Here is a 141,997-nt window from a genome sequence, read left to right on the forward strand (position 1 = left end):
GTGTGCACGTGTGTGTCTCTCTCCGTCATCCCTGCCTTTTCATGTTAAGTGCACGTTTCAACATGATGCCCGATCAACAGTTTGGATTACTTCACGGTGGATTTTAAAAATAAAATACAGTATACGCTGCTTTTACAAAACTCGTTGGCCCGTAATATAATATAAATGGTTTCAAGTGGCGCTTCTGGAGACTGCCAGCCTAGACCGGCGTCTTAAATGGATTTCAATTCAGCTGCACTGCTATTGAACGGGAAACTTACTCGTGTCCAAATCTTGGGAAAATTGTCATGACCGATAGCCAACAAGCATCTTTTTCCTTTCGGTTTCACGCACTGTATTCACTGGAGATAAGATACGGGACCGAGACCGTTCCACTACTGTCTTTAGGCGAGATCGGCACAAGCTGTCTGGACATTTCAAAGCGTTCGTCTTGATCTCAACAGCGACATCGCCTTAAATTCTCATCTTTCTGACTGCCTTTGGAAAAACCGTTTAAATGACGTTCAGTGCGCGTTACTGAATGTCGCACTTCAGTATCTCAAATTTCCAAGAGATGCCAAGACTGCAAAAGTTTGATCTTATATGCATTTAGCATAAGGTGTGTCCTGACAGTTCCGGTGGCCTAAAAGCACTTCATGTAAAAAGGCACATTATTGCGCACCGCAAAGGACATGACCACCCAGGTTTTGAATAGCGATGCCTAATCACTGTAAGTGACTTCACCGGCCCTCTCTCTTTTGCGCGCATTGGTCATTATCACTTATCCACTTCTTAGTGGTTTTTTTTCTTGTTTAGAGTGCCAACATTTTTTTTAATAATCAGTTTGTTTCTTTTATAGCAAGTTAAAAACTCGGCAGGGTTTATACTGCTGTGATAATTCAAAACACACCTAGATCCAGCACTTCACTGTGCGTAATTGTACAGGTATAGGCTGCCTCGGCGCTTCGCCATGAGTTTTTTCACCTACTCCTCTCAAAACCCTTAAATCTTTTCCGAAAACAACTTTCACAGCATGAAGTTTAAATCATGTATTTCAAACCAGTATTTTTAGCACCGGGACCTCAATCTCACCTTCTAGAATGTCATGCCAAAACCTGAATCATGGTAATAATATTATATATTTGTTATATTGTGGTAATATGGTAAAATGTTATATATTTTAAAGTATATCAGAACAACAACAATGAAAAATAAACAATAAAAAATACACAAGATACACAGGATGAGAATATGCAGAGGAGACAGTAGATGATGGTACTAAATACAGTAGGAGCACAGGGGTAAAGAATGGAACCAGTTAAGTAAAGGCTCTTCTAAAGAAGAAGGTTTTTGAGTCTGGATTTGTAAGAGCTTAGAGAAGGTGAGTCCCTGATATCCTTGGGAAGAGAGGTCCAGAATAACATAATCACATGGCAACCTCCTCTATATAAATTCTTTATCCAGAAACCTGATATAATACAATTCCTGCCCTAATCTTATTCTACTGATACAATGACTTTCCAAAGTTCTTAACCTTTGTCTGTTTCACCACAACATAGTAAACTAGCAGGTTGATTTCACTTGGATACAGAGGCACTGGAGGTTTGACAAAGCTTGTGAGGTGCTTCCAAAGTGCTAAAGGTATTTCATTGCTTATCTCGGGTATCTCAGAGGCCAGATAGAAAACTGCATGAATGTTTTATAACCGTAGTTTTGAGCCCTTTTCTGATCCAAGCTTACACAAACCACGCCTTCTGGAACAGCTCAGCCCTCTCAAAGGAGAAATGAAATTCTGCTGGAGTCTCTGCTTGCGGGCTGCCTGGAGTCAGAGTTGTCATCCCTAATGTGTTATATTGCATGGGGCACAACATAATCATTATTGCGGAATATTTCTATAGAAAATAGTAGATCAAACCAAAGAGTAGATCTCCCAAGAGCTCAGATCTCCCCTTTGCACTCCTGCATCCCTGAGACTGTAACCTCTCTGCAGAGCGCTTTGGTTTAGACTTCACATCAGTCACAATGAATACGTTCTTCAAAACAAAATTTGATATTTCAAAACAAAGCTCCTAAATTATTTTTAAAGATTAATTTATTCCAGCAAGTCTTTATTTTTTTTTGTCAAAGGATTGAACATGGCTCCACTCCCCCAAAAAAGTGATTTTTATATTTTTGAAATGCTGCAGAAAAAACAAACAGTTTGGTCGTTCTGAGTGGAAGCTTGAAGGTGTTGATTTGACATAGTTCTGAATAACTCTGATGAAGGAACAATTCAGTCTAAGATGACAAAAATGTGAAAATCCATCATATGAGCTAAGTGATTGAAACATTTGTCCAATGATTAAAGATTGGTAGCTTTAAGGAGCCGAGCTGAAATTCAGTGAACGGCATTAAACAACAAATTCTAAAAAAATGAAGACTGAGAAATGGTTGATCTCATTGACAATATAATAATGAATTAACTATAGAGAAATACAAACTAGAAATATGAAAACATAATGTATACCAATACCAGTCATTGAAAATAATGGACAACAAATGATAGAAAAACAGCATATTACATATTAAAAATTTTAAAAAAAAACTCCACTGTACTAATTCTAGCCAAAGGTCAAAACATACATTTAAGCCTTACAATAGTGTCTTTTGTCTAATGTAACATGTATGAAACATTGTACATGATGAGTATTAAGCAAATTTGTGAATGCACTAGTAATTTACATGTCTGCTTAAAAAAAAGACTCTGAATGAAAAGGGTGTTGCTGTTCAGGCACATTTGCAGATGAGCCAAGGAGAGCATTTGGTTGAGAGGAAGGAAATGTAAAATGTTCGTCTCAAAACCAACACTTCATTGCAGAGCTCACTGTGCACACTGTACTCTAACCCTTAATCATTTGCATTCCTTGTATACTTTCATACTGAATATACTGTACCACTATCAGATTGACCTCTCCAAATCTGATATCTCTTCAGTAGTATGTGGAGGTATTTAAGGAGAAAAGAATAATAATGCCACTGGGTGAGAACCAGCAGAGTGCTGATAATGTTCACTGTTTCAACAGAGATAGAGAGGTGCAAATTGCTTGCTCGACTGTTCCACTGTGGGGGGGGGGAAACACAGTTTTTTGCAATTTGTCCTGCTAGTCAATGCAAAACCCAGTGGCTTATAGGCTCCAAAGGGTAGTATAATACATACAGTATATAATTACAGAACAGCACCAACACAAAAGGAGGCACAACAGCTAAAGAAGGGAACTTGCATGTCATGACAGAATCATTTAAAAAATCCACTAAAGTTAAAGGTGATCCAGAGCATGTATTCTGGGAAACCGTTATCTTAGCCATCAGTGAATCATCTCTCTGCTCTTCCAGCCTGACAGCTGTCAGAAACGAGCCCCCTCCCTCCATTCCTGTGAGCACGGCTGTCCGCGGAAACGCTCTAAATAAAGACACAAGAAGAAAGACGCCGTCCCTTTTCAAGACGGTACTTCCGAAAAACAAAGAACGAAATCCAAAAATTCATGTCCTTTTTTTCTCCAGCTTGATTTTTTTTCCTGGTATAAAATAAAAAGAAGGGGACAGTAACGAAATGAGTTTCCAGCACGGAGCTGTCGCTCGGCCTCGTTACGCTTGCGATCCCCGTTCGAGAGCCGTCCGTCTTTACGCGCGTCTCCAGGAGTGTCCTGGTGCCCTCGCTGCCTCGGCCCAGACAGGAGTGCCTTCCCCGCCTGGCGCCCTGTTTTGGGGGTTGTGGGACGGGGAGTGGAGGGCGTCAGTGTTGTCCTGAACCCAAACGAAGGGGCTTCCGTCTCCGCTCACACGAACCCGGGCTTCACGGAGGAGCGCCGGCATCTTGGACAGCCCTTCGTCCCGTTCGACTGCAGACACCTGCGCGACGGAAAACACGCACTGCAGCAGCAAAGCCAATAAACCGGTCAAGACAGGAGTGAAACAACACACCCTCCGCTCTCATTCTTCCCTGGTGCAACATCACGGCAAATTTTCGTGGCCTCGCTCGGGTCCCCTGGCCAGCACGCCACGATCGCGCGTGGGGTAAGGATGCTCGGCAGGTGGTGGGCGCCGGGGGGTGCGGCCCAGGCGGTGGGGTACCTACTTCAAGTGGAAGACGTGGGAGCAGGGCAGGGCCTGCAGCTGCTGGTTCCTCTCCCCGATGGACTCGCCACACATCCCGCAGTACAGCTCCAGCTCCTCCACGCACTCCAGGAACTTCACCACCTGCTCCCGCAGCTGCTCCTGCTGCTCCCGGGAGCGGAATATCCTCTCGCTGAGGCAGTGCACCTTCAGGACGCAGAGCTGGGGGGACGGCAACGGCACGCCTCAGCGCAGCCCCAGACCTCCTCCGCCACCACCCACCCGCACGCAGAGAGGGGGAGCGCTGGCAGCCGGTCTCCCCGTGGCGTTGGGTCTCGATGTTAACGCGCGCACAATCCCTTACGCGCACCTAATCATTTAATTCGTCCAGTGGGTGCCATGGGCTCACCGCGTTTTTATACCTGGGGTGGAGAGGCACGGTCCTGCACAGCCACGGTCCAGCAGGGCTTATGGGGCACCTTCATGACATCGGATCCTAAACTCTTGGAACCGCTCTGTTTTGACCACATAATCCAGGTCCATAAACCTGGGCAATTTAAATATTCAAGGTCCACAACTGGCCACTCCTCCTCTCATTGAACCTACCAGCTAAACTGATCAAAAAACACATCTTCCAAGTCCCTACAAAGTGATAATTACACGGGGGACCTACTGTGTGTGACCCGCTGGACCATGACTCTCCACGTCCTGGATTAGAGCCACCCCTGATTCATACTGCAGATTTGCTTTGCTATCTTTTGCCAAAAGTTTGGATCATGCTTTTCCCTGCCCTGTGGTTTTACTGCGAAGTCACAGTGCCCTGCTGCTACAGCGATTACACAGATTAAAGAAGCAAGCAGCCAACAATACCATTAGCAGCCATCGGGCTTTTCTTACGGTACTGCAGTAAAACTAAAGGTGCCGCTTCCCCTCCGGGATTACAGGAAAAATCACTGACGTTGGAACAGCAGGAATTGGTCACATGTACAAACACCGTACCTTGTTCCCCACTCCTTCTGAAAGTTCCTGAGCCCTCTGAAGAGCGTCAAGAGCCTGAGGGGAGAAAACAGAGGCAGTATTTCATGACCCAGCACCACTACTGCGACCGGGTGACAATTGTTTAAAGGGGGCACTGCAGACACAATTTCTCAGACCGGTTAATTAAATCTGTCACAAAATACGTTCATTGATGGTATATAACATTTTTACAGATTTCGAATGCAGCACTAAATCGTGAACTTTGTGAACGGGCTGTAAGTCGTTAACCATTAGTCTCAACAACGGGCGAGAGCGAGAGTTCACAAGAGCCAAGACGTGGTGCAGCCCTTCCTGCTCTCTGGTCCCTGTAAGGGTCAATGTACTGTGATGTACGAGCGAGTAAGTACAGGTTGTGCAGCAGACATTTCGCCACAGCAATGTTCCAACGTGATCTGCATGGAGAGTTAACAAGTAGTATCTGTTTGCAAAACGGTCTTGAAATTGAGAGCAATATTTCTACTGAATTAAAAGAGACGCTGCTGCTTCCAGTCACCGGACGCTTTGTTGCCTCGTCCTGAATCGCAGAACATGGCGCTACGCATATCTGGAAATTTAATTATTTAAATTTACTATTTTAGTATATTTACTAAATATACTATTTTATTATGTACAGTAATAAATTGGCGGTTTTACAAGGTACTGAGTGCATTTTACTTTCATTGTGGTTTGAAATGCACTTATCAGTGCTGATTCTTTCTGACCCTGAAATATAAAAATAGGGCGGCGGTTCCCCTTTAATGCAGCTTCCCTGCGTGCTCTCTGAAGAATAAAATAAAAAGAAGGATACTTCCAAGACTGGTGAAGCATATCTTGGGATGCAGCTAAAGCAGCCTGTTGACTATTTAGGTCACACATTGCGTATACAATCCAGCCCAGAACAAAGCAGCACTGTAAAACCCTTACTGGGTATACAGAACGACAGCTCTGCAAGCAGTGTAGTGCAAGGCAGCCAGCGCTCGACTACATCTAGGTGAGGTTAAGACAGCTCAGGCAAGGAGCGTTTCTTTTACAGAAAGCGTGGGATTATATGACAGTCTATATTCAGGACTGTATTTCATGCGAATCCCCAATGTTCCAGCCACGGGTTTTAGCTACAGGCTCTCGGGCGCCGACAGCAGCAGATTCTGCAGGCTGCCTGACAGTAGGAAGACGATCCACTGATACAGTACCTTGTCCAGGTCCTTCTGCAGAAGCCAGCACTTTGCCACGCCCAGATAGATGTGCGCCTGTCCCAGGCGATTGCCAATTTCTGTCATGATGCACATCGAGGACTCGTAACGAGGGAATGCTTTCTTGAAGACAGAAACAGACGGGGAGGCGCTAATATGGATCAGAGCGTTAACCCAGGATTAAAGGTTCCTGCTTCTTTTGCCTTACAAGTTCCTGACAAGTAAAGCTGTGAGGATTACTCGGCACAGCCTGAGCTAGATTTCAGAAGACCACAAGACACAGGTGGGCAGGAGGTCAAAGGCCACCGTGGCCATGAGCAAAACAAGGACACAATCCCAGAACCCCCCAGGTCAGAGGCGGACTTACAGTCTGAGGACTCCCAGCCTGACACCAGATCGTAGGTGCTTCCACCTCCTCTATGAAGGAGACCAGAGCTGCGTCTGATGCAGGGCCAAACCTTGGCTTCTTAGGCCACCGGGGGGGGGCCCACAATGTGCAACACGACATGTTTTTTTAATCGGCACCTTCTAATGTGAACCCCCAAAAAATCCCTCCAGTGGCTCCATCTGTTGCTTTTGTGCTACTCTAGGCTATCTGCTAGTTATAAATGATAATACAGTATTATGAGCTGTGAATGTAAGTGCAGTAGTTTATTTCTTTGCCGTAAGATGACAATAGCAGTGTGGTTTCAGCTGCTGCTACAGGAATGCTGCACGGTAAGAATGTTTGTGGTGGGAGCTGATCACACTAGTCTATGTGCAAACTGTGATCTGAAGGGGCCCCTTTCCAAGATCTGGCCTAGGCCCCTCAAAAAGCAAGGGGCGGCCCTGGTCTGGTGTCACTGGGCATGTCGCCGTGGGAGGGAAACTGGGTCACAAGCGCTGACCTGCACATCGAAATCTCTCGTTGTCGCTGCGCCCCGGACGCCGGGCAGGAGCCTACCTCCACATTGCTCCGGCTCCTGTGAATGTCGGCGAAGTTCAGCAGGCAGAGGGCCTGCAGGGGGCGGTCGCTGTGCTGCAGGGCGATCTTCATCGACTCCTGGAAAGGACACGGAGACACAGACACTGACCCCGGGTTCGAGGGCGGGGCAGGAGAGCCGGGGAGCTCAAACACGGTCAGCGATACTGCAAGGTGAAGATACACTGGGTGCAAAACACCCTAAAACTGGGTGTTTTGTGCCCGAAACGCTCCTTCCTGGGACAAGTGGAAAGGTAATCCTCTTCTTCTGCCTTCTTTTCTCTACTCTGTCTTAAGACCTTGGCAAACGACATCAGGTGTCTATATGAGCTCCTGCAGCTGGCAGCTGGCTTGGGCCCCTGAGCAAGGCCCTTAACCCCAGGGGTGCTGTACAATGGCTGACCCTGTGCTCTGACCCCAAGCTTCTCTCCCTGTCTGTATGTTTGTGTCTCATGGAGAGCAAGCTGGGGTATGTGAAAAGATGAATTCCTAATGCAAGAAATTGTATAGGGATAATAAAGCAACATTATTACATTATCATTATTATCAGTCAGTGTGGACAGGACCGAACACTCACTGTCTTGACAATCCCTCTAAAAATGACCTGACAGATTTCAGCCCGGTTCTGTGGAGGTCGTGTGTGAGGAGATGACCTGACTTTGAACTCCCTGCCTTAACAGTCCTGTCAGGATCCTCTGTGGCATAGCATAGGCTCCGGAGTGGCACGCTTTTGCAATCATGTGTAAATCAATCTCTCTCAACATTTCCTGGTGCCTGTGCACGGACAATGCAGAGGCCATAAGTGGTAAAACAGGACTCACAGGATTCACGAAAGGATTAAAAATTCATTTTCAGGAAACGGGCACGGTCTGGTTTATTGTTGTCTGGAATATGAGATGCGGTAGAGGACAGAGTTGTTCAAATGCAGTTTTTAAAATCGATCAGTACCTGGGGATTTTTATTTATTTTCTGTAAATTGTTACAGACTCCAGGCTTGATCAGAAAGGTGTTAATGATAATTGCACTGTCCTCTATTAGACATTGGTCCTCTATCATAAAAAACGAATTAACAATGAATTTGATAACAAAACAGAATTAAAAGTTAACTAAATCAATAATCCAAGAAATTTCTAATATGAAGTCAGTATTTTTATAGTTAATTATTCACGTAAACTACACGTTCCGTTGTCCGTAGTAAACAAGCACGTGGTGTATGATTTGAAAAACGAAAAGAAAGTTTTTTATGTTTATGTGGTGAAGACATGATTCCTTCCATGCATAATCAGAAAGGACCTGTGAGCAAGAAACTTGTTAAAAATAATCACAATGCTGTGCTTACACTTTTAAACGCCTGAAGGTCGTTTTTTTTGGGGGGGGGGGAGTCGCAAAACAAAGTATTTTTGATCATTTTGATCTTTAAACCTTGTGTCTGTCTGAAGATTGTGTGATTAAATCCCACCCGATCGTCGGATTATTCCGCAGAACGCGAGTGGAGAACACGATTCGTTTGAGCCAGTTCAGCCTCATCGCCACCGGAGGGCAGTAAAATTCAAGAAAGAGTAGGAATGTTCTGATTCTGCAGCAGCCGACAACTGGCGCATACTCGTTGTATCCCCGGTCCACAAAAAGAGCTTCATTTAATTAGGGTGGTTAAATACGCAAGTTTTAGAAATGCCCTGTAGAATTTGCACAGCTCCTTTAAATATAGCACTTAATATAATGCAATTTAAGAAACGCTGTCATGCAGAACAATGTTAGTAACATGACATACAGAATGTTAAGAAGCTGAACCCAGAATCCTAAAATAGTTGCCTTTCTTAATTGCTGGAATCAGTCGTTAGGAAGGACTACCGGTGTAACTATACAGTATTTTAAGACATTTTCTGAGGTTTTCCACTTGTAAAACGTGTGTTCGTATTGCTGCTGTTTCTCACGTTGTCGTCTCGCACTTTCTTTAACTTCACCAGCCACGCTTTCCCATGATCTCACCGCGTTTTTTCCCCGTTTCTAACATGATCGTTAGGGGCATCGTTTCAATAATGGCACTCGACACACCCCGTCTCCGAACATCGTCCGGCGCAAAACGAGTTTGAAATTGTTACACTGTGTAGCAATTAATAGCCATCCCACTGCCACGTCTCAGGTTCAAATCTAAAAATACGAGCTATGTTCACACTAGCCTGACGCTCCAATCCACCCCAACAGAGAGGGAGAAGGTGTGGAGCGTTTGGAACATGGCGTCCGAACAGGACGGTCCAAGGCAAGTGTAGTTTAGCAAGTGCTTCTGGATTTTTCTGGATTAAGTGACTGCGTTTAAAAGAGAAATATATGAGAAGAAGAAGAAGATTATTTTCCCGCAGAAAATCCCCGGGAGTCCAGAGATCAGGAACACGTCCAATACAGGAAAATGAATTTTAATTAAACCTAGCGCGCCGGGGGTACAGATGGCTCAGCGCGCCCGCAGTTTACCGAATACCAAGTCAACTCCAGCTCCTCTTCAGAATCCCCGGCGGCTAGACGGAGGATGTGTTTTTGGCAACTGGCAGGACAGACCTTAAGCCCGTCTGTAATCAGATCTGCTCGGCTCCCGGGCGCGTGTGCCTCCGTCTATTTAAACCGCTTGTGCCAGATCTCTGCACAGCTGCGTCAACAGAGCGCTCGCTGCCGCGGCCCGTATTACGGTACTAAGGGCTGAGGAGCGGTGCGCTCCTGTGGCGAGGTGGCTTTTACCGTTTGGGTTGGGAAAAAAAAAAGATCCCAGCTCCTGTCGTGCAGGCTGTGCAAAGCCCTTTAAGACCGATCCTAACAAATGCCGTTTGAAACTTAGTGTTTTATTCATCTTTTGTTTTGTAAAGTTAAAGACGCTTCTTTTACGGACCAAACTGGTTTCAAAAGGTCAGAAGACAAGGCTGAATGAATCCGGCAAACCACGAGCGTTGCAGCAGAGATCGGCAGATTCTGCTCGAAATAGAAGCAGTTTAAAACAAGGGGAGAAGGTCAATTTGTGGTCCAACAGGAACATTGTAATTAGACACAGGGCTCTTTAGGTAGTGACGCTTTCTAAAAAAGCTTTCAACTTGCGATGAACGGAAATAACTTGTGATCCCGGACCACTGCTGGAGACCAACTTGTGTCTTTTCAGTAAAATATCACGCTGTTACACCAACCCAGTGACATCGAGCTTCATTTCAGCTGTTGTTCCCGAGGGTACCGGGGGCCTCCTCCTCTCCATTACGCAAGTGCCTGGTTCTGAATGGACGGGGCACTTGTGTGTAGGAAGGGGTATTTTTATCATTTTGGGGGGTAGAGTCTATTATGAAACAGGAGCCTAATGACAACTGCATCTGTCCATGTCAGTTTGCTCCGCACACAAGAGGAGCATGGCACAGGGCAGCGAGGAGGTGGCTGGTGAGTGAATGACATGATTAAGTTGGAGTGAAGGGGGATTAAGGTAACAGATTCTGCTAAGACACCTGCCACACAGCTCAGACTGAAGAGGCAAGTGTGTTATGTTGTTGTTATTATTAGGCTGTGGCTATCTTGAAACAGGACAGTGCATGTGACCGATCAGAGATGGGGATTATTAGGAGGCCATGACTGGTAAAGGCTAGAGGGAAATTTGGCCAGGATGTCGGAGTAACACTGTTACTCTTTTTGAGAAACAAAAAGGTGGAGCAGTGACTCTGTGGCTAAGGATCTGTGCCTGTGGCTGGAAGGTTGCTGGTTCAAATCCCACGGCTAGCAGGGGAATCCTACTCCATTGGGCCCCTGAGCAAGGCCCTTAACCCCAACTGCTCCAGGGGTGCTGTACAATGGCTGACCCTGTGCTCTGACCCTAAGCTTCTCTCCCTGTCTGTGTGTCTCATGGAGAGCATGTTGGGGTATGCGAAAAGATGAATTCCTAATGCAAGAAATTGTATATGGCCAATAAAGTGATCTCTCTTATCTTATAACCTGGAATTTCTAATGACCACAGAGAGTCAGGACCTTGGTTTTACGTCTCATCCGAAGGACGGCGCCTTTTAACACCTGCTGAGCTCCAGTGGGCTGCCAGCTGTGAGCTGCAGGGTGATACTGCTGCTGGCGACACTGTACGTAGGGAGGAACACTCTCTGACACGGGAACACTGCTGGGGCGCTCTGAAGCCACCCTTACTGCCCAGTGAGATGTTGGCGAAGTGCGGGGGGATGCAGCCGCTGGCCAGGGTGGCTGTCGTGCGGACCCCTACCTCACAGCACTCCATGGCGTCCGGGAGGCGGCCCAGTTTCCTGTAGGCGACGGCCATGTGGTACTGGCTCATGGCCCGGTACTTCAGGCTCCAGCCCTTGCCGTAATCGTTCACCAGCTCCGCCGCTTTGCACGGGAAGAACAGGGCTTTCTCGTAGTCCTGCGGGAGGGGAGAGAGCCCAGGGAGTGAGAGTGCGCGAGGGAGCTCTCCTACAGCCGGCATGCAGCAGATAGACGTCTAGAGTCTTGTAGCAGTTCAGGTGGGGAGCTGCGTCAGCATGCGTAGGCTGCAGAGGAACAAGTAACAGGTTTATTCCCTGCTGAAAAAAAGAAGAAAGAAAACACAACGTTTCGGCCGTGGAGCCTTCTTCAGGTGTGAGCATACCTGGTGTGAGCACGCCCAAGAGCCTTCACACCTGAAGAAGGCTCCACGGCCGAAATGTTGTGTTTTCTTTCCTCTTTTTTTCAGCATGGAATAAACCTATTACTTGTTCCTTTAGAGTCTTATAGGTCAAGCCACAGGAGACCAGCAAGGCTTACAACCCCTAGCTTCTTTTATTTTCAATTACTTTTTTATTTCACAGGGCGATACCACTGCAAATAGCAGGAGGAGGCATTTCCGATCCCCCACGCAGGTATTGTTGACACTGAATGAAACCTTAGTGAGCGCAAAGACAGGGATGATAAGACACCTAAGATATCCCCTGGAAGATCGCAAGAACCTTGTCTGCTGCGTATTGAGCGAGACCTGAGCCCTCTGCAAGGCGCTGTTCTTCAGTGCTCCTCAGGCCTGCGCGTGGACGGGTAAGCTCGCGGCACCCGGGCCTGAGCAGTGCTTGTGTGCTCAAGGATGAGCTCCGTCTTACACCAAGACAGCTAATGAGTGAACTGAGAGCTCCGAGGAATCAAAGAGCATTGTTGAGCCACCTGTCTGCCCTCTTTGTTTTCTTCTCGGAATTAAACAGATTTGAGCAGACCGCTTGCTTTTCTGAAAAATCGCAAAGGGAAGGCTCTGAGACATGTTTTGTGTTGGCTGGCCTCCATTCCTTTACCTTAACGGAGTGCCTTCTGTGTTCACAAGGGTGCTCTGCTATCCTCCCACTGTGCCAAGGCATGCTGGCTGGGATAACTGGCATCTCTAAATTGTCCCTGGGCGCAGGGTGGCCATTTGTCTGGGTTTATGCCAGACAAGCCAGATTTCAGAGGCTTTGTCCTCTGTGATGCGAAGCCAGATATGCACTTATTCTCCTTTTGGGAGACTCACAAACTGTTACCCCAGCACGGGACAATTTTGTTTGATTGAACAAACTTGCTCATACTATTGGTTAAAGCATTTATTTAATGAAGCGCAGGTTTGTACTGGTCCTACAAATGGCAACAAAGACCATATTTAGCTTTTTCCTATGCCTGAATCAACAAGTTGGGGTGCAGCCACTAAGGTGGTCAGATCAGTCATTACATTGATGTCCATTAACTTCCCTAAATGCCAATAACGAAAAAAACGTCATCCAACCCCTGGTGGTCAAAAGAACAGTTAGTTAGACATTTCTAACTAACAGTAGAAGAGGTGACCTTCTTGCATTCTGCTGTGACACAGACTTTAGCAGCCAGAAGAAGGAAAAGTTCATTAAAGAAGCACCAAGTTGCAAAACACAATCACTATCCTCTGCTGTCTGGGTATCTTTGTTGACCACCCTGACTGTGTGCCCTGCAACAGACTCAACCCCTGCCCTGCGCTCCAGGCTGCCTCTACTAATAATGGCAGGACAGAAATATCATCACAACCTGTTTGTCTGAGAATGATGTCTTTCAGTTTCCTTCCACCATCTCTCCCTGGGGGTGGAAACATACCCATTTTCAGCCTTTCTTTCTGAATGAGTTTTCCCTGCGATGGAAATGCAGGTGTCTCATCTTAGAGGGAGGATCAGATGATCAAGGGCGAAGTCTGGCTTTTTCCCATCTTTCCAGCTGACACATTGAACCTAAATGAACACCCACCTATCCTAGCCGTGTCATTCAGAGTTATCTTCTGTAGGGGCTGCAGTTCCCAGAATTTCACTTTCTACTTCAACAATATGCAGTACAATGTTGAGTACACTTCATCGTTTAAAGCATTTACAATCAGCTATTATTACACACATACCCAGTTTCCCCAGTTTTTTTGTATTTCATGTTGTATGCTGCTGAGACCAAGATAAAGACATGGATGTCAAATCTTCTCCATAGAGGCTTTTACTAAAAACTGCCTGCTGTAATATGTGGTGTCACCCTGTAGCAGTGACCCTAGAGCACACTGAGGAGGGCTGGTGTTAAAAAAGAGCTCCCATCTTTCCTGTTTTCCTGTTTTAATAGGAGTGAAAATAAGAAGGGTATTCTTGTAGGGAAATGTTCAGTATAGACTTTAATATGCGGCTGTGAAACGAAACAACTATGTGTCATGTGTGAGATTCACAGAGCCACGCAGAGCTCAGGTCTTTAACTCCACTGTGAAATCAATTAGCTGTGAAGCCCTGATTAGCACCAAAGCAGACATTGACAGATCACTCCCTGAGATCTGGGACTTCACATTGGGAGTTTCAAAGGAAAGGCCAAAGCCAAGAATCGGTTTGATTAAACATCTAGCAGGGAGCACTTCTCCCTTGTTAAAACAAAATATCAGACTGCAGAACAGAATCCAAAAGACAATAACAGAATTATTTGACAGCTTCAGTTTTCTATATATTTTTAGTGACTGAAAGAAAGGTGACCTGTAAATCATGTATTGCTAATTTATTACCAAAACACAGCTTTTTAAATCAAAATAGTTATACCTACAGTACATATATACCGTATAGATCTAAACATCTATTTTTATGTACATCTAATATATGTTTTTTGTATAGATGCAAATAGATATAAAATATGCCTGCATACAGGTCTGTGCATACTTTATATCATAGGTCCAAATATCTGTAATATATATCTGCATACACGTTTATGCAGGACCAACTAGCTATAATATATACTTCATATATACAGTAGCTGCATACAGATCTACAGTTTATAGATTTTATAGGTCCAAATACCTATAACACCTGTACACAACTCTATATATACCTTATAGGTCTAAATCTACTGTATACCTGTACCCAGGCCTGTATGTATCTTACAGGTGCACACACATATAATCTACTGTATACTTGTACCCAGGCCTGTATGTACCTTACAGGTGCACACACTTATAATCTACTGTATACCTGTACCCAGGCCTGTATGTACCTTACAGGTGCACACACCTATAATCTACTGTATACCTGTATCCAGGCCTGTATGTACCTTACAGGTGCACACACCTATAATCTACTGTATACCTGTATCCAGGCCTGTATGTACCTTACAGGTGCACACACCTATAATCTACTGTATACCTGTATCCAGGCCTGTATGTACCTTACAGGTGCACACACCTATAATCTACTGTATACCTGTATCCAGGCCTGTATGTACCTTACAGGTGCACACACCTATAATCTACTGTATACCTGTATCCAGGCCTGTATGTACCTTACAGGTGCACACACCTGTAATCTACTGTATACTTGTACCCAGGCCTGTATGTACCTTACAGGTGCACATACCTTGAGCTGGATGTAGAAGCTGCCCAGGCTGCAGCAGACTCGACACTCCAGCATCTTGTCGTCGTTGTTGTGGGCGTAGCGCAGCGCCTTCTCGTAGCTCTCCAGGGCCTTCTGGAACACGCTGAGGCCCAGGAAGGCGTTGCCCATGCTGAGGCACACCTGGCCGTTCAGCTGCAGGCTGATGGTGGTACCCTGCATGTTCAGGCAGGTCTTGCAGTACGAGACGGTCTTCTGGAAGTCGCACAGCTTCTCGTTGCTCCGCGCGAGGTTGAGGTAGCCTTCGGTGAGGTAGTCGGGGTCCTCCATCTCCCGGGCCGTGTCGATCTGGGCCAGAGCGTACTGCAACACAAAGCACCACCGGCCTCACTCTCGTGCATGAGCTCCTCTCATTGCAATCCCACGCCTTCCGTTAGCGTTGTTGAACCTTGCTGAAGATCAACGAAGCATCGGACAAAAAAAAAAGTTGCTGTGGAGAGAGATCTCTACAAAATCATCTGGTTCAATCTCTTTGAGGTTCGTCTGTGAAAATGTTTTTCTTTTCCTACCCTAAAACTCTAATGATGAGCTTACTTTGACATGAGGTTAACCCTGTTCAAACAAAGCAATGATCATGAGCCCTGTGGTCTCTAGACCTTAGGCAGGTCTCTGCAGGTCCACAGCCAACTAATGCTAGCAGAGAGCAGGCAAGTGTGATCGGAGCACAGCAGTTCCATGCAAGGCTCTAATCAGGCAATATGCACCACTCTCCTAAACCACATTTGTTCTGATTTAGCAGATGTGTTCAGGGAATTTGACAACTAGGATGTTGGGTTTAGTGTTGCGCCCAGTAGGTAGAGAACTTAGTGGTTCAGTAACTTACACACAGAAAGAGACAGCGAATCAGTGGCAGAACAGGGGATGAAATAAGAACATCTTCTAGCGCCCCTTTTTTTCACCACTGGGTTCACGCGAAATCCTTACTGCAGTATACAAGAAACCAGCTCCTGCATCCTGACGGATGGGACGAGAGGCGGGTGTGAAAATGTGAAAGTGTGGTAAGTGCCACATCATGGAAAACACTTTCTGAACTTGCAGTGGAGCACATGTAGCCAGGAGGTGGCTGGATGTAAATCAGCCTGGGCCTGATCTAGTATTCTTGGCTCACAAACCCAAAGAAATTTCTGCAAGTAAGCTTGACTCACCAAGACACATGAACTGAATTAGCTGAGGAATTCAGGACAAGGTACTATATCAAGCTCAGTTATAATCAGGTCTCCTCTTAAAGTCTGAGAGTTCCAAATTGGGGGCATTGGGAACTTATTGCATTACATCTTCTGTATAGTATAGTGACAGTGGGGGAAGGAGCTCTGTGGAGGTGCAGCACAGTAGAACAAGGTGCTTATATTGTTTTTCTGACTCCACACCAGTAGGGTTTCAAAGCATTTCCCACGACCTGAGAGCCCTTCTTCACAGGGAACAATTCACCGGAGAATAGACTTCCCAGAAAGGAACGTTAAAAAAATAGTTTCTTGGAGAATACATCTCATACATTTCTTAGCAGAGGTGAATGAAAAAAAAAGACCCCCCACCACCAAAGAACACCCAGTCATGACCCCAGGAGTCCAAAACATTAGGAATCGCCCAGATTCATATTGTTAGAAATGTATTCCTTGCTTGTGCAGTCTGACATCTGTGCCTGGATCCAGTTCTGACAGGGCTCGCATTGTCTTTTACTAAAGCCTTTCCAATATATTCCAATATTCTGCCATTTCTTTACTCAGAAATACATGTACGCACAGAGAGGGTTTTATTGTCTGCCAGCACAATGACTCTGAACCCACTTGACATTTGCACTGATAAAATCTGTCAGTGTGCATTGAAACAGATACTGTTTCTTTACAGATGACAGGCATGTACTGTATATGTACAGACTGCAGTTATTCAACGCTCCATGAAAATCTAATTCAGATCCCACAGATCTCTAGGAAATCTGTTTTGTAACTTAAAACTTTTCAGTTTAAAAAAAATCCAAAGCTGAGCTCCTTTCCCCTGTGCCCAATGGAGGTAAAAGCACAAGAAGCAGGCCAGCTCTTTGCAGGAGTGTCTGTGCTTTGAAAGCCTGCCCATCTGACTGCGTGCACAGTTCTCATGGAGACAGCGAGAATCTACCTCCTTCTGAGGATTTGACAGAGAGGACAGCCAGAAGTTGGAAAAAAAAAGATTCAGTATTAATAAAATGAGATCACTCAGTACATGGACAGAGCACAGAATGACAAGGTTTCTAAGGAAGCCACTCGCTCCAGTATCTCAAATGAACTGAAGAACAAGACAGTTTTGTGCTACCAATTAATACAAGGAGTTTAAAATCCCCCATTTTTCTAACAGGAAAGATACTGCACTTCCCAGCCCCTGGATTTCATGCTCAAATTCTTGTCATCTTTGTGACATTCTTGAGTCTTTGTGTATTGAAGTGATAAAGGGTTTCTGATTTTTTTCCCTTTACGATCAGTTTCATGGCCAATAGCAAGGGAAGAGACCCTCTGAGTGGCAAAAGGTTTCCATATGCTTTTCCTAATGGGAGGAGGAGAGCGGCAGGAAACTTTTTCAGCAAATGTTTCCGAATGAATGACAGACTTCCGAGAAGGATCGACCGGAGGATTAGTTTGGAGAAACGAGCGATGCAATTGATTTTGTGTCTTTTCGTTTTTCTGCTTGAGAGGCAGGGACTGTGGTGGCGTCCGTGAGTTGAGGAAAAGAGGACAGAGTTCAAATGTGTGGCGATTGTAATGGATGTGCTTTATCACCGGAGGTGGCAGTACAGGTAGTTTCACACTTAGCCAATAAAAGGAGTTTAACCGAAGAAGAAAAGAGGAACATTCATGAAACAGGGTTCTGGAAATTAATGTAGCATGCAGCGTCAGGTTAAGAAAACATGAAAGATCAATGCTTTTTATGCAGTTTGCAGTTGGTGTGTATATCAGAGGGAGAAAAATGTAGCTTGGAACAGAGTATAGATAGAAGCACAGGGATGATTCTCTTACCTTCAGCATCTCTTTGTATTTGCCCATCTCGGAGTGGGCCGTGATTAGACAGCCCAGAACCCTAAACTTCCCTCCTGGGTCAGAGGTCTTCTCCAGAACCTTCAGCCACACCTGCAGCGCTTTGTCAGTCTGGTTGGTCTGGTACAGGTGAAGGCCCTTCTCGATCTGCTGCTTGGTTTGGTCCTGGCCCATGTCTGCTCCAAACTGCCTCATAAAAATACTCATCCACTTGCGGCGTGGAAAGAAACGCAGACACTAGGGAGCAGGGTTCAGCCCGATATTGCCTTAGGGAACTCCACAGCTGAAAGAAAATAGAGAGCTCTTGCCACAGCTTTGTCAGGAAAGCACAAATCCCACTCATTCAGCTCAAGGGCGACTGAGAAACCAGATCCAGCGTTCAGGAATTAGTCGGAGAGCAGAGAAGTCCGAGCAATTCCACAAGGAAGGCGGCGAAACTCCAGGAGACCGACTGGCTCATGGCCCGTCGCGGGAATCAAGGGGACGGCTTCCTTCGAACCGGGCCTGAGTGCGACCCGCCTGGAAAGCCGGCGCTCACCGGGGCTGGAGGCGTTGGCATGGCGTGGCACGGAGTGGCTCCTTCTCCCAGCCAGAGGAATGTCTTCTTTAGCAACTGCGCCCAGCTGTGCCCGTCACTCCGGACCACGTGTCTCGGCAGGAATCCAGCCCTGCCCTCTGCGAGGCCCAAGGTCGCAGTGCGACGCCCACAAAGTATCACTTCCCCCACCCCCAGCCCCCCAGACCCCAACCCCACTGCTTTCGAAACCCCCTCGTGCACCCACACCCTGAACTCGCCGCCGCCGAAGCCCACCTGCTCGTGAGGAACAAGCGCCCGGCAGACCTGTGAGGTCGGGGGAGGGCGGTCTCTGCTTTAAATCATGAAAACCGAGCCGCGAGGCTTCACAACACATGACCACAGGGTGCCCAGCATGCAGGAGCTCAGATTGACAGCACGCAGGCTCCTGGGCATCATCGTCAGCAACAGCTTCTTAGAATAGTTCACAAAGGCTTACGCCTTATTGGGCTCAAATTACACTTCAGTGTTTTGAACAAGCCTGGGGCTTTCAGCCCTCGGCTCTTTGGTCATTTAAATTAAATTTTGGACTCGGAGAGACAGCAAGCTGTTTTTTTTTATCACCTCTTGATGCACGAGGTGGGTCGCCACTGCTCCTGGAGCGCTTACAAGCTGAAGCTGTCGATGGGGGAGGTGCAGTGGGCTCTTTGACAGAACTGCTCCAGGTTCACAGGCTAGATTAAAGCACATAGTGCCCAGAAAAGCTGTTTTTTCTTAAACCTGCGGTACACTCTTACACCCCCCTCACCTGCTGCTGGAGGGAACGCTGCAGGGTTGTGTGTGCAGCAATTCAAGCCCAGTGTTTTCTTACAGCGTTTAACAGAGAAGGGAGAGAGTGAGTTAACAATGATGATCCAAATACTCCCTACAGAGGGCAAAAACGTCCAGTGAGGGGGTACTAGGACTGAGATAGCAGGAGCTGTGAGTAGTATAATCTTCATGGCAAGATGCATAAGGACGTTTGAAGCTGAAACTCATTTTTGATGTGAAATCCATACAGACCACTAACAAGTAACCAAAGATTGCCACAGCACGCTCTCTAAACCGCCAGTTTCCGTCGTTCTCATCGCCTGGAAAGGGCACAGAAAAGGGAATGCGGGATATCAGCAGGGACCTTACAAAGCCGTTTCACCCGTTGCAAGGCAAGAATCTGACCCATTTTTCACACTCCCCATTAAAACTCCCCGGCGGTTTTTGGAAACTATTTCCAGGAACCGAAGATCCCCGCTATGCCGGCTCGTTAGATTTGCACCTTGAAACTCCAGATATATGGGGAACAAATTCCGCTTCAGACCAACGAGCTCTGTAAATCACCCTGTCAATATCGCTTTAATGCCAATAGCTATATTGTGGTGTTATATCCTGCAGCTGCTCCCGAGCTTTTGTCATGAACAACAGGTTGTCCTTCGAGCCGCGACATCAGACAGCATGTGCTTTGGCGCGGATCTCAAGAGTTCGTGGGCCAGAGCCTTTGTTGTTGTGAAAGAAGATGCATCTTTTCCTGTGCCCGGACCATAAAGCAATAATTTAGTAACCCGACAAGGCAGATTATAACCCACGACAGAACAAAAAAAAAAATTCAGCTGAGACACCTCATCAATACTGGGGCAAGATAACAAGCGCCAGTGTCATGCATGCTACGTCAGTGTCAGCAGATTCTGCAGTTTGCGCTGTGATCATGTTCCTTGAGCACACTCTGACTTTAAACTGTACTTTGATCATCTTGAAATTCTTCACATGCATGAGGTATTATTAGAAAGGCTTTGAACTGCTCCTTAGAGCTATCCTGGTAATTCCTGGTCAAAGCTAGAAAAATTCAAGTTCTATTTTGACGGATTTGTTATATGTACAATCCATCGTACAATTAAAAATTTTATTTTTTTTCTGGTCGTCTGCGTTTTCATTTAATGCTCATTGAAATGTATTCGATATATTTTTATCTATCTTAGTGGGTAAGTAGTCTTCCTAAGTCAATTACAACACTCGTAAAATCAACACCGAGGCAGAACTAGAAATCAGGGGGAACTGACAGCATATAATCACTCCCGTTTCTGCACTGAGTAGCAGATGGCAGTCTTTACTTATAGATTGATATTCAAAAGCAACATTACTATTTATGCATGTTTTCAGAGAACTAAAGCATACTAATTTAGTGTATTGATCACATGCTTCCAGCATCATTTTGATCAATTGATTATTGGACAGCGAAGTTGAACTTCTAGTCCACTGAAAACCAATAAATAAGTAAAAGAAATAAACCCATGTGCCTAGTGATCCTAGAGAACAAGGCCCTTGTGCCAGCAGTATGTTGGAGGCTGGAATATGTGGACTGACCAGTCCTCTTCAGCGGTCAGTCAAGGTGTTGCGTAGCCCATGCTATTGGGTGACACCGAGTCACACAGTTATACAGGACATGGTGGTTGTGTATGACAGGCCAATCAAGGTAGAGGTAAGAGACAGTCTGATCAGGAGAGTGTCATCACTACAGAACATCAGAACAGACTGATGGCATCCTGAACACATGAATCTAGAACGACCAAATCCCAGGAATTCCCCTACAGCTCTCGATGGGACATTCCAGATGGACAACACCATGCAGCTCTCGTGGGAGAAGAGACTGACCGTTACATCGCAGATACTGAACGCTAGCCCCCTTGAACACCTGGGGGATGACCCAAAGGCATGTGCTCGTCAAGGCTCCAACAGGTGGGCTGATGGAAAGATCCCACAGGGCAGCACGAGCAGCCGTGAAGCTGTGCAGCACTAACGCAGCGCTGGTATGTCTTCCAACAGTGGCCGTTAACAAGCGACATGCAGAGTGAATTCCTTGTTCAGCCACGTTGATGACACTCTTTACCCAGGCTAATGAACTTACCTAGGCCAAGTCTGACGCAGAGCTGCCTCTTCACAGGGTTCGAATCAGACACTCGACACAACTGTGGGGAGTTGGCATGCTCTGCATGCGGCGGTGAGGGCTTTTTCCTCGTTTGCTCCTGCAGTCCAAACAATTCCTAAGATTTGCCTTGTGTAAAATGCCCCCTGGATGTATGAAGAGAGGTATCTGCCCCACGCTAGCCTGGTGCCCCCTCCAAGGGGTCCCTTGACTTGCTCCAGCTCTCACCTCTGCTCTGAACTAAGCAGGTAACAAGCAGATGGTTTATTCAATAAAATGCTGTGGCACCTGCTATAAAAAATCAATTTTTCATTTATTTGTTGCAGATCATGGCCACAGACCCATAAGTGATAGGTTTATTAGGCCGCTCAGTATATGAAAGCTAAGCTTGCCCAGCACACAATATTCCAAATTAACATTTCATGCTGAGCTATCAGAACTTTTATGCTGTATCTCATGGGTAAGGCTAAAGTGCTTTTGGCATCTCAGATCATAAACACTACTTTATACTTTTCTGCTGTCACTGTATCCATGAGGAGTTTTGTGTATCGCACGAGTTCAGGACCAAGGAGCAGAAAAGCTGTTAATTTTGGATTTCAATAAAAAAAGCTAAAAACATCGGCCCTTAGTGGCAATTCAGCAGGCTCTTAACCTGCAACACTTTCCACCCCTCAGCGTGATAACTTCACAGCACAGGGTTCAATCCCAGGATGTGTTAAGTGTCAAGGCAGCAGTCGCGAGCGAACAGTTCTCCTGAGAGCAGCCTGAAGACAAGGGAGCAAAAAGGAGAAGCCAGTCCTGCTTCAGCATTCATTTCCCATTGCCAATCAGAACAGCTGGAACCGGAGCAGTGTGCAGGGCAGCCCATACCTATCGAGAGCTGGAGTGTCATCGCTGCAACAAGGCAGTGACTGCGACAGAGCCGCGCTCCTCTACAGCCACGAGTGCATGCACACCAGAAATCCTCACCAACGCTCTTTTCGCGCCCTTTATCGGCAACAACAAAAACGGGTCTCATCTCGACAGATCTCAAGGCAACCCCCCCCCACCCCCGCCATCTATAAATAACTCACCTCGGCAGGGCCAGTCGGCACAGTTGCTCAGTGTTTGTCTGCACCAGTTCCAAGTTCAAAAGAAATACTTACACCGTGCGGCACGACCATGCAACTCAAGGGGGGGGCCGGCTTTTGTCTGCACGAACCTCTCGACAAACTGGGCAGAGAGCACAAGCGCACACAGGACGACAAAGTGCACAGGTGGGGGTGGTCGGGGTTCCAGGCTCATCGCTGGAAAGCTGTGGGTCCGAATCCCAGGCGAGTTGATGCCGTTGTACCCTTCTGCACGGTACTTCACCTGAATCGCGCCAGTAAAATACACAGCTGTATCAATGGGATGCAATCGTCAGCCGCTCTGGATAAGTTAGTAATCGGGAATAGCTCCCTCTGGATGCTATGGAAAAAGCAGAGGGGCAGGTGCAAAACGGCCCCGGATGTTTTTGGAAATGCCCCCGTTGGGGCAAGATATCCCTCTCTGCTGCTCCACCAAAACGCACGCTGAAGAAAATGGGAAGAAACGTGAACGTGCCAAAAAGAAGAGGAATTTCTTTGACGTGTTGTAAGTCTGTGGGCTGCAGTGTGCATTTCTATTTTAAGAAACGATAACCTGATGAGATGGGGCTTTTTTTTTTTGCATCTCAGACCACCTGTCAAATCCTCAGCCTTCTGTCGGCCCCAGCTCTTTCATGAATTTACAGCTTCAAATTGCAAGAAATTGTTCCTTTCACCCTGGACTCCAGAGAGCCGCAGAATACAGATGAATGAGCCTAAAAAAAACTTGCTTCCTTCAAAGGCTATTCTTTATAAGAACTGTGTAATGTGCACATATATTTTTAAATTGGGAACAAAAAAAATCCCAGACACAATGCTTGTGAATCTTCTCAAACATTTTAATTGTAAATAAACAAAAATAGGTACCACACTTGGCATACAAAATGACTGCTCGTTGCGTGTGCAATTAAAACAGCTTAGTACCCCCATCAAGACAAAAAGGGTAAGAAAATCTTTAAACAAATACTTGCTTGTTCCAAACTTGTAATTTCAAATTCAACTACAGAAACTGCGTTCAAAAAAAGCAACATTTTTTGCCAGCTAATTATATCAGTATTTTACCTATGCTGTACATCAAAAATCACACACTGACTTCCAAAAGAAAAAAAGCTTTTGTCAGAATTAAAGAAGACTTCACAGATTTTTTTCCCCAATGTTTAATCTTACTGCAGTACAGACTGTTAAGTTTGGTCATAGTGGCAAATTCTACAAGTTTTTTTTTTCTCATTTTATTTCAATTTCACATTGTGAAACAGATTTACATTTTTTCTAGTAGAAAAGGCAAAAACTGTACAAAACCTAGTGTTTAATACAATCACTTTGTACCAATAAAAAATCCCACAGGTTTCTTCCAAAGATTACATTTAAACTCACAAAAAGCAGCTGAGAAAATAGGAAAGTCAGTCACGAAAGTATCTCAAATCAATTGAACAACCACAGTCTATCATAAGATCAAACATTTTGGTATTTTGATTTTGAACATTTCCACAGGTATTAGGGCGATTTCTGAAACTGAAGTCCACAGAAGAAAAATTAGTCAACACTGATCACTGGAGCCCAAAAAAAGAAAAACCTAGAATTCACAAATCGCTTGATGCTGACTTTGCAGATCTTAAAGTGGCAATTTTCCTCCCAAAGACTTTGAATGCTTCCTACGATAAGGGAGAAGAGATTTTATCTGGCTCAGAATACATCTATGGATTAAAAATAAGAATTACCAGGCAATGTGTGTTTAGACTATGGCAAATCTAATGATAGGATTACTAACTGCACTGAGAAATAAATTGCTTAAACCTTTAGGTAAGTGGCAGTATATCGCTTAAGGCATGTCCCCATAAAATAAACCTAAAATGAGAGAGACCGTAAACATTGAAGATCATCTGGCTCCAAGAGGAAACACTCATTCCTTGATTTCACCTTCAAACTTTCCTTCTCATCTTAAACGTCTCCAAGTTACTTTGTTACACTTAAGCTGACAATTCATGAAGACTATAATTATTTGGAACAAAAAAGACCGAAGAGAAGTTATGCCTTCTGATTTTTTGTAAATTAAAAAATTGCCTATACTGTATAATAAAATAAACTTGTTACTGCTGTAATTCTTAGTCACTATAATTTCAAAATAAGGAAGCTGTCATCTGATTGACGCATGTTTCTATGCAAAATGCAAGACAAGGTTCTTCTGCAGAATATGCTTAGATTGGCTACACACAATTTCTTAAAAACGACAACCAACAAGCTCTATTAAGCCACAGCTTTGACAAGACCGATATCACATGTAAAGAAAAAAATGATTTTTAAAAGTATAGAGGTGTTAAAATATCAAACGCTCTTGATCACACAATATATACAGTACCTACACAGAAATGGAGTATGATTCCCAGACTGAAGGGATGTTACCAATTTTTTAATGTAATTGAACTCAAGACAATCTCCATCTGTGGAAAATTTTTTTTTTACTCTAGAGGATTACTGAAAAACAAATGCACATCTCACTTCCACTGCACACAGGTGATGAATCTCACAGATCTTTATAAAAAAAAATTCCACCATAGTCTAAACACACAGTGATGAATCTTAATGGCACCTAAATTGTATTTGCCACATCGACACTTTAAAATAATATTAAACCAAACCTGCTTTTTATATCTTTTTCTCTGCAAGGTTAAACTATAGAGAAAGGGACATAAAAGGAACAAAAGATACAGAAAAACGTGACCAACAGCAACATGCAAAAGTTTTGGCACTATTTTTATTGTTTTTTTATATTTTTTTTAAACAAAACTAAATCACATTTTGCTGAGGATTTTCAGTGCAGTTAAGAAAATAACATGCATGCAAGATATATACTAAACTAATTGTGACAAATTATGTTTGCTCATTTTAGAATATTTCACTTCAGACAAATGCTGATCGCCACACAAAAAAATGAAAAAAGTGCCTAAAGATGACAAGACACTAAAAGAAAAAAAGGCATTTCAAGTGTCCATAATAATGACGTCACTCGGTTAATAGAAACTCCCAAAAAATACATCATGCTAACTAACCTAGCACAAAATTACAAAGTCATCCTCAGTTTCAGCAAAATGTGACCATAGACATCCTAAAAAAGTAGAACTAACAAGAAACCACACACACACAGAAGTAGCTTCTATAAATTGAATTGGCTGCTTACAGACAAATACATTTGATGTGCTAGGAAGACTGCTTCAAAAAAAGAGAAAAGAACAAAGAAAACAAAACAACCCTAAAACAAAAGTGAACAAAAGTTTTTTTTTTGCAAAATCTAGTGGTTATGTTAGGAAGTTCTAGAAAAATAGATTCTCTTTTTGCTTGTAACAATATTCAAATGTAACTTCAAATATATAACTTTTCATCACGGTTTTGCAGTCTTGCTATCACATCTCGTTGGCAGCACACAAAACGACAGAAATGAAGAACAAAAAACAAAAACTGTATAATTAATAAGCGTCAAAAGTTAACAAGGTCAAAGGTGAAATTTCAAGCATCAGAGAAGCTCAGAAGACAAGGATTGGACGATGAACTTTTGACGTCACATCGACATGCTAGGCAAACGATGAACAAACGGGCACGAAGATATCTAGAATAAAACAAAACAAAACAGGGAGAACACCCTAGTTAAAGCAACAACTAAAAAAGGAAGGGACAAAAGAAAACCATAAATGATTCTCTCTGCATGGGGCTCTGTACATCCTCTAAACATTGAACAATTAATGCAACACGAAGGAGAGGAGGGGCTGAGCACATGCTGACGTCATTAACAGATGAGACAACACTAAGACAACACAGACTGCCGACTCGCTCAAATGAAACGCTGACGTGGCTTTTCCAGGGTGGGCATTTTGTTAAGGCTAAAAAAAAAGGGGGGCTCTTAAGGTCAAAAGATAATAAATTGGTAAAGCCTCTGAGATCTTTACTACAGAACACATCAAAAATTTGTATCAGATTGAAACCGAGGTATGCAATCTGGTATACCTAAAAGGTTGATTGCATTGGTGAAAAATATAAAATAATTTTGCTGCATGGAGCTGCTCAGATTTCAGTGACTTTGGGAATGTAATGCACCCAAACCTGAGGAACTCTCAGAGACGTCAAAAAGAGCTTTTTTGTTACGGATTCTTTTTGTGCGGGCTAGAGCGGTCTTCTGTTCGCACTAGCCCTTCTGGGCAGTGCTGTTTTTGTGCTTCTTGTTTGGAAAACGAGTGGATTTTGTGGAGCTACAAGAGGAAAGGAGTGGCTCAGATATTGACCCTAGGACACCCAAACCCCTTAGAAGCCACCAGACAACACCAAGCTGTCACAGAGCATCAGTTTCTGGTTCACGTTCATTCAGAAGAGGTGAGAAAAGTTTTTTAAAGGCAAAGTGACTGCTTAAATAAAAAAAAAAGTCTTTAATAACAGAAAAAAGGTGAAAATGTAAAACTTGTTAGAGAGGCCTTAGACTAGAGAAAAACAAAAATGTAAACCTGGCTTGTCAAAACAAATATTACAAAGCCACAACTTTTAATTAAGACTTCATCAGACCCTTTTGCCTTGTAAACATCTGCTGAAGAAGAGAACATTTGGCACATGACGAGGACAGTCTGCATGGAAGGCCAGTGACTTCACAAATAAGGACCCATTTTTTTTTATACTGAAACGAGTCTTTTTACTACTGGAAAAGGGTGAGGGGGCCAGGAATGGCTACAATAACACAGGGTTTTATTAACATGTGTGTATATATATATATTCACAAAGTAAAAAGTTAAAGTGAATGTGTTGCATGGTCAGAGCAGTGTTCCCATGATGCACTGACCCCTTCGTAACTAATCTACGCCCTGGACTCCACACTCTCCCCCCCACGGTTTGTTCTTCACAACATTTTAAACTATTTCTCCTCGTTTCACAGGGGCCACCCCCCTTCCAAAACGGAATGGAGAGCCGTTTCTTGGGGATTTACACATCGAGAGCAGGAAATTAAGACAGCCTGGTAACCATTTGCTCTCTGCCAGCTTCAGATTGCCAGACACCTCATTTGCTCAGGCTACAAGGGTGCACACAGCGGTACTCTACACATGCAGACAGACAGCTGTGCTCCAGGCATGACAGCGACTGTGAAATCTCCACTCAAGAGCTCAAATTGTTTGGGATCTTTAGCAGCACTGGTTAAACCCTTCAGATAAGTTTCACATTTTTCCCCCCCACTGTGTACATCAACAATTCACAACACTGAGTGAAAAGGGCTACATAGGTCAGTAGTTTAAACCTCACACATTTGAATATATTAACCAACATTAGGATTCTACAAAATACTGTCTTTTTCAGAGAAATAATTTAGGCAATAAATATACTCCGACACTCAGGAGCAGTATAAAACCTCTATAAAAATAGAAAAGGCATTACAGTTTTGTAATATACATCATCTGGACAACTTTTTCTCTTTGCATTTATATAAAAATCTCATTATATGACCCTGGAAGCCTAAGTATTCATTTAATTATTTCCCAAAACAGATAATTTACGTCACCAAATTTGAAAAATACTTAGTGCTTTTATTTTCTATAATACAACTCACTCCGGAAATCTATATACGAAAGCCAGTGTTTCAACACAGCGCTCTGTGCCTGTGCCAGTAAAATCAGATTGTAGCTTCAATTTGAGAGGTAGAAGAGAAAACACTGAGGAGGAGTGCACATGACTTGAAAACTCCCCCCCACCCCCCACGTAAGGAAATACAAGGGATTTTGAAAACTAGCCGTGTTTAAATATTGTGCTGACATAGGCGAATGGAACCATGTTCAGCCATTTCTTGAACTGGGGTTTGGACCAGTAGCTTATAGGCTTTCACACTAAAAACATTATACTCCATCACATTTAAAATATCCTTTTTTTTTACTCCATGGTTGTCCATAGCTACACTATCACCACTGCTGCAGCGAAACTATCCAGCCCATGGCAGGGACTGGAGATCGCTTTCCTGCTGCAGAGGGAGGGAAAAGGAAAAAAAAATACTCCAAGAAGGAATTCCTGGGGAGAAGCAGGGAATATAACTCGAGCTCAAACTGCTCCGTGGAATTTTTGTTCTCCGGCCTGGATCGATCACTCCTAACCCTCCACCTTTTATTTTTCTTTGTGTTCTAGGAAAACCTGGGAGGCATTTCTTTATTCAAAGGGTTGTAGGAGTGTGGAACAAGCCACCCAGCCACGCTGTTGAGGCCGCTACCCTGACATCCTTCAGGAAACAGCTGGATGAGACCCTCCGATCAATACTAACTACCAAATGGCCTCCTCTCCTGGTGTAATGCTTCTTAGGTCTAGCAGAGCCCTCTGCAGAATATTTCACTGGCTCCGTTAGGAACCTTTGATTTCTCCTGGACAGTTGAAAGCAAGGTGGCGGCACTTGTTCAAACTCGGTGACGGACCACCCCCATGGGAAACAAAACTCAGAAGAAAGACGGGGTCTGCCCAGGTGCAAAGCTGAGGACCGTGCTCCCCGTCAGACCCCAGCCTCTGCTCTCTATCAAACGGCGGGGCTGCAGGACTCTCCGATGCCCGAAACCCACATCCGAGACTAAGTCTGGGGGACTTCCCAGGACCGCCTGCAGCCCGATATCTACGCCAGTTTCAGGATGCCTCCGTGCTGCTGAATGACAGCGCCGGACTTTACTGCAGACAGGCACCTGGACACGTGTAGCAGGAAGTCCAACGAGCGAGCCGCAAGACCGAAACCTGACGGCTGCAGCGCCTCACTCCCAATAATTGTTCATGTGTAAAAATACAATACTGATGTGTGTAATTGATGTACAAGGTGCAGAAATGCGAGTCTTTCACGTCACGGGTGTTATCTGCTTCACTGATATTTCGGGAGAATGGGGAAAAGTAACTGTACGGCAGCTGGAAACTTTAGATTGCTTCGATTTGCACAGGACATTCCAATGCAGGAAAAATCCATACGATACATTATACATAATTCTGTGTGAAAATGCCCTGTGGCCCGGTTTTGAGAAAGGAAATGGATGTTTTGTGCTTCATGATTTATCACCAGCTACATGTAGCTTTCGATTCTGAGCAATGAACTGCAAACACCTGCTTTTCTGCAACATTACTGGCCAGATTTCAAGCTCCCTTGTATAGATGATGCAGTCAAGTTGAAACCACTTTGAAGCAATTTAGATCATGAGCTCAGTCTCATAGCACACCTTGTTTAACTACCTCATTTTAAACCCCTCTCAACCAAGATATGCATGTGCTCATAGGTAATGTTTATCAGCATAACTTGTCATAATTAGCTTTTTCTTCCATGTCGCAGAAGTGAAGAAAATGGTCAGTTTTGTGAGGAACCTTGAATTGCTTTCTTTGAAAACACTCCACAGGGGCAGTCTTACTAGAGGTTTGACATTCAATTCAGGGGTTAAAAGCAGAAGACATTTATTATGGCTACTGGCTTTCTTTGTGTAACATGCCTAACAACTTTAATAACTGTTACACCGCAAACTTCTATATGATATGGCACTTTAACTTAAAAAAGGAAAAAAAAAGTACAGTTTTTTTTAAAAAAGTTGAAAACCACAACAGAAAAAAAAACGTATCTGTTATTTTAAATAGAACAAAATCTTAATTTTAACATTTGTTTTGTGACTACAGAGAATAACAGCAACCCCAGCAAGTGGAGCTCCAAGAATATGCAAGGGGTCATCTATCTTTCCACTCTCAACTTACCAGGAAACATTTTCTAACCAAGTCCATTTGAGAGAAAAACGCTCAGTATGGCTTGCTGTCATTTTTGGATCGTTTTAGCTGGACTTTCAGTCGCTTCATGCCGATCTGAAAACCGTTCATGGATTGAATGGCCGCCTGAGACGAGACTGGATTGTCGTAACTTACAAAACCTGCAAAAAGAACATTCCCATGAATCACTGCACACAAGACGTTTCTACAACAGCCCTCTGGAAACTACTGTTTAATGCAACTGCGATTGTAAATTTCTAATTTAACACCTATACGCCACACCAACTTTGCTAATAGAGACGAGTGACCCAGATGATGATCCTGGGACACATACACGTCAACAGAAAATTTGGACCCTAGTTTTTTTTGGTTCCAATTGGAGAGTTTTCTTTCAGTTGGCAAAAATCAGGTGTTGCTGGCAGTTCAAAACCCTCGCTGAATACGTCACGGCTTTCGACAAGAAACAGTAACGAAACAGAATATTGACAAATCGGCGATAATTCAAAGCTGCGACAAGCTCGAGATTTAGAATCGCAGGCGTCCCCGTACTTCTTCTGTTCAGAATTAAGCACTTGCCGCTAGGAAAATAAAAGCAGCCTGTATATGCTCGCGAGCTCCAAAGGGCAATTTTCTCAAGAATCAAATTACGATTTCACCGCACAGATAAGTTCCAGCGTGGCTTTATGTCTCGGATAATATTCTTTCACTGCTGTGAACAAGCTTGCTTCACGGCCCACTGCTCATTTCCACACTACTGAGTTCCTCTGCAATGTCACTGAGCAACACACTCTGTTATGCAGACGCGCAAGCAAATGATCGATCGATAGCCTTTGAACGACATCTGCGTTTTAAAAGTCACATTCTCCTTAAGCAATAGTGCATGGCTGTCATTACATAAAACATGCTGTTACTGATGTAAACCTTTTTCCAAGCATGTCTATAGTGACGTTTTTTTGTGTGTGAAGACTTAACATTGAGAACTTCAGGCTCCGTCATGTATATTACATACAACATGTAACATGCCCCAGGCAGCTGGTGTTCAGTGATGATTAAGAACAATATAATGCTCCAATTATGAGGCAAAGAGACAAAAACATTTCTTGCATTACTACTGTCATATTCCAAGCACAGTAATGCATAAAAACAAGGAATAAGTTGACCAATATCTTTTCTCAATAGCTGGACTTGCCACGGGAAATCCTCTGGACTTACCAAAACATTTGCTGAGGTTTGTCTGCTTGTCAATAAACACCTTGGCAGAGATGACGTTTCCAAACGGCATGAACATCTGGAGAAGATCCTGGTCTCCAAATTCCTGGGGTAGATGGTAAATAAACAGGTTCGCCCCTTCCGGACCTTGGAACACAAAACGACATGGTGGTTAAACGCGCTCGAGTCCGCATCTCGAAAGCTGGCTTGAAATTCCAGTCCGTTCTCAGCTGTGTCAGCTCTAACTGACCCGTATCTGCACAGCGGACTTAAACCGAAGCAGTGGATGCACCGACAAGGGAAGGGCAGGGGCAAGGGTCATTAACCACCCTTGCCACATTCAAATCGTGCATGGCGTGCAGAAGCACAGAAAAGACCGATGCTAAAAGAACCACTTTAAATGACCTTAGAGGGCACTGAGAAAGCAAATGCAAAAAAACTAAACAAGTATAACCGAGATTCAAAATGACCGTTGGCCGAAGTCGTGGCTCGGACAAAGAGGAGGGGCCTCAGAGCTCAACCTGCGTCCTCAGGGAGTGCCTTTTTTTTTAAGCCAGTATGACCACACTTTATCTGCAACAGGCTTTACACTCGCCACCAGGGGCACGCCTATCGGACACTTCACCCTCGTTAACCAGGGGCACGCCGGGTCGGACACTTCACCCTCGTAACTAGCTCTGCCAGAGGGAGCTGGGCCATCCCCAGCAGCTCATCCAGGTAGATCCCAGATCCGATTTAACCCGAGCCGAGGGGCAGCGCGCCACACTGCGGCCAAGGGAGGGGGCCTCACGGGCTGCGGAAGAAGCCACTTGCCTTCCTTCTGGCTCCCTGCGGCGCTGACGCTCTGCTGCGTGAGCAGGCTCTGGTTGTAGAGCGTGGGCAGTGCCGCTGCTGCGTACTGCTGGATCCCCGAGTACGCCTGGGTCAGGGCCTCCATGGTGCTGCCCGTTCCGTTCGAGAGGGCGCCGCTGCCCAGGCCTCCGTTCAGGGCGGCCATCCCTGCAAAGACACAACAGCCACCGCTGACAGCAATCCCAGCAAGCCCGCTCACAGACGCGGGTCTTCAAGCTGACTGCTGTCCAGCCCTCGGAGGACGCACCGTCCATAGATGCCATGAACCGTCGCCCACTTATCCCGCCCCTCTGACCTGCTTTTGGGGGAAACAAAATTCGGCAAAATGCTCCCATTTTAAAGATCCTCTCAAGACTGAGGAAAAACTGAGGTTTTTCCTCAGTTAAATAAAACATCTGAAGAGAGGATCTGGGTTTATACATATATTAAAGAATAGGGAAGAAAATGCATTAAGTCAAGCTTATCAGGCACAAATCTTACATCCTTTCACCAAAAACTACCATTTGCTTTAGTAGTTCAAGTAGGGAGCTGCGCCAGTATGTGCACTGCAAAGGAACAAACAACAGTTTATTCGATGCTGAAAAGAGAAGAAAAGAAACAACGTTTCTGCTGTGGAGCCTTCTTCAAAACGTTGCGTTTCTTTCCTTCATGGAATAAACCTTTACTTGTTCCTTTGCTTTATCTACAACACAAATTAAGCACTACGAGTTACGTTTTCAGTTGTACCATGTTACAAACTGCAATGAGCAGATACAGTACATGTCCTAAACTCCCAGCTGGGGTGTTGGGGGGGGGGGGCGGGCACACACAGTTCTCTCACCTGCTAGAGACCCCACATTGAGCCCTGCTGTGGCCCCAGCAGCCAGGGACTGGAGCGCCCCAAGTGACGCCATCGGGTTCACTGAAGAGTTGGTACTAGACGTGGGGGAGGACCCAGCTACAGAAACACAAAACATTTTGACACATAAGCTCCAGGTTTCAATTCCATCGCTCAAGACTCTACAAAATAAAGTGAATTACAACACACAGCAGAAAACGTTACGTTACTTCAACAAATAGTACTGCTGCTCACTGTCCATAAATCAATCAGTGACTGCATGCAGGATCAGTGAAATTACTGCAGCAAGATGGGTAGCAAAATTCTGTGCAATTCTTTCAGAAATGTGAACCATCACGGCTTCTACCAAGACTACTGCTCTGTCAGCTGCAGAGTTTACTAACTAGATCAGCCTCTACCTCCTTTTGGTCTACAAACCCTTCAACCAGTTATGTAAAAACTACCAACATACTCCAAAAAGGAGTTAAACCTATCAGGGGGTAAAGGGACTAAAATAAATTAGCCTTCCTTGCATTTCTGCATCCTTTGTAGCATTGCTCCAGAGCAATACAGACATCTGCACTCTACAATCTGTTTAATCTGCACCTCTCTTCCCACTCTGGCATCAGTTGGGTGAAACCTGCACGTTTGTTCCTGTAGGACATGCACAACGTACTAACCCTGGAAGTAATTCTTCTACAAGAGAGCTCACGCGTTGAGCTAAATGGAGCTGTTAGTTTTGCACCTCCCTTCAGAACTAGCAAACAGCCCTGCGCCTTAGGATACTTGAACAAAAACAACCAGGGCTGACTGGCTGGAGGCTTAAAGCTTATGAGCACCGATTTTCATCAAGGTGCTCAATCTGGTGAAGAATCAAACCTGTGGACCCCTCAAGGAACACCCCAGGACCGTGTAAACTGCAAGTCAGACTATTATTTCAGAATTGCACTCAACCGCTCAATATTTACATTTTTTTTACAAAAAAATTAAGATCTTAACCGTTTTGCATTGTTAAAAATGGTTAAAAATAAGAAAAGTCAAACAAACCCTTGTATGTATCCCAGGAAGATTGTGCCTGCTGTCCCGTACCTGAGCTGGTGAGCACACTGAGGGGGCTGCTTGAAGTAGTGAGCGCGTTTGAGCCAGTGGGAGTGCTCTGTGTGGCGCTGGCTGCAGCCGCCAGAGCAGCCAGATTCTGCATTGCATTTAACCCTGCAACACAGCACACACACGGGAGGGGACAGTTAGACCCTCCCCACGCATGCAGCCGCACAGACACACCAGACCTCCACGCTGCAGGAACCCCAGCAACCCAAGGACACCCCCCCTCCACCCCATCAAGTCTAAAAACAGAGGTCTTGTAGCTCTGACTTCTTTCTCTGTGCAAAACAAACTGTGTAAATGCATCCAGCTGTGTGGAAGTCTGGATCAATTTAGTTCTGTCCAGATCTGAACTACATTAGAAGACTCGGTTATGAGGAAATATCAAGTAATGATGCTGCTTGGGAACACCACGTCCATTTAAGCAAAATAGGCCTGATGGCCTGTAGTTCATAAAAAGAAGCCAGGCTGGATCTCTCTGAAGTTAAAGACTCGCAAACTGCAGCCTTCAGTTTCAGGAACTGAGTGAGTCTTCATTTTTTTAGATCGCCAAGGCAGCATAACGAATCCCAGTGGGAGGGCACTCTCTGGGCACCAGAGAAGGAGGAGGGCTGAAAGCATGCACACCTCCCGCTGAACAGCAACGGGCAACAGACAGCCGCCCGCAACCGCGAGGCCGCGTGCAGGACTACAAGGACTTTCAAAGGAGCGGAGTAAAACTCGGCCACGGCCTTCGAAGACAATAACAAGACACTTTTGGGGGGGAAAAAAAAAATCAACACGCTCACCTACGTGCAGAAGGGAACAGCTATGACCACCGTAACACACCAACACAACCATTTCAGGGCAAGATTAATGCATGCACTACAGAAAACAAAACTGTTCAGGTCAAGTTCTTGACACGCTCTCATTTTACAGCAAGTGGGGCACACAGACTATGCGTCTCCCTCTGTGATTTTACTAAATAAAAGTAAACGAAACTAGAAACCAAATCATAATGCCCACTTCCTTTTCCACTCCATGTAAAACTAATCATGACTGCACAGAGCAGTACTGCTTATGCTCATCATCTGTATAATTATCACCTTGGTAGAAACCTATTAAATACCGTTCCCTACAGATTCTATCTGCAGGATAATCGTTTTGGGGAATGACTGGAAAACCAAGCCTGATCCATCAGCTTGAACATCATTGTGACAGTATTAGCTGGATACTGAGTTTCTAGCCCATTATGGCAGTGTTATTAGACAAGTGCATTAAATGCCGCTCAGGATAAACACCAGTTACGCTCAGCCATGTTCTGAAGCACCATGGGAGAGAAATTGGTCTAAACAACACAACATTCTCCTGTCTCAGGCTATTCTGTGGTTATAACTATAGAGGAGGCCCTCTTAAGCCATTATCAAGAGAGTCATGCACATGGAGCAATTAATAATGTCTTTTGCTCATCTGCTGCACAGCTTGGTCTGAGGGGGGAAGGGCTCACATGATACAAAACCCTCTTACTAACATCTCTTTTTTTGTTGTTCAGGTGGTGGGGCCAGAAGGGGCTGGAGAATTACCTGTCATTGGATGAAGGTTGCTGAGTGCATTCAGGTTCCCAGAAGAAGCAGACTGCTGAAGGAGCTGCAAATAAAGCTAGACATTACACCAAAACAGAAAACACAGAGAGGGTCAGGACTGCTTCCACTCTGGTGAATACTGGAGAAAAGAGAGAAACAGCAAAGGAGGAAGGCGAGAAAGAAAAAAAAAACTCAGAAAAGGGAGAAAGACTGAAGGAAGAAAAGGCAGAAAGAAGTGAGAGATCCACAGCACACCATGGAGCAGCACTAACATCTGGGCCAGGCAGCTGTGTTGGAGTTCAGCATGCAGGCTGGGTGGGGATGCTCAGCCAATTTAGTCTTGATGTGGATTTTTAGATTTGAGGGGTTTTAGGGGATTAATTGCACACTGCAGCAATGCTGTGCCTGATCCAACAGAGCTCCATGACCATTATGCAAAAATAAAAACCCAAACAAACCAGAGAACAAAAACTTCACACAGTGGTCAGTCAAAACACTGCAAACCAAATGGCAAACAGAACGGCCGTATGACGACCATAGACAAGTGGAGAAAACAAGCTCCCTTCAGAGGATACCTACTGATTAAGAAGACATGCGTCCCTCCGAAAAGCATATCATATGGCTCAAGTCATAAAGGAAGCTGTACTCCTTACTTATAGACGTGAACATAAAATTAACGCAACCTCAGTTTTCTACTCAAGCTACGGAAAGCAGACTTATGCTGCTAAATTCCAATTTAAAAAAAAGCTACTGCGCAAATCCATAACCAATCCAAACCTTGCAAGACAAAAGTGGGGATTCCTAAATAACCACTAAGGTGAGCTCCCCAGGTGCAAGCTACCTCCCCCACAAATTCAACCAAAGCACGCTTTAAAGACTTCTTTAAAGCAGTTTTTGGAAAACGAAGCAGGAAGACTTCTCTAGTTCATAAATGTCCCCCATCAAGAAAAACAGTAGCGCCATGAGACTGGACTTTTCCACCTATTTTTTGCTCATCCTTTCAGGCTCTTGAAATGACACTTACTGCTAGATACTGGGGCCCGAGGGAGTTGAGGCCTGTAAGATTCCCCCACATGGAGGCAGCATTGAGCTGCTGCATCTGCTGCTGAAGCTGCTGTGCAATTCTCTTCTGTTCTTTGTCCTTCTGTGTGTCAGCAAACTTCACCACAATAGGGGAGGAGCAGCCCTGCACAAAGAGAATCGGGGAGGGAGAAAGAGGTCAATGTTCAGTCCTGTTAAAACACACGAAGCTGGGGGAGCTCAGGTCTGACCGATGCAGAAGACTGTTGGGCGTCTCGCTTTAAAAGGATCTCACACAGCAAAGCAAAGGATACTATAGTTCTGAACAGCTGAGCAGGTATTAATGATGTTATTATACAGCACAGGTGTTTAAGTTACCACCTGCTTACACTTTCCAACACCTCTACTGAAAATTAATTAGCAACACACCTTGCTTTATAACCAAACTTTAACCCCCCCTCCTTGAAACAGAGAAGGGTAAAAGTTCAAAAAGCTACCCTGAAAACAAGAAGAGACTCATCATTTTGGAGTAAGTCAGTCTAAAGAGTTGCCAAGCAGCTGAATGAATCTGAAAGACGCATCTGAAAAACGCACGGCAGTTTTGGAACCGTCTACCCCTTATTAACGTGCGGGGAAACTTGAACAACGTGACCCCGTGTGACTGCTCTGACACTCTCAGCCCACAGCTCCACAACAATCAATACAAGCCTCCCTTTCCATGGCTAATTTCATGAGCAAAATGAGAAACAATGAAATATACTGCCGGACTTTCCACCACTTGGAAAATTCCTTCTCAATTCTGACCAGCTGTGCAGGGACATGAATTTGCCATCTCTCCTTTCTTCTTCACTGCTCCTGGCCAGATTGAGCCCTGATTTTCCAGTAAGACACTCCTAATGTAAATACCATTTCAAGTGCACAGGAGTTCGCTGCCAGGAAAGCAACCTGGCTTTAAGCTTCAAAAAACACTGGTGTTGAGTATTAACAGTTTAGCAGGCCCATTTTCACAGGCTAAGAAAGAAAACGTAAGGCCTAACACAGAAAAACTGCGAATGGTTTATCTCCCTGATTTAAGGAGCACAAGGAAAAATGAGCCACCAGGTAATGATTTATGTTGTTAAGATTTACCTCCATAGTCTGTGACTGGTGCATTGCTTTTATAGCTGACTGTGCCATTTGTCTTGCTGTAAAGGTAACAAAAGCACATCCTGCGAACATAAGAAGAAGAGTCATTACAAAGAAGACCCTGATATATTTACTAGAAGATGGCATCTTAAATAAAGATAAATAAAAAACTACGAAAGTTGATCTAAAATTGTTTTTTATACACTGCACAATTGCTCGAGACAGCTGTGAAATGCTGAGTAAACAAGACAGAAGCACAACAGAACTGTGCTCTAACGTCCCACTGCTTTAGTTTGAGTAGAAGAGGGACTTCAAGTGAAGCTGCCTTACCTCGACTCAACCCATCCGGTCCGCGCAATATTCTACATTCCTCAATCTGTCCGTAGGGTGAGAACATGAGCCTGATGTCGTTTTCATTACACTTCTTTGAAATCATTCCTATGAACAACTTCCTGTCTTCCACCGCTGGAACAGAACAATCAAACAGTAATGTTAACGCCACACACACTTGCTCGACATCAAAAGAGCACCAGAGTGAAATGTTGTCAACGTTTCTAGATTTCACCCAAATGTTAAATCTCTTTGAAGAGACACCATGGAACAAACAAAACATGCCTGCGTTTTTTTTCCTCCTTTAACTTAAAAACAGGTAACAATAGAGAAAGTTTTTTCCTCTTCATATAAAACTGCAACAATGAAGACATCCATACGTGGATGTTAGGCTCCTTTAAAAATAAATCCACCAACTTGATAAGAGCGGTTCTACTCTTTTTGATCGCGAGATTAACCAAGATGTTCTTGGAAACCTGCATGAAGCGCAACACAGTGCACAACAGCTCATACAAGTCCCAGATTCTCCGCCGAGAGGTACCATTCAGCCTTGCGTCTCTTCTGCGGCTTTTGGAAAAGCTCCGCCCTCCACACCCAACCCCTCCACCTCCTCCTGCAAAAGGGGGAGGCCCCATCTGGGTACAATCCCAAGCGAGTGCTGGTTCATCTCCCCACAAACACACTCAGCCGGGAGGATAAGGGCATGCTGGGGAGCCCCCGTCCCCTTGGAGGAGCCGTTAACAGCAGTAACGCATACGGCGCTGGGAGATTTCCACACTCCTTGTCCTCCCCAGGTGACCCAGTGTCCTGGATTGCCCTGTCGCCCTAGTCGGCCACAAATCAAAACATTTACCATTGTTCTTTTCACTGTCCGCCGGCTTCATCTGAATAGGGTGATGCATCTGTTGGAGAGGAGAAACGTCACAGGAAATCAAAACAAGTACTCGAGTTACACACCGAGAGACGAGGAGAGCGCCAGTTTCAAAGAGAGAGACGCTTCTCCCATGATCCTAAACACTGCTCACTAATGTACTTAAAATACTGTATATTAAGCTTCACCCATTTATCAGCTGAGTATTTTGAAGACTGAACAAATCTAGGAAGTGGAATTAGGCTGGGACAGAAAGAACCAGTACTTAGAATATGGCTGTTTGCAAGATTCAGGGAAAAAAAAGACGCTATACATGAACAGTCTCGGCACAATTAAACCTATATTTAACACCGCAATCCACTGTGGGGGGGGGGGGGAAACTAAGAAGGTTCGAGTGGGGAGTTGTGCCAGCCTGAGATTAACAGAACAAGTAGGTTTATTCCACGTGGGAAAGCAGAAAGAAAGAAAGAATGCAAAGTTCCGTCTGTGGGGCCTTCTTCATGCACGTGGAAGAGACACTGGCGCCACAGCCGAAACCTTGAAGAAGACAGATACAGGAAGAAAAAGCTCAGGGGAACACCAGAGAAAGGGCCGTCTGCTGCAAAACCATTACTTGGCTCTTCCTAACCATTTTGGACTCTAAACCCGAAGCCACTCTATTTTTAAGTTCGGAACATTAAGCACAGAGCGTCAATGGAGGACGTCAAACTGCCACTTCAGAGCGAGACCAACCCAAGAATCGCAGACATCGGCAGCCTCTTCCCCGGGGGCCCATGTCTCAGTAACAGCCTGGCCTTGTGGCACTTACCCCTGGCAGGATCTTCATGTTGTGAAGGGCGTTTTGTGCTTCCAATGCTGCTTTACGTGTATAATAAGTTACAAAACAACAACCTGCAGGGAAAACAAAATCACAGAATTCATCGCCATTAACCCCAATGACCTCATAGTACATTTTTACCCCATTTCTAAAACAGATCTGGTTTGATTTGGATTATTACCTGCACTGTAATGCCTGCCCAGTAAAATGCTACTACTAGGAAATCGATTAAATCAATTGGGAAATTGAAGAAACAGAAGAAACTGGAAAAAAAGTTTTGAGCTGTAGGCCCATTTTATTACCTAAACAGTTTAATCTCTTACCTGGCTTAATCTGAAAGGACTTTTAAGTGATTTCAGCCAAACACAAGAATGTCGGAAAGGTTACCGTTAAAGTGAGACTCTTCGGCCAGGACAGAACAGGAATGTATGCCAGGGACGTTTCCTGCATTTATGTTCTACCAGACAATTATTACAACCTTTCCACTATTGCCAGTTTTACAGCAAAAGTTTTATGGTCTCTCAGAATCGCCAGCTGCTGAAAAGTGAGATGCTGTCCCAGTAAGGTCGGCTCTCACTTCATTCCGGACAGCGAGGCTGTCATCCAGGACAAGGGCCTGTACATGCCCATTTAATTTGTAAAAAAAAAAACCTGTACTTTGAGGAAAACCGTAAAAGCTGCAAAACTAATAAAGGTTCATTTCTGCTTTGAAAGCATGGATTTACACCTCTTTCACAGGACAGCATTGTAAGGCCCAGTCTGCTGTCAGACAGCGGTCCAAAAGGTAGGGCAAACAAAAAATGTATCCTATGTGGTTTTTACACATTGCAGAATAAAGATGCCGAGGAGATTTAAAAGGATTTAATGGACTGAAAAAATATGAACTAGCTATTGGAAAAGCCCATTAACAGATGTTTAGCGCTTGGATTAATTTCCCATGTCTACCAGAAATTTATAGCGTACGAACGGAACCGAAAGAAGATGGCAAAGTTCATATTTCTACATCTTGATTTTCTTCTAAATCAAAAGTGAATCGCTGGAACAAAACAGACGGAGAACACAAGTCGTCTTTTCCGCTGACCCCAAGAGCTCGCACCCCCGCTGTTCTTAAAGACAGAGGTAACAAGGCATGTTAGAAAATTCAGTCTTTTTGTATTTAAAAAATGCTGCCTTTTAGACCGGTTGAATGTCAAAGAATAAAAGGACCCGTCACCGGAAAATGAAATCTCGACGCAAGAGAAAGAGCCAAACAATGGCGAAAAGGCAGCCAGCCCAGACATCAGGCGAGCTGAAAGGCTCACCTTTGCTCTGCGGTGGGTTTTGACTCCGATCCCGGAGGACGTTGATCTCGTACACGGCGCCGTACGGCTCAAACAGCTCCCGCAGCTCCTTCTCGGACCAGGTCCTGGGGATCTGCCCCACGAACATCTTGATGGCGTCGATGTCGGGCTGGTCTGGGTGGTCCAGCGTCCCGTTCATCTTCTTGGCGCTGAGGAAGAGACCGCGAGAGGCCGGTGAGGATGGGGTGGGGGGAGCTGGGGGGCAGGGTTACTGGCGGTGGCAAAAACTTGGGTTCCGTCCAGAGCCTCCCTCTGAAGGGACCCAAAAGACACTGCTAGAGCAGCCGAAAGGGATGCAGGAGACAAGGTGAGGGCATCTGTTTGCAGGGTCGTGGCGTGATTCTGGCTGAGCCATAGGAGATCACTCAGAAAACATGACTTTTTAAGATGACTTTGATTCGACTTTACCTACAACCTACAAAAAAAACAGAACTTTGCAGCGATAAGTAACAGCCATAAGGTACCCAGTAAAAACAACCCATGCCTGTGCACTATACTGTGTCAATACAATTAGCTGCCATGCTCATACACTGCATTTTATTCTGCAGCTCTGCCATAAAGCCATGAAACCTGATGGCAACGTAAGGCAACATCAAACAGCTCAAACTTCCATGAAAAAATGTAAACCTTCCTAACCTAACCCAAGTATATCAAATCAATAGAAACGGGACAGTCTTTATTTCACTTTGGGCAAAACAACATCGGACTTCAAATTTTAAATTAGGCAAAAGGGCAAAACACTTGACGTTTAAAAATCTGTGCTTGCTGATGAAGAGCAGACTGATCTATAAGCTGAACAGGTGAGATGTAAACAGATTGGCCCATCGTAAGAGTGGCACTGCTCAATCTTTAGTTAAAAAAAGACAATTAAGAAGTCAAGTACATCGTTTGGAAATGTGCATTTCTGTCCTCCAAGCTAACTAAAATGCACTATGCTTTAGCAGCCGATGATCATTTCCTTTCAGATGTAATGTGTATTGATTAAACACATATTAGCTCATTTTCTCTTCTCACCTCAGTCAACACATTCATCCCAGCAAAAGGGGGCGATTAAGACATTCTAGAAAATGAAGATCAAGTTCCAGTACTTAGGTCTTCTACTGCATTTTATAAATAGACAACGATCTGTCCTGCACATGTAACAAAATCAGGGAAAGACCTCCAAGATTATTAATCTATTCCACACAACAGGAAAAAAAAACCCAGCTAGCTTTCACTGTGCCGAGGAGGTGCGTGTCATCAAGGGATGATCATCTTTTAGTGATGGGAAGGAAAGAGAAAAAGACAGCAGTGCCACGCCTCATCTGCAAGGCTGCAAGCATTATCAACTGCGAAACTCTCTGCTGCAGCTCCCTCAGAACAGAGCTGGATTCAATACCATAACCTCAGGAGACCAAAGAGTGGTTTCGGATATATGATCCACCCCATATATGAAACAATGCCTCAGTGCCAGTGATCTTGCCGTGTCAAGTCTTATCATACAGTCTAATATCTGTTACAATTATGTCTATTTTAAACCAGAGTCAAAGGACAACCTTCATGGAATCTGTTAAATTTTAAGAACAGAAAAAAAATACACATTTATCACCTATGATCATCCACAGTACATTCAAGAGGGAAGTAGAAGCCTGTCCTGTTTTGACGAAAGATGAATTTTAGGGGAAGGAATATGCCCAAGACAGAAACTCTTGATGTATTTTTGTGTTCGACATGCCCAGAGCTGCACACCTTGCACAAATTCTCATCTTCCCCCGGTGGCACACTTCTATTCAAAGGGGAGACGGACAGATTCTAGCCTTCTACACTGTTCGAATTACAATCTTTCCTTCAAAATAAGTGACCCCATATTAAAAAAAAAAACTTCAATAACCTAACCCCGTATCCCCCTTGAGAAACTAAATGACGGCGGTTAATAACACAAGTCAATTCTTCTTCCATTACACAGAAACACAAATTACTTCAAAGCACAAATGGGTTTTTGCAGGTCTAGGTCCAGATCAATAACAGCTCGAATTATTCCCACAGGACATTTATCTACAGCTTATCTAAGGCTTTGAAGTCCATCAGAACCCAAACCCCTAAGGGACGATGGATCTCGCCAGCTGCTCCACTGGGAATAAGGAGGCATGGAACAAAAAGAAGCAGGAGCATCAAACACTTGGTAAAAAAAAAAAACTGCAGAGATTCAAGCACGCCTCACTCTTCGGCTGCAATAACACCGACAAAACTTCCCTTCAGAAGAAAATCAGTCGAGGTGAGATGCTACCGCATGACTAATGTCAGACCTTTCAAAATAACATGTAGGAAAAGACCTTAATGTCATCAGAAATGAGCTTTTGCTTCAAGTAGAAATGACATTACCCCATTGATGTGACAGTGATTCACCCAGTCTAACATTCACCTATTCAAAGCACAAATCCTTCTCTTAAACCCCACATCTCCCGTGCGGTTTTTCCTAGGCGCTACCCTTTGGAAGCCATGCAAAAAAAAGATCACGTGCCATTTTGAACAATTTAAGGCTGTTTTTGACGTTGGCATTGACGCACAGCGCAAAATTTGGATTTGTATTTCTATAATACTCTCTGAATATCGGACCGAAAAGCTGAAAAAAAATGTCCTGGTTGGAATCCAATTAAAAATCCCTCTGCGAGGGATCCCAAGAGGCAAACTGAGAGGAAAAAATATCATGGTCATGCCTTCACTCAACAGTCAGAATCTTATTTTTGTTTTGTGAATCCTATTTGCAGGTGAAGCATGACAGCAGAGGCAGCTAACATCTCCAGAGGCAAAACCATCCCCTACTGGAGACAAGCTGCCTCTTCCCATTAGCCTCAACCGGCCCGACCACTGCCCCCTGCAGGTCTGAGCCTGTCACAACTGCTGGATTTCACCCTGGGAGAAGATGGTATCAGCTCGTCTATTTAGCAAAAGTCCATGAAATTTGCCATTGCAAATGGCTATTTATTAAGCTGGAGGAACAGATTTCTTTCATCCCTCAGCAAAAAAAACAAAACTCCGAGGACTTGAACGTTAATCCGTGCGAAATCTTTTAAAGGAGATATTGTAAGTGCCAAGGCTTGCTTTGCCTAAAAATGGGCACTTTCTTTGCATCTTAACTGAATAAATGTACCTCAGCGATGTCTAGTTAATCCACAGTTCCACTAAGTAGATTAATAAGGTTTCTACAGCTGCAGACAAGTCTCAATCTAGTGCAATGCTGACTAAATCATAGCTTTTGAACGCATTATGCTTTCACTGAATTGAGCACTAAGACTAGCAAGGTGTTATAGAGCTCTCCAGAATTAAGGCTTTTAAGATGTGGCCCGAACTGCCATTTGTTTTAGTAAAGGCCACAAGAAACAGGAGGCCTTCCAGTCCATGTAGCTCATTTGGTTGCTAAGTGGATCTCATTCAGCCGATACCAGGGCTTCCATCGACAACATGGCCGATTAGTTCCAGTCCCCCACAACCCTTTGTGTAAAGCAGCGCTGCCTGTGCCGATCTGCAGGATCTCATCCAACTGCTTCTTAAAAGAAGCCGGGGTATCGGCTTTGACTACAGGGCTGTAAAGCCTGTGCCACAAACTCTGAACTGCGGTTTGAGCTATAAATATAATTTTTAAAAAGCATCTGACAACTTAAAAAAAATCAGAACAACATCCTAGGACACCTGTCCTGACACTGCAACAAAGTCTGGCTGGCACCATAAACATCTGGATCAAACAGTGGATTGCACCATTTCTACGGGAAATCAAAGCTTATTGCTAACAATCAAGCAGGCAGAGGGTTTATAAGGATAACGCTCAGTGCGGACGGTCTACATCGCAGGCAGGGTGCGGCTGATGAGCAGTAAAGCAGACTACAGGATACACTACCTCATGATTCTGGAGCCTTCTGAGTCCATTGGAATGCCAGTGATTTCTGGCAAGAGAGATGCACAGAGCTAAACCTTTCAATGCTATCTGTATATAAGCAGCTGAGTTCTCTACACCAATTAAATATACTAACAATCGGGGAAACACGTACACAAGTTATACCACTGTAATGTACCTTTACTCTGCTGAAGAAATGCAGCCTTGTCAGTGAGAACTCACACAGCAGCTAGGATAAGCCAGCATTTTTCCTGCTCCGTGACTGCGCTTCCCTACGGCGCCAGCGACATAAAACAAAAGGCACTACAAAAGGTTAAAAACGCATGGCTTGGTGTGCAAATACACTCTGCTGCAGCTATTCAGCTTTTCCCTGCAAGACCCAGAGCCCAGAACGAGTGCGTCTGTGCGCGGGGAACGAGAACGTCCGACACCGGGTTTCTGGAGATCGAGGCCTTCGCCAGAGAAGCCGAGGCTCTGGAGCAGGCTGCCATCCGAGGCGGTGGGTGCCGGATTGTGTTCCCGGCACAAGTCAGGAGGGGGCATGGTGCAGCATAAAGGAGCCTGGGTGGACAGGTGCCGCTAAGCGCATGTGCTGAGGCCTGCACGATCGGCCACACGGCTGACTGGCAACAGCTCTGCGCACAGACTCGGCTTCGTTGACACTGGAATGGGACATCGGGGAGCCCTTGGAGAAGACGAGGGGATTCCTCCCCCCTGTCTGTTCTGCAATCTTTGCCCCTTATTTGTTAGAATACATGCAAGCTGCAGAACTGAAGGCCAAGATCCCCGTGCAGAAAGCCTGAAAGCAGCAGGGACAAATCACTTGCCCTTCGCGTCCTCCTGGTCTGCATTCAGACAGAAAGACGGGGTGAGCATTTTCTGTGCTCAAACACGTTGATCTGGTAGCAGCCCCAGTCGAGTTCAGCCACGCAATGAAAAACGGAAAATGCAAAATTAAACAAACGTGGCACCAGCTGGATTCCAATAACTTAAAAAAAACGTTTTCCTGCAGCTCAAGCGGTGACAGCCATTTCCTTCAGGGTTTTTTTCAACCACACTGCATGGGACTTAACTGGCTCCATTTTACAGTACAAGTCAATCTTCCAAAAAATGTGTCCAAGAAACACAATGGTATGAATGCACATGTGCTCCTTCCAGTTATTCAAATAATTGAGTTCTTGCAAAAGATAAAAAATAATGTAACCCAACAAAATCACAATTCTGTCGAATTTCTCTGATGGCTGAAGAACACACTGACCTTTCTTTCAGCAAAATTAAAATCCTGCTAATGACTTGCAAGGCAGTCTTACCTGCCTGACACTTATTTTATTAAAAGAAGGGGATTTCTGTAAGTCCAATTTCAACAAATCGTACGACGTGCTTTTTTTCCCCCATCCCCTTCAATTCATCAGGATACATTTCAAAGTAGTTTTAATTCTCAGCAGGAAGCCTCATGTCTTCAGTGTAACAGGACTTTACTGCACCACAAAGCTCTGGATGTGAGCTGCAGCACACTGCTCGCTTTCAAACAGGGCGTGTGCTTATTTACACCACCAGGCAGTTCACCCTTCGTCCTTCCACTCAAGACCCAATTCCCCACAAAGTATAACCATTTCCACGAAAAGACAGGGAAAGAGACCATTCCCGGTGTGGTTTATAAATCTACAGAGATCAAACAAAAACGAGGACCGCACTGTTTAAGACCTCAGACTCCGCACTTGAAATGCAAACTCTTTCACGAAAGGAATGTGGACCAGTTACATTAAAAAAAGCTCCTGCCTGCTCCACAAAGCCTCAAGACAACTCTTTACTGCCAGAAATGTGCGGTTAATACAAAATGTTCACAATACAGTTCATGCTTTGATATATTAGATACAGTTGCACAAATCCCAGTACAGTCTGGTTATATACTGCTTGGTTATCTGGTTGTACGCTGCCTGCTCACTGACAACGAGAAAAGGCTGGATGAGTACTTACACAGGACTAGCGTTTAGATTACAGTGATCCACCATCATCTCAGGCAGGAAATCCAGCTTGAAAGAAGTCATCTTCCTCACAACGCCAAAACCCACTCTCAAACAAAACCGAACACAATCCCACACTCTTCTCAAGTCTAAAAAAAGTATTTACGAAGCACCAATCCTTAATACTGATCTACAGTAAGGGGGGTGGGGGGGTGGGGGAGAAAATGTACAGCCAAAAGAAAAAAAAAAGACTAAAAACCCACAATCTGTACGATCACTCCCAACACTTTCAGATTAAAAACTTGCATAAAGGAAAACATGGAGGCGAATGGGAGAAAAAAACAACAACAAAAAAAACGAGTGCAAGACACAACAGTAAACTTCGGACTGAGAGGACAAAACCTCCCTTCCCAAATTTGTAGCAGATTATCAGGGGGATGCCAGCCTTAAAATGCGGTTTCGCACGAGTCTACAAAGGAAAGTGCTGATGTGCTTTAGTCTTTTTGTGAACGTTTCTACCACCGAAGCAATACTGATGAATCACGTGTCAGATTGATGTTGATAAGAGCGTGTGACATCCCGGAATGAATGAAGACTGTGAGGGGTTTGATAATCCTGTGCTAATGCTCCGCGCCACAGACAATCACACAGCCATCAGCAGAGCCCTGTTGTTCTTCATCGGGGCTGGGCTGTGGGACAGTGGGGTCACATGGCACTGGTCATGCTGAGGCACTGACTGCCAAAGGACATTCACCACACAGGCAAAAAAAAAAAATGTTGCTGACCTGTGTACACATCCTGGGATTAGTTTTATTTCTCTTTATACCTGATGCTTTTCTATGGCTTTTATTTCTGACAAAACGGCCCAGACCTCTACCTAAACTAACCTTTTTAGGTGCAATTTCTTTAAAAGAAAATGTTAAAATTCAGATGGAACAATGAGACATAGAACTACTCTCAACAGCTTCCTACAAACTTGCAATGCTTTAGTTGGCAGCATCTACTTCTGAACACAATTCTCCTGTACAGTGTAAGTGGACAATTCAAACATTATGGACCACATTCCATTAAAAGCTGTGCTTTTAAGGGATTCTGATTCTTAATGGTATAAACGTGACAGGTTTAAGTGTCAAAGATCAAAAACTTTGAAAAAGCAAATTATAGAGAAACTGAACATTCCGCCTTCGGGGCGGGAACTACAATTTTAAAATCAAGATATTTTGTTCAAAGTCCTTCTAAATAGGAAAATATGAAACTCAGGAATCTACCAATGTGAGAGTAGCCCCATCAAACTGCAGTAGAATGTACAGTAGAAAGCCCCTGTCTGATTGCCAACAGATCAAAACCAGTCATGATTCTGCATTCAATCAAACGGCACAGTTTTGTCCAAGAAGGACTTGGTTTAAATTTGCTTTTCAGGGCAGTGCATTTCTGCAGCTGTCCTTTAAATTGTTCGACACCTACACGGACCCCTTACAGAAAACCTTAATAGTGTGTGTTAGCTGCCTGTCTCAACTGGTTTCAGTTCCTACACCTTCTTCAAGGTGGCAGTCTGAATACACCCATGTGCAATCTTCTTGAAACGCTCTGGTGATCGGGTCATTCAGAAAGCAAAGTGTAGATCACCTCCAGCAGCAGCGGCCTCAGGTGTAATGATATTCAGCAATTGCACAGATGCAGGGACATTTAACATCAGGGCAGTTCTATGAGTTATGTGCTAATTCTTTCAGCCAATATACAACATGTCAAATATTTGTCTGTAAAATCGCAAACCTTTGTAATAGGTTACAAGTGACCCCTGTAGCGCTAAAAAAATTGCCGGTCATTTATTACGGCCTGTGCAGAGAAAATGGGCAGAACAGGTAGAGATTTAATAAAAGATGTGGAAAAAACTTTAATCTTATCAGGCAACAGACAGCCCAACAACTTTTCATCTCATTTTAAGGGATGCCTGTCTACATGAAACATTTGAAAAGGGTGAATTGTATGAAGAATAAACAAAACAGGTTTAATTACACCTTTTCCCTTAACAGGTCTGCTGTTACTCTTCATTCCCTGTTATTCTTATTCTCCAAACTCCCTCCACAGATCGGAGTAAAGAAAACACACAAGCTCAGCAGTCAGTCAAATGCAGAAGAACATTTACAGTTTCTCAAGGGGCAGTTTAGAAATAAAATTAAAGCAAACCGACATGAGGTGTGCTAAGCTGCAGGCCTGCTGGGATTTGAACCCGAGTCTCCTGCGCCGCCAAGTCAGGAGCAGGTGGAGATAATCCCGATGTAGCCCACCGCAGACCATGCACGCACTCGGCTGCCACGACGGTAAGGCGCCGCCTTCCTGGGCCGCCCAGGGGCCCAGCGACAAGAGGCCGGTAGGTGAAAGTGTGGTGGAGAGACGAAGCTGGTTCTTACCCCCCCAGGGCAGGGACTTCCAGGGCAGTATGGGTAAGCTCACACTGTGGCTGCCCGTGCTGCTCCGTGGACAGATACAGGACGTCAGGGTCGACGCTATCCATCCAGTGCCTTTGACAATCACTACAAAAACATATAATATCACGAAACAGCAATTAAGACTTTAAAAAAAAAAACAACAACAAAAGGCACTTTTTTTAAAAACAAAACTTCACAAGGCAGGCTCCTAAATCATGTCAATTACACTTCTGATCTCCTGCTCTATATGTACACCGTGTCTGTGGTAATGTATAGGCGTTCAAGTGATGTGTGATGGCTATGGCGTGGGTCCAACCCAATAAACATCAGCTGCACGCGCTTCACTTTTTCGGAGGCAAATTAGCCAGCGCGCCGGGGCTGACGACGAGCACGAGGGCCGGGGCTCCAAAAACAGACAGGTAAGCGTGAAAAGCCAAGACGCGCCCTTCAGCTGCTGCGACACTGGCAGAATCACAAAGGACTGGAGTAAAAAACAAAAAATCCCTCCTGGGACCTCTTATCCGACACCTCACCCTGAAAAGTTTCATTTTTAAACTCGAGACACGTGGAGACAGGCTCCAGTTCACACGCGACACCCCCTTTACGCTTTTTTAGGGCGCCTTACTCGGAAAGAAGCTTCCATTCAGAACAAAAGCTCTCCGACCGCACATTTTGGGAGCGCCGGACCGTAAACGAGCCGAGCCCACAACGCAAGGCCCATGTGGTGAAAAGCTGACACCCCCCCCCCCCCCCCATCATCATCATCCCACTAGTGAAAACACTTCCCTTTCTCACTTTCTGGAAAGAACCAGAAACTTCTGCGCTGCTTCACAGCACGAAGCTCGTGCAAATGAACACACGGGCCTGTGAGCACCCAGGACAGAACAACAACAAGGGTTCCCTCTGCAGCTCGTAAACTCCTGCCACGGGTTTTGGCCTGGCAGTTGCCAATCTGCTCGAACAGGAACGGCCCCCGCTGAATTCTGGAGCCCGGCAGGGCACGTCGCACTATGGGCTGGTTTCCAGAACGTTAGCCCGAGACCCTGCCTTGGGAGAAAAACATGTCCTGCTGTACCGCCAGCCCTGCAGGGGCCGGAGGCGGTCATCTGTTAAAGAGCTCAAGCGACGCTCGCTGAAGAACGGAACCGGAGAGCCCCTCTTCGTTTCGAGGCGCAAACAAGGCAAGAGCGCACAGCTTTACTTGGCCACAGCGGAGTCTGCGACTGCAAACACGGCCATTAACAACAGACATTTTATAAGCTCACTTCACTTAAGTTTGCTAAACACACAAGTCAGCAACTTAACCAACAGCCTTGCGTCCTTTCTAGGAAGCGCCGAGCAGATCGACAGCTGGAACTCTTCCTGCCAATGCTGTCTGACTGCAAGTGGGCTAAACTACAATAAAACTTCAGGAAGTAAAGGATTTGGAAGGTTTTCAGGGTGACAGATTGTTGACTCTCCGCGATTAACTGGTATTCTCGGGAGTCTGCGTGTCGCCCCTGGTGGGCAAGGCTGAGCAATCGCACAGAGCTGGCAGATGTGTCAGTTTGTAGAGATGCCAAATGCCCTGGGTTGCTCCAAGACTGCTCAGTGCCGGGGAACAGTTTTTCTGTACAACCAGCAGGTGGCATAACCCTCAGAGCTGGCAGCTTTAAACAGAGTGCATTAGGCTACACATCATTACTTTTGTGCAAATGCATTAGGAAGAGACTAAAATAAGATGTATAAGCTAGTAAAAAAACACTTAATCTTGTTAACCTTTGGAATGCCTTAAATATCAAAGGTTCTGCAGACTTACACCTTAGTCTTACTCATTTTTCAACAAAACCTTATGTCATTAAAGATGTTTGCCATTTTAAAGCCGCACAGATCCTGGCTGCATAAGATCAGTTCAAATGGCTCAGACAGACTGGGGGACAACGCAAAACAGATGAGAGTCACATGTTAGGGAAGCAGCACCGGACACTCATTAAGAGAGGGGGGGGGAAAAAAACTGTTCCACTCGTTATTGTCGCGAAGCCTGAAAGCTGCAGCACTTCAGGGCATTGGCGGATCCTGACACACTGCACTTTCCAAAAGATCCTGGAGGCATCTCACTTGATGCAAAGCGTCTTTGAAGATCATTGAAATATTTACTCGTCAAACCTGTTTAATCGGCAGCGAAGCCCGGTCCTGCTTCATTAAACATGCTGCTAGCGTGTCGTAGCAAACCTGCAGGGGGTTGAGGTGCTTCTCCAGGCAGCTGGTGCTCATGAAGTCACCACCCTTTTACTTGCGATGCTTCATTTCTGCCTCTCAAACCGGGCTTCCACCCTGAAGGCATTTAAAACATACATCTGCACCCACACAGAAGCTTCGCGTCGGTGGTTCGTCCTTCAAAATACCACAGGCTCGGCAGCTCGCGTTGTGTGCGAGGTTTAAAACTCCATTCCTCTAAGAGAAGATCGTTGAGCACCTCCCGAGTGCTGGAGAGAACTGCTGACCAAACTTCCAGCAAGTCTCCATCCGTGTTTAAATAAAGCCAAGTCATCTGAGGTCTGTTGGTAATAGGCAAGGAAAACAACACTTCCAATAAACAACTCTAAGCTGCATGATGGGAAAGAATTAGATGAAGATAATGATAACCAACTGGCGCTGTGGTCACGATGTTACAAGCCCGACACAGATTCCTTTCAGGAAACATCCACTGGGACCCCCAGATAAACCTCATTAGTGAATTCAATACCCTTTTTAACAAGACAGCTGCGAAGCAAAGGCATGTGTTATTGTTACATGTTAAGAAAGGGAATTTTTTTTTTTTTTTTAAAGAATATCTGGGTTTGCAAGGCTCCTCACTGAGGCAGCTATTATTCAGCTCAAAAGCATTTTCAGATTCAGTGCTTCGGGCTGTGAGGGGCCATTTGTCAAAGAACTTGCAGCGAGGGGAAAAAAAGCCTGCTCTCCAAACTCTGTGGATTTGGCAGGAGGGCTCATCGTAGTTTGCTACAGAATCTTATTTACTTCATTTATCGGGGACAAAAAAACTAAGTTGGGAGGAAGCAGTACCTTGAATTTCTCTAAGTAAGTTCAGCCTGATCGGGTGACCTGGAGCCCCACGCAAGAGGAACAGCTGTGTCCCAGACTAGAGAGCGATCACCGCAGGCGTGAGCAAGCGGAACAGAAGGGGGGGGGGGGGGAGGGAAACAAAGCAATATAAATGCCTACAGTGACTTTAGCTTTCTAAATAAAACAATTAGGTTTTATTGCTTTTATGAACTTAGCGCTCACTGCAGCAACACGGCATTAATCATTTGCACACCAAGGTGGGGAAAACAACAACTCATCTGCATCTGTAATATCCATAACACAAAAATACCTGCCACAATGAGCTACGACTTTGTCTCACAGTATCCCCTTCACTTCTGGGATTATTTTTAAATTGAAGAGAAATACAAAACTACCTTGCTTGTATTGTATATCAAGGCCTAGAAACTGTTTACGGAGCGCCTGCAAAAGGCAAGAACCCATACCTTTGCCAGCATGTCAAGACAGGAGAGAATTCAGCTAACGTAGCCCTTGATCAAGCCTGATCCATAAATCACGAAGGTACACACCTGGCTATTAATGAAGGCCTCAATGCGTACAGACACCAGCACTAGGTTCATCAAAAAGGCGCACACCCCCTAGACAAACTGGGATCACTGTGCTGGTATTTGACCAAGTTGCAACCGACAGCCACGGAAACAGATGTTTATCGGAAACAAATAATTTCTGCGCTTCATTGAAATGCTTTGCTTGCCCACTTAGTGCTTAATTCCTCTTTTTTTTTTACCAGACTACATGGGACAGTTACAAGCTTATGTGAACAAACGTGAATTTGGAAAGATCTTTCAGATGTTGCACCTGTGAACTGGAAAGACGCTGCACAGCATTAAAAGAGTAACTTTTAAGTTATCGAGTTAATCACAATCTTCCAAAGCCAAGAGGTGCCTTAACATAACTATCAAACGCAGCAGTAGCTCTCCGAGGCGAGACTATCTATAAACTGGCTATGGCTGAAAGACTGACACAGAAACATTTATCTGTGCAGCGTACCATCAATTCAATCAAATGAACACTTGAAAAAAGTCCCTTACAACAAAAATATTACAGACTGATGATAAACCTTTCCAATACCAATCCTGCAGGCTCTACAACAGGAGCATCTTGTTTCACCTTAAAAAAAAATCACTAGAATTTAAGACCCAGTCATGTATATTTTTGCATTCTAGTATGATCCAATCCACGTTGAACAAGGTTGCCGTTCATAATGAAGGCCTCTTCCCTTCTGTGTACTAGTGCTCCAACTGTAATACACTCAAACACGGCAAAATCACACGGGTGGGTATTTTCAGACATGAAAAGGCTACTAAGTACTTCATATTCTTTTGGCAACTGAATTTTTGTAACACTACTGGAGAAACTAGAGCAGCACTGTAAACAACGTACACAAATTACAGCTAACAAGCACCGGGGCAATGAAAGCACAATCATCACTGCAACAGAATCCTTCTGTCTGCTCTGCACGTCTATGGCAAAATCCACAGATCGTTACGCTGAGCAGTGTTATTTCTCCTGTTCAGGCAGAGTAATATGCCCTACTTAAGGTGGACGTAACCTTGAGTTCTCCTCTTCTCCTGCACCTCTCTTCAATACACACAGCTCATCTGGGCTCAGAGCTACTCCGTTCTCTCGCCAATCCTGTCCTCTAACAGAAACCAGCATCCAGGTCACTCACATGTTGAGGAGGAGGAGGAGGAGGAGGAGGTCGGTGCAAGAAGGTGGCATTCATATGGTAACACAGCTGGACGGAAAGGCAGTAGAGGTCAGAAAACACTGGAGCCCCCAGAGATCAGGTAAGGAGGCAGGTTTAATTAAAACCGCACCACTTTTTCTTCTAAGGGATGTACATCGGAGGGAGTGGAAAACACACCTAACCTGCACAGCAAGTACAGTACACGAACTCCAAAACCGTTTTCAGCTACACTTCTGAGAACCGCCAACCCACTTTTGCAGGAGGGTGAGTGGTGGGGGGGGGAGGGGAGTTCCCTCACTGCATCTTCATGCGTGAACCAGAGATAACAGCAGTTGCCCTTCATAAAAGGGGCCAGCCTGCCCATTCCCCTGACAGCACCGTGCAGTTGCCACGGTTTCGGCGGCAGGCGCTTGTGCCCTGGCGGGCATAGAGACCAAGTACCCCTCCCGGCCCAGTGCATGCAAATACCCGCTCCACTCGAAAAGGCTCACCATTTTCAATACGGCCTTCACCGCATGGGTGCAGCTGAAAGCAGGAAGAGAAAATGCTAAACGAAACCACGTACAGTAACACGCCAAAGAACAACTTTTACAAGAACCCATTTTGCAGCCTTCTGTGCAGCCTTCGCAGCTTAACGGCATCACCCAGCTTAAACATGACAAACCTAGACCGAAAAGGCCCTTACAGTGGGAGGGATATGCAAGAGGGGCCCATCTAGATGCCTCGGTTGCTGGTAACCTGGTGATCTGAGTCGTCCCTTGAAAGAAACGAGTATCGGCTTCATCGTCATGGCTAGCTAGGGATACCGTTTCAGATTTTCACAAGTCTTTTTAAAAAAAGTTACTAAAGGACAAGGGGTCAAAGCGTATGGATTCTAGACTGCATCACTCTCTCCATGTTTGATGCGCTTCTTGGATCAGTGCAAATGTTTTTTAAAAATCTACGTCCGTTTTCGTACATTTAAGGGTCTGCATCCTTCCACGCTGCAGGCAAGAGGCCCTGTTCCTGCTCCTGCTTGACAAGATCAGAGCACAGGACAGATCGAACGCCCCACATGTGCTCAGGCAGACGTTAAGGGTAGATGTGCAAAACCCTAACTTGGTGTTAAAGACGAGAAGTTCACGGGAGATCCAGCGTTACTAAAAAGGTTTCCTTCCCAGAAAGGAAGCAAACAAGTCACATTGAGGTACTAAAACAAATGCTCCAGAATGCATCGTAGCCTTCATATCAGCTACTCTGAGTAGCTCGCATACAGCACAGGCAAAAATATATATTCCTCTTAATTGTAAGCGTGCTGGAAAAAAAATCAAAGGTTATTTTTGGCTATTGTGAAGTGCACCCTGAAGCAGGGCATACGCTGCGAGAGGGAAAGTGGTCTCGAGGAGGGAAGTTTCAGAGTACTCAAGAAAGCCATCTTACATGTCATGTGGCACACAAACCACCTTCACAAACTGCGAAAAATGAAATTGAAACCCCTGATGGTTTTCATTGCAGTTTTGATTTTTTTTTGGGCAGGGGCAAGAGAGCATTGCGACTAAGGGCAATATATTAAAACACACCAACCAAAACGGATGAATGGTTGTAAATTTTCAAAACTTCCAAGTTTATTAAAATCAACGTTTTTTTGGACCCGTCTTAAGGTGATTCTGCCCTCCGGTCAATATTCTATTAAGTATTTCTTCAAGCAACACGTCAGTCCTCCAGTAAAGTGTATCTGTGCTCAGCAGTGTTCAAGCCAAGCCATAAGCCTGCAGTTCTATACGTCAAGTGTCTGTGGCTTTAATGAATAGGAATTTGGTGAGCAGTGAAAAGACGCAATGAAACCAGTAGCTCCCACGAGATGGTCCAGAAGTTTATACTCAAAACTGTTTGTCTTGGTATAGATGTTACTGACAACAGGCATCAAGGGGCAACAGCAGCACCAGCTGACTGGGATCGCAACAAATTTTTCTGACAGCCACTCTTCCAAAACAGAAAGGAGAAAGGTGTTCTTTTGCTGGAGATCGCCAACTATAGATTCATAGGTAAAATGATCCCTCACCAGCTTTCGTACATAAAAAAAACGCGTATCTCACCACGAACCTACTGCATTTCACACTGCCCATTTCTGACAGGATGCAATATAAATTATTGATATATACGCAGTCAGGGCAGTGCACAGCGAAAGCTAACAGCCCTCCACTGGTGTCTCGCATGATTAACGGCTACAAGCAACATCTACACCAACAACATGCATGAAAACAGGAAAATATCTTATTCCCAACGAACTTGAACTGTCCTCCTCGACAGCGCCAGCTGTCTCTCTAATACTTAGGTTAGCCAGCGCCCTGGATCACATGGTGCCCGAGCCCGGCAGAGGCCTGCTCCTCCCTTGGCTCAGTCGGACCGAGGCTCTCACTAGCGGGCAAATACAAAAGCAAATGGAGCCCATTCGAAACCTACTGGTGTGGTGCTGCAATAAAAAAAGGTGGGGTTTTTTTTGCAGTTCTTAACACATTCGGAAAAACAATAAAAAGGATAAAGGATGCCATCAACCCCCAATACACTCAAGATTCAATGAGCTTTCATGGCATTTGGCGGTGTGCAGCTCCGATCAGTCAGTCACGACCGTGTTCTCAAACTACAGTCTGCACGCTTCATTTTTTTCTTCCCAAGGACACTGTGTGATTAAATGTTACATGCCAATCTCTCTCCTGTGACTGAAGATTATGGAAATTTTACACAAAGCGCACACTCCTACAATTCAGTCCTATGAGATATGAAAGAGTGGGGGAGTGTTTGAATCACTGATCGTTCAAAAGAATGAATGAACAGAATCCTGCTATTAAACAGTTAATTCAAAGCACAAGCTATACTTCTTTTAAAAGAAAGAAAAGAGACATTATTAGACTAGCAGGGAACAGTACAGACTAACAGGCAAGAATGTATTGTTCTTGGAATGCTGCTATTTTCCCTTCACAGAAAGTGATAGGAATTGTACACTGGCACACAGAACCATTGATAATTACAGCTCCACGCCAAGAGATCTGAGCTTCTCTCTTCTTTCCCACCCACTGTGTACCACACCCTAACATGACTGCCACTGGCATCACACATTTTGAATTGCAAATCACCTGGTGGAGATGGCTGGAGGTGGGGGGGGATTCAGAGCCTATCCATCTGGCAGAAAACCGCAGGTAAAATTCTGTACCGCAGTTTCGATAGAGGAAGAAAGTATACAAGCCTGTAACTCACAGCTGGGTTTGGTTTGAAGGATCCTAATTAGCTTTGCCCCCCCCCCAACCGCCCCCTGTCCAATACTGATTTATTGGCAAGACCAAGTGAAAACTTATAATCTTCACAGCATGTACAGTTGCCATCTGTCTCTGTATACGCGTAATAAAACCACTACGCTGGACACACGTCTTCACAGCCAAGGCCTGGACGTCAGGGCACTAAAGGAGCAGCTGGCAGGACGCCGAGCTGAGCCGAGACAGCCTCCCTGCCCGTTTCTGTCCCACTGAGCAGCACAGCGCCTGAGCAGAGACGCCGATGAGGCTCACTGGCCTTGCACACCAGAGCCCACTGTTACAAGGGGGCGCCCGATCCGCTCGATAGAAAGACATCATGACAACTGCACCCTCCTGATCGCATGGACTTCTCGAACATTTTAATTCTACCAAATTGTTTATTATACCAAATCCCATGCAACTAGTGACGGCAATAAAGCACTGAGCTGGAACTGGGTGTGTGGTACACACCAGCACCTCTTAAACCCCTTCGCCTTGCAGCACACTTTAAATGCTCTGCATTTTTCACAGCACTCCCCAGAACTTACCCCCCACCAACACAGCAAGAAATAACAACATTTAGTTTGCACTGAGGCACAGGGCACAGTTTGGAATTTCAACACGAGCTTAATCCAGCATAAGAAGAGTAGCTGGGGCGTGCCGATCAAAAACGGAGAGCGAAACACAAAGCTTACACTTTGCGAACAAGATCTCTTGTGCTTCAAGATGCACTAGTGCAGAGCATGGCCGAGACTTTGGGAAGCGGGGAACACCCCCCCCAAAAAAAATATTCAGAAGGAAAAGTGACCTAATATGACCTTTGACAAGCTGGTGTGGTCTTCCAGAATCTCACCAAGCCTGAGACAGGCGGGGAGGTGCCCAGGGGTTGCAATGAGGACAATACAGAGAGGCATCCACAAGGGAGCACAACTAATCCACAAGACCACCAGCGCGTTGGAAAGGACAGCAGGGTTATTAGCTTTAGTCAGGGTCAGCACTATTGCTTCCAGGGGCACCTTTTATGAAGACATTACATCAAATTAATGGCGTAAACAAATGAAAATATTTTGTGAGCTATCAGATCAACCCAAAACGATCTTAGCAAACACACAAAGCCAGAGGGCTGTAATAGTCTTTAAAGGTCTTACCAAGACCTGCAATGCCTCAAGGGACATCTTCTGTGAATCAGAGATGAGAGAAACGCTGAAAATATATAAGGGGGGCGGTTGTAGCAAAAAATGGTTTCATCTTGAATCACAAATGTCACAATACTTCCCTGGCACGGCATGACACAAAAATAGCACCCTTTGTCCAACCCTGAATGTTAACTTGCCACGCAAGGCTGAGCCACCCGCAAACGCTCGCTTTGAAAATTCAAATAAGTTAGAAGACTGACACACACACACACACCCCTTCCCAATCCCCTCATCTAGTAACGCAGAAGCGGAAAAAAAACACACGGTTCAATGAGGTGAAATGAACTGTGACGTCCTGTTACAGCAGATAAAGCGGCAGTTTCACACCTGGCTGTTTGTCCGCTGTACTCAGAGACTTCCTGTGTGGCGCCCGAGGTTCAGGGCGAATCTTGCAGCCCTGCTGTGCCGCGGGGCAGGAGGGGAGAGCTCATCTGCCGTGTCATCAGCACGGGGCCCGACCCGCCACCGGGGTCCCAGGACGCAGCTTCCTCGGCCCCCTGCCAACACGCGGCAACGTCTTCCGAAGCGCACGCGCGCAGCAAAGAGCCCACGAAGCGGAATTAAAGCCGTAAATCTACACGGCACACGGGCGGGCAGGGGCTGGCAGAACGAACGCCTCCGAAGGGAAAGGATACGGCACACCCGGCCCGGAGCCAGGCCGGGGCACGGACTGCCGCGTCCTGCGGCTCCCGCGAGGACGGGCGAGGGGGTGCGGCCCGAGGGGTAACCGGAGCAAAGACCGCGGCGCCTCCGCTGGCAGCTGGCAACGCCGTGTTCATGCGTCCATCAGGGGACAATACATCACCGCCCCCCCCCCCCACCCCCCAAGGACCTCGCACACTGCGCCGCTTTACCGCGGACACAACAACGAACAGGCCGCGGACAACAGCGCGACAATCAGGCGCACGGGAGCCCGGCGGCTCGGGGCGGCAGCAGTCGCTCCCTTTGAAAGGAAGAAGAAAAGGCGCAGTTTGAGCAAGAAGGGAAATGACAAGGGGACGGCCTCACAGCTCTCTCTCTCTCTCGGAGATAAGCCTTTGTTTTTTTTTAAAGAAAAACTGCACGGTCTGTCCAGGCCATAACCCTCAGACGGCAACAAAAGCTCCCTGCTGGGGCCCCACCGCCACCTGGCCTCTCCCCGCAGGCGTGTCTGAGCGCAGCGTCGCCCCGTTACTGGACGGGCCGGCTGCGAAAAGCACCCGGCTTCCGATTCGCAAAGCACACGGCTGCGGGTGTAAACCAGTCGCCCTGAAGCGCGCCACGCACAACTCCGGCGTGCTGACTTAACGCTCCGCTCGCCTCCCGTCGCCCAGGTGGGGCGCAGCCAAATTCACCACCGGCTTAAACCTTAGACCTGCTGTAACAAAAAAAAAAGTTTATACTGTTTCCTTTTCTGTCATTATACACAAATCTGCCAGGGCTCGTTTACAAACCACACAGTTTTAGCCAAGCTCATTGAACCTTTTATGTGTTCTCGTAACTCTTTATGACCTTTTGCCTAGAAACAGTAACTCGGCTCTCGCTGCAGATGGAGACCGTCAAGACATCTCCAGTCTGAACACGTGCTCCTCCCGGCCCTCAAAACTCCACCACGTAGCCCCTCAACCTGCAGGCCCATAAAAATAACTGCAGAGGAACCCTGCGACGCCCTTCGATGCCCTAGGAAAAAGAGGGAACAGGCGAGGCATTCGCAAAATCTTTATTATTAAGGGGCAGGCCAGATTTCAATTCTGGTGTCAAACAGAGGCCCAGACAGACAAGAAATTCCCTTTATAAAATAAAATAAAAACCACGAACAGGCCAATCAAGTTCGGCATCTTATAACTTTGGCAATAGGTTGAAAAACGGCAAATCAGAGGTGCTAAGAGACAGATTACTGCATAGAACAGGATCAGCAGACTTTTATTTATTTAGAACAACCTCTTAGTGGTGTCGCGCTACGGTGCAGAAGAGGCACTGCTCATGCCGTACTGTAAACAAGAGGCTTGAGTTTCAAGCAGTGGCAGGGAGAGACCCGGCTTGATTGCCAGGTTAACGCTGCACGATATCAGGATCCCTGTGCTGCTCGGACATCACGCGCGCTCGGGGCTGCTGCACGCGACGCGGCGGAAATCACCGCTTCACCTGCGGCGGTCAGTGGCTTTTCAATGCGCTCTTGGCCAGCACAGCGCCAGGAGTGGCACCGCAGCAAGCATCTCGGCGAGCCAGGGCAAAACACACACCCGCGCTCTCCCCAGGTGATGTATGGCTTAAATTAAATTCTCATCACACGTACCACAAAGCTTATTACCTGCCCTGAGTGTCCTCGGCCATGTTAAATGGTTCTATTAACACCGCATTCTGGAGACATCCGCTGTGCACACTGACCTTTCCGAATGCCGGGAGTCAGACATTTATCACAATCTCTTTGTAACACCTTCCAGGACACTGCGCATTAAAGCAAGACGGGGACAACGCAATCTGAAGGCCGGGGTACAAAAGTAACTTTCAAGACGGGGTTCAAAAGTGCTCACCAACTTGCAAGACCTAATATACGGGAGATCCTAGCATACCCTTTGAGTAATTATGCGCTGCACTGGCAACACAAGGCGCAGAACTAAAAACAGAAATAAGGAGGAGATGGGAACAGTATATATATACACACACACACACATCTACACAGAGCGGAGATCAAGTGGAATGAAACTGCTACAGAAAATCTGTAAAGCATGAAGCAAACAGCTGTTCAGTCTATACACAGAATAAAAACAGGTGTGCAATGCCAACAAAACGGCGCGTTTTTTTTTAATGCCAAGGAAGGCAACAATTTTAAATTGAAAACAGCCTTAAAAAAAATAATCTAACGGAGTACTGTTAAAGGCACTCACCCATTTTCACCGTCAACAACCAGGCCCCCCGAGACTCTGTCCACCTGATTAACATCACAATTGTCAGCGGAGGCTGTCATCACCAAACCCTTGCAGAAGATCGCAAAACAGAGGAGGGAGGGGGGGGTTATGAGAACACAGAAAGGCAACCGCAGCTCCTCTAACGCACACAGCGCTCCCGTCGGTACTGGATATTGGCGGCGCTCGTTTCTTCTTTTACGGAAAAAAAAAGGCGTCACATTAAAGGTTTAACCCCAGACATCCGACAACTGATGCCCCACTTTGGTTTTTTTTTGCGTTCGTTTCCTCTCGCTGGTGTGACTTTCCCTCCCCTCCCGAAAGCCGCTGCCGCCGCCCAAAAAGCTGCCCCAGAGTTCCCCCCCTCCCCGTCTGCTCGCTGCGACTGCTGATGCTTTTAACCTGCTCGGCGATGCTGCTATTGTCTGAAACTCTCCGCTCCAGCCCCAGTCTCGCAGCTGTGTCTGCATCAGGACCCCGAGCGCAGGCGTCCACTGCACGCCTGAATGGAGCTCGCAAAAACCAAGTGCTACACCCCCCACCTCCTTCACCAGCCCCCCCACACACACTCCTTTTACCGGCTTTTAAAAAAATTCAGGGGATATATAGATCAGCAGAATTTGGGGTTCCTGGCAGCCAAAAGTGTTTCAAAAAGTGAGGCTCTAGCCATAGTAAAACTAAAAACAGGATTATGTGATGGATAAAATAAGCCTAAGTGAACTTCCCCCTCACTCCTCTGAAATGTACAGGGAAATCTCGGAAGTCCACTAATGTTGCTAAATGGAACGAATAAATTACTGCAGAACAACATGATAAAGCGACCCAACACCGCTGCTGTCTCGTGCTCGCTGAAAGGAGATTTTAATCGAGCAAAATTAAGCCAAATGTCTGGTAATCTGGAATCATTTAAGGGCTTCTGGATCACGGAGTTAATAGGCTGCTGTCTCGTTAGCACGCTACGCGATGTAAGCAATGGGACAGGCGGACTCGTTCCCCTGCTCGGATGAGCGAGTGTGATGGTGTTCATCCCCGGGCATTTCTGATTCTGTGATCAGAGCTGGGGTTCTGGGGCGGGCTTCAGCAAACAGTCAAGGTCACCCAGCATGTATTCTGTGCAGGCTTCAGATTTTCTGCATGGGTTAATACAAAACAAATTCCCAACAAAAGACCCAGAATTTCTTCTGGAAAATGGATGGTTTCAGGGGGCAGAGCAGTGGAGCTCTCGCAGAGCCAGGGGCTCTGGGCTCAATTCCTTATCTGAGGTGCTGTCTGCGTGGAGTTTGCATGTTCTCCCGGGACTTATGAGTTTCCCCTAGGTGCGCCGGTTTAAACCCACAGCCCAAAGACATGCAGGTAGGCTAACTGGTGTCTGGGAAAACTGGCACTGGTGTGAGTGTTCACGGTTTGGTGTCCGCGCGTCTGCCCTGCAACGGACCGGCGTCCCGTCCAGGATGTAACCCGCCCTGTGCCCACCGCTAGCTGGGATAGACTCCGGCACCCTCGTGAGTCTGAACTGGATGAGGAGGTGAGAAAATGAATGAAAGGGCTGTTTCACATTCAATGCAGAAGCAGACATTACAAAACGTCAAGCAATCTGCTTCGTCTAAAGGCAAATGTAAAACATTTTACCATCCGCTGATGGTTCTGCAAAGTAAGCTATTTAATTGTGCAATTAAACCCCACTTAATGGTTAAGCAAGCTACCTGCAAAATGGAGAGTGCAAAAGCAGCTACAGCTTATGACAAGGACGATCCATAACTAAACCGTACCACACATCATGTGGAAAGGAACAGGAGACATGGATATGCTAGAGTTATAACCATAACCACAATCACACAAAATTATAGGGGCTGGAGACTTTCAACAAGCTTGTGGGTATGTAATTGTGATTTTATCTAAACTAACAAGTCATCACATCATTACTGGGCAAATAAAACATCACTGGCATTCAGTCTGTAGATTTCACCACAGCTTTATGCCATGCAGAAGGGCACGCGCACCACAGAGCCACTGTAAAAAAAAAGATTTAAGAGGACTTTTAAACGCTAATAGTCACATTCAAGAACACGCATGGAATAGAAGTTGCAGCTCTGCTCTGATCTTTCGAAACAATCACTTACTTACAAAAAGAGAACTGCCGCGTTAAGGGCCCTTTATATGCATGCAAATTTAATACGGCATGGCTGTGTGCTCCACACAGGCAGTGCTGCATGAGGCCGCGCAGGCTGCTCTCTCCCAGTGCGGGGCTGGGGCTGAGCTGTATTAAATAATGCAGATCTCAAAGCTAGCGGATCTGCGGGAGAGAGTCTGGGGCACCAGCTGCACTGGGGGCTCCAATGGCAGCTTAAAGGGAGAACCAAGGATGGAGAGAGGAGCTGGGAGGGGGGAGAACAGAAACAGCGGAACACGGCGACACTCAGAAAATGAGGCTGCCTGACTGTGAGGTAAAGGAAGGCACCTCTCTCTTCCCCCAGCCACTCCACGCTCTCCCAAGTGATAATTTATGAGCTCTGAGCTGACCGTACTTTTACTACTTCATAGTTTTCAAAAAGCACTGAGGAGGAACCGTGCAGAAAAAAGAAAAGATCTCTGAAGGTGCCGGCTTGGAGCACAGACTAGGGATAAGACGTGTGGGCCACGGCACTATCCAGCTGTGACGGGGCTGCTCTAAGGGGGCAGCCGGCAAGGGGTGCCTGGGTTTGAGGAGCCTTCGACTTCACTCTCTGGGTGGCTGCGAGCACGTGGCACCGCCTGCAACAGCGACATTTCTCCCACCGATAGAACGCCCTGCCCCTTTAACGCACAGCGGAACTTGCAACTTGCAAAAGGGAGGCTCTCCGGGCGGCTAAGGATCTGCGCCTGTGGCTGGAAGGTTGCTGGTTTGTATCCCACGGCCAGCAGAGGAATCCTACTCCGTTGGGCCCCTGAGCAAGGCCCTTAACCCCAGCTGCTCCAGGGGCGCTGTATAAATAGCTGACCCTGCGCTCTGACCCCCAGCTTCTCTCTCCCTGTCTGTGTGTCTCATGGAGCAGGTTGGTATGCGAAAAGACACATTCCTAATACAAGAAATTGTAAATGGCCAATAAAGTGATCTTCTCTTGCCTTCTCTTCTTTTCACTCATGCAGAGAACCGTGTGCAAGTCGCTCGATCTGGTGGCAATGGCACGGGGTTCGAAACGGCAACTCACGGTGATCGACAATTCAGCATTTCCTCATCGGAAGCAAAAAAAAGTAGGACAGCACTGCTGGATTAAAAAAAAAATCTATTTGTACATCTGTCACAGCTGTCTTCATCCATGACAGCGAAAGCTTTGTGAAAACACCGAGACTTTTTAACGAGGCTTCCAGTAACAGCAGCCTGATGAATCGCTTGTTCTGCTACATCATTCTGTCAAATTACCTATCGAACGCTTGCACTGGAGCTAAAAAAAACAAGAGTTGCAAGAAAGATTTCCAACCATTTCCCCAAAAAAAGACCCCAATGCCAATACTCATCCCTGCAAAAACTTAAGGCGGGAAAAAGATTTCCGGCTGACACTCTCAGGCCTACAGGCTGCACTTAACTAATCTTAACTCCTATTGCACACAAATATCTCAGTCATTGGTTAAGTATTTTGGGTTAGTAAACATGAATTCACTACAAATGTATTTTTTTTAAATTGTTTTATCCTTTATTCCCCCTAAAATCTGCACAGGCTCTTGGCATCTATTGCCAACACCAAGTTCAGACAACATACTAAAAACAAAAGTTCTGTCAATGTATTTAAAACTCACCTTAAAAATGTTTGATCGCCTTTAATCCTTAATATATTTCTGTTAACATCTCAATTATATCTGGTTTCACTGTATATTCTGTATACTTTATTGTATAATTTACATAAAGTGCCTTGAGAAAGCCCTCTATCAAAAGGCACTAATACAAAAATAAGTGATCTAGTCCACCCATATCAATTCCTCCCATATGCTACAGCAACAGAGTAAGATGCCTCAAACACCATTCAACTTTATCACACTGAGTATAATGTGAATTATACCTGAGCTTCATAACCCAAGGACAGCCCAGAATTGTGAGTGCAGAAGACCTTAACAAGCCAACAGCATTTGAACAAGGTCACAGTGGGGAGCTCTTTATTAAGGTGACAACACTAGTGTGAAAGTCAAATTAGACTTCAAAGAAGACCAAAAAAACTGGAAGTTAATTTCTTTTTAGGGGTGTGTTGTTGACCTCTTTTAAAAACTTAACTTTCAAGAATCATTAAGAAATTCAGAATACTTAACACTTGGTATAATACAAATATAATCCCTGTGCTTAAAACACAAATATATGCCCTGTAATTTTGGGGAGAAGCTTAAGATTTGAATCAGGTTTCGCCCTTGATACTTCTCAGCTCATTAGAAAACCCCTAAGTTGACAACCTTTGGCAACCCTGGATTTGAACTTGGCATTCTTCTGGTGGCACAGCCTGAGAAGAGAGGCTAGGTGTGCTGGCAGGGCTATTGCTTCAGCCGATTCTTCCTCTAGCACCAAAGATCACTTACACATACCTCCACCCTGCAGACCTCCACACAGATTCCCACATAAAACCAAAAACAAACTCGCATCAAAACCATGTTACACAACGTGATAATTACAATGGTGGAGTACCAACTCACTTTCGGCCTGGCAGCTGCAGACTGGATGCAGGCTTCATGCTTTAATCTTCGCGGCCCTGAAAGTTTGCTTAACAAATTCTTCTTTGTTTGTAGATGATCAATCTCGGGGGCATTATTTCAGCCAAGGAAATATGTAAATGTCAGAACTCCTAAATTGCGGCCTACTTTCGAGTTCTTACAAAATATAGTTCATTTGGATTTAAACTCAAATTTAAATAAAGATAAGATCACTTTATTGGTCATATACAATTTCCTGCATTAGGAATTTGTCTTTTCCCAGACCCCAGCTTGCTCTCCATGAGACACACAGAGAGGGAGAGCCATTTATACGGCGCCCCTGGAGCAGTTGGGGTTAAGGGCCTTGCTCAGGGGCCCAGTGGAGTAGGATTCCTCTGCCAGCCACAGGATACAAACCGGCAACCTTCCAGCCACAAGCGCAGATCCTGGGCCACAGAGCCCCCGCACCGCCAAAAGTTACTTTCAATAAATAAAAAAACATTTCAAGAAAACAGTTTCTAATTTTTCCAATTATAACTAGTGAGTTATATACTTATGTTTGTATCCAAATTGGTATTGACATACAGTACTTTCCCTGAAAAGTGGTGTATAAAAAAAAAGTTTGAACACAGCTTTTAACCTTAGCTACAGGATAGTGTTAAAAAAAAAAAAACTTTACTATTTCCTATTCCAGAACACACTCGGACAATGTAACATTTCCGGCTCAAAAAGACCTTTCAATACCTCCTCCTCTTTGTTCTGCCAGGCCAATATCTGGTGCAATTAAGAGCAAGACTTCACTGCTCTTGTGGCCCTGGAAGTGAGCAGCTCACAGGCACATGAGGAGGCACAGGTCTGAATCTCACACCTGGCCTTCCGATATCCCAGTACCACTGCTTAAATTTTTTACTGACAGCCCAACCGGTGAGATGGGCTGAATGCCCTCTGCTCGTTTTTATGGTCCTTATGTTGACAACTGAGACGGCAGGGGTGCAGAACCCCCGAGAACCGAGCTTTTCAGGTCACGCACAGAAAGGGCTTCCCAGCACACGCAAGTGAGAGTGTTAACCGTGGATCAACAGGGGTCTAGCAGTCCAGCAGCAGAAAGCTTTCGACTGTACCAACGAGCACTGCTCACAGCTGAGCATGAGCATGGCCTTTAGAAGACAGCACCCTTCCCCGTCTGTCATTCGTAAAGAGCAACAGCGAGAGACTACACACCCTGCAAGGCTACACTGCCTGGTGTGCCGCAGACCTTTCAGCCAGCTTCCGAGATGCTGAACAGGCTGGAGTACAAAATACAGCTTTTCTCCAGGCAGGAATACACTGCCACAACAAAAAAAATACTGTACAATTATAGAAACATGTACCTACGCACTGCGCACCCTGCTTCGACACGGTTACCATGGCAATGGTCTGCAATCACTGTATATTTTAGGTGCCTTTCGACAAAACAGCTTGATTTCCACTCATCCTCTTTATTTTAAATACCATTTAGAAGAGGAGTTTGAAAGAAAATCTAGGTGTAAATGAAAGACGCTTGCTTGGCTGCAGTTTCTCCAACGTTAGCCCAGCCGTGGGCAGATGAGCCAGAGGGCCAGCAAAGCCGTCTTCCCGCTGGAGCCTCTGGGCCGTTTCCTTCCCCTCCTCAAGCTTGGTGGACGATTTTGAGGTGCCTGAACATACCGGGGTGTTCGGACGTTAATGGCACTTGGACGGATAGCAAGTTTTGTTTTGTTTTTTTTTTTAAAAGGGGAACAGCAGCCCCAGTTTCTCTAAACGGTAATTAGATCTCGGTCACAAAGTAACTTCACTGACCGTACAGAGAAATTCTACAAATCTCAAATCAAGCACCAGACTGCGGACTGTGTGAAAGTGCCGCACAGCCGTCGCTGCTGTCGGTTGGCTGTTCTCGCCACGGGCGACTGCGAGCGCCCACAAGAACTGCGACAGGAAACGGCCTCTTTCCTACTCGCCGGGCACGGTAATGACTCATTCGCCGGTACATCGCATTACATAAGTACAGGTTGTGCAGTATGTGATCTGCATGCAGAGTTAACAAGTAGTATTTGTCGGCAAAACCGTCTCCGAGTCAAGAGCAGTATTTTCATTGGATTAAAAGAGATGTGTTCACAAGCCTGCTTGTTTACAGTGAAATAGAGCTGCTTCACATCGCCGGAAGTTTTGTTGCCTCGTTCTGAGTCGGACACAATTATTGCAATATGGTGCTGCACATACCTAGAAATTGTCTATTTTGTGTTAAATTTGTTACTGTGCACATTTTCCTTTCACTGGGGTTTGAAATGCGCTCATCAATGCTGATTCTTTCTAACCCTGAAATATAAAAATAGCTTTCCAGTTCCCCTTTAATTAGAACATCGAAACATGATCCACTCCCCCAAGTGACTTATAGCATTAAAATTAGGAAGAACAATTTGATTTCTATTGAAAAGGCCCAGCTAGTAACATTAACAGAATTTTTTTTTGCCCTTCAAGTATATGCAGTGCCACAGAGATTTCACATTCTAGTAAAAATAAAAATCCTACTAGATGCTACAGAAATGTTGGTAATGAGGACACACAAAAGTCAATTTGACTCCTGCAGCATCAAGCCATCACAGGCACACCAGCAGTGTTCAGACACCCCTTTTTTTTAACCCTGCTAAAGAGGTTTTCTGAGTGCAGTCGTCCACCTCAGTAAAGCAGACATGGTCAATTCCCCATCCAGCATGCCACACACAAAAACGCACTCTGCTGGCTGCAGGGTTTCACGAGACTTGCCCAGGCGCGGCCCAGAACGACGGACATAGCGCCTCTTCATCAAGACCTCCATGGAAAACCAGGTCACTGCGACAAGCGGCGCCGGTGGGCCGGTAGGTGGCGCTCTTCTCACTTCTGCATTATTCCTTAATTCAATCAGTGCAGCCTCTGCTGGCTTCTCCACCCGTTCTGCTGTGCAGGGAGCTGCTGATAGTTAGTGGTGGCGCCCAGGTGGGGCTGTGTTTCAGTGTTGGAGGATGTGGGTGCCGCTCTGTCTGTGTGAAGTGCTCTGGGATGTACGTTGCTACAGAAATGCCATTATGTACTACAACTAAGACATACAGAAGAGTGATTACTGCCATTGGCAAGAACATTTAACACTGTTCGCAGCACCTAATGTGTTTCAGACTCCAATGCAGAAATGGCTATCCTTCACACACACAAGACACATGCATGCACAGAAGCATTCACGAACACAGCACAGCACTTTCAGTGCTGCAGAAATCAAGTTTCTCTTACCTTCTGTTCACTTGTCACGGGAACACACTCGAGACTTTGTTTCAGCGTTATCCTGAACAGGGAACAAAAAAAAAAAAAGACACAAAAGATGGGATTAAGAAAAGAAATTGAGCACAGCGGAGTGAAAGCGATTCTGACACCTGCAGCAGCTGCTGTAGGGCTCAATTAGCGGCACGTGACAAAGCTGTTTGGACAGGAGCGCGTGATGAGTAAGGGCCCGCCGCGCACCCAGGCGGCGCCCAAACGCTCTTGTGGACGGCCCGCAGAGGCGGGGATCACGGGGGGGGGGGGGGGCAGTCACACGAGCTCCCGACAGCACGACGCAATCGCACCCCCCCTAAAGGACGGGCAGAGAGGAGAGCCCCGCGCCCCGCACGCCTCGAAAACTTTCCCCACGAAGATGGCGGCCGAGAGCCATCTCCCGCTTCTCCGCCCTCGGCATCGTCAAACCCCCCCCCTTTCCACACACCTCACACGCGCACGAACGCCGCGTCCCTTTGTGAATATCGCCACCCCACCGGCCGCCAACAAAGCAAGCGACTTCAACGCTCCCCAGGGTTATCCGCTGGCCGTCAGCCGCAGGGCGGAACGCGGGCAGGGGTCTCTTCAAGGGGACGCCTTCGGAACTGGGGCTGCTGGGGAGCTCCCAGTTTTGAACCGCTGCCCACTGGAACGTCGGGCAGGAGCCCAGGAAAACTTGTGGGTCCCGCTTACCCACGAAAAAATGAAGGTTTTACCGCTACAAAAAACAGAAGCGGGGCACCTCGCTTAAGTCTCGGCATCGTCACACTGTGAAACGCCAACAACAAAAAACAACAACAACAACAAAGAGCTACTTCTCCCTCCACCCCCACGACAGCAGACCCCAGGGCTGGAGAATAATCACCTCCGTGAGCAGGATGGGCTTCAGGTGTTAACAAGAACCACCACAATTTGCACCGGGTCTGGGAAATATCACAACTCCCCAATTTTGCACCGAGGATGTACAATTCGACCCAAATACCCTCCCCCCCTCCTCCCTCCTCCCTCCTCCAAATCGTCTAGGGCCAGAGTGTGCACATAGAAAGTGAAAGAAGAACTTAATATCGCTACAGAAGCGAGAGACAGGAACGTGCAGGCCCAAGTTATAAACTCACACAGGAAATAAAGAAATGGAGCAATGCGAGTTTCCGCTTGTAGAGTTCGTCTACTGCCAAGGCCTCGGCTGTGCCCAGCGATCCAAACGATCAAAGAAGATCGTGGTTTTGAAAATAATGTGAAAGGGCCCTAATTTTAGACAGGACAGCGACACTGGCAAAGGTTTCAGCACCTGTGCTGTGCTGGCCGACAAGCTAGGAGAGCTTAACAGACGCATTTTAACCAAATATGGTCATCAAGAAAGAAAGGGAAATGGCAGTTCTGAGGTTTTTCAAACGATGAATCAGAATACCAAAAAAAAACCCAAGCGTGTATTAAACCCCATAACCACATTGCAGAAACTGATAAAAATAAGCACCAGCAAATCCAGTAGGAGGCTACAATCGCACTGCTCGGCTTGTGCAGGGGGCAAGACGTGGCTCAAGGTTACAGTAACTGAAAGGGCAGTCTGTGCTCTGCTCAGTCAAGGCTGGCCAATCCCAGTCCTGGAGGGCCGATATGTCTGTGGGTTGCCATTTTAAATCAACTCTTAACCACCAGTTTATCTTTTTAAGGGGTTATAGGCTTAACCGGACTGATCTACAGATTCCTCAGAGCTGTACGGGTGCTAATATTGCACTCAACAGCCCTGAAACATGAACAGCTGGACATGAACAACCGTAGCCTCACTGCACCACAAAAAAACTTCATACACATCCTTTTTGCTGGTTCTTCCCATTTCAGAATGATCCAAGCAGGAGGGCAGAGGCGAAGAGCACCAGCAGAGAAAGCAACCCCAGGGCAAAGCAGCAAGCCTGCGCAATCGCACCTTCAGAGACGCAAAGCAGGAAACGATGACGGGAACTCATTTGAGTACACAGGGGCTGCGGGACATGCAGGAAGCCGGCATGCAAAGTTCAGGACTTTGATGAAAGCCAAACGGAGTTCGAGGATGCTTCCAAGAGTATGGATGCACATCAAAAATGCCCATCAGGCCCAAGTTAAGATGCTCATAGACATTAAACTCCTGTGTTATTTCCACTGCTACGTCAGGCAATCCGTCACCACGCTTGATTTTTCTGCAAGTTCTCACTCTCGAGTGCCCTCATTGACCTACACCCACCTGTTTTCAGGAGCTGCATTATGCCTGGAGGGCCATGGAGAGCTGGAACCGAACCCAGCGGCCAGCTCTCTACACACTAGCATGGGGGGGACCGGAAGGCCGGGAGCACCCCAGTCCAGAACCAGAACCAACCAGAGCACCTGGAGAACAAGCTAACTGTACCCCAGCCCAGAACCAGAACCAACCAGAGCACCTGAAGAACAAGCTAACTAGACCCCCAGTCCAGAACGAGACCCACCCGAAGCACAAGCTAACTGTACCCCAGCTCAGAACCAGAACCAACCAGAGCACCTGGAGAACAAGCTAACTGTACCCCAGTCCAGAACCGGAACCAACCAGAGCACCTGGAGAACAAGCTAACACTACCCCAGCCCAGAACTGGACCCAAGAGCTACAAGGCTGTGGTACACCTGGTCACTCTTTGGGGTTATCACATCACTTGTCCAAGGCTGCTTCATTCAGAAAGGGCTTTATTCCCAGCTGGAGCCCTCAGAGACTGACCAGAGCCTCCCAGCCAATAAGAGGACCTTCTCATCCCCCAGGTTATACTGCAAAAGCACTGGACACTTGTTTTACTCCACAGTTTGGCGTACATTATTTTCTAATGAGTGGCTCCCCTACAAACTGCAATTTGATTTTGTATTTTAACTGGAGCAGGGCGGGGGTGGGGTTCTTATTCAAGGGAGTTTCCCCCCCCCCCCCCCCCAACAGGGCTCTTGCACCCAGAAAAGATGAGAACTGCTTTCAGTATCTGGTGGCAGCTGAACCAGCATTTCTGGTTACTGTGCTCTCAAAACACCCCTCAAGCACTTGCTTCCGCCACACGGGAAAACAGAACCGCGCTGCAGCAGAAACTACTTTCCCTTCTTGGTGAAGTCTCTCTCGATTGCGTCGCCTTGCTGTTGGCCAAGGAGCATGCAGAAGCCACCCTCCCCTCACCCTCCTCTCCGTCGAATTCACCACTAAAACTGAAATGTTTCTGCGAGATTAGGATTCTTTCCATATCGCTCCCTCCGAGTCCAACACTCATTCGTCCTGACAATGGCCAGCTGAGGTGTTACAGTGAAATAAATGATTCAAGAGCACAGGTGGACATTTAGACAAGCAGACTCCAAAACTCTGCAGCTGCTCAACTGTGACCATTGCCGGCCAGGATCAAGTGACTGGTAACACCTAGGAAACCCCAAACTACCCAAGGTAGAGATTTCTGACCCCGGGTAGTCAGCCTGTGTACTTGAGGATAAACGGAACCTACTCACTTCCTGGTGCAAAGAGCAAGGCTCGGGGTTCAACTGGCTTCTCTCAGGCAACCGCAGCCCACGAAGGTAAAAACTCCCCTTCTGCACATACCAAGGTCTTAAAACTGCCCGATTACGGTGTATTTAACATCAAAACAACAAGGACATTCTCTTACAAAGAGCACAAGCAAACGTTGTTGAACACAGCGACGGTCTCTCAGCAGCACCGTTAAGAAGATGTCGTCCTTCAGATGAGACATATAACCGAGGTCCTGACTCTCTGTGGTCAGGAAAAACCCCAGGGTGTTTCTCGAAAAGAGTAGGGGTGTTAACCAGGCCTTCTGGCCAGATTTCCCCTCAGCCTTTACCAGTCATGGCCTCCTAATAATCCCCATCAATAAATTGGCTTCATCACTCTGCTCTCCTCCCCACTGAGAGCTGGTGTGTGGAGAGAGTACTGGTGCATCATCCAGGTGGGGCTGCACACTGGTGGGGGTGGAGGGGATCCCCATTACCTGTAAAGCGCATTGAGTGGAGTGTGCAGAAGAGAGCTATATAAGTGCATGGAAATATTATTACTACCTTTAAGATCACGCTGGCGGCCATTTGTGGGCTGTCTGATCCTCTGAATAAAGGCAGCTGGGCTGGCGATGGGCACACTGGGGGACACACAGGGATAAAGCAAGGAACCGTGGCCACATTCAGTGCAACTAAAATTGCCTTCTTAACCACAACCTCAGCTACGTTTCCATTTCTCCCAACGCTGGAAACCAAATCTGGGGACTTTTACAAGATTTAACAAGAACCCAAGAACAGCTGCAACCGAGGGGAGGCCCATGAGGCCTGTCTGGCTCCTCTGGTATTTAGCAGTTAATTGATTCAAGGCTCTCCAGCTGTTTCTTAAATGAAGCCGGAGTACCAGCTTCAACAACATGGCTGGGTAACTTGTTCCAGACTCCCACAACCCTCTGGGTAAAGAAGTGCCTCCAGCCCTCAGTTGGTGAAACACCCTTCCAGTTTCCACCTGTGTCCTCCAGCTCGTGGAACACCACTGCCCAACCTGAACAGCGAGAAGTCTTCATTTCAGCCTACCCCACCAACGACCCGCCTCGTTTATTCACTTTAAGATGCTTCGTCGACGAGAGCTTGGTCCGCTGAGGACAAAGAAAAAAAGGCTTCTGACTGAAACAAATGCATTAACCTTCCTGGGAAACAGGCAGGGATGGGTTAAAGAAGTAGGAAGCTCTCACAAGCACTTACACTGCAAACAGCCACTGTGAATCACCTCAGTTATATAAGCCCATTTAAGGAGCGATAAGCCTTTTTAATTCATTGAAAAAGATCATGAGCGCAAGCAGGATTTTAAGCCAAGGCCTTGCACTTTGCACATATGGGGCGTTCTCATGCAAATTTGATGTGTTTCAAATCCATCCGGCTCCTGGAGAAAAAGCCTGGTTATTGTGTGCCACAAAAAGTAGAATCTGACCCATTTTTAATTGCTGCCGATGCGAGCAGGAAATATTAAATGTGGCACTTGCAAAATACAGACTCCAGCCTCCAACCCAGGGCATCGCTGTCAGATTTAAAACACGGATATGAGGCCTTTTAAAAAGAGCATTGATGCTTGCACAAGAAAGGCGTTTACACAGGCCTCGATGGGCGACATCAAGAATTAAAAGGATCTCAAAGCTGAAGATGTCCTTAGCCGCAATGCCAGTTCTGTGCTCAGCGCGCCAGCTAAGATCTGTTCCGGGCCGCCCGATCAGAACCAACTCCTTCCAGAACAGAAGGAGGTGTTTAAAGAACCGGGTTTGGCAATTCTCTCCCACAGCAGGACACAAGGAAAAGACCGCCGTTACTGTGGAAACACTAACAAAGTATCAAATGGAGGTCAAAGGTTCCCCTAGATGACTGATTAAAAAAAGATGATGTAGTACAAACGTTTGTGGGCGGACCCCTGACGCCAGAAAAAAAAAGATTTAATTACAGTGAAGAGAAATCATTACGGACAACAGCAAAGTAACTTCCAACACCTGTCTCAGAATGCAGCCCGAGTCAAGTTCCTGCTCATTCTTTACAACACCACCCTACAGGTGCCTGTCAGTTGGGTCAGACAGATGTAAATGCGAGAGCTCTAGTTTCACGGTAGTCCTGGAAACAAAACTTGTGAACATGACACTACAGAAGTTTTCACTGTGCAACACACAAGCAAACGGTCAATTCTGATCCAACTGATAACCAAAGTTCATCTAATGCCTTAACAGGGGGAGAGAGCTAAGGTTCACTTGAGTGCATAAGGTACACAAGACTCTCTGTTCCTCACCTTTGGTCTCGCAGTGCACCTAATATGTAAAAAAAAAACACTCATGTCCTCAATCTTTACAAAACCTGCAAAATGTGCTTGATTGTTGCCCTCGGGTTCAAGGTTTGGACACTATTCCTTCAGGAGCACCATGAAAAAAAGTACACATTTCCAGATAAGTCTTATTAAAAAAACTAAACATACATTCCTAACTGTGAAGTAGGAATCTACATGTTTTTCAAACTACTCCAAATGACGGCACTGACTTAAATGATATCAGTAGAACCGCAATTTGATTGTATTAATCAAAACCCACCGAAAGCCACCGAAGATGTTTCTCAAAGTTAATAAAATGAGCCGTTTTAGAATATGACGTCCTAATTAATATGCCAAGGATAAAACATTGCTGTGTGTGTTAGACAAAAGAACACCATTACATAAGTGACATTCGGATAGCGTCGCTAAGGACTGTTTGTCTTTCCTAGGCTGTACAAATTCAAACCAGCAAGAGCTCTCCACAAACGTCTGCTCTTCTGCGAAGTGCAGAACTCAAAATGTACTCAAAATTAATCGGCCATTTCTGGAATTCCACCAAGAGGTGAGGTGGAAGTCAAGGGATACTGAATTGAATTGCTTTTTTAAACCACCAATCTACCCAGAACTCCCTTTCTTAGTGGCCTGAACTCTGAAACAAAGTCCATTTACAACTCATTAGGAACAAACGAAAATCACGGGAGTCCTTCGTGAAAGAGGCAATTGTGATCTGAAGCTGCAATATCAGGCTTGCCAAACAAACTTCTGATCACGCGACTGTTAAGAAGCCTCGATAAGTACTGCTTCCTCGAAAAGAACACAGGGCGCACGCGCGGGGCCACTCTGGACCTTCACTTGCACCACTGCTCGGCCAGCGAGAAACCCCACACGCGCTGCTCTCCCTGCCCAGGGACGCCCACAGGTTCCCTGCTTTCTGAACCCCAGAGCACAGCTCCCAGGAACCCTTCTGGAGCACAGAAGAGCAAACGACACTCACAGAGGATGCACACATCACTGGGGCTGCCGGTTCTGCAGCCCTCAAGTGCCAGCGCTTTCTAAACCCATCTATTCATTTCCTCACTGCTGTATCCAGTGCAGGGGGGGGGGCCGGAGCCTATCCCAGCAAGCAGTGGGTGCAAGGCAGGGTACACCCTGGACAGGATGCCAGTTCGTCGCAGACACACCTGGGCCAGACCTGCCAGAAACCAATTAACCTACCAGCATGTCTTTGGGCTGTGGGAGGAAACTGGAGCACCTGGAGGAGACCCTCGCCAAGGCAGGGAGAACATGCAAACTCCACACAGACAGGACCCCTGGGATTGAGCCCAGGGAATCGGCTCTGCAAGGCAGCAACACTGCCCACTGCGCTACCATGCCGCCCTTTCTGCTAGAATTCAAAACCGGCACCACTGGTGGGAAAACGGCTTTTCTGCTTTTCAGGGAGAAATGAAAGGACTCTACTGTAGCACTGCTGTGAGGTGATCATAATTCCATCCTATGAGATTCTGAACGAAGTGTGGAGGGGTTATAAAAACCACATCCCCACTCTGGGTTAACCCTACAGAAAAACCACACTCAGGACATTTGCAGCTGCCACAGCTGAGCGCAGACAGGGGTTTGAAGGTTTTACACCACAGAGGACAACTGTAACTGGTAATGACTAGCCTCAGTATCCTGCTTTTGAGAGCGCCCTCCGCAAGGGCAGAAACATGCACAATTGATGACAGCTGCTACATGTGGCTCTGCAGTACCTTGGCGAACTTTTACAGCTGGTCTTGTCCACGTGATGCTGGAGTCAATCAAAAACAGAGAAGAGCCTGTCTGAATGCCTTCTTATAGACTATCCCACAGTTTTACATAACTGGTTTATCCCATCTCTGTAAATAAGACAATAGCTTTTACAGAGAACTAAGACTGTGTCCAACAACACACCCAGAGTACAGTCATCTTCTCGAGCTGCGACAGGGTACTTTGCTCAGAGACTTCCTGGAAGCATACGTACAAAATACTGTTTCCAGTGAAAAAATCTGAATGCAAAGCATTTTCTGCAATTCCCCTCGAAACATGCTACTTTTTGTATACTGGGGCAGAAAAGATGGCAAGCCTCAGTTTGTCTTTGTCTTTACAGGCCTTGAGTTGCTCCTGGTGTTCAAGAACTGTTCGAAATTGCACAAAGTGCTGCCAGACCACATGTAGAGCTGCTTCTCATGAATAAAAAGAATGATAATCCTTCAACCAGCCACAGTTCCTATGGTTCCAATGTACTTCATAGTACTCCTCTCTCAGACCAGTGCAAAAGCTCTGTCCATGCACTGTCTCACCCAGAAATATATTCTGGACAGGACACCAGTCCATCACAGGGTACACACACAGACACACACCCCCTCTGGACAGGACACCAGTCCATCACAGGGTACACACACAGACACACACCCCCTCTGGACAGGACACCCCCTCTGGACAGGACACCAGTCCATCAAAGGACAGTCACACATACACACACACACACTCATTCCCCTGGACAGGACACCAGTCCATCACAGGGTATACACAGACAGACACACACCCCCTCTGCACAGGCCACCAGTCCATCAAAGGACACTCACACACACACACCCAGCCTGGACAGGACACCAGTCCATCACAGGACACTCACACACACACTCACTCCCCTGGACAGGACACCAGTCCACCACAGGACACTCACACACACACACTCACTCCCCTGGACAGGACACCAGTCCATCACAGGACACTCACACACACACCCAGCCTGGGTGTGTGTGTGTGAGGACACCAGTCCACCACAGGTGTGTGTGGTATGCCCTCCGTGCAGAAGGCACCCCCAGACCTCCAGTCAGGAATTATTTGGACAGACTCGGGGCATTAAATTAAAAACAGCCCCGTGCCTTACAGCACCGCGCGCAGTAATCCAGAGGGCGTGTAATGCTTTGCAGGTGTCGGTACACAAACACGGGCACTGCAAGCAGGTAAAACCAGGCGCAGGGCAACCTCGTGACTCAGACGGGAACATCTGGTGCGCTGCCTTCTTCAATCGCTACTCTCCCCCAGGAGTCAAGGAATCAGGGGGATCCGCCGCGGAAAGTGGGGTGTCTACCTTGCACGTTTGCACGTCAGGTCTTCGCGCTAAGAGGAAGAGCAGGGGCAGGCGGTGGGGCGGGGGGCTTTGCAGAGCCCCTCCTGACGAGCACCCTGCTCGACCACTCCGGCTGGGCTGCGCACTTCCGCGCGAGGGGACCCGGCGGGGCGGCGGCAGATAAAGACAAGGACACGCGGCGGTGCATCGGGAGCCGACACGGACTTCGCGAACGGGGGGGGGAAACACATCCACACCCGCACGTACACACAAAGAAATACAAACTACGGGGGCGTGCAGGCGCAAAAGTCGGTGAACGTCCTCAAACCCGAGACCGACACACGGGACGCGCCAGGCTTGCGCGTCCCCCACGGCGACACGCGCGGCCAGATCTTCACGCAGCGCCACGCAAAAAGCCACCTGAAGACGCACGGAGCCCGGCCGGCTTCCCGATGCCTGGGGGGTGCTTACAGATGAGGGCAAACCAACCCCACCGCCGGAAAGTCAGACACGGAGCTAACGGAGCGACGCGCCGAGCAGTCGTGCAGATGTTACACGGTCAAGCCGCACGTTTCTGAGATCTGAGATCTCACACCCACGAGGGTTTGCTGTTGACACAAGGCCCGTTTGCAGTGACGAGAAATTACAAGCTACACCCCCCCCCCCCACTTACAAGACACGCTCATGTGATAACTTGGGTCTCCAAGACTGCATTTCGATACAACGTCCGACCACGGGGGGGAAAGGAACATATTCACGTCCCACACTCACGCCGTCCACTCACATTAACTGGAAGGTGGGGGGTGGGAGGCAAGTTTGAAGCGAACATTTTCAACCCGACCCTGCATAGCTCGAGTGTCTCTGTAAAAGGGGTACGAAAAAAAAAACACTTCCAATATTACGTAATCCATTTCAACATCAAGTTAATCCAAGCTGGCGTGCAGACGATTTACATTTTGCATTACCTGTTTATATTATATTTTAAAAAAACAACAACCGTTCTGGTCGATCTCGACACCTCCAGCGCCGAGTTGCAACGCGCCGGGAGAGCAGCCGCAAACACGGTTTTCGCCCAAGGTGTTTTTCTAGCCTGCTAACAGCCAGGGACACCGTGTGCCCGGGCCGAAACCGACGATGACAAGTCGTTCTCACCGAGAGTAATGGGTCAAATAAAGACAGCTAGCTCGCCACACCAGTTTCAAAGATGGCTAGTTAGAAACGCGCTCCGCAAACCTCCCTTCCACGCCGCGAGTGTAGTTAGCCGTATATCAGAAACTAAGAAAGGGAATAACCCGCTATATGACCTGCCATTTTAAGATTAGGACAAAACAAAACCCCAGGCACTGTTGTGGTTATTACAGCTAACTTAGCTGATATTTTGCAATCCACAAAATCGCACATTCTCCTGTTTTTTTTAAAAAAGCACATACGTACCTCCCACACGACGATGCAGCGAGGATCCGGTTTTCAAGGTAACAAAATATCGGTCTCCTACAGGATTATTTTATTGAGTTTTATTGTTGTTATATAATTCTACTAAAAAAATTCCTTCTACGGCAAAACCCACCTTAGCCTATACTGTCCACCAAGCGGACTCTGCAAAATGGCTGCCTTTCCTGCATTTACCACCGCCCCTGAAGGAGGGGGGAGAGGAGGTGGAGCCAAGTCCAAGATTTAACGAGATAAGCGCTGCTCTTTGTGCGATAGCAGCTGTCCATGGGCATTATTTCGTGCCCTTCGGTAATTTAAGGGCAACAGCGTGTCCCTGGCTAGGTTTTCCCAAGATGTTTTTTCGTATGCCAATAACAACCAAACTACCTGACCCCCCCCCCCTTTCCATGTGAGGATTTGGTACGAGCCATACATACCGGAGGGGAGGGGGGCGCGGGGGATTGATGGGGGGGGAGTGGTGTTTGGACTGTAACTTTTTACAAACTTTTGTTTCTGCCTCTTTCCTTCTGGTTGTTGTTTTTTTTTTTATTCTATTTCTTGAAAGGTGAAACGTGGGTCGGGGCCGGTCTCGCCACGCTTTCGCCCGGGTCTCTGCTGGGTGATTATTGCGGACGCGGTCAGTGTTGTTCCTTCGCGCGAGATGGTGCGGTCCACGGCGCGCGGCGCTGTTCCTGGAGCTGCGGGTTCTAGTTCTGAAGTGGCCGCACGTGACAGCCGATAAGCGCAGGACGTGCTGCCGGGTGTGTGTGTGTGTATATATATGCACAGGGGCCCAGACTTGCAGTTATTGATCCACGGTCACTATAATCCCAATCCTAGTCTTTTAACACGGGATCGTGTTAGTGCAGTGGATCCAAACTGGTCTCTCCCGATGGCTCCTCCTTGTGCAAGACGGTCCCAATGCAAGCAAACCCAAACACAGGTTTGCCAAGAACTCCTGTAACTAATGCCGGTGTTCATTTTCAAATACTGTAGGGAAATCTGAACTGTTGGGCACCACGATCACGGTAAACTCCGCGTTAGGACGAAGATATTTGCTTTTTTTCCCTCCCCCGTTGTGTCTGTGCGCATAGCCTTTGGGGGGATCTTTGTACTTATATGGTCAAAACTGGGAAGGCGCGTGTTGATAACACGGGGACCCGTATCTCAGCTTCCGTGGAATCGAGCGTAATTTAATCGTGTTAAGGTTATACAAGCACATCAACAGTTATCCCTACATTTCTACCCCCCTGGAATGAACAAATCAGAAAACACGAATCTATTGTGGACTGCAACAGTGTACCGAATATTTGATTAAATTATGTTCGATTTTTCTTTCCCTAATCTTGGGGGGGGGTTTAGGCGTCGGGATCCTATGTGTATCTATAATTTACAAAGGCTTCCTATTACAAAAAAAAACCAATTTAATTTTGGTATTCGGCGTTTTAAAACCGTTCAGACTCGTTAACATGTCGGCCTTATCTGAAGACAAGATTTACTGCCTCTCAGAAGTCGAGCGGCCATCCCTTAGAAACGCAGGACCGCGACAGTAGGGGATCAATACCGATAATCTTCAATTAGAAAACAACAGGTATGGGTTCATCCCTTTTATGGCAAAGCAAAGTTTTGCCCAAGTCCCAGGAGTGTGTAAGTGTCACCTATCGCCTTAAACGCTTTATCATTTACAAGCTACGTTTGTGAAAATCAAATTAAATGAAAGCAACAGACTTCCGGCGGGTCTGGGGGCTTTAACACAGCGTGGGTCCTCCTGGCGAACAGAACTTTCTTGAAACTGGGTCGCCCAGGCGGCGGGTTGAGCGTGAATCGGGTCTTCCGGGCCGCTAGGGGGCGCACGGACAGTACCGAACGGGTCTGACGGCAGGAGTGCGCGTCTCTCTCCCTGGCCGGTCTGAATTAAATGGAGGGGAGAGGCGGGGGGTCGTGCGTTTTGAAAGTTATTCCCTGGGCGTCCAGCTAGAGAGGGAAGGGACGCGGAAACCGGCGGCGATGGCAGGGGTGTTAGCGAGAATACTCTTCTACCCCACCCTGGCCTACAACGTGTGCATGGAGAAGATCTCGCCCAGGCGCTGGTTCGACAGGGTGGATCACACGGTCGTGCTTGGAGCGCTGCCGTTCAGGTGGATGACGGACGAGGTGACGTGTTGAGCTCCGTGCACACGGAAGTTTTGGATTTGCCGAGCTGGGGGGGTGGTGGTGGTGGGGGTTGGGAGAATAAACTCAATTGGATTTTCGACACCGCGGTGAAATATCGTAAAACAGTTCGCTGCAATCGAGTGTGTGTGTGTGTAAAACACAACGCGACATGTTCTTGCACGTGTTTTTTAATACAGAGCCGTGAGAATGCGCTGCATTGAAAGGCGCTATATACAAATAAAATGGATTCTTATAAGGGGGGGGGTACCTGTGACGATATCTCGAAGCGCTATGTAGGGAAGCTAACAAATCGCTAGTCCGCCGTCAGAAATAAAATGTTAAGAAAGAAGTTTTTAGGAAAACCTGGGAAAACTTGAAGGAATGTGTTTTTGATGGCAGAGACGGACGACGAGGGTCTTATACCCCTCAGACATTGCACAGTATAGGCACATTTCTGTAGAATGCCCTGTTACACAGTGACACTCTTCTGACTAAAGAGACTCAGTCCCTTCAGCTTGGCTCCAGAATGTCTCTCGTTGCCCTTCTCTGCACGGATTCCAAAATGGCAATATCTTTTCTATAAAATGCTGTCCAAATTGTATCATTTGTGAGTCTGAAATGATAAAGCGATTACATGTTTTCACCTGGGTATCTGAGCCAATCTCAAATCCATTTCAAATGTGGCTGACACACTTGTCTGCTGTATAACTGTACTTTTATGTTCTGTAATTCTTCACTGTGTTTGGTATAACTGCTATGCTCTTGCATTGACAAATCCTTAGCCTTTTCTGCATGATACACAATGCTTTTTGCTGTATTTTAATTTTTACAATTCTCAGTCACATTGAATAAAGGCCTCAGATAAATTAACATCCATGCAGACCGTTACAGAGCAGAAATGTGGCGCAGTGGTTACCGTTGCTGCTTCGCAGAGCTGGGGCCCTGGGTTCAATTCCTGGGGTGCTATCTGTGTGGAGTTTGCATGTTCTCCCCATGAGTTTCCTCCGGTGGTCTGATTTCCCCCAGCAGTTCAAAGACAGACTGCTAGGCCAGTTGCCCTTGAGTCCATCTACCCGGTGTGTGTGCAGAGTTTATCCTGCCCCTTGCACCCTTTGCTTGCCAGGATAGACTCTGGCTCCCCCATGACCCCGAATTGGACGAATCACTTTGAAAATGGATGGACGGATAATTGAGCATTTCGCCTTATTTAAATGTTTAAAAAATGTAAAAATAGCTGCTTTTATTTTTTCTGTTGAGGAAATACAGGTAATACCACTTTAGTTTGTTTATTTGTATGGTGGATGGACGGTAGTTACAAGCCGTATGATGTAGAAGAACGGTACACGTGCAGATATAGTTACGCTACTTCAGTTTCTGTGTCATCGAATGGCCTGTGGACTCGTCGCCCCCGCGCTGCTCACCTTCTGCGCGCTCTGTGTTGCAGCTGGTCCGGGAACAGAACGTGAGAGGGGTGATCACCATGAACGAGGAATATGAAACCAAATACTTCTGCAACTCGGCTGAGGTGAGGAGATCACAGCCGGCCTGTCTGCTGCTAACAGAAGGAGCTCTGACGCTCGAAACCGGTATCCTTGGAGACTCGTAGTTTATTTATTTTTAACGGCGTCTTTCTCGCACAAGAAGACCGGCAGAGAGCAGGGTCCTTCTCACTCATGTGCTCTGAGGTTTTGCCCTCCTCGGGCTGCGGGAAGGCACAGGCTCACACCCTGCTCTCTCAGGTCCTCCAGTGTCAGGTGTGGGGGTGTGCAGGTGTCACCCGAAATGGGGAATGGCTCTGGTCCTTACAAATACCTGCAGGGACTGTAATGTACTGGACACAGGCTGCGCTGCTTGTATAACCTGGATAGGGCCTGCCTTTTAGGGAGGACAAATGAACACAGATCAAGATCAAAATTACTGTTGTATTAATTTGAAAACAGGGTGCAGCAGGGTTCACGGAAATTGCAGAGCGTCGTGGAGCTACCGCAAGGCTTGATACGGACTGTGGGATGCAGTAGAGAAGCCATGATAATGCATGGCAAAGCTATGATTAGGTGCTACATACACCAGCAGTTTTGTTTAAGAAACTCAGCTACGTGAAGGTAGACAGAATTCCCCTCTACAAGCAGAGGGTTCTATAGAATGTCTTTGTGTCCCCAGGTGTAGTAGTAGTGGCACAAGACTCGTGACATCTTTCAGCCCCTCTGCCTTCTCACTCCGAAACAACGAAACCCTCTTTATCTCCTGAAGGGCCGTGGTACGGTGGAACCAGCAAAGACTGTCTGTTCCTGTTGTATTGTTGTGTTTGAGGTGGGCACGGTGGCGCTGTCTTTAGCATCGCTGCCTCAGAGCGCTGGGGTTCCCTCTGCGTGGAGCTTGTGCGTCCTCCCATTGTTTCAGAGACATGCTGGCTTCTGGGGAAACTGGCCCAGGTGTGCGTGCGTCTGTTTTGGTGTCCGTGTGTGGGTCTGCTCTGCGATGGACTGACGTCCCGCCCAGGGTGTATCCTGCCTTGTGCCTGTTGCTTGCCGGGACAGACTCCGGCTTCCCTGCGACCCAGTACTGGATAAAGCAGTCGGAAGACGGATGGGTGGATGTAGCGTCGGGCTCCTGCCAGGGGACAGTACAGCTTGAATTGAACTGAACGCATTAACCACAGTAGCTGGGTGAGAGTGCTGATGGATGATGCTCACGCCAATGCCGGGGGGGCGCCCCGCCTGTCTGTTCCGCCGCAGGACTGGAGGGCGGCAGGAGTGGAGCAGCTGCGGCTCAGCACGGTGGACCTGACCGGGGTGCCCAGCCTGGAGGACCTGCGCAGGGGGGTGGAGTTCGCGCTGCGGCACCGCGAGCGGGGGGCCAGCGTCTACGTGCACTGCAAGGCCGGGAGGTCGCGCAGCGCTACCATGGTGGCCGCGTATCTGATCCGGGTAGGTCGAGGGAGGCGCGCGAGGCAAGTGAGCCATCGTTAGAAAAGGACCCAGACGTCGATTCCCACCTTAAAGAGAGAGATAGAGAGAGAGATAAAGTCATATGATCGTTATTCCTGTGGATTGACTTGGAATCCCTCGGGATGAAACATTAAACCATGGGTCCTGGCCGCTGGGTTATTAAAGGGCCTATGTCACTGGTGTTAATAGTGGGATTGCTAACCCCAGGGCAGTCGTTCAGTTCCACTTTGGGCTTGCTCAGTCCTACAGGATGTTTCTCAATACTCCACCTGACCTGCAGCGCAATGGGACAGCAGGTCCAGCTGCACGTCAAGGGTGGATGAACTGGGTCCCCTTCAGCATTTAAAGTGCATTGGGATTAAAATGCTAATTACATGCAATATCCTGATATTGAATTAACCACCTTATTGTATATGAGGGATATTCCATCTTCAAGCACAGTAGAGCAGTATCTTGTGTACGTACCATTATCTGTCTAAGAACAAAGGGTAAAATATAAACTGAAAGATATATTACATGTTGTATTGTTGCTTTCTTTTTTGGGGTAGGTTTTCTCTGAGGTGTAACTGAAGTCTTTATGTTGAACGCAAAAAACTTCTGTCTATAATTAATGACTCGCCACACATTTTTCACAAGAGTGGGGGAAAAAATATCTTTAAACACTGAAGCTGATTCCTCTTTATCTGTAAGCCATCAACTGCTACAGCAGAAGGATCCTGGCCACGCAGAGTGGAATCTGATGTGTCCTGGCTGGTGCCGATCGGTGCATGTTAGTGTTCTCCCAGGACTGCTCCTGTAGCTGGAGAGATGTCTGACGGGGCTCTGCTGCCTTCTGTTTGTGTCTGACGGGGCTCTGCTGCCTTCTGTTTGTGTCTGACGGGGCTCTGCTGTCTTCTGTTTGTGTCTGACGGGGCTCTGCTGTCTTCTGTTTGTGTCTGACGGGGCTCGGCTGTCTTCTCTTTGTGTCTGACGGGGCTCGGCTGTCTTCTCTTTGTGTCTGACGGGGCTCTGATGTCTTCTCTTTGTGTCTGATGGGGCTCTGATGTCTTCTCTTTGTGTCTGACTGAGCTCTGCTGTCTCTCTTGTGTCTGACGGGGCTCTGCTGCCTTCTGTTTGTGTCTGACGGGGCTCTGCTGCCTTCTGTTTGTGTCTGACGGGGCTCTGCTGTCTTCTGTTTGTGTCTGACGGGGCTCTGCTGTCTTCTGTTTGTGTCTGACGGGGCTCTGCTGTCTTCTCTTTGTGTCTGACGGGGCTCGGCTGTCTTCTCTTTGTGTCTGACGGGGCTCGGCTGTCTTCTCTTTGTGTCTGACGGGGCTCTGATGTCTTCTCTTTGTGTCTGATGGGGCTCTGATGTCTTCTCTTTGTGTCTGACTGAGCTCTGCTGTCTCTCTTGTGTCTGACGGGGCTCGGCTGTCTTCTCTTTGTGTCTGACGGGGCTCTGATGTCTTCTCATTGTGTCTGACTGAGCTCTGCTGTCTCTCTTGTGTCTGATGGGGCTCTGCTGTCTTCTCTTTGTGTCTGATGGGGCTCTGCTGTCTTCTCTTTGTGTCTGACGGGGCTCAGCTGTCTTCTCTTGTGTCTGACGGGGCTCAGCTGTCTTCTCTTTGTGTCTGACTGAGCTCTGCTGTCTCTCTTGTGTCTGACTGAGCTCTGCTGTCTCTCTTGTGTCTGACGGGGCTCGGCTGTCTTCTCTTTGTGTCTGATGGGGCTCTGATGTCTTCTCTTTGTGTCTGACTGAGCTCTGCTGTCTCTCTCTGTGTCCAGCTGCACTGCTGGAGCCCCGAGGAGGCGTGCAGGGCCCTGGCCTCGGTACGCCCTCACATCCTTGTCCGCGCCGCGCAGATGGAGGTGCTGCACCAGTACCATCGGCAGGTTTGCGCACAGGATTCCAGCTGACGGGAGAGGGAGCAGTCGATGATCCAGCCTGAATCGCATCGATTTAGATGACCGCGTATCCAATGCAGGGTCACGGCGGGCAGGAGCCCATCCTGGGAAGCACTGGGCACGAGGCAGGATACCCCTCGGAGGGTGACACCAGTCCACTGCAGGGTACACCCAGACACAGACAGACTTGCAGCAGGACCACTTTACCCAGAAGCCACTTAGCCTACCATTATCTCTTAAGAATGGGAGAGGAAACCAGAGCACCCATTGGAAACCCATCAAAACGCAGGGAGAACATACAAGCTCCAAACATACAGCACCCCAGGTCTGGAATTGAACCCGGGACCCCAGTGCTGCCAGGCAGCAGAGCTAAACACTGCACAACTGTGCCACCACTCAAGCCTACATTTTACGAGGAAACTTTGCAGTGTTTTGGATATGTGAATTCCATAGGAGAGCATTCGAAATTAAAGCTTAATGTGAGAAGAACGTATTGCACAGTATGTAAATGCATAAAACCATTTGAACTGCACTGAAACCAATGAAATGTGTTGTTCCAAATGTTTCTTTAAAAACCCATCATCACAAGCTGCAATTTTGTTTAATTTGCAGCGAAAATATTGCTGTCTTGCTGTCTGTTGGAAGGTATAGAGACCTGTCTCTGTTGAAGAGTTTTAGGATTGCCAGTGATGTCCAGGCCAACTTTCTTCAAAAATAAACGTTATTATAATTTTACTTAATTTATCAACTGAAACCTCCTGTTGGCAAGAATCTGCAGATCTGTTCCCTTTATTATAAAATCTACCAGTGACAGTAACTGGTGTTTTCAGTTCCTTGTTTGATTTCTCAAAACAAAGCAGAAGTGTACTGTACTTTGAAAAACATTCTGTATTGGAACAAGTGACACATGTCCTCTCCAGTGTTATTCTAGGGGATTTATGACTATCTCCAAAACACGATTATGATGTTTTGGAAACCTGGTGCATTCCAGCAGGTTGGAATTATTATAAAACTTCAGTCAGACACTCAATGTTTTCTTTTTCCTGTGAATCCCAAACCGTGATGACCCAAGGGCTCTCTTAAGGTTAAGTGAAGATTCAATCTGAATAAAATAGATTAAAATAGAAATAAAATGCCTAACGAAAGATGTTCCTTAATGATTCTACTGTATATATTATTTCTTTACTTCTTTTGAATGCATCTAGTTACCATGCACCTCATTTTAAGGCACAGTGTTAAGATATGAAACATAAAAACCTAATTTGTGTGTCTGGCTCAATTGTTCTCTTGTATTTGTGAATGTAAATAAATAGCTTACTTTTCACCATGGGTGAACGGTTTTGACTGCTGGCCCCTGCCGAGTTTCTCAGTCTTTTCGATATGCTGCATTTTAGAATCGTCTTGAGGGTGAAACGAGCTGCTTGTAGCGTGGTTGTGTGTTGGGTGTAGGGAAAAAGTGTGGCCCCTTCAGTGAAAGGACTGCTTATCTGATGTGGACACAAATCAAGAGACCTGCTCTCGAAGAAGCAGCAACACCACTTGACGCAGCTTAAGGCGGCTGTGCCTAGAAAAGTGAGTGTGTCATCAATGAAAGTGCTTTTTAAACAGAAATGCTGCGAAGGCTAATTACCAGGAGGCTGTGCCACTTCCAAGTCAAGTACCACTTTGGTGGAAGGGCTTTGGATTCATAACATCTCTTGCCTGTATGGGGCTCGACAGTGTTGCCGAGATGCACGGCGCTAACCAGCTTTTCAAAGCAGCGTCTCTCGGCATCTGTTCCAGGGCAGACTTGAATATAAAGGTTTTGTGTCACACCCTTGTCTACACTTTCCCAGCCCCATGCACCTCATTACTAATAATTATAAACAACTTATGTCAGTGTTGAGTCCGCGTTGGCTTGAACGTGCACGGTCGCCTTATCCTGGTGAAACAAGGAGCTCTTGCGCAGGTGATCTCGGACGTTGTTTTTTTCTCTGTCAGACTTTACAACTGACCTTGCATGCCACACAACCCCCAGAGCTTGGCCCCTGTCTCATGCGCAACATGACACTTGGGTGACTCCACAAAACTAATACCTGTGTACACAATATTTCCTTTATTCAATTTTTACTTTTCTCATATGTGACTTTTCCTGCTAATGCCTGAAGGCAGACCGCAGCATACAGGCTCGGAAATGCAGTTTCCTGGAATCAACACATGCAGATCTGATCTTAACATTAGGACATTTTATTCATGGGAGTTTGTCGGCTAGGCCTCTGCCAGATGACAGAACTGTCACATTGCCTACCGACTGCTGACATCCGACTGCCACAGTCAATGGATTGAGCTGAACATGCATGAAGCAGTTGAGAACAGTGTTGGAAAAGAGAACCTGTAACAGGACTGAATCTTAATTTAAGCAGGAATAAAGTTGCGAAATATGTGCAGTAATCCTGTAGGACCAGACACGGTTCTCTATTCTCCGTTCCTGGGGGATAATGTCACACAGATTGTTATTTCCCATGGCTAAGCAAGTGATTCTAGTTTTCCAAGCATATGCCTTCTCACCTTAGGGGCTATTTCTCTGACACTTCTGTCATGGTCTGTTTATGGGACTTTCACAACTGCAAAACAGCCTTTCCTGATGCCAATTCCAGCGGCTCCTTCATTGAATAACTGCTTCATGAAACAGTGGTCAGCTTTCACCTATGTGAAAACAACAGCTCACTTCCACTCCCTCACTTACTACTATTCAGCTTGTTTCAGCCCTATCTGACTATCAACGTTTCAAATTAAACATGAACAAGCAATATAACCAAAAAGCTGTAAAAAGCTTAAATGTATTTAACATGCTTGTTAACACATTCTCAAAATAACACTGAGTCATGAACAGCTGTAACCTTGTTTTTTAACCTGTATATTATACATCTCTTATAAATCTAATAAAACTTATTTTTACAAGTTGTTTCAGTGTTTGTTAAATGCGTCTATGCTTCTCCTCTGAAAAGTACATTGCTTCACATATCCTTAACATCTGAATCTCCTAAAGTCTGCATTAAAGGAACCCTTTACTACATCGGATATTCAAGTGTGGTTCAAGTTGTAAAGAAGAGCAGGAAAACTAACTGATATTTCAAACCACGAGTAGTGTTAAACTTAATAGTAAGTCACATACGGCGTTTTTTTTTTATAGATACTTGTTGCAAAGCTATTTTAGAAAAACATTTACATACAGGGAAATATCTTCCTCATATACATCTGCACAGAAAACCTCGGTTCTGTTGGTCGATCGGGCTTGGTTTCTTTACAACCGAGCTCTACAGCTGCTTGATCCAGCGATGGTAGAAAAGTGGGGCAAGCTGTACTTCAGAATCAGCTCTGTGTATCGTGCGCAACACCAGATCCTGCCGTTCTTGGAAAAACACAAAAGTCTCCTCGGTCTGCGTGGGTGGATGGTGGCATCTAGCTTCACAGAAGCTATTAAACTGAAAGAACATTGCCTTCTGTGTGTCCGGAGCGCTCCTCCTTTCCACAGGCTCCTCCTGCCACTGCCAAGTGAGCGCGAGAGAGGCGAAGCAGAAAATGAGACAATCTCGGCAGAAACAGTCCTCCTATCTGCAGCGATGGTCGCCAGCCAGCTCCTCGCCATGGTTCTGCTTGACCCTGCCGCATGGAGGATCTCCCATCCTTTGACAGAGGCAGGCTGCGAGGCCTGGAGCTTTAGCCTTGATTTCTTGTTTTTTGGACTGGCGCATGAAATGGCACGTGGAATCGGTTTGCCTTCATTATTCAGGAAAGCAAAAAATGCTATTAACACAACAAGAGTATCAACCCCACCAGCCACACCTTTTCACTCTCTACAGTGGCACGATGGTCAAACAATAAAATTAGTTTGTCCAAAAACACAATCCACTTTCACCGGTCTTTCACCAGGAATCGCTTCAAAAGGCTCTCTGCCTTTGATGAGCTGTTTGTTTCACCTTGAAGGGAACAGCAGTTGGCGCTGCGCATGAATTATTAATGGGAGAGAATGAAGAAGGGCTGTCACTCCATGTCTGCATGGAATGAAGCTGTGAAATACTCGACTATCGGTTCAGTGCAAGGTGATGGCGGCGTTAAGGTGGCATCAGAGTATTCCACACGCCGAAAGACACCTTTGAAAATGCAGGCAAAGGCAAAACATATCAAACCAAGCTATCGTACAGAAGAATTATCAAACAGAAAAAAAACACCCGAGACAATTCATGGGTAACGGACAGGTCACAGACCACAGGAGCAAGACGGTCAGCGTCTGCCGGCGGGAAATCGTATTTTTCGTCTTCGAGAGCTGCCGAGGCTCTTAGTGTGGGGTTTCAGCATCCGCAGCTCGGAGTGGGAATCGCTCTGCTGCGCGTGGCGTCGGAATCACAAAGCTGGGACTCTCCGGGGCGGATCCGCGCTCCTCCAAACATCCGAGCTCTCTGGTTATCCCGGTCAGCCGGACGGGGTTTCTTCTCCCTTGGCAGCGGGACGGAGAGCTCGCAGAGTGAAGGGCTCGCAGCGCCCTCTCCCGGGAGGAGCGGAGAGGGCCGGGGGACGGGGTGGAGGAACGGGGGGGGTGATCAGGCCAGAACGAACTGCCAGTTCGTCAGGAGGATCTTGATGCCCTTGATGACGGACACCACCGAGGTGGCGGGGTTGAACTTGAGCGTGTTGGCGTCGCCCTTCTTGCACTTGTCCCGGAAGACGTAGATGCAGCCATTGCAGCTGGCCACCTTCCAGAGCGAGGGCACGCAGCTCCACACCTCCGGGAAGCGCAGGCGCGTGAAGCTGTCCAGCAGGGGGTTGTAGCACACCAGGGAGTCGCCCTCGGCCACGACGAAGATCAGGTCCTTGTGGGCCGTGGCGTGCATGCAGCCGGCGAAGGGCAGCAGGTAGGGCTTGGTGTGGCACTTCTGGGCGGCCGTGTCGAAGCACTGGATGAGCCGCGAGGGCTTGGTGAAGAAGTCCATGTCATTCTCCTCGCCGCCCAGCAGGTAGATGGTGCCGCCCAGGTTGACCCCGGCCGCCCCGGACACGGCGGTGTCCAGCGGGTTGGTCTCGGTCCACATGTTGTCCCGCACGGTGTAGTAGATGACCGCGTTGGACAGGGTGTCCTGCAGCGTCTTCCCGCCCAGGGAGTAGATGGCGTCCTCGCCCGGCACGGACACCAGCGTGTGCTGCAGCCGGTCGCGGGGCAGCGGGGCGCAGCGCTCCCAGTCCATGGTGTGCATGTTGCACTTCCACATGCGCCGGGGGATGGACCCGCCCACCACGTAGAGGTCGCCGCCGTGCTTGCAGGCCGCCGTGATCTGGTGGCACAGGCTGTTCTGCCCGCTGACGCTGATGGCGTCATCCTCGTCGCAGTGCAGGGACACGGCCAGGGAGTGGGTGCGGGTGTCCTCCTTCCCAATCAGGTAGATGTGCACGTTCTCGCCGATCTCCTGCAACGCAGCGACAAGGAAACAGAAGTCACGCGGTGCTCCCCCACCAACCGCCAGACCGGGGAGCACGTCAACGGCTTGCTCTCTCGGCCTCTGTCGAAACCTGCGCTCGAGACGCCGAACGCACGCTTCTCACTTCAGATCCTGAAGTGGCCCTCTTTTCAGATCAAAACAAATTGTCCACTGTACCTTAAGACTGTCCTGGAGAACATCCGAGTGCTCCTGCCTCTCTTCCTTGTTGTGGTTTATCCACGAATCGATTGCAGCTGTTGGATTCTGGGAGCTTGGAACTCCATCTAGAAGGAGGAAGAGAAAAAGAAGAAAAACTCACGTCTTTGCCAGTGAATTTTGTCTACCTCACGCATCACAAAAATCGCATAGAGTCGAGGGTGTTAGTAACTTTTCTAATTTAGCAACCGACATCCGTACGTCATGCACTTTTCCAGTGCATCTGCTTGCCAGTAATTCGCGGTTCTATTTCTGGCACCAAACACAAAAACATCTGACTGACCCGATCCTTTGCAGCAGTCGGGTGTGACTGCTAGACCACATGCTGGTGACACTGCTGAGATGCTTTCAGATGTGAATGCATAACATCCACAGCTCCAAAAGCTAGTAGCGACACATCCGTAAAATGGGTCAGCTCACGTTGTTTTCTTGCAGTGCTCATTCCGTCCTGGGACACTGCAGCCAGCTGACACACAAGAACAGTCACAGGAGTCCCCCTAGCAGAGGCGCTGGAAACCGACCTTTAATTATGTCCATGAGAAGGCGAAGGGGCAGGCTGAGGAACTCCTCTGTCTGGTGGAGCTGCACCAGGTGGATCTTGGCGCAGTGCTTGGCAGCGGTGTACAGCTCTTGGTCACTGTGCTGGTCGGCCAGCCACATCACCTGCAGCCGGGAGACAGATGACACATACGAGCGTAAAATCACAAAGGCACAAGAGGCTGAGCGTTTTCCTAAGTTCTTTACAGGAGAACGCTTCTTCTTTAGACCTGGCCTCTCATGTCAAATTCCTGTCAGGTATTATCCATATTCTTCAAGAGATAAACCTTTTATTAAGCTTATGGACTTCTTTTGCCATGGGGCGAAACACAATTAATGTAATATATTTTTCTGCAAATGAGAAAAAGAGAAAGGAGTGATGAGACATTAAGTTGAAGAATTATCTTTCTGAGGGGGGACTCAGACCAGGAGTAAAATACCCCAGAGGTGGAGAGGCACTGTAAAGCTAGCCGGTTTGTTTTGGGTTGTCCATAAGCCCGTCGGGCCAGCAGGTGTCATCCGTTAGACCATGTCTATATGACAGCTCAATCAGTGCTACTCGAGCCTAGTCCTGAACACTACAATACTACAGTATTACAGTTTAAAATCCACAATAGTAGAAGACCTGGAAACAATGGGGATTAAGACCAGTTTAGTTAATTGGTGCAAACAAGTCATTAAGAGCTCAGGCTGATCAAAACTACGAGACCCTTCAGCCCTCCAGATAGTCTTGACATGGTACCGCAGGAGTCTGAGCCCAGTCCTTTATTCACTTAACTGACAATTAATAAACAAATTCACCCAGCTGCTCCAGATGGATTAATTAACCAGTTAACGATTTGCTGGAATAAGGACCTGCAGCAGACTGGGACAGGAATGCTTATGGTTTTTACCATGAGTTTCTACCAGTGAGGGCCAAAGAGATCCACAGTGCAACAGGCTTTCTAGCTCTTCCTAGCTCCCTGGCCTTCACGATGGGCAGAAGAGCGTTGGTGAAAGATTCCAGACTAGCCTCTTGAACTTCAAGGGCAACAAGGGTTTCTGGTTTCCATCTCATCTGGGCTCTGAGTTCACCTTCTCGCTTGAATTATTTTAGCACCTGACGGTGCTATTTCCTTCCACCCCCGTCTTTGGCAATCACAGAGTTCCTGACTGCGAGAAAACTCATTCTAACTCCCCCCCCCCAGGCCCGACTCTTGGCCGCCACTGGCTTAAAGACCCCAGAGATGTCCTTCTCCTCACCTGCAGGCAGTTCTTGACGTCCACCGTGCGGGACAGGAACCGCGAGCACTCCTCAAACAGCGCGGTCAGCTGGTACATGTCCGCCATCTCGTACGTGTCCTGCAGGTCCTCCACCCTCAGCTTGATGGTGCCGTGGTAGATGTAGTCCACCAGCAGCTGGAAGACGGGGGCGCTGACGTCCTTCAGCTCGATGCTGCGGTTGTGCGCCTCCTTCAGGTTGGAGGTGAACATGGACCTGAAGAAGCAGCTCTGGGCCGACAGGACCAGGCGGTGCAGCTGGAACTCCTTGCCGTCCACCACGACGGTGACATCCGCGAAGAGCCCGTCCTCCAGGCACAGGTCCATGATGCTTTTCACCACGCGGCTGGAGTGCGAGCGATCCGTGAAGGTGTAGCCCAGGAAATAATTCTCTTCTCCCAGCGGGCCTCCGACATTCAGCACCCCTGTATCCTCACAGGACTCCATGTCATCGGCCAACAAAGCAACAGACCACGGACTGGACCACCTGACGCACAATAAACAGTTTTAGAGTCTTATGGCATTGCAGCAACCTGTGTGTCCCTAATATTAGTCAGGGCATCGCCCCCCGTCGCCGCTACCTTTTATCAGAACATGCACGTCGCAGTAAGAACGTGAAACCAGGCATTTCTAACTATTTAACCCGGTATTAAATCCTTAGACATTCCTAAATATTTTAGCAACTATGTCACTTTCCAGATTAAATATTTAAAGATTTTGTAATATCCCAAGTTCCCTGTTCTTACTGTAACATAATTTACTAGCCAGTGGTTCAGTTGAGTAAATGAATGACATCAGGATTGTCACGGAAAAAAAGAGGAGGATATCTGTACGGGCTGCACGGAGCACAGGCCCCAGAGACTGTCTGGAAAGGCACACTTTCGTGTAGCCAATCCTGTCAAACTCGATGTACACATCTTCAGGCGGTGGTGAGGGGGGAAACCGGAAACCTGTTAAAAAAACACACACACAAATATGGGGACAACATGCAAATTCCACACTCACAGGCTGTCCAAGGCAGAGTCGAGCCCAGGAAACTATGCTAACCACCATGTCACAGTTAAGGAGATCGTACGGCCCACTATTGGTAACGAGTAACTTCGTGAAATAAACAATTTGTAAAATGAATACAATGCTATTTGGTTATTTTTTCCATGAATCCAAAACACTGCACTGTGTAGAACAATGCCATTCTACAATGTCAACGTTAAAACAACTAATGCAATATCCTGTTTTACTTAGATATCTGGTTTACAGTGCATTCCAAGTTTTCAATGACTAGATTTGCATATTAATTGGTTAGTCCCTCCATTAAAGCATTTTTCTACAAGAAACAAGCTGCACTGCTTTGCTCTCCGGGACTTGGCCATAGAGAGCATAACATAACCGTCAATTTTCAGTAAATAACATTAAAGTAGGTCTCAAAACCGGCTTCTTGGGCCCGGTAGCTCGTGAGCAAAACACACAAAAACTCGAGAAACTCAGCGCTCTCGTAAAGGTGCATAACGACATACGCAACAACAAATTAGGCCTCAGGAACACTGCGTTCGTTGGGAAACGCTTTTCTTAACGACGAGACTTTGTTAAAAAATACACATACATGTATGCCATTTTCAGTTTAGCTTCAATCGCTTTCATTATTGCAACAGATCGCATTGAAATAGCAGATGAACAGTGCAAAGGTATATTGAAACGTAGCTAAACATGATCAGAAATTCATCTTTTAATCTTTGCTTTTGACTAGAGCGATTTTCTTCAACACGGGCACCACGATTTTAGCGGGTGAGACGTTAATAATGAGAATCTTATTATGCGAGATACAAGCGTCATTAATTATTAACGTCCTTTTTCTTTATTGAACAGCTTGTGAGATGTGTCAATTTGTCAATTTGATGCTGCAACAGGGTTTATCACATACACACATCATCTGCGAGCATTTATTCTGAAGTTCAACCAAAATCTGCAAGATTTACCTGTACTTTCCCAAACCTCCAACCCTGAAGTTTTCTTAATCTTAATTACTGTGCAGCTATTTATGACACCAATGCCTGAATTTTTTGTTGTCTGTAATTGTTTTGGAACTCGAAAAGAGGGACTGCCCACAAACACATCAAGCACCAGCAACACCACGGAAGGGAAAACCGTGAGGACCCCTTTCCGGCTGTGTGCAACACTCCAAGGAGTCCGGCTGGAAACGGATCACACGGCTTCACAATTCAGCAGATTCCACTTGGCAGACGTCAAATGCTAAGAGACCGAACGCAGTTTGTTTTCTCTACCGCAATGCAATAGAGTAAAGATAATTTGGGGGGGAGTTGAAGGTCCTTAGAATGGCAGCGAAAAATCACTTGCAATAACCCAAAGCCACAATGAAACTAGATGCCGTTTAGTTAGCGGGATACTTTCTTGAAGGAAGCCGGGATATCGACTGTTGTAAATGAAACACACCCATAGAAGGCTCCACAGCCGAAACGTTGTGTTTCTTTTCTCCTACCAGAGCAACAGTGTATTTTTTGTAATGTGTATATAGTGTTCTAAATGAGATATATTAGCACATTGTACAATTCTAACATCTCTTGTTTAAACTCTAAATTTTTAACTATATAGCCTACATATTTCTGTTTCCTTAACTTCTGGGAGATAGAAATTATGTATCAACATAAACGTGTAAGGCGTTTTCATTGTTCTCTTCAGTGTTTCTCATCTTAAGAACGAAAGATAAGTTAAAGATAATGGAGACCATTTAGTCTATCTAACCTGTCCAGTAGATTATTTGGCAGATAGTTTGTACGTTTTACGTATCTGCTATCATTTGTCTGCTTTAAATGTCATGTGCCAGGTGTTTGGCCCATGGTGAGTTGTTGGCTTAGATCATTTTGAATTTTCTTTGCAGCGTCTTTGTAATACAGTTACAGAATAACGCAAATAACCAGGAAATGCACAAGATCACAATGTATTCAAGCAAATTAAAAGTAAAATGTATTTGTTTACTGCTTTCTTTTCAAACTGTATACAGGAAAAAATGTTATATACATATTTAATAAATATTCCATTTGTTTTATTGGTTGTTTGTGCTGTTACTCGTTTTCAAGAATTATTGGCTCAGCTTAAATAAAACCATAGGAAACTATTGAGCCAACATGGCCGGTACTATAGTTCGGCGTGATTTTGAACGTCACTTCCTTCTCGCGGACAGCCTTGGGGATACCAACTTCCGGGTAGACATGGCGGCCTCCCTGGTCCGGTTTGTCCGCGGAGGATTCAGTAGGAGCTTTAATTGTAAGTCTTTACACTTGAGATATTTAATAATTAGACTATATATATATTTATAAAATACTTGTGTCCGTGCTTTGCCTTAGTGTAGGTCTGATTCTTTTTTTCCGTGAGATGAAATGCAATTTGGTGTTTTTTATGCATGACCTTTCTCTGGTGTGATAATTACGAAGCGCTCTGTTGTTGAAAGATGACTTTTCAAAGCGTTGTGATGTGCAATTCTTGCGAATTAAGAGCCGAAGAGTCAGTTATATTCTGCTTTCACCAAATAATGCATAGTGCAAAAATAATCGCACGGAAATTACCTTATGATATATACTGTTTAATGGTTTATTGTAGTAAGCAGATGTGGTGATAGCAGTACAATGGACTCGTTTTTTCAGCACTAACAATGAAAACACTGTACACGTTGTCTAGGGTTTTTTATTATTGGATACTGCGTGACTTTTTTTTCTCGTTTTCACATTCTTTAGTTGCCACCCGGAGTGCAGCTGTGGTGCCGGCGAGGTCAGAGGGCACAGCTACCGAGACTAGGCGTGAGTGTTCGTTTACAGGACATCGATTTTGGAAAGCCTGGGTTATAATAAAGTGCTGTGCTGATAATGTCCGAAGACCTCTTTACGAGAGGAAAAAGACAAAAACAAATAATATTAAATGTTCCAGCGCAGAAAGCTACATGCCACTAAACAACATTCATGATGCATTGTGATTATTTTTACAGTGTGATTCAGGATGGAATATGTTTGAACAGGATCTGGATATTACTGACTCCATCCTTTTTTTAATGTTTAATGTCAAGCCTTTCCCAATCCCCTTTATCTTATAACTCTTTTATACCCTTTTGGCACTCAGCTACTGTCAGACCCAAGGATGAAGTCACTCACAAGCAGCTGTCAGCATTTGGTGAATATGTTGCAGAAATCCTTCCTAAGTATGTGCAGCAGGTGCAGGTATGTCATTTGTGTGGTTAAATTAGCCCATTCCTTCAACGGATTTGGTCTCTTCCAAATCTGCTGAGTTATTTTTGTGAGCAGATTGTTTTTGCTTCTTAATCTTTCTTATTCTTTGCATAAAAAAGTTCTTGGCATAAATTTTATTTTCAAGGCTTGGTTTTGAGTTTTTGTTTTTCGTAGGTTTGTATCAGTGGCATCTACCAGAATGTGCTGTTTCTTATGAAACTCATCATATTTGATTTAGCACAACCAGGGTTGTACTAACAGGATTGGGGCTCTCCAGGACTAGGGTTGGAGACCCCTGTATTAATAGGTTTGGGGTTCTCCGGGACAGGGTTGGAGACCCCTGGACTAATAGGATTGGAGCTCTCCAGGACTAGGATTGGAGAACCCTGCTTTAAATCTCCATGACCAACCCAAGTAGCGTTCCTTTTGCCAAGTGCCAGAGGAGATGAGCTGTCTTCAGTTGCCGTGGTACAGCCCATAACTGTGTCTCCTTGAGGCCGGTGAGCTGGCAGCATGTCCAGCTGCAAATGTTTATGACAGTAGGGAGTGTCGGCAGTGTGTGTGCGCGCGCACAGGTCTTCCTTCCTCTCGTGCAGCAACATGGGGGCTGCAGGAATCCGCTGGGTGGAGCCGGGTTTGGCGGTTCCCCAGCCGCGACAGGAAACGGCGAGCTGATCTGAAGAAGGGGGAAAAGCCTCCAGCCCGGTGGCTCGTGGTCACACTCCCACCTCACCTTTTTTATTTGGTTTTTGTCTGACTGCGTGGTGTCAGGTGACATGTTTCAACGAGCTGGAGGTGATGATCCACCCGGACGGCGTGATCCCTGTGCTGACGTTCCTGCGCGACCACACCAACGCCCAGTTCAAGAGCTTGGCCGACCTGACCGCGGTGGACATCCCCAGCCGCCAGAACCGCTTCGAGGTACCACATGCCCCGTGGGCCCGCTTTGTCCCCATGAGTCGCCAGCACCAGTGCAGCAGGGCAGGTTCAATTCCCACCCAGTACCCTGGGAATTGATAGCTGCCGCCATCTTGTCCATAGGCAGTGTTGCTTTAACCTGGTGAAGAGCTCTGAATCCTCACCTATATCTCAATGTTTGTAAGGCGACAGCCAGCATCTGCTCATCACCCTACTTCTGACTACACAAAGTCAATGGCTTATCCATATTTGACAATGGCATGCTGTAGATTACATTAACTGGCTGGAACCACATCACAAATGCCTTATGCTTCATTACAGAAGGCCCATTTGTTTAAGAAAAACATTCTGCAGCTATTTGAAGAGGTCAAATCCACTCCTTGAAGGCATTTTCTATGATGTAATGAGAGGCATTTGAAATTTAGCACAGGTCTTAATCTTTTTTTTGTGACGGGGCAGCTGATGTTTAGCAGCATAATGTGTTGTTTTTTTTAATTGTTTTCTTTCTCTTTTCATAAAACACCAGATAGTGTACAACCTCCTGTCCTTGCGCTATAACTCCCGGATTCGCGTGAAGACTTACACTGACGAGCTGACCACAGTGGACTCTGCAGTGCCAGTCCATCAGGCGGCCAACTGGTATGAGAGAGAGGTAAGAGACCAGGCGAGCTGGGCGCCTGGCGTCAGAGTCGGGGGTTTCATTTCAGCAGACTCCGTGTTTATTCATCTGTTGTCAGCTGTCGGAAAGCCACATATCCCTGGAAAAGGTTGGAAAGAACAGAAAGCCTCTCCTGTAAACTCAGGACAGAAGGTATGACTGCACCCTGGTGCCAGCCACCCACAGGGCGCATGCACACCGAGGCAGTGCCTAAATGCCAACTGATCAAGGCAGGAAAGATATAGAAAGGGGAAATGCATTTGGTTGTTAGCGTCCTTTCTTGGAAGAACACATAACACGCGGGTGGAAACCTGACCACCCAGTGAAAACCCACACAAACACTGGGGACCATGCAGACTCCACACAGAAGCACCCCGTTCCAGAATCGAACCCGGGACCCAAGAGCTGCAAGGCAGCAGAGCTAATAGGTCCAGTCACACGCATATGCACTGCATTTGTATGCCGTATATATTCTCACAACCCGTTATATAATCTGTAGGTCCCTACAAAATAACTTTATTGACATCATGTGTCAATGCATAGAACAGCAGGCGGAGGTTTAGTTTTGGTATTTGGATCTGATTTCTGATGGGAAAAACTTCTGAGTTTGAGCTCTTTTTTAAAAAAAGGCGTGTACCTCAGTTGTAATTAATCGAAATACTTTTTGTGGGGGGGGCGCTGCGTAGTCACGGCTGTGTCGGGCACAACGGCTGAACCCTTGCAGGCGTGAACACGATATGGAAACGGGCCCAACAGCGGGGTGGGTCGGCCGGTTTGATGTCATCATTTTAACCCGTTTCCTGTATTTATAGTGTCATATCTGCTGTGCCCTCAGATATGGGACATGTTTGGGGTTTTCTTTGCCAATCACCCAGATCTGAGGAGGATCCTCACAGACTACGGCTTCGAGGGCCATCCATTCCGGAAAGACTTTCCTCTCTCGGGATACGTGGAGGTAGGAAGTGTCAGCCGGTCACAGCCTGTCAGCCTGCTGTTGGGAAGACTGCTGTAGAACAGAAACTCGGACTTGTTACTTTTTCAGATGCTTGTGTGTTAAACAGCCCTCTCTCTCTCTGTGTTATCATGATTCACCAGCGCATAAGGGAAAGTGTGGGGCTCTGTCTGAGAAAAATTAGTACTTATCCTCTAGCTTGTGTTGTCTCGCATCTCTTAGTCGCCTCATTGTTTTAATTATCCGGTTCTTCCGATGAGTCAGTTCCTGTGACACCGGGTGTCTGAATTTCTTCAGTCACTGTTTGTCGAAGACCTGGAATGTTTGGGAAGGTGGCCGGGTGCTGGCATGAAGGAAGGCAGTCGCTCACCCCTCACCAGTGCTGGATTTCCCATCAGGCACTGCAGGCACAGGGCCTAGGGCCTACAACATTGTTAGGGCCTACGAAGGAGGGAAACACTAGTGACTAACGAACAACGAACTGAAACAACATGCTTGCAGTCAACTTTAGAAGCACCAAATCAATAATCCTACGCTCTCTAGCGGCTGTTCTAGAAACTAGAAGCATCGAAGGGATGGTCACTGGACTCGCTCCATCAATCACGGGGTTCAGCATTAGACTAGTTTAAAGTGCATCCTGTCCATCGACGGCATTCAGTTGGCGTTGACCCCTCTCTGTGCACATTTTGGAGTGAAGGGTCTAGGGCACACTACGAGCACCACAATCTGGCCCTGCCCCTCACTGTGCCCCCCCCCTCCCTCCGCCAGGTGCGTTACGATGACGAGGTGAAGCGGGTCGTCGCCGAGCCGGTGGAGCTGGCGCAGGAGTTCCGGAAGTTCGACCTGAACAGCCCGTGGGAGGCGTTCCCGGCCTACCGGGAGCCCAGGGGCAGCGCCCAGCTGGAGGCCGGGGCGAAGGCGCCAGAGAGCAAATAACCACCCGCGAGTCCGACACCGCGCGCGCGTGTGAGCCCCACTCGGGGGGGGGAGCGCCTCGCCTGTTCCTCCGCGCCCCCCCCCGTGCAATATTTATGTAAATAAAATCTGAAATAAGTACTCTGTTGTCTTGTGTTTTAATAATAATTGCTTACACTTCTATAGCGCTTTTCTGGACACTCCACTCAAAGTGCTTTACAGGTATTGGGGATCCCCTCCACCCCCACCAGTGTGCAGCCCCACCTGGATGATGCTCCAGTCCTCTCACACACACCAGCTCTCAGTGGGGAGGAGAGCAGAGTGATGAAGCCAGTTCACAGATGGGAATATTAGGAGGCCATGACTGGTCAGGGCCAATGGGAAATGTGGCCAGGATACTGGGGTAACATCCCTAGTCTTTTCAAGAAACACCCTGGGATTTTTAATGACCCCAGAGAGTCAGGACCTCAGTTTTACATCTCATCCGAAGGACGGCGCCTTTTTTACAGTATAGTGTCCCCGTCACTTTACTGGGGCATTAGGACCCTCACAGACCACAGGGTGAGCACCCCCTACTGGCCCCACTAACACCTCTTCCAGCAGCAGCCTTAGCTTTCCCAGGAGTCTCCCACCCAGGTACTGACCAGACTCACACCTGCTGAGCTCCAGTGGGGCTGCCAGCTGGGAGCTGCAGGTTGATCTGTTGGCCAAACTTTTGACATAACCTTTAAGGGACTTTTTTTTATATTCAACTCGCGTGTGCACGCGTTAAATCTGCCCTGCGGCTACTTTTATTTTTCCTGTGGAAGTGCGGCTCTTCCTTGGAATCGTTTCTCAAGTCGCCGCCTGTCCTGCCGGGTTCCCGGCGACAGGCTCTCCACCGCTCCAGGGCGCGGAGGAGGAGTCGCGCTCCAGATGCGGGCTGGACCGCAAACGCCTGAGCAAGACAAGCCTCCGGGAGCAGCACCGCATTCCTCATCTGTGGCCTCCGCTTGAACTGCGCGTCTGTTTACCTTATTCGCAGTCTCGGAGCTTGCAAATAGAACCAGTCAAGTGTTACGAATCGGTAGCTGTTTCTTGTAACTTTTTTTTCTTCTTCATTTTTATTTACTTGAACGCCGACACAACGGGGGAGGGAACACACACCGAAGCAATAACAGAACAGACCGCAGCCAAATCTGCAGAGATAACGGAATGTACGTTACAGTGTCACAGTCAAATAAACCAGCAGCAGTTTCTTAAAATATTTCTGTGACGCATTCATAGCCCTGGGTTGAAAAAAAAACAACCAAGTGCAATGCCTTGTGTTCTCTTTGTGCTAGTACTTCAAAAGTCAGAAATGTTTCAAAAACTGCACTGAAACTGCAAACTGATACATGAACGCTTTAACAGAACTGTCCAGGACAAAAGACTCCCAAGTTTTTTTTTTTTAAATATACTTTTATTTATTCCACATTTTGAAGCTGGAATGGACGTTTTCCCTTCCTATCCACGACCTTTCGAGGCTTTTCAAAACTTCAGCTTTGTGGTTTACCGTAGCCAAACCACAGAGAAGCTCTGAGGCTGCCCCATGACAATACAAATCGCATTACTCGTAACGGACTCTGAAATACCTGCCGTGTCCAGGATGCGGCGGCGCATATGCGAATTTCTTTGTTTTGTTCGGCACTTGTTTCGGAGTTTACGGACTTCAGATCGAAGTCAGTTCTAAACCGAATCGAACGGGTCAAGGAAAAGCTCCACTCGCCTGGGGTTTCTACTTTCTACGAGCGACCCGAAAGGCGTTTTCTGTTGTTATTACAGGAGGCGACGGAGAGCAGAGGGTGTCTTGGCGTTGGGGTGTTCTAGCGCAGCTCAAACGGTTTCAAGGGGCAGGAAGTGAGGCGAGGACTGGCGCAGCTGGATGAAGAAGAATTCAATCACGAGGAGGGAGAGGTTGTGTTGCTGTCAGGATGTCTGCGGTCGCGCAGCTCAGGCTCTGCCTCTTGGCCGGTGTGGCTCTCTGTGTCTTCGGGGGCTCTCGGAAGGACACAGGTGGGCTTGTTGTAGTAGCAGCAAACGTATCGATGTCGGCTGTGATGTCGGTGATAGGCGGGCAACCCGGCGCCACTCTCCGCAGAGCAGCGAGACGCATGCTATCTCCCGTTTTTTTTTTTTAATCGTTAAGATTTTTATAACCAAATGTAACCAGGGAAGGTGCTTTTGAGTTAGCCTAGTTTCTGTAAGTTCTGAAGTTTGCTCAAAATCGGGACCGAGACTGTTTTGGTTAAGTGTGCATCACCATTATAAATATTAATTGGGTTAACACCAGGGGGAATTTTGTCCTGTTAATACCCCGTGTCGCACGTCAGTTGTTTTTTTTTTAAAGCAGTTGTTGAAGCGATAAAATAATGACGGTTGCTGTTAATAGTACCTTTTCTGCAGTAGCATTAAGAAGTGCGTGGCAACACCCTTTTCATTGTGAATTTGTAGTACTCCTACCCGGGAGACGCCTCTATGTCCCACGGTATAATAACGGGTAATAGGTCTAAGACATGATCTCCTCTACAACTTAACGTTTGGATAAGGTAAGGTATGACTTTTATATCCCGAAAAAGTTTGTTCTAACCTCCTTTTGGTGGTGACTGTTGTGTGGGGAATACTTTTTCCTTGGGGAATGACAGTTTAAAAGCATGTATCCGTTAGTAGTAGCATTACAGTCATATTAATACAGAGTCACGGGTATATTGTAGTTGCTCGTTTTATACCAAAAAAATAAAACCAGGACTCGATATGAAGCGAACACCTGATTCCGTTCCATCCCTGAGTCCGACCGAATCGCCGTTGGTGCACTTGTTTTCAGGGTGCGTCGTTTTCTTGAGTTCTGGGAGCTCTTTTGCGTGTGTTCTGAGATGATATCTCCGGCAAAGGCGTCGCATCCCCAAAATGGCCTTATTTTAGATGAATAGGTTTAGATTAGGACACCCGTATATGCTTTTGAACGCTATAACTGAATTTATTCGCGAGGGCATGCAGTCGCCACCTACTCTGAAGTCGGTGTGTTACGTGGCACATTCATCAGGATACCTTTTAAGAAAAATGCTCGGAAGCCAAAGGCAGGAATTCATGGTGTCCGTTCTGAGCCAAATATAACTTCTGTATAACTTTTTTTGCTTTTTTTTTTTGGGTGGGAGGGGTCAGGGAGCATCCGAATACGGATCGCGACTTGTGTTGCAGATAAATGGGAAGACTTCAGACAGCGAAAAAGAGCCGAGAGCGAAAATGCCTCGCTTGAGCCGAGCTATGAAAAGTCTGGCAGAGAAATGTGACGGACTGGCATGATAGCGGTGCCGCGGGAGAGCAGGGTTTCTGGTGCGGGACTACAATTTCGGAATAACAAAATCCAAATATTGAAACCTCTAAGAATCCGTTCGAGTATTATGTGGTCAGCAAAGAAAGGTCGCTAGCAACCAAATGCATTTCCTCTTTCTATGCCTTTCCCGTTAGAAAATAAAGCTTTTTTTTTTTTACAGATTTCTACATTCCTGCTCTACAGGGTCTTGCTACTGTAACATCCCTTAATTTCATTAAAAACGTTAGCGACGCAAACCTTATGTATGAGGTAATGTATATATTTTTTTCACTTCCATATTTACAGTATGCTGATGGTATATGACTATTACTGCTGCTACTACGTTGGCTGGCGCTTTAATCCCTGAGCGTTTTACTGGAGTGATCCCAGAGAAGCGCCTCTCTCTCACGGGTACAACAGCAGGACCCTCGCTTGGGATTTAAACCCCACAACATGAGTTCACGAGTCCAAGCTTCAGAACCTTTCTGACCCTCGCCCCTTGCTGATTGGCGTCCCTGATTGTACAAAACGTGATGGTGCGCGCTGATATTAATTATAAACTGGCCTGACTCCCTCGCTGAGCCGAAAAGAATGTGCCAGTTCCGTTCGTGTCCCATCTGTTTCACAGATCATAGAAAAAGCAAGGCACTTTGTAGACCACGGCTGTTTCTCCTGAATAAAATGTGAGGTGGTCCCATGAAGAAGCCGCACTCTGCCTCTGAAACCGCGCATATTAATATTCTTGTGATCTGATGTGTTAACGCGATTTGAAGTCGGAGCGCGTTCTGACATGGTTGCACTCCAAAGCGGCTCACAAATCTGTCTCTTCAGACAGCGGCGTGAAAGCAGCTCACTCGCCGTGTCCGGAGCTACTCCAATTAAAAGCAGATGCGCCTTAAAGAGAGAACAACCAGAGCGCGAATTATCAATTGGACAGATTGTGTTTATATATATATATGTTACTTTATTTCCTATTTCCAGAAGTTAGTTCAACGAGCTAGATAACCACCGAAATGGTAAAAAAAAAGATAACAAAGCACCATGTACTCATGGCAACCGGGCTATCAGCTATACACAAGGCTATGTCCACTAGAATATAAGCATTGGGAATTATCACAGTCGTCTAAAAACGCCCTTTTAGGGCTCGGTGCAATTTTGATTGTCCTGCTTTCCATCCTAGAAGTCTTTAGGCCATTCGTTTGGGAGTTAGTACCTTGGACTGCATGGGCTGATTAGCTATGATACAGTCTCCCACGAAATTCTGGGTGAAGAAGCATCTCCTGTTCCCAGTTTTAAAATGCACATCCGAGTGGTTTCCACTTGAGTGCTCTGGATTATGTTTCCCTGTCTTTGAGGATTTTTAATACCATTGCCTGCATTAACACATGCAAGAAACAGGTTGCATTGACTGGAAGAGTGTGTATGCTGATTGTTTGTGTTTTGCATGTTTCACATTGTGACATCACACTGTAGCACATTTAACATCACCTGTATCGCATTGTTACCTCACAATGCAGCAGATTTGAAATCATCAGGATCACATTGTGACGTCACAATGTTGAATCTCTGTCTGTGACAAATTAAAAGTCAAAGTGCAGATGTGTGAGCAGAATGCAAAAAAAATCACATTCTTTTCTCTGCCATGGAGTCTTGTTGTTGTATTTTGTTTTTCACTAAAATAAATTAAGTTGGATGGGATGCATTTGACATTCCTAACTGCTGACTTGTACCTTTCCCTTAGAGCAAAAACACAATATGGCATACTAGTGCCGTAATTACCGTGCAAACAAAATTGAATTGGTTTTCATTAAAACGTCAGCCTCTGTTGTTGTTTTTTGCATCAGTCTCAAGAAATTGATATGATCAAATAGATATGTAAGCGTACAGCTGAGTTTTGTTTTGTTTAATACAAAAAGTTACCTCATCCTCTCTCCTCCCTGATTAAGGGTTTCAGTGCTAGCTCTTACATAGCAGGATGTGTGTCAGCAGCTTCCACCAGATGGCTTAAGGAGTCAGCTCACAGTCATGAACTCTCTGAATTGTGTGGCGGCACCGGGAGAGATGCTGGGCGGTCTCCAGCACCTCTTCTCTCTGACGGACGTGTGTCAAGGTGATGAGATGTAATTCTGAACCAGGAAGAAACACAGGAGAGATGCAGGGAAGGATATGAGCACAAATGAGTTTGAATAGTGGAGCACTAATTCACACTGAATCAACCTCTATCAGCAGGGGGGTGACTTCTGTGTATACAATCTGGCAGGATTGGTGTTTACATACGGTCAGAGCCGCAATGAAACTTTTTTTTCATGAGGGAGTGCCATCTCCTCCTAAGGAGCTTTTTCCGGGATGTGTATCATACCTATATTTTCCCAGTCTGCATTAAAGTAGTCTAGTGCTGCCAAGCCTTTACTGAACACTAGAGATTCAAGGCAGTAACATTCTGGCAGTCCTCCAGCGATAACAGCAGCCCCAGGATAAGACAGTACTGCCAGGAATGTCATGGTGAGGACAGTGCCCTGGTACTCTACCACTGGCTGGAACGCTCCCCACTTCCCCAGAGCCACCCGAGACAGCGGGATTCACACAGGACAGGGGCACATGCACTCTCAGGTTGAAAACCACCTCCCAAACAGTATCAAACCATCACCCGGTGCTTGGAGAAGTCTTCGGTCCCAGAGGTCTCTAGTCTCGCTCTCGCTCCAAGCCTCACTCTGCTGTCTTCCTCGACCAGGGGCCCAGGGCCAAGCCTACTGCCAGCCCCCCTGGACAGCAGTGAGGGGGCAAATCCTGCGCCTGCTCGCTTCTCGAATTCCCCACTCAAGCCCACGCGAGGCAAAACCTCTTTAGCTCTCCTAACCCACGCCATGCCACCCTCGAAACCATTAACCCCCCCCTCCCTCCCTTGCGTGCTCAAACCTGCAATGTGAAGAGATGTTGTGCTTTTTAATGCTTTTAATTCTGCACTGTGCCTTAAAGCACCTCAGAAGGCCATGCTGCAGCGCATTACGGTGCCGGAGTTACCTGGCTGCCATGCCTCAGCCTGTTTTTTGATGTTGCAGTTCCTGCTGGGAGGACTAGTGATAGACGATGATGACAACATCTACATGTTGGACGAGGAGATGGCCTCCATGCGCAAGGGGAAGGTCTTCATCACCCTGCTCAATGACTATGTCCCCAAAACCGTCATTACCATGGAGCGCATGCTGGCCGCACTGCCGTACCAGGAGAAGCCTCTGGAGCTGTTCCGGTTCGAGACGCTGGTGCTGGGCACCGTGTACTCGGCCTACCAGGTGCGGCGCCAGCAGCTGGAGCACCCGCAGAAGGCCTGGAGCGGGCTCTTTGTCCGGCTGGTGAACGCCACGCTCGTAGACCTGCGGAGACGCGCTCGCCGCTCGGGCTGAGACAGGGCAGGCTCGGCGCTCCTCTCCTGCCACTGCGCCTGTCCTGGGCCTGTCCCGCTTGGTAGCTCAGAGCCACGCACCTGGATCTGGTGGCAAGAGCTTTCTTGTTCTGCTATGTGCCAAAAAAACGTGCCAGTCTCTCGTTCAGCTTTTTCTAAGCCCATTTTGTTCCCTGACTCTCAGCACAGAATGTTTTGTTTTTAAAATAGGAAATTAAAAACATATTTGACACTAATAACACAGTAGAAATTTAACTCTGTTATAAATTCTAGCTAGTTAGGGCTCGGACTTAATCAACAGCGCTATCTGCAGTAGCAGATCACAAACGTGGTACTTCTTGGTTTGCCAGAAAATTCTTGCTTCTGCTCAGTGGAAACCTGCCATCAGCATTGGGCTTGAATTTCAGCATCTCTGGGTGATTCCCAGTAATTCGAGGCATACGTTTAAAACTTCAGCTGTGCAAGTTCTTTGCTCTGCACTGTTTCAGCTGCAATGCAATTCCTCTTTTGCATAAGCAGAAGTGCAAATTTGTTTTGCTACCACTTGGATGTTAAACTATATGTGTATGAAAATACTATGTATGTAATGACTGACCATTAAATTTTGATAAAGGAATGTACACCGAGTTCACATAGTTGTCTACATATTTTACATTTTGATGAGCTCTAGTGTACTCTTTATTACAGACATTGTGTACAATTATTGTGTTTAATTATTAAGTTGTATTTGTATATCACTGTGCACTGAAATTATTGGTTTCCTTAAAAAACAAAGCTGTCATGGGAAGGTTTTAATATGTTTTCAAGGCCAGATAAAGGCTTAGAACATTTAAGCATGAACCAACAAGGCATTTTTTGGAAAATATCTCTTGGGAGGGAAAAATATCCCACGTTTTTTTTGGAGAACCAATCCAAACTTCATATAAACAGTAAATGGATTGCAAAATATCTGCCTCTCAGCTTTGTAAGAGGGGTGAGTTTATCGGGATTTCAGAAGTGCAAGGAGCTTTTCCATGGTGGTCTCTATAAATAGGGAAGCTTGTTTTTGGTTGCCCTGCCTGCCACCTCATTGATACAACACTGAAAGACAACCACAGCAGGTCCTCAAGCTGAGATACGTCTTCTTTTGCTCTTGTGATCTGTAGGTCTGTGGTTGTACTTCTAAAGCCAAATCTACTGAATGACACCTTGACAGTTAAAGAGAGGTAGCTGGTGTTTTCTTAATCATTACACTTGAACAAAAATGAATTGCCTCTCATTCTTATTCTTCCCTTTTAACAATCATCTTTATTTTAAACGTCTCATGTACACAGGCAAGTTTCACATTAAGCATCCATTTTTTTCAAAAGGACCATTTACAATATTTTTTTGCACAGCTCAATGAATTATTTCTTTTTTTTACGTAAGAGAGCACAATGGATATATGTCTTATAAAAGTTAGTTTTTTTGTGTGTCATGTGCTTCATCAGGTGATAAAAAGTACAAGTAACCAAAATGTCACATCCAGTTTAACGCAACGGTCCACTTTTGGGTAGAAATACAAAATAATGTTTACTTTGACATTGCAGTCACGTTTTTTCCATGTTCCGTTTTTCTGCCTTCCTGGGGTTGTCTTCTTTTTTTCGCCTTCATTTCAAAGCCCTTTTCCCCGGGCAGCTCAGCTTTTCTCGCGGGCCTGCGCTTTTCACTCCGGCCAGGTAGGGTGATGAGCGGACCTGACACTGCGGGTTTGTCACGGTCAGTGTCGTTCAAGGAGAGGGCAGCGCCGGCGCAGATCAGGTGTCGCACACTCTCGGGCGAGAGTTCGCTTTTCAATTCGGTACGTAAGGGGGCGGAATTCGGCGCACGCACGGACACGAGAGAGAAGATCGCATCTACAGGCTAGACCCCGCTGATGTCCGACAGGGGGCGCAATGTGCATTCCTAGAATGTACGATGCATACAGTTTTAGAGAGTACAATTGCAAGGACACCCGCCAGCGTTCATTCGGTGGTGAGTCGTCATTTGTCCGTGGGAATAATATTCCCAGTTGAGTCATATGTACACGCACTTTCATTCTGATGCGCCGCAGTGCCCAGTTTCGCCTAACGTGTGTCTTATTAGACCATCAGACTCTTATCATCACCCAGTCCGGGTGTGAGGTGATCTGGCGCCAGGTTCTCGTTCCAGCTCAGCTCCCTGTTGGCTTAATGGGGGGAATTCAACAGCTTCAGGTGTGCTGGTGGGGCTGCTGCTTTAAAGAGACATGGAAAATCTGGAGACACAAGTAGTGCAGGACCAGGACTGCTCAGTCCTTACCTAAGCAGTTCCTTCAGCAGAAGGTGGACCTGCATTTTTACCAGGTACCAGCTTTCATTTTACTGCCCAGAATGCCTTCTTTTCCCCGTGTTAGTTCAATTAAAAACTTTTTAAATTGCGCTGGGCAGCTCTGATGTGCTTGATTATTAAAAGTACGAAGGAATGGTTCCTGTGAAAATACCTTTTTAGCAGCTGATCATTATGGGTTAAATCCTTTTGCCTGTTTAAAAATTCCTGGAAAGCAACAAAAACTTTTTTGTTTCTAGATCACTGAAGCCCTTTTTAGTATCAGTTAAATAATTTGTATTTACTCACTTTTCATAGAAAAACTGCTGTAACATACTAACAATTTCAGTCTATTATTTCTTTAATCATTTTTATTTGTCTGGTAATTGCTAAAACTACTAAAATGAGAATCACAAATGAAATCAAATGTAGCATTAGCCTAAAATTATAAGTCTCTCAATTATTATTTTAGGGATTTATTTCAAGTTGACTGCTTTTTATTTACCCATGTGCATTAGAAACACCACAAAATGGCAATGATGGATTCTCATGATCCACCAAACGTAATGAACAAACCAAATACAGTGTATTAATATATTCTCTTTTCCCATTAAATAAGAGCACTTACTCCTTTTTATACTCTACCATGAAACAGTCCGTAACAGGCACATCGTACCTATTAAAGGTTTTGATGTCTGGCAGAAAAGAGAATGTGTTTGTGTCTGTTCAACGGCAGGTTTGTAAACTTTTCTGAAAAATAAAAAACCCTGAAAAAACAACACCAGCAGCCCAGGCTTTCCAGAGAGAGGCAGCAACGCTTCTCGGGTAGATTATCTTCCCAGATTGAACAAGGTAGTTTGTCAAAGCCCCCAAATTCCTCTGGGAGGATCATAAATGAGAGCTTAATTGTAAAGAAGGAATTCTATGTTCTGCATGACAAACACATCTAAAAACAAAACGGCCCGATAAACTACAGTTGAATTATTTGTTCTTTACTTCAAATTGGAAATCTCACTGTCTGAAGTGGAAAGTCCTCTGAACAGTGACAGAGCAAGCTCAGGTCAGATTAATGACAACCAGACGAGAACTAAATGTTCAGCCATTAATTTGTTTCTTTTTTGGTTTGCAGTGGAAAGCATTTCCAGTTACTTTCTTCTGTCAGTCCCCAGAAAGCCAGCTCGCGCGCACTGCTGTCTCCGAGCAGGGGAGAAAACTGATCTTCACACACGAAGACAGAAGGGGAGGCGGTTTGCAGTCCTTTCACATGCGTCTGCGGTGGGAGAAAAGGGCAGAGGGACAGGAAAGGCGACGTCTCACTCCGCACAATCCATCACGTTTCCAGGGGAGGAAAAGGGAATAGAAGCACTCACTCAATAAATTAAGGGGGCACAGACGACGGGATCATATTTCATTCTTTTGCTTGGCGGCGCTCTGCGTTCGGGGCTGTGGGAGCTCCGGGTAGACGAGGAAGCCGGTGAAGGTGATGTACTTGCCGTGGTTGCTGTAGGCGCCGTAGCCCTCGTGCTGGTGGCTGTAGAGCCACACGGTGTCTCCCTTCTTCAGAGACAGCATCAGGCTCTGGCTCTGCATCTCCCGCCTCTTGGAGCGGCTGTCGTCGTAGATCATGGCCTGCACCTCCAGGCTGTTCTTCATCAGCTTCACGGAGACGGTCTTGTGGGGCAGCTTGCCGATGGTGAAGGAGAAGTAGTAGGCGCCTGGCACCCTGCAGGTGAAGACGCCGGCCGAGGCGTTGAAGTCGCCGCCGATGTTGACGAAGTCCGTGTCGAAGGTCATGGGCCTGTGCTCCAGCGCGCCCTGGTCCTCCCCCGTGACGCTCTGGGTCCTGGCCATGGAGAAGGCCGACCTGGGGTCCCCCTCCTCCTCCTCCTCCTCCTCCTCACCCTCTTCTTCTTCCTCGCGGCGCGCTGGCTGGTCGGAGAGCATGTGGTCCAGGCGCTGAGCCCCGGCGCAGTCAGCTGGCCCTTGGCCCACAGAGCCGTGCCCGAGCTCCTGGTAGGACAGGCTGTTCCTCTGGAAGGAGTAGGTGTCGGGGTAGATCAGGTAGCCGTTAAAGGTGGTGTATGGCCCCGTGTTGCTGTACAGAGCGTATCTGGGGTCTCCGTGCAGCCGCAGCCACACGGTGTCCCCGAAATCCAGCTGCAGCATGGCACTCTGGCTTTGCACCTTCCTCTCCTTGCTGTGGTGCTCGTCGTAGACGATGACCTGCACCTCGTTCTTGTTCTTCATCAGCATCACGGACAGGTTCTTCCTGGGAAACTTGCCCACCGTGAAGGAGAAGTAGTAGGCGCCGGGGATTCTGCAGCGGAAGATGCCGGTTTTGGGGTCGAAGTCGTTCCCGATGTTGACGTAGACCTTGTCGAAGGTCACCACCATCTTGGGACCCCCCTCCATGCTGCTGGTCCGGGCCACGGAGAAGGCGGAGCGGTGCTCTACGGGCCCCTGTGTCATGTGACCCGGCACCGCCCCCCCGCACGTCATGTGATACAGCAAGCCAATCAGGAGCTGCAGGGCCGGGGACATCTCTCCTGCGTCAAACAAGACAAGGTTCAGTGGGACAGCTCTCCAGCGCCTGAAGCGGTCAGCGCTGCGAGTCCGTATCAGTGCAGCTATTGCTGATACAGTGGTAAAAACTGTTATTAACAATGGGCCGAAAGATCTGCATCATTCTGAAAGAAGACATGCAATAACAGTGAAGGGACTTTAATAACCCTTCCGACATCTTTGGATTGTTTCTAAATTTAATTTTCTTGGCTCTGCCGCAGATTGTACAGGTATAATGAGACAATCATACAGACATCAAATGACAGGTTAAAAATATTAAGATCTAAGGTATTATTACCTGTTTTTCTAAGGGTATTCTGTCCCTCATAAAATAAAATCTAAATGGTACATGGAAAGCTTGCTTTCATTGGAAAGGTTTCAATAATCTTGAAAAAAATCAATCCGATTAGGTAATTTGGAACAGTTAAGCAAAGGAGGGAGTGTCATCCATCCAATTTCTAACCACATATGTCTAATTTCGTATCCAGTACAGGTTTGCAGGGGAAACTGGAGCCTACTCTCCAGCAGCAGGCGCAAGGCAGGGTACACCCTGGACAGGACGTCCCCCAAGCTTCTCTCTCCCTGTCTTTGTGTCTGTGCGTCTCATGGAGAGCAAGCTGGGGAGTGGGAAAAAGACAAATTCCTAATACAAGAAATTGTATAGGGCTCATAAAGCGATCTGATCTGACTTGCGTATCGATCAACTCCAGGCAGGCCGGCCGATTTGCTGTCCTGTCTCTCATTGTCTAGGCAGCCACTAGGTGGCAGCACTTCATCAAACACAAGCAGAGCTCAGATCTCTTGGCTTTTTAATGGCAATGAAAAGGACTGACTCCTAGATGAAACACAGGGGTTCAGGAGGGTTCGATTAAGAGAAAGCCTTGATTACGCACAAGACAGAAGCCTTGGCTCTGTACCGCATATCACTCACTGCCAGCCACTAGCTTAACAGTTTCTACCTCATTACACAGATGCATTACACTGCCAGACACATTATTCCCTCATTAAAATAGTTTTCAATCAGACCAGGATGAATAGCTCTCTTCTTTTTAAGAAGGCTGCCACTCCAGCTGGGTTAGGATAAGACGGCTGGGAGCCAGCCCTTATCAGTGGCCCCCCGCACATACTCCTTTTGTAGAGACCCCAGGGGATCTTTGCACAAGAAGACTTCAGATTTCATTTCACATTCTGTCAGCTGCAGCCCCTGTGCTCTAGCAGCGCAAGATACAGTTTCCTGGCAGGTAATCAGATTAGGAAGGAGCAGGAGAGAATGATGAACAGAAAGAGCCAAAGCAAAGTACATCGAGAAGGAGAGAGGGAGTCCAGGAAGAAACAAAGGCATCTTTATCTGTTATACAAGGGAACAGGTGACTGCACTGCAAATCTGTGATGTGTGTTCCTGCTTTCACTTTCTGCAAGGCAGTTTGGAGAACCTGATACCAATGAATGATCTGGCTCACAGGCTGGGTTGCCTTGTAATGGGAGCATGTGAATCATAGTGACCTTAGGAACTGGACAGAACCACTTCACAGCTCCACTCTTCTCTCCAGACCTACAATAATGACCTGTGCTCAGGTGGACATTATTTTGCAGTTTGGTTTTTAGATGTAGTGGTGGCGAATGCAAAAAAAATGGAAGTGCCCATGCATGTGTACCTCGCTCAGTAATGAATGAAGAATAAGAAAAGACGAGTCCAAAGGAAGGAAGGGTAGCTGATGACTTTGTGGAACAGAGGTTCAGGAATTTGATAGGGCTCTGAGACACATTACCCAGGTTGAAGAGGTTATTAGGTCTTCTACAAAGGAGGCATTGCCAAGTGGCTCAGGCAAAAGCCTCCAGAACCTGCACTTTTCTAACTCTTTACTAAGCTTCTCATTTTGGGCCAATGTCACTTTCCAACACAGATTGTAAAATTGTTGCAAGAACAGTTTTGTTTGCAGCTTCCTTCTTTCCCCATCTAAATCTTTCACAACTGCACTTGGACTGGGGACACAGCGAGTCTGCAAACAGGTCTCACACAACAGTGTAAACAAACAGAGCTGGCCCAGGACCAGAGAGAAAAGAGAGCAGCTCGGGAACAGAGCTTTCTGAATGTTTAGTTGAATATCTTGTTATTTTCTATACGTGTATCAACAGGGTCTTATTTTTCAGAGAGGAACTGTAGTTTTCAAAATACTAGTTACTTCCCACCCCACACACACCGACTCTTTTGAATTGGAAGTGTTGTGCATTAAAATGGGGACCACTGATTCTGTCTCTCTTTTCTCTTCCACTCAAAGTCCCTTCTGTCTTCAAGCCCCAAGGAAGCAGAAATTCCCGATTGTCCTTTCCAATATATCTATGCAACTTTATAGTGGTTACTAAGCAACAGGACAGCAGGGGTGCTGATCTCCCTTCCACACCTGCAGCTGTCCGCAGTACTTCCTGTCTGCTGCTTGGAGTTCCCAGCTGTTTGTCAAGACAGGTCCTCTGGGGGGACTGATACACCAGTGCAGCTCTGATGTCTTATTTCGTGGGTGCCTTGAGTCTGTTGCTTGCTGGGATAGGCCGTGACCCTATATTGGATGAAGCAGTTAGAAAATGGATGGATGTTTCTTGGCGTGCATCACACTGGATACTCTGCAGTGGGAACAGAGCTGCGGTGATAGGTATTCACAGCATCTGGGAACACTAGGCAGCTCCCTGTTCTGGGATTGATTTCATTTCCCTACTTGTTTCAGTGATAGGAAACATTATAAACACAGGGAAACAGATGAAAAGTATCACCGTGTGCAGAGGCGGCACACTGTCTTCACAGTGGATGTGAATTCTTGATTATACCCACCCCATTCACCCAAACACGCACAAACAGAGAGCATCGGCTGCAGACACTCCGCTGTCTGGATCAGGACTTTGATCCTTGTTTCCGATACAACGGTTCATACAACTAAGGTGTCTCGACAGTCAGAGATACCAGTCTTGCAATGAGTGCCCTGAAGACTGGTGTCATTTTGGGAAATCTTTGTTGTTTTGTGCTTGCCCCCAGCTAGCTTGCAAACTATGTTTTTTTTTTAATTTGGTTTCCCTGTCTTCTGATAATTGTGGTCAGTTCTGTGGCACATTTTCATCAAGGGCCACACTAGTGCCCGGCGGTGCATCTTGGAAAGACGTTCTGTATCTCCATTTGCGCTCCCAGTCCGTTGACCAGCTTGCTGTTTTCGATGGAAATTGAGCAATTCGAGAAATGTTTTCATTTCCAGTTTGGGTCTCACAGTGCAGCTTTGCTCAAGGGCAATGATACATTTATAAATGCAGAACAAGCAAACGTTCATGCAAGTCTTAATAAAGCTGTCGCATTAAAGAGATTAGGAGAAGTGGCACAGAATCCGGGGATGCAAGCAGAAACGCTCTGCTCTCCGCCCAGGTGTGTGCGCCTGTCGCAGGCTGCAGGTGCCGGCCCCGGGCTCACGCTGAAAAGCGGCGCATGCAGTAAAGATTACAGGAGCCTCCCTCCTGTGTCGCAGTGTGTGTCCTCACGCAAGGAGAAGAGTGGCACTTCAATCAGAAACAGAGGCATCACACTACAATAGGAGCTTGAAATTACCATCTGCCACACAAAATGCAGTGTAAAACGAGTGTGCGATACGGCCGTTTTGCCACCCCGCAGCGAGTCTGTATAGCATTTTATCTTTGAGTGCTCAGTCTGCTGCAGCGCCGTTATCAGGAAAGCCGCGATCCGCACTCGAGTTATGATCTTCCGAAGGAGACATTTTGTGTGTGAATTGGACATTGCTACAGCTGTACACCTGCCGTCAGTCGGTCTTTGCATTAACAGACCTCACTGTTGTATTTTTTAAAATTGATTTTTACAAACTGCTTTCACGTTGGGGGAAAAATAAATGTTTAGAATCTAGAGAACCTGACCTACTTTCTGTGAAAATCTTTGTCGGTACCTTAATGAGCCTGCTTTATCGTCATAAAATAATAGAGTTTGTTGGCGGCAGTATGGGCTTTAGTAACTGATGAACATTTTTCTTTAACACGCGCGTGCTGTTAATTGTTAATTAACTTAATTAGCATTGCGAACGCGCCAGGCATTCCATCTGCATCCGACGCTCTGCAAGTGCGCATGAGCCTGTCCCAAGCGCGGGGACAGGAAATTTGTGTGTGGGTTTTCTCTTTGGAGCACATTGCACTGGGTTTGTCAGCCTGCCTGTCAAGCGTCTCTCAGTCGTATCCCTCTGTGAGCAGAGCTGTCTCACGGCGAGAACAACCATCCTTTATCTCCCAGGTCCCCCTGGGTTTCAAGCGTCTGCAAAAACGCGTTGTGCAAGTCCGATAGACGGCGTATTATCATACTCCTTAAGTGAACAGCGCGTCAGTGGCATGCACGTAGTAACACATGCCTTGGAGAAAGTCATGCTTTTAGCTGTGATCGCTACCAACACAGACAGATGACGGTCGTCAAACATATCGTGGTTTGGGAAGAAGTGGTATTGAATTGTTTCTAATTAATCTCAAATGATCGCAGCAAGGAGCAGAGATTTCGATGGGCGTGATTGAAATGTCTTTATGTTCAGGGTGGTGGGAGAGTGGTATAAATGAGCCCCCGGTCGTGTAGTTGAAGCTGATAGACTGACTTCATTCAAGAAACGGATCGGTTAAACCTTCAGATCAATTAGCTACTAACTGCCAATTAAGGTATATAAATGTGTGCCGTGAATTTATCTGGCTTGCAAATCTGTGGTGATTATATTACATCATAGAAACATTTTACTTAACAAAAAAGTTACATAAAAATATAACTATTAAAATTCTTTTTAGTTATACTTTTAAATGATCAATTTACATTTTAGTTTTGCGTTTTCTATAGTTATTTGCTAATCAGATACTCCCATCCAGAGCGACTGACAATTGTGTAGATCACTAAAATAAATGGGCAACACAAGCAAGCCAACACAATAAATGACAAATCTACACTTCCAGGGCAAACTGTCTTTTGGACTCGACCCATGGAAACCTCTAAAATTCGTAAAAACACAAGAAAGGTGACCAATAAGAGGACGCCATCCTGCCAATCTGGATTAATTACCATTATTTTGGGGTTAATATGCGTTAAGGGCAATAGGAAAGGTTAGTATGTTTCAACAGGAAAGTGCTTTTAGGTTAAGTAACTTAGTAAATGTGGATTTAGCTGACATTGTTATGACTTTGGAATCGACAATTATTTATGATTAACACAGCATTTTGGAATTAGTTTTGTATTCCTCAGCTCATGTTGTGTGCTCCCCCGTGTATCCTAGCAGGGGGAATGAGGGTAGTTATTGCAAGAAAGATCCGTGCAACAAACTGTTCTTCACTGAGGTTCAAGTTCATTGCAATAGATACGTAGAAAACGCCAGTAATCCGACCTGGGGCGTACCTGTCTCCACAGGAAGACATCCACCTAATCAGCTTGACTGATGGACTTTGCTCAAGTGTAGAAAGGCAGTGTCCCACCTGGGAGATGAGCCCCAGACCTTTCTAGTGGGAAGTTGTGAGCCCTGACCAGAGCTCCACTCTCTGGCCCTCAGCTGCCTTCTTTAAATGCAGCTTGTAAAATCGGGGAACATTACATAGGCTTCTGAATAAGGAAAAACAACAATGTTTCGCTTAGGTATTATTAAAAGGCCTTTGAGCTCTGGTAATTGCTTCTGGCCAGACAGGAATAATCAATAACCTGTCTCAGTCATGTGGCACCTGACAAATCATCGGGATCCAGAGGGAAAGCAGCAGCTGATCAATAGCAGGGCCCGCAGGCCAGTCTGAGGCAAGTACAGGTCTCTTGGCACTGTCTCAAGTCTGAAAGACTGAAGCCTGCCAGCCTACAAACTCAGCTCAATGATCCTCTTCAACGTACCTCATAATCCCGGAATGGCTATATATCACAGAGCTGCTTAATTTGTATAATAAATTAGGTGTAATGTACGGAAAAAAGATTTTAATTTGTTTGGTAATGTAGTAATTACATTTCCAAGTGTTCACTCATCTGCAGTGTATTTAATTTAAGTGACAGTTTATTTATAATAATAATGGACTTTGAGAGGAAATGACAGGATAATTTATGAAATGAACTAAAGCAAACTCCTTTTTAACTCCTTTTTTTGTCGTTAACGTTTTGCTTATCTAGGTGTAATATTGCACTATCCAGGAACCTCACCAGCCTGTAAGCCGATCTCATCCGCTTTCAGAAGCTCAGCAAGGTTGGGCGTCCTCAGCACTGGGACAGAAACCCTCTATGCCAAACCAGGTTGCTCCTGTATGTAGTGGTCTTGGCAGACCAGTAGGTGGCGATCTTCTCTCTGGACCAGGATTTCCAAAGCAATGCTTAGGCATGGTAACCAGGGAAGCTTTGTAGGAGGTGCCAACCTTCTGATGAGACATTAATCTGGGGTCCTGACTGCTTTGTTGTTGTTGTTTTTTTCAACCATGGTGTCCTGGTGGGGCTGCTGTGTGTATGTATATGGCGTCCCCTCATATACATACAGCACTTTGGGGTCCTTTGGGATGTAAAGTTCTGTATAAGGAATCACTGTGATTAATCTCATGTCTACATTCTTGAACACATATCAGATTCTTATATAACACTGGTAAATGACTCCATGGCATAAAGCATTCCCAGTGGTGCTGCACCCAGCTCTTTCACTTCCTTATTGCAATTTCATTGTTCCCTAATAATAATAATAATAATAATAATAATAATAATAATAATAATAATAATAATAGCAGTCTAAGCAAGTTCCAGGTAATGGGGACTCCTCTACACCAGCACCAGTGTGCTGCCCCACATGGTGATGCTCCAGTCCTCTCCCCACACATCAGCTCTCAGTGGGGAGGAGAGCAGCGTGATGAAGCCAGTTCAGAGAGGGGGATTATTAGGAGGCCAAGACTGGTAAAGGCCAGGGGGAAATTGGGCAGGACACTGAGGTTACACCCCTACTCTTTTCGAGAAACACTCTGGGATTTGTAATGACCACAGAGAGTCAGGACCTCACTTTAATGTCTCATCCGAAGGTCCCCGTCACTATAATGGGACATTAGGACCCACACAGACCATGGGGTGAGCGCCCCCTACTGGTCCCCTTAGTTTTCCTAGGAGGTCTTCCATTCGGGTACTGACCAGGCTCAGCTTCAGTAGGTAATTTATATTCTGCATTCTGCCAAGGGGTGTTGAAACAGGGATAAATAATTCAGAGTTTTGACGGACTCTATAGGTGCCACTGGCAGGTACTTCAGAGAGGAAGCCCACTCACATGCCCGGTTTCTCTTCCCAACAGCGTGCAGGCTGGCAGGGAATAGAGAAATGGTCTTCCTGTGAGCTGACAACTGAAGCTGTCACAGCACAAAACGGACAGATTATTATACCATTATGTGACGCTTTAAAAGGGGGAAGACGGCTAGATTTAACACTGCAGAAGATAATGGAACGATTAATCATCATCTGTCAGAAAACATCACATCCTCTCTAGACTGGAGCGTGGGAGCTGCATTTTTTGGCTAATGCAGAATGCTTCAAGCTGTGCCTTCAGACCTAAATACAGCCTCAGGGATAACACCATGTGATGCTTCACAGTCCATTGAAAAATGGAACAGAAACAGTGTTCTTGTTACAATTGAAAAAGAGGATATTGAGAACCTTACAGTATTAAAAAAGAGAATTGTCTAATCTTCCTCTGGTACAAGCATCCTGCGTGACCGCCTGTGCGATTGCCTGCATCAGGACTGTCATGGTGTGTTTGTGTCTGTTTCTTTTTATGCTTGGCATTTTGCATTAACACTAAGCTGTTGGGGCTTTTCAATTAAATGAAAATAAGATGGGGATCTTCATCATGTATAGACAGAATTTGGGTCAGTTCACAGCAAATCTTATTCTTATGGTTAAATCTTAAAAACTAAAACTGTTCAACATATTTAGACAGCTGAGGAATGTGTTTTTCACACTGTACTAAAGATCACCTCTCATTAATAAATATTTTTGTCTTGGAAAAATGAAATGTTTTACTAAAATCCAGCAAAAAGCTTTGCACATCTTTCATCACCATTCTGCAAAATTTTGACAAGACAGGGAGATGCAGCTTTGAAAGTCACGTGAAACTGCTCGGAACCCAGCTTTTTTGCCCGACATTTCTGAGCATGTTGACGTGTGGCCAAGCACGTTGACATTTCAGGAGGGGCCGCAATGAGACCCCAGCATGCTCAGCTGCAGGCACTCAGGTGATAATACCTGTCAGGATTGCAGGGAATTTGTGCTAACTTGTGTGTTGTTGAAACCAAAATGGCCCGTTAATCATTCATATTTAACTTTCCTCATGCATGATGAATGCAGTATGGGAAGGTTGTTTTCAGTCAGCAACATCCACAGGGAAGAGCGAGTGCCGGGATGCTCCGATCCCAGCCCCGGAGGGCACAGATCTCTTCAGGTTTTCAGTCTTGCTGGGCCTTTAACAACTTCAACATTGAATTCAATGGATAAGTTAAGCTCGTCCGATGCTGGTGCTGCGTTTGTGCCTGTTTTCCCAGGGTCTGTCTGTTGAAAGATCTCGTCATATGGAACCTAACCCCTGGATGTGTCACAGTGCTTTGCAGAGACCTGGAAAAACTGCAGATACACCTGTTCTGCGGGACCAGGATCTTTGACTCCTGGGTTACAGGGAGCCTTCAGTCGGAATGCTTGATGGTTATTAAAAATAATCCAGCAAACCAGCCATTTTCCAACTGCTTTATCTAATTCAGGGTCGCAGGAGAGCCGGAGCCAATCCTGGCAAGCAATGGGAGCAAGCTGGGATACACCCTGGATAAGCTACCAGTCTAACGTGGAAGAAACCCCCTTGAACATGGAGAGAACATGCAAACTCCACATAGACAGCACTCCAGGAAGTGAACCCAGGGCCTCAGCACTGTGAAGCAGCAAAGCTCACTAATGCACCACTGTGCCACCCTATCGAACATTATCTTTTAAAAAAAAAACCCCATTGTGCATCCAGTATTAATTAGCACCTAATCCGTAAGGATGGGCTGTTTCACTTGACTTTGATAATGAGAAAAACAAAAGAAGGAATACTGTCATATTTCTCCAGGCACTGCTCATTCTGCTGTGGTATCACTGTTCCTCACACCCTCATCTCCAGTGCAGAAAAATGAGCATCCTTTTAAACCCTAAGGGAAACCAGATGAAAGACTTTAATCCTTTTATTAGCAATTAAATGTCATAAGCTATTTTTTGTTGCCTGCAGATTTCTCTCACCAACCTACCTAATAGCTAGTGCTTTTTTTCTCGCAAACATTCAGCACATGGACAAAAAGAAGAGGGTATAATATAACACAGATGACAGCATCAGGCAATGCCACACATGTAACTATTGAGTATGGAAGAAAACAATTTATAGACCCTTTCCAGGGGCTTCATGAAGGTATTCAATCACTCTTAAAATGCATTCATATCAGCTGTGAGCTAAAAACAAACTGGGACAAAATCTTTCTGGTACCAGCACACACTGCTTCTAAAAGAATGCAGCCCTTTCATGTTTTTAATTTTTGTTTTGCGGGGAACGAAATCTCGTGTCTCAGGAGGGACATTCGTACTAATAATTTATAAAACTTGCGAATGGAATATCTTGCAGGGATATTGAGATGCACTTTGCTGTTTAACAGCAACAGTAGTTTCAACAGCAACTGAAAAAAAAAATCTTCAATTCTAATTAGATCCCTTGAGAGGGCCTTCGGATCAGATAGAACTTTCTGTATTGAGGCTGGACAAGCTCACCAGCTCTTTACTACACTGGGTCACAAGCCTGGTGCTAAATAACGCTTTCTACTTACACTGTTGATTACAAGCATGACCACATTTATGGTTTTTTTTTCTGTTTTTCTACTTTTTCCAGAATGCCCATCAACAGAAAACCATGTTTTGCAAGCATGCTTTGTCCATCAGTCAACGCTAGCTGATGTGATCATGACCAGAACACAGGCAGCAGCTCAACACAATAAGAGAGTCACCCACCCCGAGCGTGTTCGAATCCCGTCTCAGAGCCGTCTTCTTCAGAAAGACCTGCGTCTGCTCCTGGCATCCTCTGCTACATTTCTAATCCCTTGTGTTTCTTTGTGCTGATCTTGTTTTCTCCTGTCTTTGTTATTGGGATTGTTTGTTTTTACGAGAACAGTACAACATTCCTTTTCCTATAAAGCACTTGGAGAAGATATTTAAAAATATCTTCTCTTTGTTTTAAACTTTATTTATAAAATAAAGTTTAAAGTTCTTCTTCTTACAATCAACACAGGTTATAAGACACAGGGTTCTGTGGCTTGAACACTGACGCTGGAACAGTCCATCCACCTCTGTAGATTCTAGGGTGCTATTGAGGAGTCTACTAAAGGCTGAAGAAGAGTGTCTTTGTGCAGGGAAGGTACAGTGTAGCACGTGATGATCATCCTTTTCGATTGATTACAATAAATACAGGTTTTGAGCAGTGATCCTCGTATTGCATTCTATATCTTACTCCAGACTGGTGGGATTAGATGTCCTCATGACAATTCTGGCGCCTATTCTAACGTGTTTGGAGCACACGTCTGTGCACGGATGCATGCATCACCGCGCAGTGATTCTGTTTTGCTGTGCCTCGTTAATGTGAGCACTGACACTGACTTTGAACTGCAAATCTTGTTAAACCTTCCACACTGCAGTGAGCCCTTCCTTTCTATCATGGATCACCCGAATACTTCATCAAAAAGACACCAGCCGCAGTGTGCTGAACACAGGCTTTTGTTTTCAGTTCCTTGAGCCCTCGTTAGGCCAGATGACAAGGTCATGAAAACAGCAGTAGCACCAAGGAGGGATGCGACTGAAAAAAAATGATCTTTATAGTTCCAACGGCCATGGTATCTGTGATGCTACAACGTAATATTTATGTTGTGGATGAAGATGGATTTTCTTTTCAAAGGCAAGCAGTAAGCACATTGGTGCAGTAGTCTATTTCAGGATTTGTGCATAATGGGGAATAATACAGACACTGCAGGCTCACGAGCACCAACAGAACAGACCCAGGAGTTGCTACTGCATGGCAAGCTCTGGACACAGTAACCAAGACACCTTCTGATGTAGAACGCATTTGAACCTGCAACACCAGGGCTGTAGGACTTGGGCTATCTGTAATGAATTAGTTGCAGCGCCACGACTCTCTTTGACAGTAATCTTTTACAGTAATCATTATGACTATTTATTTAGTGAGTGATAAGGACAAGAATAATAATCAATTATTATGCTTTATTCTATTATTTTTTCAATTATTACAACCAGTTACAAAATCCATTTCACGATGGGAGGGAAGTTCTTTACAGGAGCAGTCACGAACGCCTATCTTATCAGAGATCCCTAGAGGCAGCAGGAATATCTTACTTTCACTCCACTGAAATTCTTGAATATCACACTGACCTAAAAAAAATCCCTGGACATCAGTAAAGTCTCTAAATTTCAGAACTGTATTGGATGTTTACTTGAGACATGAAAAAGCTTCCATCTCCACTATATTTAAACACCTGCCCGCTGGGTCTGCTGCTGACACAGGCTGCAGGAGATTGGAAAAGGGGCTTGTTGTGCTTGCATGCACTCAGGGCTCGACTGCAGCCTTCTGGGGCACAACTGAACACACACATTAAGAAGCCATGCGCCACAGGTGCAGAACAGCTCTGCCTTGAACACAGAGGACACTTATCCTACATCTACTGAAGATGATGAGGGAATAATGCGAGACTGGAATTTTAAGTGGCCCATGTGAAAATCAAATCACATACATTTAATACACATTAAATACATGTATAATAAATTATCAGAGTGGACATTTTACAAATCCCCACCCTTTGTGTATCAGATAGTGATGTAATCTAATGTTTTCCAACATCTCATTCATGTCGACAGTGGATTTAAAAACAAACAAACAATAAGTACACTTGCAGCCATAATATTGACACTCTTTGAAACCAACTGTTTCCAGTCAGGTACTCAAAAGCATGGTGTTCTGTCTTAGGCGGGTTATAAAATCTGGAGCCATAGAACTATAGTCCAAGCTGCTTGACATATATTGAAAAGAGAACAAGTAAAGCTTTATTCTGTTCTAAAAACACCACAAAGCCTTGCGCGATTTTTACAGAGCCCCTGCTGTCCTGGAATCCACGCCTTTTCAAGGATTTAAAAACGCTGACCTTTTCATTTTTATGACCTGAAAAGTGTTTCAAGGTAATTACAATAAAAAATTTCCTTGAGCGAACACATTTTTATTAAAAAAAATAAAGACGAGGCGCTACACAGAGACAGTCGCAGGCGTGAATTGGCGTGGAAGGCTCTGGAATTCACAGGCACTAATACAGCGAAAAGCCACCGGTGGCTTTGCTTAGTCAGCACAACCGGCAGCCAGCATTCTTCGCATTTTTGTTTTAAAAAATGAATCCTTCAGTTGCTACAGCACAACAAACTACACAAAATGCCTGCGTACTGCGAATCCCACATTACCCGCTGTGCCCCCTTGAGAAAGGACTGAGGAATTCTCCCCTGCCCGCGTTTTAATATTCACCAGTTTATTGCTAAGCCAATGAGAGCTCTAGCTATATGCAGTAGAATGGTTTTCCGATATTGCAGGCTGCCCTCTGCTCTTTGTAGCGCTATAGAACCACCAGAAACCTTGATAGTCATGTCGACTCTGTTAATTATTGATTAAGTAATTAAAGGGCTGTCTGTTGCAATACTCAGGTGGGAGCTGAGTGAGTTGATAGGATGCTAAAGAGTTCTGTAGATGAATGCAATTTGTTGTACCAGTGCAAAATACGATCTTCAGCCGTTTTCGCTTCCTCTCTGTTAGTAGCCTACTCGTCTAGCTTGCCAGCTGTAAGAGTTGATATTTTTTTCATATCCTAAACCCCAGAGCGCCCACAGCCGGCCTGAGCGAGACCGAATGAACGAGCTTCAGTTGTGTCTGCAGCTCAGCTCGGAGAAACACAGGAACTATTTTTTAAGTACTGTAGGCTAGCGCAACAGGAGCCGGGAGGGAGGAAGGAATTAATAAGGAAATTGATACAATTCAAATGAACATAGACTGAGGGGAGCGAGGTTGAATAACATTGGAGTACGAACCGGAGAGCTTTAATGGAATGCGGAGTAGAGAGAAAGAGAAAAACGCAGACTTAAATATGATATACCGAAAGAAAACCTTATCGAACACCTATACATCCATATCTATATGTAACCATATTAAATTATAATAATAATGATACAGGATAAGCGGGTATATGAAGCCTAAAGAAGACTAAAAGATGGTTTTTGCAACAATTAAGGCCCATGTCATCTGAGATAAAGAACACTCCTGCACATGCTAGTTTAATTGAGCTGTACAGTACCTAGAATAACGTCTGCGCATAACTGTTTTTGCGTTTTTCCTTCAATGAAGCTCTCCCTGCAGAATTTTCTACTTAGCCACTCACATTGGAAACTGGAAAATACAGAAGAAAAGGGGAAAAACGTTTTGTTTTTTTTTAAATAGTGCGCAATACATCCCCGCATTAGGAGTTTAAGGCCCTTGCTAGGTGATATTTTTTTTATGAAAGACCCAGTCAGTCTAGCGACAGGAATGCAGTATGCCGACGCGGAGGCTGGCAGAGGTTCCTCAGGAGTAAATTCCAGCGCGCCCGCAGTCTGGGGCGGTCATGCTGGTTTAAAAGACTTGTCCACAGGTTCAAACACTCAATCAGCCTGCCGGAGTTCTAAAGCATTAAAAACCTTTTAAAATGTGCCGAGTGGATTTTGAAGCTGCATTCTCCCGGACCAAACAAAAAAAATCTGTTCAAAATGATAAGAGCGAGTTATACCTAAAAACTGTCCCTTGGTGCAACGAGGAATTTTAATTTTTTTATTAATCTCACAGTTTCATTGGATTCGGAGTAATCAAATCGTTTTTTAATCTATTTAAAATTTTGCTACTATAATAGAATTTGGGTTGTTTTGTTTTTGTATATCAGCGGCTCAGGTGTTTTACCTAGTTTTCTAGTCAGATGCGAAACTGGCTGTTACTGGTAAACTATGCCAAGAAGTTTTAGGAGTTTGAATGAGGTAATCTTCAAAGGGAAAGCAGACCGGAAATCTATCGCGCTGCGGTTAAATTGCGCTTGCCTCAAATGATTGGCTCGGGGAATAAGTGATTTCAGTTCGATTTTATGGATATAAACTCCCCTGAATGATCAAAACCAATGAAAAGCAGAAAGGCAACACTTTGGGATTATAAATTTACTTGGTGCACAAGTCTGAAGGTGGGTTGTAAAAAGTCATTTTCACCTCCTATTTAGATGGGTCGGTTAGTGAAACGTCTAAACTGAGCACACGTTGACTAACTTCGCAAAAACAGAGATTAAAGGTTATAACCTAAAATTCCCGTCTTCTTGGAGTTTTCGAGAGGAAAGAACATCTTTGAAACGTTTCTTTGTCTATTGTTTAAAGTGCCTGGCCAAATATTTAGCCCTGCTCCAAACTGTTGGTCTGTTTCTGTGTAACACATTTACAACAAAAGCCTCTACTCCGCGTGAAGCCGGATTTTGTTGTTTTTTTAAAACTTGTTTTTAATCCAAATGGCAGTGGGTGACAAGGGCAAAGGTCAAGGGGTTCAGAGGTCAAGGCATTGCTAATGATCAGGTTTGGGTTATGGTGTCTGGGCCAGACAATGGGAAAGGGTCTGGTTTGTTATTTCACCTTCCTCCAACAAAAAGAAAATTGTAATCAGATTAGCCCCCAGCTGACAGGCTCCCAAAAGCCCTGGTTCCTGTGCCCCACTTCTCCAGCAGTGGTGACGCCAGTGTCTGCCAGCCAGGACCGAGGGTCTGTCTTGGGAAGGACACAGGGAAAAGGGACAGGAGAGCATTGTTCCCAGTCTTAAAGGAGCACCATGTTGAAAACCGCTGTCTTGCTCAGTGGAGCAGCTGAGTCTCCTGCATGGATGAAGCTCCCTGACCTTTATTCTGTGCCCCTGGCCCTGTGCCCCTCAGGTCTCCCTGTCTGCATGTGATAGGTCACCTCTATGCAAGCTGTTGACGTCTGTTGGCAATGTTGACGTATAAACTTCCCCCAGCACATTGCTGCTGTGCTGTGTCTCTGGGAACTGCATCCCCTCACTGCTCTCAGGCCCCGTGTTTAATTCTGACTTGAGCGAACCTTCTGTGTTGAGGGACATTCCCTCCACCTCCCCCAGCAGCCATGCAAATCTTCACTGGCTGCTCTGGTTTCTTCCCAAGATCTAAACTGGCATCCTGTCCAAGGTGTGGTCCTGCCCTGTGCCCTGTGATGGACTAGTGTCCTGTCCAGGGAGTATCCTGCCCTGTGCCCTGTAATGGACTGGTGTCCTGTCCAGGGTGTATCCTGCCCTGTGACAGACTGGTGTCCTTTCCAGGGTGTATCCTGCCCTGTGATGGACTGGTGTCCTGTCCAGAGTGTATTCTACCTTGCAAAAAAATAAAATTCTCTTTTCTGTGTGGTTGCATGTTTAGAAGCCTTATCTGAATCTGGTGAGACAGGTAAAGAAAATTTAAATGAGAAAAAAGGGTGTGTTGGCTGTAATGTAATGGAGGGGTTCAGGGATGGAAATAAGGTCAAAACGTAGAGAAAAGCTATGATGATTGCATACTGATCACTGAAATCAAGCGGGCAATACCTGGGACAAAGTGGGCTGTTGCTACCAAGCATGCACAGATCTGTTCTTCGTTCTATTATTAACCCCTACGTCTCCAGTTCCTGCTCCTCTCACAACGGAGAAGTGTGATCGCTGTGCTCGCTGTAAGCAAACCTGCATCAGGCGACTCTGCAGTAGCACTGATATAGAGCCAGAGATCTGTAGATGCTTTTGGGTCACAGGTGCCTGTGAGGCAAAGGCAGCAGAGCGGCAGGTTGTTGGTGTGTTGGTGAAAGAATGAGAGCAGACTCTTTAAAACAGGGGGCAGTTCTCCAAACCAGGCCCCGATACTCAGTCTGATTTTCCGCAGTGAGGGGAGACACTGAAGCAGGCAAGCCCACTGCGGTCTCGCTCGGTAACGATTTGAACGGACAAACAAGGGAGATCGGGCCCCTCTGTGTGTTACAGCTGTCTGTCGACCAGCTCAGGCGTTGTCATCTTGTACCCAGACCTGACTTTCTGATCATCGTTCACTTTCTTTACATATCTGCAGTGAGATCGAGCTGCAGAAAGGTCTGTTGGATTCTGCCGACAGAGCGATTCCTGGTGCTGAACACAACGTCTCCCTGGGGGATCTGATATTTCTTCAGCCCCATTACGTCGCCCTCTGGCAAATTCTTGCACAGAGTCGCTTTATGAAAGTCCGGAGGAAGAGGTTCACACTTGAATTTTGTCCTTTTGAGGCACATGCCTGAAGAGCAGAGTCCTTCCAGATCTTCAAAAGTGGTTTGTGTGGAAGGTTTCATTAAAACCCCCTTATTACTGGTCTTATTACCTCCATATATAATATTCAGGTGTCTCTTTTTTCGTATGCTGGTTTTCACGTCCGTTTCTGTTACTGTGTGTTTTGCTGGCAGCCATTTGAAGAGAAGCTTTATCGACTGCCATCCGTTTGGAATGCTTTTTCCGGACAGCAAAAAAGTCGTGGACGAAGGCAGAGCAGCCGACGGCTGTCGGCATCTGACCGAACATTTCCGAGTCTGACCCCGCAGGGGGGCGGCCCGCGAAGCCCAGAGGAGATAAGGAAGCGACGGCTTGTCTAAGTGGAACGGACGTTTTCGAAAGGAGGAAAGAAAACAAATCTGTACAGGAACAAGTAATAGGTTTGTTCCATGCTTATTCGATGTTTATTCCATTCCACCCAAATCTGTACAGTATTTGCCGAGGTGTTTGCAAAACGAGCCAGTGCGCAGTTTTAACGTGCCTCCCGTCACATGCAGGAGGCAATTACTGTACCTGATCATGAACAGCGCCCTCACGGTAGCCTGACAAAACATCTTCAGAAAGTTCACGTTGTAGCATAGTGAGACTGCACTGTGCAAACACAGGAAAGCTTGCAACTGAGTGAAAAGCTGTTTTTGCCCATTTTATGAATTATCTGAATGAAATATGTTCCACTTTTATTGACTATAGTGGGAATTACAGCTTTTCACCCACATGTAGAGTAGGTAAGACTGCTGGCCGTGTTTCTGCCTTTCCATTGCCGTACAGTGGGGGTTCCCTGGTTTGTATCTTACTTTGCACTGATCCCGCTGTGCTTTTCGGCTTTTACCATGGTGTAACACAGAGTAAACCATGATGTGCAGGGGGGTTAATCACCAGCTAGGACAGAAGAATCCCAAACACTCCTTCTTCGGTTGTGATGCACCCGTACACGTCTGTGTGTGAGATGTGCAACAGCAGTGCACACACAGCTGCACCTGCTAAGAGCACTAACTACGCAATTTCGGTACTTTTTACCGTGGTGCCCACAAGCTCGGAGCAGAAAATAGCAGCTGTGTAAAAACAAGTGCTAGACCTACTTTAGGCAGTGCTTGAGTAAGGCTACGAGTTTGTGTTGTTTGGACTGGGATGCTTTTTTCTTGTGAAGAGGAAAACAGCTAACCACCCAAATCTGCATTGTCTTTGACTCTTAAATTCCCAAGCTGCTGGACAACAAACACAGCACAATGTAGGAGAGGGAAAACGAAAAAGTACAAATATTTGGCTTGTTCCTGTGAATTCTAGTCTTGTCAGCTGGGGATGATGTGTTTACAGCCTTTGTTTAAAAGCTCAGTTGTTTTTTTGTCCCCACAGCTAATTAAACAATAGCACTAATTTGCTTATATCTGTGCAGACGTTCTCGTAGACTCCTGTGACAAAGGGCAGCAGGGAAATGCAATTCTGAACAGTTCAACAGAAGCAGCGAATGCTGGCTGGCTTTGTTGCCGCTGCTGCAGAAGCTCCTGAGTTTTTAATTTAAATTTGTAGAGAGATATATCGAGAGAGATCATAAATAGAAGTTGTGGACTCAGACCTCTAGTAGGGCACCGCTGTTTTACCCTTGGGCAGAACACATAATGTAGATTGCTCCAGTAAAATGCCGAGCTGTATTCATGTTTGATGTGATTTTATTGTACCTCGAGTTTTTCAACAAATACATTTCCAACTTTAGTGGTTATCTTCGGTGATGTGTTTCTTTTTTGCTGTCTTCTTAAGCATTGGAGCATGAAGCACTGTAATATTCTTCTGTGCAGAATTAAATAGATTGGATGTCTTCTGCAGATTCATTGGCTTATGGGCGTACAATGTAATAACTGCATATGTTTTGCTATTTGTCAGTTTTTTTCAAGTCCTGTGTACTGTGGGAGCAGTACAGTGCAGGGGGTGAGTCTGTGGACTCATGGCTGACAGATTGTGGGTTCGAGTCCTCACTGCAGGCACTGCTGTTGTGTACCTTGAGTGAGGTGATTTGTCGCCAGTGCTGTCTAAATGGGTACTAGCATTGCTGGGGGGGGACGACTCATCTGCTCCCTAGTCTGCTTGACGCTACTGAACCCAGGATGAGCTCTGGCCCAGTGGGTCAATGTGGCTCTGGTTTAGACTTGACCTTTTTTGTACTGTAATATACTGCATATGTGATCCTCACCAGGATAAATGAACTGAAAAGGAATTGCTAAGTAGTACCCCTGCATCAATAATAGATATATAAGTAGGGCAGTATATGTTTTGAAAAATTGTTTCCTTTGTGACTTTTTTTCCTCCAGTGGTAGGCAGTTCTTTGTATGCCAGCAAACTGTAACAGCCCGAATGGAATTGTACAGGGGTGCACTATGGTAAAGTGTAGTAAAACACTTTGAAATCGTGGTAAAGGCTTGGAGAGGCAGGACAAACCATATAACCATAACAGGTGAGCTTTCCAGCACAGTAAGACCATTCATAGGGAAAGTTTCATACTGCAATACTGTGCCGATGGATTGTGTTAAACCTTCATGCGGGGGTCTCTTGGATTTTAGTTGCAGTGCATCCTGGCAGCAGGCAGCCCTGGTCCCAGACCCGGCTCTTATCAGCCCGTTTCACCTGCGCAGGAGCCGCTGAACAGATGGGAGGCCTTTGCCTCTGGAGGTGGGGAGATAAAAACAGGGAGAAAGAGGAGAATTCCCGAGTGGCTCCGCAGCACGAGGAACAGCTCTTAATCTCAGACGCAGGCTCCTGCTCGGAGAGGGAGATTAACTGGCAATTTGAAAAGTGCACTTGACATTAATTCCGGGATAATATTGTTCCGCTGTCAGTTGTCTGTGTTAATTACAAACTTTAATTGGGAGGGCGAGGGACCGGCTGTTCATTGTGAAGCCAGCAGATCTTCACTGTGCTTCCGAGTCTCAGGCTTTTTAAATCCATGGGAAAACCAGCCCCCTGTGTTTGTACAATCCCACACAGGGTGGAGGTATTCCTCGAGCCGGCTACGATGAGCAACAGCAAAGACAGAGACTCTGCTGTCGCCCTCAGATGTGTCTCTGGACTTCATTGCGCGTTGCTGTACTCAGGCTGTCAGCAGACATTTTGCTAATAAACAGCCTAATGTCATTCCTACCCCTTTGCCCTTACAAATGCACTTATAACTGTGCCTCTACTTGCAATATTGCGTTGCAACCTTTTATGAATAATGGGTCGCAGAACTTTTTTGTTATTGACTTTAGGAAATTAAAATGCTTTCGATTTTTAATTGCCATAAAATGAAAGTGGAGATAGATGCATTACACTGTACTACGATTTCCTCTGAGGCTGATCTGCAGCAAGTCCTTTTCCATGTGATCTTATACTGCATATAAAAGGTGTGATTTTGCAGGGCGAATGTTAGTAGGAAAACACTACAACTGGCAACAGCATTCCGCAAAGCTGATTAACTCTGAGTTTCAGAGCCATTCACTCCTTTACAACATCAAGCTGGCTGTGCTCTTTGTTAGAAATGAGGATACAGAGACTAAACCCATCTGAAGTGCTTTCGTGCGGGGCATGGTGTGAGCTGCCTAACACAGACACAACACAAGCACCAAAGCAGGCAACGTTTTTCCCATCACAGCAGAAGATATAGTATGGTACACTGAGAGAATGCAGGGGTTCTGTTCTGCCCAGTAACAGAGTTATGGCGTCTGAAGGCTGGTTTTAGTGCTTCATCAATAGGAATTGATATTTTTTTCAATCACAGCCAGGCCGGTGATGTGGTGAAGCAGGCGGCGAATTTAAAAATCATTTCAATCTTTTAAAAAAGAGCAAAGTCTTTTAAATCTGTAGTCACTAGTTATTGAATATGGAAAAGCCCATACCAGTCTCTCAATCCTGACGCAGGCTGTTTTTGTGTGGAACACACATGAAATATTACTCGGAGATGTTAGCCTGCGTCGTGTTGGAGATCTGACGTGTGCTGATAAATTCATGGCAAAGCCCGAAAGTCAGTTTGCTAAACCTGTAAAATCGCAGCCTCCCTGAGACTTCTGTTACTGAAGTGAGACCCTGATGCTCTTGTAGACTGAAGATACCGAGTAGCCAGAGAGTCTTTCATGTTTATACACATAAATGATAAAAAAAAATCTCACAAAGTCAGTTCACAGTCCTTGCGGGTACAGTATGTATCTCTGGTTAGCGCCTTGACAGAAGTCTAGCATCTTTTTGTTGTCAGCACATTGCCATACCTCCACGCCAGCCCTTCGGTACTAGTGTATATTGGGTTTTTTTAGGGGGTCAAGAAAACATTCCTTTGTGATAATAATCTTTTTTTTTGTGCTTATCATTCGGCTGTGGCAAATCATACATCAGCGCAGCAACATTTACCTTCCGCTGAGAAGGTTCGATTCCACCTGTCCTGTCCAATTAGGTCATGCCATGTGTGGAGCGGCAGCATGTGCAGCTGTAACAGTGGCTGCAGGAGAGGAGGCACAGGTGAAAGTTCCCTGACAGTTTGTGTGTGTGCACTCAGGCTGATGCCCATGCCTGTCTGCAAGAGAAGGGCACGTTCCCTGTACAGTGCCAGCAACCACACACTTCAAAGTTAAACACTGTGTCGGAGCAGGAGGGTGACAGTTCCAGGATTGTTTGACACTGCTAATTCAATATTGATGCTGTTTGATCAGGGTGGATAAATTATGCATCCTTGATCCTGCATGCATGTGGACTGAAGGCAAGCCAATGTGCTTGTCCCTGCCAGCAGCGTGCTCTCAAAATGTACCACTAAGCAGCGTGTGAAAGAGAGTGGAGAATGCATTCATTGCGCCAGTAGTAGCTCACAGATAGTTATCTCCCTTACCTGGATTTGCAGGGAAGATTCACGGAAAGTCCTGCCTAGAATCCAGAGGTGAGTTTCCCTTGCGGAAAATTCCAGCAGCTCTCTTGAACCCTCTTGGCAGCTGTCAGATGTGGCCAGCGTAGCGAATGTAGCACTGTGGGGGGGGGATCAGTCCAGTCAGCCCCTCTCTGTATCCTCCGTAAGCCTAAACCTACTGCTATCTCACAGCTCCGCTACACATGCACATACACTGTAGGCACCAGTAGAGGGATTTAAATATGAAAGGGGGCCCTTCCTCCTTTCAGGGGGGTTCTGGAAGGGCTGTGCAGGAGGGATCCTCGGCAACAGGAGTCATATGAAAGGATACAAGGGGCTCTTTTATTGTTCAGTGTGTTTCCACAGACCCAGACACACACTGTGTCCGCTGTGGAGCTCAGGGGATGTTTTTTTTTTGGGGGGGGGGGGGGGGGGGGAGTTAGAAAGTGAACCAGCCCAGAGTGATGGGATTATGAAGCCCTGTGTGTACACAGGGAAGTAGAATCAAAGCACATGTAATGAAATACTGGAGAGGGAAGGGAGGGAAAGCCAAATGGGTTGAGACAGTTCTAAAGGTTTTACTACAGAGAGGATTTGTTTCCTTGGTATTATGTGATAAAACGGTGGCAGGGGTGGTGAGGGTGAGGGAGTTCTGTCAGTAGATTTTCGGCTGATCCTCTTGTCTCATTCCACTTAGCAAAATCCACATACAGGTGTGCCTGTGTGCTTCGCAGGAATGCTGTTTCCTGGAGTTTGAAAGCAGATCTGTGTGCTCTTGTAGGGTCCTCTCTTTCCTTCTATTCATTTACTGAGCTCCTTCCTCGTACTCCCCCCCCCCCCCCCCCGTATTCCACACTGCTGAAGAACTCTAATCTTTTCCTGGCTTGGGAATACGCGTCTGGGAAGCACATGCCTGACTCTTCAAGGCTACTCCATATGGAGTACCGATCTCTTCCTGTCAGATCCAGGCATAAAATATCTGTAGGATTAGATAGTTAGGAGCTGATGTAACAAAAGGGGAAAAAATAGTTGTCACTTCTCCACCGATACCAGACTCAGTTCTCATCATAAGACGAGAAATGTCTTAGGCTTAATACCAACACCTGATGCTCTTATAGGTACTAAGATATCAGCAGAATAAAGATGTTACTCTCAAATCAGTCCAGAGAAGCGCAACCAGATCTGTTAAAAGAACTGGATTTTTTCACTACGCCATTTAAGAGCATTTAAAAGTGAAACCAGGAGGCACTTTTTACACCAAGGGTTGTGGGAGTCTGCAACAAGTTACCAAGCTGTGCTGTCGATGCCCTGACTGCGTTCAGGAAACAGCCAGATGAGGTCCTTGGGCTGCTTTGCTGGTAAAAAACAAAGGAGACAGATGGCCGGAATGATTACTGTTGTTCTGATATTCTTGGAATCAAAATCTAGCATGTGAATATTAGATCAGGGTTTACCTGAAAGACTCTAGAGATGTTTTTCTTACCCTCAGTTAAAAATCCAAAATTATGAAAGCTCAATATTCTAATACTGCCGTGTTCGCAAATTATTTTTAGCAGCATCACTGCAGGTGTGATGGTGCTTGCAGTGCAATGGACAGTACCACAATTGTTTTTCCTGCAGCTCTGAATCGTAGCAGAAGTGTTGTTTTCTGTCCATCTCCACAATCAGCCCTCTGTCTGCTGATTAGCCAACAATGGGCTATCAGCTGGGTCCGGAGTCAGACATCAGAGGTTGGATAGGCTGCTCCTTTGTAACTAAGTCATTCGTAATGGAGAAATAACAAAAACAAAACTGTTTATTTCCATTGCTTCATAGTAGTGAGGCAGTACAGGTTAATTCTGGATAATCGGGTAATGCGTGAATCGATAAATTGTTTCTGTTTTTTAATATTTAAATATTCTCCTAAGGAAATTCTTTTTTTATCTCAACAGTGCCTTTGGATGTTAAAAAGCTTGGAGATATTCATCTAGAACTCTTGCCACTTGCACCTGTGACATTCTCTGACCTGGCCGGCCCTTGGGTAGAAACCTTTTCATGCTGGGACATACAGTACGTTCTTTTTCCTGGACAGAGTTTTTCCAGCCTGTTTTTGGCGTTGGCGTAGCAGAGCGTGGGTAGAAAAAGATTAAAAGGGCACGGAAGACCATTTGTCACCAGAATGAGACCCGCGTGATAAACAACCTGGGGCTTAGAGTGATGAATGCAGAAGAAGACATTCCACCTTTTTCATCCTGTGCCACCTCCCTGTCATCAAAGAGAGGGTGTGTGTCCGTCCCTCTCCCAGATAGTGGCCTTTGAAGGCTGTCACTGTGGCCCCTGCCCCTGACCAGTAGCTGCAACAACAGCAGCACAAAGGGTTAAAGTGCCCGTGCACGCTGGTTTCAGTATTCTTGCAGCATGTGCTGTCACCGGAAGGGCGACCTGTTTTTTCTGATGCGTTGCATTTTACCTAAAGATATCTTGTAGTCAAAGCTGAGGGGAGTCACAAGGGAATCGCACTGCAGTGAGGTTTGCTCTCAGCAAACCCGTTTTATTTTTTAACTCGGGTACAGCAGGCCGGTGAGCAGGGTCAAAGGCGCTGTATTTAAATCGTACATTCTGTAATCTCTTTGTGCCCTTGTGCTGGAAAAGAAGCATTCTTGCAATCAAAGATTCGCATTAGAAAGGAGCCTACAAAGTGTGATTCAAAACTGGCAGCAAACATGGGCTGGACGTCTTTGGAGATTTCCCCAAAGCTGATGGTCGTTCATTTCGCCAACAGAAAGCCAATCAAGTCCTGAAATACCAGTGTTATAGAGGCCCTAGATAACAGCACATTTTCTGGACTGCTGTGCTTGGCATCAGTGACTTCTAGTTAATCCCAAACTAGTAAAGGTGCTCAGGCTGCGCCCAGTCGTCCAGACATCACTAGCTTGTGTTTTGGAACCCTGCAGGGTTGTGAGGCATTTCCTGACAGTGTTGCCTGTTGTATGATATTGCGCCAGTGACCTCTGACCCCTCTGACCTCTTCCTTTAAGGGCAAAAAAACATGTCAGGCTGCAGCCCCCACCAACACCCCCCTCGTATAGTGAAAAATGCAGCTCTCAGGTGTTCAGCTTGGGGAGCCATGGTCATCTAATCATCAGTGTGTGTTGGGCATCGTCACGTCTGCTGTGAGGTGTTAGCAGCGAACTGAGATGACTGACAATGAGAGATATGCTGTGTGAGTGTAAATAATTTAGGACTCTAAATTCAAAGTACTAACACTACTGTACATAACTGCAGTGAAAGTATCGGGGTTGTTTTCTGCTCTGAAATTAATAGAACATAGAGCTTTGCCCTCTTACGGCTCAGTGTCCTGGACTCGATTCCAGAGCCAGGACAGGGAAAAGACACGGACAGCAGCAAGTGTCAAGTGGCAGGGCTTGGAGGGGCTCCTTCACTGTGCAATTCCAGCCCCAACATGCACTTGCTCTGACTGATAAAGGACAATCGCCCTTTTTGTTGTGATATAGTAGAGATTGCACGGCTTTGCACGAGTGTGTGCTTATTGTAAGACGTCTGTCATGGAATGAAGTTTATTTTGATAGAAAAAAAGCATTTCGCTGTTGCTTTCCCACCTCTATATTCTTATTATTCACGGGTCAGTTTGCCACTCCTAGGTGAAAGAGGAAACAGATTGCTGAGCAAATTAAAATAGCCCCTGTCCATGTCCTGCATGAGAGAGCCCAGCTCGTCTCGCGCAGTAGCAGTGCGAGATTGCACTTGCTCTGACTGATAAAGGACAATCGCCCTTTTTGTTGTGATATAGTAGAGATTGCACGGCTTTGCACGAGTGTGTGCTTATTGTAAGACGTCTGTCATGGAATGAAGTTTATTTTGATAGAAAAAAAGCATTTCGCTGTTGCTTTCCCACCTCTATATTCTTATTATTCACGGGTCAGTTTGCCACTCCTAGGTGAAAGAGGAAACAGATTGCTGAGCAAATTAAAATAGCCCCTGTCCATGTCCTGCATGAGAGAGCCCAGCTCGTCTCGCGCAGTAGCAGTGCGAGATTGCACTTGCTCTGACTGATAAAGGACAATCGCCCTTTTTGTTGTGATATAGTAGAGATTGCACGGCTTTGCACGAGTGTGTGCTTATTGTAAGACGTCTGTCATGGAATGAAGTTTATTTTGATAGAAAAAAAGCATTTCGCTGTTGCTTTCCCACCTCTATATTCTTATTATTCACGGGTCAGTTTGCCACTCCTAGGTGAAAGAGGAAACAGATTGCTGAGCAAATTAAAATAGCCCCTGTCCATGTCCTGCATGAGAGAGCCCAGCTCGTCTCGCGCAGTAGCAGTGCGAGATTGCACTTGCTCTGACTGATAAAGGACAATCGCCCTTTTTGTTGTGATATAGTAGAGATTGCACGGCTTTGCACGAGTGTGTGCTTATTGTAAGACGTCTGTCATGGAATGAAGTTTATTTTGATAGAAAAAAAGCATTTCGCTGTTGCTTTCCCACCTCTATATTCTTATTATTCACGGGTCAGTTTGCCACTCCTAGGTGAAAGAGGAAACAGATTGCTGAGCAAATTAAAATAGCCCCTGTCCATGTCCTGCATGAGAGAGCCCAGCTCGTCTCGCGCAGTAGCAGTGCGAGATTGCTGTGGGCAACCCACATGAGAAGGTAGCAGTTTTACATTCTTGTCCCACTCTTTGCCCTTGCGCATTATCAAACTTTGATACTCAGCTCTGTATTACTGGGTCTCTATGTGCTGGGTTTTGGCTGTCCGTGAGTCCTGTTACTCAGTCCTATACCACAGTTTTACTGGTCTATACAGCAGCTGTATGCAGTATTAGCACAGAGGATGTTTGTAACTCGTGATGTTATCAAGACAGTTTAGGTAACCTGAAACCTGAAGTTTTTCTCAGGTTGCAAAAGCATTGCAAGTTTAATACATTCATTCATTTTAAACTTCTGGATATGAATAGCTGGACTTTGGACTAAGGCGTAAATGTTTCATTCTTCAATGCTGACATGTCCCTCAGTAAACAACAGAGCATTTCCATCCATGTCATCTGATCTTTAGCATCTCATTCTGATACTGTTTGACCAGACACAGGCTTGGAAAACCCTGTGTACACAAGGAAACTAGAATTTCCTTCTGGTCTTATGATCTCCAACACCTTGAGCTTAAAGTTGCCCTGAAAATTAAAACAATTTCTGCGCAACTGCTCTGCAGGGCTTGACAATACAGCTCTGTTTCATGGTGTCTGGGGCCTAGAGGAAAAGATTGGTTTATACTAACGAGAGCTAATATCTTAGGGACACCAGGGTGCAGATTACACGTGGAACCTACAAATCTTTTTTAACAACCAGAGTGGTGGCTAAGCTTGAAGGGATGCTTCCTATGATAAATGTTCAAACATTTAAAAAAAACAATGACACGATGCTTCTGCTGGATGATTCTGAAATGGCACAGACACATGTTGCTCAAATACAATATTGCATTTTAATCAACTGCTAATTTGTGGGGATAATGGAAGGCTGATGATTTTTTCGACCAAGCGTGGTAGAATGAATATCTCAGTATTTCAACAACAGCAGTACCACAGACAAGACCGGAGAATAGGTGTCTTCCTCCTATAAGCGTTCCCTCTGTCGCTCCTGTTGGTATTTCACTGCTTGAGCGAGTGCCTGCCTTTGCGATAATGACATTTTACAGACTTGAACATGCCTAGTGGAGTAATTTTAGCTCTCATTTGCAGGATTCTTCTGTTGGACCTGAGGAGATCGTTGACTCTTTGCAAGCTTGTAAAGTGTGATTTCTTCATCAGCATAGTAAGAAGTAGGATGAGTGGTTAAAAATAGACCTTTTTTTTGTCAGATCCTCTACAAAGCCCACAGCAATTTAATAACAAAAGCCCCACGCACCCACTGTGAGGCTCTTTGTGATTCACCCCACAGCAATAGAAGACGCAACTGTTAATTTGTTTGACAGAGCCTATTTTGTAAATATTTATGAAAGAAATACAGGAGGCAAAACGCAGAAAGCAACTGCAAGGAGAACAAAATTGCATTCATGGGACATTTGAGGCAATTCATCATCTTCTTAAATCTACAGTGTACTGCCAACTAACTATAGAGCAAAGACCATGAGCCTGATTTTTTACAGACCCACTAGACCTCCGAAAAAATGGTTCTGTGTGCTTGCTTCTCTGCTGTGAGAAAGCGTGTTGCTGCTGGGAAGTTAACTTCCTGACGTTGTGGGTCTTCTCCATAAACAGCACAGCTGTGATGCCTGGGAATCTCGTTTCCGTTTCTAATCCCTATCCTGGAACTGGCATAATCACATTATACCCCAAAGTGCTGGTATCTCAGAAAGGCCAAGCGGATTATCAGTAATACCATTTTCCATTTTCTGTTTAATCTAAAGCAGCATTTCATGAGCATCACAGCCTTATCGGACACAACCATACATACCATTCTCATTATAAATACTGTTATAAATATTAATGATCTTTGCCTATTTACCTTGGCGATGAAGTGTGATTTGGTTGCAGAACTGTTTTTTCCCTCAAGCGCGCTATTGTACATTTCCTTTCTATCCATGATGTGAATTAACATGCAGGGACGAGCAAATGTGCATCGTAAAAAATGATCACCTATTTTACAGCTCATATTTAAATTAATTCTGGGTTGCCTTTTTTTTTTCCCTTGTATGCACGCTAAACCTTGGATGACAGCCTGCAAGGAAAATCATAAAACTAGAGTTTGCTGCGCTCCTCGAGAATTGATCGGAGGTCTGCGCTGCAGGAGGAAGAGGTCTGGTTGCAGGCAATAATGCAAAGCCTGAAGAGTGTTGAAGACCCAGGTGAGTGTTAATGCTT

General features: G+C 46.1%; 7 protein-coding genes across 14 annotated transcripts; 3 read left to right on the forward strand and 4 right to left on the reverse strand.

Moving 5' to 3' along the window:
• Positions 1 to 2,053: 2,053 nt before the first annotated feature.
• rapsn (receptor-associated protein of the synapse, 43kD) lies at positions 2,054 to 18,861 on the reverse strand. The gene is made up of 8 exons (XM_088934607.1): positions 18,104 to 18,861; positions 15,084 to 15,422; positions 11,468 to 11,626; positions 7,222 to 7,320; positions 6,279 to 6,401; positions 5,071 to 5,124; positions 4,094 to 4,293; positions 2,054 to 3,867 (listed from the first exon to the last, which is right to left on the reverse strand). Exons 1-8 carry the CDS (start codon positions 18,326 to 18,328, stop codon positions 3,795 to 3,797), a joined length of 1,272 nt encoding a protein of 423 aa, XP_088790733.1. The 5' UTR covers positions 18,329 to 18,861; the 3' UTR covers positions 2,054 to 3,794.
• Positions 18,862 to 23,516: 4,655 nt separating this feature from the next.
• On the reverse strand, positions 23,517 to 80,503 carry celf1 (cugbp, Elav-like family member 1). Of its 7 annotated transcripts, none has more exons than XM_088934611.1 (17): positions 80,127 to 80,290; positions 69,784 to 69,835; positions 61,837 to 61,925; positions 49,713 to 49,835; positions 41,428 to 41,615; positions 40,118 to 40,200; positions 39,292 to 39,340; positions 38,439 to 38,573; positions 38,112 to 38,191; positions 36,988 to 37,149; positions 35,964 to 36,027; positions 34,348 to 34,512; positions 33,304 to 33,420; positions 32,445 to 32,630; positions 31,635 to 31,778; positions 30,414 to 30,583; positions 23,517 to 26,295 (listed from the first exon to the last, which is right to left on the reverse strand). In XM_088934611.1, the coding sequence occupies exons 3-16, from the start codon at positions 61,914 to 61,916 to the stop codon at positions 30,456 to 30,458; spliced, it is 1,704 nt and encodes a 567-aa protein (XP_088790737.1). In that variant the 5' UTR covers positions 61,917 to 61,925; positions 69,784 to 69,835; positions 80,127 to 80,290; the 3' UTR covers positions 23,517 to 26,295; positions 30,414 to 30,455. The 7 variants fall into 7 exon arrangements, with proteins under 7 accessions (XP_088790737.1, XP_088790736.1, XP_088790741.1 ...); XM_088934610.1 differs by having other exon boundaries at positions 35,964 to 36,039; XM_088934615.1 differs by lacking the exon at positions 61,837 to 61,925 and having other exon boundaries at positions 80,127 to 80,503.
• A 1,487-nt stretch (positions 80,504 to 81,990) lies between these two features.
• On the forward strand, positions 81,991 to 88,433 carry ptpmt1 (protein tyrosine phosphatase mitochondrial 1). Its single transcript, XM_088935100.1, has 4 exons — positions 81,991 to 82,277; positions 83,722 to 83,802; positions 85,013 to 85,204; positions 86,990 to 88,433. Exons 1-4 carry the CDS (start codon positions 82,131 to 82,133, stop codon positions 87,119 to 87,121), a joined length of 552 nt encoding a protein of 183 aa, XP_088791226.1. The 5' UTR covers positions 81,991 to 82,130; the 3' UTR covers positions 87,122 to 88,433.
• Positions 88,434 to 89,189: 756 nt separating this feature from the next.
• On the reverse strand, positions 89,190 to 96,712 carry kbtbd4 (kelch repeat and BTB (POZ) domain containing 4). Its single transcript, XM_088935099.1, has 5 exons — positions 96,549 to 96,712; positions 94,558 to 95,062; positions 93,300 to 93,441; positions 92,740 to 92,846; positions 89,190 to 92,550 (listed from the first exon to the last, which is right to left on the reverse strand). The coding sequence occupies exons 2-5, from the start codon at positions 95,020 to 95,022 to the stop codon at positions 91,690 to 91,692; spliced, it is 1,575 nt and encodes a 524-aa protein (XP_088791225.1). The 5' UTR covers positions 95,023 to 95,062; positions 96,549 to 96,712; the 3' UTR covers positions 89,190 to 91,689.
• A 1,068-nt stretch (positions 96,713 to 97,780) lies between these two features.
• ndufs3 (NADH:ubiquinone oxidoreductase core subunit S3) lies at positions 97,781 to 102,391 on the forward strand. Its single transcript, XM_088934677.1, has 7 exons — positions 97,781 to 97,854; positions 98,322 to 98,384; positions 98,701 to 98,798; positions 99,579 to 99,728; positions 100,252 to 100,377; positions 101,219 to 101,338; positions 102,104 to 102,391. The coding sequence occupies exons 1-7, from the start codon at positions 97,800 to 97,802 to the stop codon at positions 102,269 to 102,271; spliced, it is 780 nt and encodes a 259-aa protein (XP_088790803.1). The 5' UTR covers positions 97,781 to 97,799; the 3' UTR covers positions 102,272 to 102,391.
• A 1,301-nt stretch (positions 102,392 to 103,692) lies between these two features.
• On the forward strand, positions 103,693 to 109,608 carry LOC148819615 (protein FAM180A). 2 transcript variants are annotated; one of them, XM_088935077.1, is made up of 3 exons: positions 103,693 to 104,284; positions 105,763 to 105,851; positions 108,641 to 109,608. In XM_088935077.1, the coding sequence occupies exons 1-3, from the start codon at positions 104,203 to 104,205 to the stop codon at positions 108,980 to 108,982; spliced, it is 513 nt and encodes a 170-aa protein (XP_088791203.1). In that variant the 5' UTR covers positions 103,693 to 104,202; the 3' UTR covers positions 108,983 to 109,608. The 2 variants fall into 2 exon arrangements, with proteins under 2 accessions (XP_088791203.1, XP_088791204.1); XM_088935078.1 differs by lacking the exon at positions 103,693 to 104,284 and adding an exon at positions 105,562 to 105,601.
• Positions 109,609 to 110,248: 640 nt separating this feature from the next.
• c1qtnf4 (C1q and TNF related 4) lies at positions 110,249 to 135,360 on the reverse strand. Its single transcript, XM_088934678.1, has 2 exons — positions 135,127 to 135,360; positions 110,249 to 113,831 (listed from the first exon to the last, which is right to left on the reverse strand). Exon 2 carries the CDS (start codon positions 113,824 to 113,826, stop codon positions 112,687 to 112,689), a length of 1,140 nt encoding a protein of 379 aa, XP_088790804.1. The 5' UTR covers positions 113,827 to 113,831; positions 135,127 to 135,360; the 3' UTR covers positions 110,249 to 112,686.
• Positions 135,361 to 141,997: the final 6,637 nt, after the last annotated feature.

The sequence above is a fragment of the Atractosteus spatula genome, chromosome 16 (assembly GCF_055471065.1).
Source record: "Atractosteus spatula isolate fAtrSpa1 chromosome 16, fAtrSpa1.hap1, whole genome shotgun sequence".
Lineage (NCBI taxonomy): Eukaryota > Metazoa > Chordata > Actinopteri > Semionotiformes > Lepisosteidae > Atractosteus > Atractosteus spatula.

Coding starts and splice junctions, on each gene's coding strand:
- rapsn (XM_088934607.1), bottom strand. CDS start 18,328: ATGAGTATTTTTATGAGGCAGTTTGGAGCAGACATGGGCCAGGACCAA. Junction 11,627..15,083: donor GCTTCTACATCCAGCTCAAG/GTATGTGCACCT, acceptor CCCCTCCCGCAG/GACTACGAGAAAGCCCTGTT. Junction 3,868..4,093: donor TCCCACGTCTTCCACTTGAA/GTAGGTACCCCA, acceptor TCCGTCGCGCAG/GTGTCTGCAGTCGAACGGGA.
- celf1 (XM_088934610.1), bottom strand. CDS start 61,916: ATGACAGCCTCCGCTGACAATTGTGATGTTAATCAGGTGGACAGAGTC. Junction 49,836..61,836: donor GTTGTTGACGGTGAAAATGG/GTGAGTGCCTTT, acceptor ATGTTTTTGTAG/TGATTGTCAAAGGCACTGGA. Junction 40,201..41,427: donor AAACCCACCGCAGAGCAAAG/GTGAGCCTTTCA, acceptor TTTTCCCTGCAG/GTTGTTGTTTTGTAACTTAT.
- ptpmt1 (XM_088935100.1), top strand. CDS start 82,131: ATGGCAGGGGTGTTAGCGAGAATACTCTTCTACCCCACCCTGGCCTAC. Junction 82,278..83,721: donor TCAGGTGGATGACGGACGAG/GTGACGTGTTGA, acceptor TCTGTGTTGCAG/CTGGTCCGGGAACAGAACGT. Junction 83,803..85,012: donor ACTTCTGCAACTCGGCTGAG/GTGAGGAGATCA, acceptor GTTCCGCCGCAG/GACTGGAGGGCGGCAGGAGT.
- kbtbd4 (XM_088935099.1), bottom strand. CDS start 95,022: ATGGAGTCCTGTGAGGATACAGGGGTGCTGAATGTCGGAGGCCCGCTG. Junction 92,847..93,299: donor TCTCATGGACATAATTAAAG/GTCGGTTTCCAG, acceptor TCCTCCTTCTAG/ATGGAGTTCCAAGCTCCCAG. Junction 92,551..92,739: donor TTCTCCAGGACAGTCTTAAG/GTACAGTGGACA, acceptor GCTGCGTTGCAG/GAGATCGGCGAGAACGTGCA.
- ndufs3 (XM_088934677.1), top strand. CDS start 97,800: ATGGCGGCCTCCCTGGTCCGGTTTGTCCGCGGAGGATTCAGTAGGAGC. Junction 98,799..99,578: donor AGTATGTGCAGCAGGTGCAG/GTATGTCATTTG, acceptor GCGTGGTGTCAG/GTGACATGTTTCAACGAGCT. Junction 99,729..100,251: donor GCCGCCAGAACCGCTTCGAG/GTACCACATGCC, acceptor ATAAAACACCAG/ATAGTGTACAACCTCCTGTC.
- LOC148819615 (XM_088935077.1), top strand. CDS start 104,203: ATGTCTGCGGTCGCGCAGCTCAGGCTCTGCCTCTTGGCCGGTGTGGCT. Junction 104,285..105,762: donor GGGCTCTCGGAAGGACACAG/GTGGGCTTGTTG, acceptor TTTTTTTTACAG/ATTTCTACATTCCTGCTCTA. Junction 105,852..108,640: donor ACGCAAACCTTATGTATGAG/GTAATGTATATA, acceptor TTGATGTTGCAG/TTCCTGCTGGGAGGACTAGT.
- c1qtnf4 (XM_088934678.1), bottom strand. CDS start 113,826: ATGTCCCCGGCCCTGCAGCTCCTGATTGGCTTGCTGTATCACATGACG.